General features: G+C 42.5%; 1 protein-coding gene and 1 pseudogene across 5 annotated transcripts; one reads left to right on the top strand and one right to left on the bottom strand.

Annotated features, from left to right (window-relative positions):
* Positions 1-19,545: 19,545 nt before the first annotated feature.
* LOC129043272 (U6 spliceosomal RNA) lies at positions 19,546-19,645 on the bottom strand (annotated as a pseudogene).
* A 17,305-nt stretch (positions 19,646-36,950) lies between these two features.
* SNX31 (sorting nexin 31) lies at positions 36,951-128,592 on the top strand. 5 transcript variants are annotated; one of them, XM_063668992.1, is made up of 14 exons: positions 36,956-37,027; positions 51,957-52,031; positions 65,288-65,402; positions 70,901-70,965; positions 83,548-83,658; positions 88,248-88,338; positions 89,246-89,333; positions 92,768-92,837; positions 100,901-100,993; positions 104,493-104,696; positions 112,602-112,715; positions 117,348-117,425; positions 124,384-124,440; positions 127,507-128,592. In XM_063668992.1, exons 3-14 carry the CDS (start codon positions 65,345-65,347, stop codon positions 127,600-127,602), a joined length of 1,125 nt encoding a protein of 374 aa, XP_063525062.1. In that variant the 5' UTR covers positions 36,956-37,027; positions 51,957-52,031; positions 65,288-65,344; the 3' UTR covers positions 127,603-128,592. The 5 variants fall into 5 exon arrangements, with proteins under 5 accessions (XP_063525063.1, XP_063525062.1, XP_063525065.1 ...); XM_054499477.2 differs by lacking the exon at positions 36,956-37,027 and adding an exon at positions 51,791-51,856 and having other exon boundaries at positions 127,507-128,527; XM_063668993.1 differs by lacking the exon at positions 51,957-52,031 and having other exon boundaries at positions 36,951-37,027; positions 127,507-128,527.
* The last annotated feature ends 10,314 nt before the right edge of the window (positions 128,593-138,906 follow it).

The raw sequence follows: 138,906 nt of genomic DNA, 5'->3' as shown, positions 1-138,906 counted from the left end.
TCTTAATATTTCATGTACAAGACTGACACCCATCAACTTTTGAAGATAAGCCAGTTTATGGGGATTTTTTGCAGGTAGAGGTGGGGTCTCCCTGTTTTGTCCAGGCTGGTCTCGAATTCCTGGGCTCAAGGGGTCCTGCATAAGCCACCATGCCTGGCCTGCCAGGTTATGATCATATTGAGGTTTCTAGGCTACGAGATTATTAGCTTAAACTCTTAAATGATATAAAACAATGATAGCTACTCTTGAAGAGGATGTAGATAAGATAGGCTTTGGTATGATTTTAATATTAAATGTTAAAAGTTATGATTAGTCGTAAACCTTATTCTTGTAATGTCTTTAATTTGGTAGTTCATGGTTGTGGCTTAATTTTAGTGTAATATCCAAATTTCTTGTTAAAGGTGAAGATGTGGGGTTCTTTTAGGAGGATGGATTTAGAAGATCTGGCCTGGGGTATAGGGTATCTGCATAAAACTGATAACCCAGGCAATTTACACTTTTGAGTTTTAATTTCTAACTGATCATTCTCTGTGGACTACTGCTAGAGTTAGCTTTCTAAGTTAAACGTGTGGTTATCTCATTCCATGCTAAATAAACAATTCTATTAACCTTTAGGATTAAATAAATTTAAACAAAACCCTAGCTTGTGACAGTAGCAGCCCTCCCTGCTGATGAAGCCTAGTGATGCTTCTGTACCTAGAATGCTTTTCACTTTGGCTTCTTGTTTTGCAACTCAAAATAATACAAACTCCACACTCCTACCCTTTAGCATAGAACAGTGCATCCAGTGGGGATCCTGATCATTTTGTATTTGCCTCACAACAGACATACCCTCTCAGGGGCTGATGGTTCATTACAATTTTTTTTTTGAAAGATTTTCTTCATTGTGTTAAGGCAGAGAAACACCATATTTTTTCAAAATTGTAATACAAAATGGTTCAAATTTTGAGGTTTTAAAAGAGCTGGCTATTTTGAGATGCTTGAAGTCAAATCTATAAAGTTCACACACTAGGTCACACACCAAAATCTAGTGCCAGGTTGGGTTCATAGCTTTATATGTTAGGTAGCTGATTGGAAGTCAGTATTTGTTGTGAGATTCGAAGATAAGTCATATTCATCTGTTCTTGAAATGTCTGCTTTTTCGGATAGAGCAAACTTTAAGTGGCCAGAGCCAACAGATCTGGGGAGTAGACATTTGGACTCTTGCAGGAATTAAGGAAACACAGTTGATTCTCATTCGCAGATTCCGTATTTACAAATTTGCCTACTCACTAAAATTTATTTGTAACCCCCAAATCAGTGTGCATGCTGCTTTCATGGATGTGTGCAGAGCAACAAAAAGTTTGCGTCACCTGATATCACACTTCCCAGACGAGTATCCCTTTCATGGTCTCTTGAGTGCTATGTTCTTGACATTTTTGTGCCTTTTGTGGGTGGATTTTGCTGTTTAAAATGGCCCCCAAGCATAGCGCAGAAGTGTTACCTCTGGTGTTCCTTAGCACAAGAAGGAAGAGATGAGCCTTTTGGAGAAAATGGATGTTAGGGAGGCTTTTTTTCAGGCATGGGTGACATGAGTTACATGAATTCAGTATTAATGTATGTTAAATAAGGTATCTTAACAAACACATAAAACAAGGTCATGTATTAATTGCTGGAAATGTCACAGGCTTACAGGAACCGAACCCTGTCAGTACAGGTTGATTATCCCTTTTCAGAAATGCTTGGGATTTTGGAATATTTACATATACAGAATGAGATCTTGGGGATAGGACTGAAGTCTAAACAATTTATTTCATACATGTTACAGCCTGAATGTAATTTTATATAGTATTTTCAGTAAATTTGTGCATGAAACAAAGTTTTGACTGACCCATCACATGAGGTCAGGTGTGGAATTTTCCACTTGTGTCATGTCAGCACTCAAAAGTTTAGGGTTTTGGAGCTTTTTGTATTAGGGATACTCAACCTGTATTTAATAATTTGGTGTTCATGGTGATTTCTTTTTTTTTTTTTTTTTTTTTTTTTTTGAGACAGAGTCTTGCTCTTGTTGCCCAGGCTGGAGTGCAGTGGCACGATCTCGGCTCACTGCAGCCTGTGCCTCCCGGGTTCAAACAATTCTTGTGCCTCAGTCTCCCAAGTAGCTGGGATTACAGGTGCGCACCACCACGCCTGGCTAATTTTTGTATTTTTGGTAGAGACAGTTTCACCATGTTGGCCTGGCTGGTCTCAAACTCCTGACCTCAGGTGATCACCCTCCTCAGCCTCCCAAAGTGTTGGGATTACAGACGTGAGCTCGGCGCCCGGCCCATGGTGATTTCATAGAACATAACTGCTATGAGTAAAAAGAACTGACTGTAGTTGTATATGGTAAATAATGTAGTTCATAATCCACAGTGGTTTATTTGAAACTCCTAGTTTCATAGCAGAATTTGAGATGCAAAACAGAATAAGACAACTGACATTTTTTGGGCTACCATGTATCTTTTAAAGCATGTGTATGACTGCATCATTTGACAGTTTTGACACAAACTAATAGGTGACTTTTTCTATGGATACTAGAATGTATAATGGTTAATTGGAAACTTCTGGAATCTTTTCTCTGTTTCAACACGTATGCTAAGACTTGCATAGATGAAATAAGCTCAAGTAATGTGCCTTGTTTATAGTATGCTATCTTTGGTTATGTGAGAGACGTTAATGGAGAGTACTTTGAAAATTGCTTATTATTTTGGTTTAAAATTGTGATCCCAGATTATTCATTTAAAGCAAGTATATGACTTTGTTTTTTTTGTCTGTTTTTTGTTTTTGAGACAGAATCTCGCTCTGTTACCAAGGCTGGAGTGCAGTGGCGTTATCTCAGTTCATTGCAACCTCCGCCTCCCGAGTTCAAGCAATTATTGTGTCCCAGTCTCCCGAGTAGCTGGGATTACAGGCACACAACACTACATCCGGCTAAAATTTTTGTATTTTTAGTAGAGACAGAGTTTCGCCATGTTGGCCAGGCTGGTCTTGAACTCCTGACCCCAAGTGATCTGCCTGCCACAGTCTCAAAGTATTAGGACTACAGGCGTGAGCCACCGTGCCTGGCCGAAAGCAAGTATATAACTTTGAAGAGGATCTGGATACTTAACGTTTAATGAGTGCACTAGACAAGTTGTCATGGAAGCAAAGTAAAATCCTAAGTCTGAGTTGGAAGCACCATGGGTGGAGCTGGTCAATATACTGCCTAACACTGTCCAGCTATGATAGTCTGCTGCATGGCTCTCTGCTAGGAGACCTAACCAGTCATGGGGACATCTCTGAATAAACCAGTCAGGGCAGACCTACCTTTGAACAATGCCAGTGCTACACCAACGAATTTTTTTTAACTTTTTGTATTATAGAGACAGGGTCTCTTGCCCAGGCTGGAGTGCAGTGACACAATTGTAGCTCACTGCAGCCTCCAATTCCTGAGTTCAAGAGACCCTCCCACCTCAGTCTCCCAAGTAGCTGAGACTACAGGCACTCGCCACCTCATCCAGCTAATTTTTTTGTTTGTAGAGATGGAGGTCTTGCTGTGTTGCCCAGGCTGGTCTCAAACTCCTGGCCTCCTGAAGTACTGGGATTACAGATGTGAGCCACTGTACCTGGCCCTACACCGATGAATTTTTTTTTTTTTTTTTTTTTTTTTTTAATAGGGACAGAGTCTTGCTCTGTCACCCAGGGTGGAGTGCAGTGGTGTGATCACAGCTTACTGCAGCCTCAACCTCCTGGGCTCAAGCCATCCTCCCGCCTAGCCTCCTGAGTAGCTGAGACTACAGGTATACTCCCACATCTGGTTAATTTATTACTTTTTTAGAAATGAGGTCTTGATTGTTGCCCAGGCTGGTCTTGAACTCCCGATTCTCCTGCCTTGGGCTCCCAAAGTGCTGGGCTTATAGGTGTCAGCCATCATGCCTGGCAATGAATTATTTGTCTCCTATTTTCTAGGCCTCATATTGACTCTCCCTCTTCAGTAAATATAGCCTGTCTTCTACTAAGTTAGATTTAAGGGTTTTTAGTTACCACTTTCTGTAACACTCAGATCACTTTGATACCTCTCCTGTTGCTGTATCTTCTCTACCACATAGTTTCACATGCTAGGGAGATACATGGCAGAATTGCAGGAGAACCTAATTTTTATTTATTATTTATTTATTTTTTTTTTGAGATGGAGTCTTGCTCTGTCACCCAGGCTGGAGTGCAGTAGTGCAATCTCAGCTCACTGCAGCCTCCACCTCCTAGGTTTAAGCGATTCTCTTGCCTCAGCATCCCGAGTAGCTGGGACTGCAGGCACGTGCCACCACGCCCAGCTAATTTTTGTATTTTTAGTAGATACGGGATTTCGCCGTGTTGGCCAGGCTGGTCTGGAACTCCTGACTTCAGGTGATCCACCCATCCCGGCCTCCCAAAGTGCTGTGATCACAGGCATGAGCCACCTCGCCTACCCAGGATAACCTAATTTTTAAATTTTAGATAGTCTTTTATTTGACCCTCACAATCATGGCAAGTTTGCAAAATATTGTATTATCTAAAAAGGTAGAAAAACATGCAATTTATTTACTTTGTTACTGACTATCCCCAGAAAAGGAAACAACATGGGCTTTTGATTAGCTCTGATGTTCTTTCTGTAGAGAAAAAGCTCTACATGTTGGAACATTTGTCCTTTTCAGGAAGTTCCCACAAGATACATGATCATTGATAAGACATACATGAGCAGCTGGATTTATGATTGGTGATGGGTTTTTGTTTCTATACCCCACCCCAAGTAAAAAAAAAATGTGAGGTACATGGAATATTTTTTATTATGCTTATTTCGTATCGCCAGGTAGATGGCCAGCCTGACATTCAAAAGTATTTTATCAGCCCCTAAATGTTAATATTTCCCAAACTATTTAAATCAGTAGAAGACATTTTTACTATTAAAAATAAAAAGTTATGATATAAAATGGATTAAATGCCAGATTATATGCTAAACAAGTCCTTTAAATTTTTAACTTAATATTTTTAACAGATTTTTTTTTTTTTTGAGATGGAGTTTTACTCTTGTTGCCCAGGCTGGAGTGCAGTGGCACAATCTTGGCTCACCGCAACCACCACCTCCCGGGTTCATGCAATTCTCCTGCCTCAGCCTCCTGAGTAGCTGGGATTACAGGCATGTGCCACCACACCCAGCTAATTTTTTATTTTTAGTAGAGACGGGGTTTCTCTATGTTGGTCAGGCTGGTTTCGAGCTCCCGACCTCAGGTGTTCTGCCTGCCTCAGCCTCCCAAAGTGCTGGGATTACAGGCGTGAGCACTGCGTCCGGCTTTAACAGATATTTTTATAAGCAAATCATTTATAAATCTGGGTGACTATTCTTTACAAATCCAATTGTGATGCACTGGTAATTTGGTGGCACTGCACTTATGGCCAACAATGAAAATTGTAAAATAATTGCCTGAGGAACCAAGCTCATGTGCACTAAAAAGAAGCAGGGATCTTACAAGATTCTTAGAAGTATAGAGTAGTGATTTTTTTGGAGATAAGAGTCTTGCTCTGTTGCCCAGGTTAGAGTGCAGTGGTGCGATATCCGCTCACTACAGCCTTCGTCTCCTGGGTTCAAATGATTTTCCTGCCTCAGCCTCCCAAGTGGCTGGGCCTACAGGCGCCTGCCACCGTGCCCGGCTAATTTTTGTATTTTTAGTAGAGATGGTTTCACCATGTTGCCCAGGGTAGTCTCAAACTCCTGAGCTCAGGCAGTCATCCTGCCTCGGCCTCCCAAAGCGCAAGGATTACAGGTGTGGAGTCACTGTGTCTGGCCGATATACCTGTTTTTTTTAACCAACCAATTTTTTAAAAATTTACCAGAGCCAACTCGGAATTAACATTTGTAACTGCTAATATTGAGTATATGTATGTGTTTACTTAACAAGTAAACTCTTTACTTGCACTATATCATTTAATTCTTAAACCCACCCTATGAAATTGGTTCAGTAATACATTCCCATTTTACACATGAGGAAACTGAAGCATCAAACTGAACTGCTACTTGTCCAAAGTCACATAGTAAGTGGGGGTGGAGCTGGGCTTTAAATCCACGCTTACATACAGACTAGAGTTCACACTTTTAGGCTTGGCATAAACTGCCTATAAACTATAAAAAAGTAAAACTCCATAAAATCTCAGGTACTTGGACTACCTTCAGTCTGAGAGATGGGGGATGGGGAGACACAGGTAGCAAATTTTTATATTTATTAAAGCATGAAATACCTTTTTTTTAATTTAATTTAAATTTTTATTTTTTTTACGGAATCTCACTGTCACCCAGGCTGGAGTGCAGTGGTGCGATCTCAGCTCACTGCAGCCTCCACCTCCCGGGTTGAAGCATGTCTCCTGCCCCAGCCTCCCAAGTAGCTGGGACTACAGGCACATGTCACCATGCCTAGCTAATTTTTGTATTTTTAATAGAGATGGGATTTCACCATGTTGCTCAGGCGAATCTCGAACTCCTGACCTCAAGTGATCCGCCTGCCTCGGCTTCCTAATGTGCAAAGATGCTTTTTTGTTGTCATATTTTAAGGCAGCCAAAAAGAATGAGAAAGTCATTGTTTAGAAGAAAAGGAATCCTAGTGACAAGTTGTCTTCAAAGAGAAGAAAAAAGAAAGTTAAAAAACAGAAGAAAAAGGAGACCTTTAACCGTGCTGGGTATAAAATTCTAAATCAGGATACTTTTCTTCCTTTGAGCATCTTCGACTGCTGGGGAATATCAGACATTCTTTTAGTGGCCTTGTGATCATTGTGCTGAGCTTGTTCATATTCCTGTTCTAGGTTCTCTTAGAATTGATAAATAGACTTAACGAAAACCTTTTAATTACCATGAATTTTTAATAAAACGTGAAATTAATGTTCTGGCCTTGTATTGCACTTCTGTGCCAATTAGGAAGATGTCTCAACCTTTTCTCAACAGTTATTAAGAAATATGTTGGGTAAAACAGCGATTACTACTGCTAAAGAAGAACTTTCCAACAAATTGGGAATGTTTTCTTTCAGATAAGCAACACACACTGCCACTTAAGCAGCAAAGCCCCATCTAGAACTCCTGGCTCTCTGACTTCAGGGTTTGTGCTATTAACTTGTTTAATTTTGCTTTTGTCTTGCTATTTATGCAGACAAGAATGTTTGATATTTTCTTTACCAATTATATTAATGAATAATAACTACTGTCATTTAAACTTAGCTTTCATCTGATCTCAGATGGAGATGACATAGATGTTTTGTGTCACGTGAGTGTAAACACTGATCCTGTTCCAGCTCTTTCCTTGAAGAAACAAACCAGTGGACTTGGAGAGGTGGTGTTATTTATCGTGTGTGAATGGAGCCAGAAGACATCTAGCGTGCCATAAATAAGCTCCCCTTGAAGAATTTCCTTCTAATCATATCTTTGATACATGGCAGTTTGGGAACATTACCCCTTGCCTTGCTTTGGGTTTTAAAAAAATTATTCTTTGTTTTTACTACACCCAGATTTTATGCATGATATTTTAATTGAATTATTTATATACAGTTGATACAGCTTTATGATTTTTGACCAATGTTTATTTTTTATTTATTTTTTAATTAATTTTTTGTGTGTGTGACGGAGTTTCGCTTTTGTCACCAGGCTGGCATACAGTGACAGGATCTCGGCTCACTACAACCTCCACCTCCCAGGTTCAAGTGATTCTCCTGCCTCAGCCTCCTGAGTAGCTGGGATTACAGGCACCCACCACCACGCCTGGCTAATTTTTTGTATTTTTAGTAGAGAAGGGGTTTTGCCATGTTGGGCAGGCTGGTCTCGAACTCCTAACCTCAGGTGATCCTCCCGCCTCAGCCTCCCAAAGTTCTGGGATTACAGGCATGAGCCACCACGCCCCACCTATTGTATTTTATTTTTTGAGGTGGAGTCTTGCTCTGTCACCCAGTCTGGAGTGCAATGGTGCAATCTCAGCTCACTGCAACCTCTGCGTCCTGGGTTCAAGCAATTCTCCTGCCTCAGCCTCCAAGGAGCTGGGATTACAGGCGCCCACCACCACACCCAGCTAATTTTTTGTATTTTTAGTAGAGACCGGGTTTCGCCATGTTGGTCAGGCTTCAAAACTCCTGACCTCAGGTGATCCGCCCGCCTCAGCCTCCCAAAGTGCTAGGATTACAGGCATGAGCCTGGCCCTGACCAATGTTTATACCCTGTAATCACTCATATAAAAATATAGAACATTTCCAGTACCTCAGAGGGCTCCCTTGGGCCCCTACTCAGTTAATATTTGCCCCCTTCCCCAAAGGTAGACATTCTTCCTATGTCCTATATTTGTGGTAGCTGTTTTGAATTTCATATAAATAAATGCACACATATTGACTTGTGCTTGTCTGCTTTTGTTCAACATCATGTCTGAGATTCCTCCGTATTATATGTAGCAGTAGTTAGCTCCTATGTGGCCGCATAGTACTCCATGTATGAATATACCACAATTTATTCCTTCTATTGATGGAAACTTGGGTTTTTAGTTCTTGGCTGTTAGACAAAAAGCAAGCTTGTGACTAGGTCTCTGAATCACAATAAGGCAGCAAGCTGGATATTATGTGCTGCAGTGATAATTGCTCTGCTAAGGCCACCAGCAATCTACAACTTGATTTATTGCATTGAAACAAGTCCAAAAACTCCAGAGACAATGTAACATTGATAATTGCAAGACAATCAATGTTTTCATATTGATTCCCAAACAAGGGGAAAATGTCTTCAAAAGCTCTGCAAAATCAGAGCAAGTCTTAAAATGTGAACAATGACTGCCCTCATAAAATGAAATGTCTTGAAATGGATGCTATTACTACTTCGTGACTTTGAAACAAAGCTACATATAACTTCGTTTCTCTTAATTCACGTTTTCTCAAGTGTTAGGAAGGGGTTTTGCTATTTAAAGAAGAAAAAGACTACAACGATAATGACAACTACAATGATAAAAACAATGACGACGATTCAGGGATTTGCATTGATACCCACCCCTGACATTTGGATTCTAGATGAGGTGACACCAGCAAAATGGAAAAAAACACATAGAGCCAGGCCTATCTCTGTAAGAGCACTTAAGAGTAGGGGCATGACTGGGGTATTCTGTCTCACTTTACTGCTTGGCACATTCAGTAAATACTTGTTGAATGAATTCAGTAAATACTTGAATGAATGGTTCAAACATGAGATACCATTTTTCTTCAGGTTGTGAATTTCTGAAATTAGAAACTGATTACTTAAGACATGGCATACTTTTGTTTTTTACTTTTCATTGAAATAATTCAAACTTCAAATTGCAAGAATAATATTCAGAATTTTTATATATCCTTTACCCAAATTTACCAATGTTTAACATTTTGCCAAATATACTTTTTTCATTCCCTTCATATATATATATTTTCTGAACCATTTTAGAATAGGTTGCATATATCATTTCCCTTTACCTCTTATTATCTTTAAAAATTATATAGATAGATAGATAGATATTTAGAGATGGAGGTCTTGCTACATTGTCCAGGCTGGTCTTGAACTCCTGGGCTCAAGCAATTTTCCCACCTCGGCCTCCCAAAGTGTTGAGATTACAGGCGTGAGCCACTGCTCCTGGCCCCGTCGTCTTATTTGTGTATTTCCTGAGAACAAAGATAGTCTCTTATATAGCTATAAATCAGTTATTATATTCAGGAATTTAACATTGAGAAAATCATAAGTCTTGTACCTCAACTTTTTCAATTGCTGTGATAATGTTCATGAAATTTTTTTCCCTCCAGTCCAGGATCATGTTTTGCATTTTGTTGTTGTTGTTGTTGTTGTTTTCTTTAGTCTGCAACTGTTCCTCAGCCTTTTATTAGCTTTCATTATATCGATCCTTATTTTACAAATGTTCTTCAATTTGAGTTTGTTATACGTTTCCTTAAGATTAGATTTCAGCTAACTTATTCCCAACCCAAATAATGTATTTTTTCCAGTGTATCACATCCAGAGGCACACTTTGTTCTTCTGTTCCTCATTGGTGATCATTTTGATCAAGATGTTGTCTGTTTTCTCTACTGTAGAGTTACTATTTTACCTTTTGTAACTAATTAGCAGTCTGTGGAGAGACACTTTGAAACTACATAAATATTGTGTTCCTCACCAAATTTTCCCCCTAGATTTAGCATTCATTAATTATTCTTGCTTGGACCAACCTTTACGAGGATGGTTGAGAATGGTGATTTTCCAATTTCACAACTCCCTTTACATGTATCAGTTGGTATAAGGAAGGGTACCTCCCACACTTATTGATTGATTGATAATCAGTATGACCTAAAGAATTCCTGTTTTATAACCAGGGTTATAATCCATTATATTCTTAGTTTGGTGCTCACATTTTCTCACACTTGGCCAGTGGGAACCCGTTCAAATTGGGTCCTGTGTGCATTTAACAATCTCCCATCATGTTTTGAACACTTTCTCACTTCTTGGCTTAACAAGATGTTCAAGGTTTATTTTGAACTTTCCTTACCCCAGCCCTGGAACCAGACATTCCTCTAAGAAGTAAAAACCAAGATAGGGCTTTAGGTGTGCTCATTGCAACTGATTTGACATTGCTTCTAAGCCCTTTCAGAGTTAGGAAATATAAGAGTTATAAAAGTTCATGCTGGTAAGTCTCAATTCAACCTCCAATTTTTTTTTTTTTTTTTTTTTGAGATGAAGTCTCACTCTGTCACTCAGGCTGGAGTGCAATGGTGCAATCTAGGCTCACTGCAGCCTCCGTCTCCTGGGCTCAAGCAATTCTCCCACCTCAGCCTCCCAAGTAGCTGACACCACAGGTGTGTGCCACCATGCCTGGCTGATTTTTAGGGGTTTTTTTTGTAGAGACAGGGTTTCCCCGTGTTGCTCAGGCTGGTCTCAAACTACTGGGCTCAAGGGATCCTCCTGCCTCAGCCTCCCAAAGCGCTGAGATTCCAGGTATGAGCCACTGTGCCCAGGCTAATTTTATTATTTATTTATTTATTTATTTTTACTTATTTATTTACATGAGACAGTGTCTCACTCAGTCACTCAGGCTGGAGTGCAGTAGTGTGATTACAGCTCACTGCAGCCTCGACCTCCTGGGCTCAAGCCATCCTCCCCTCTCAGCCTCTGGAGTAGCTGGGACCACAGGTGTATGCCACCACGCCTGGCTAATTTTTTTTATTTTTTGTTGAGATGGGAGTCTCGCCATGTTGTCCACACTGGTCTCAAACTCCTGGGCTTAAACAATCCACCTACCTCAGCCTCCCAAGTGCTAGGATTACAAGCGTGAGCCACTGTGCCTGGCCCAGTGTAATTTTAATCTGCGTTTCTCTTACTATGAGTGAAGTTAAACATTTATGTGTGTGTGTGTGTATATATATGTGTGTGTGTGTATATATATATCTATATATATCTTTATATATATCTTTATATATATATCTTTATATATATCTTTATATATATCTTTATATATATCTTCATATATATCTTTATATATGTATCTTTATATATATATCTTTATATATGTATCTTTATATATATATCTTTATATATATCTTTATATATATCTTTATATATATATCTTTATAAATATATATCTTTATATCTATATATATATATATGCTTTTTTTTTCTTTTTCTGTTTTTGAGACACGGTCCCTCTTTGTCATGCAGGCTGGAGTGCAGGGGCGCGAACACGGCTCACTGCAGCCTTAATATTAACATCCTGGGTTCAAGCCATCCTCCCATCTCAGCCTCCCAAGTAGCTGAGACCACAGCTGTGACCCACACATATATATATGTAGACCACTTTTATATCTTTTTGAATTGTCTGTTCATGCCTTTTGGCCATTTTTCTATTGGGTTTTTGGACTTTTTGTCCTCCTAAATTTTAAAGACAGTTTTATGTGCTGTATTAGGGATAGTAACCATTTGTCTGTGATGTATGCCGGGAAAACTTTCTCCCAATTTGTATTTTGTCTTTTAACTTTATTTACAGTGATTTTTTTGTCATGCAAAAGTTTTTTTATGTAGTCAAATTTATCAATCTTTTATTTCATTTAGATTTTGAGTCATAATGAGAAAGACTTTTCCTACACCCATTTTATGGAGAAATTTGCCCACGTTTTCTTCCAGTATTTTTAGTTTCGTTTTTTACATTTAGATCTTTGATCTATCTGGAGTTTATGTTTGTGTGAAAAGATCGTGTGAAGAATGGATCTAATTTTATCTTTTCCCAAATGGCTGTCCAGTTTTTTGTTTGTTTTTCTGTCTCTTTTTCTCCCTAAGCCAGACAGATTTGGCATGTTCGGTTGTTTTAATATCATTTATTTAAAAACCCACCTTTTCCCTGGTAACTTGTGGTACCACCTTTATCATACACTAAATTTCTATTTGTAATTGTGTCTATTTCTGGGCTTCCTACTCTGTTCCATTAGTCTGTCTATTCATGCTCCACAACTGTATTCTTTATCATACCAGCTTTGTAATGTGGTTTAATGTCTTACAGGACTGGTATCTCCTCAGAGCCCTTCCTTCTTAGTTTTCCTAGCTATGCTCGCGTATTTATTTTTCTATATGATCATTTCAATTGTCTATCTCCAGAAAAAAAAAACTTTTTGAGAATTATATTCGGATCACATTAAATTTATATATTGACTTAGAATTGAAATCTTTTTTTTTCTTTTTGAGACAGAGCCTCGCTCTGTCGCCCAGGCTGGAGTGCAGTGGTGTGATCTCAGCTCACTGCAGCCCTCCGCCTCCCAGGTTCAAGCGATTCTCGTGCCTCAGCCTCCCAAGTAGCTGGGACTACAGGGGTGTGGGCCACCATGCCCAACTAAGTTTTGTATTTTTAGTAGAGACAGTTTCACCATGTTAGCCAGGCTGGTCTTGAACTCCTGATGTCAAGTGATCTGCCCACCTTGTCCTCCCTCTCAAAGTGCTGGGATTACAGGCATGAGCCACTGCACCCAGCCTAGAATTGAAATCTTAATGAAGCTGAGATATCCTAGGCAAGAACAGAAGTCTTTCTTTTTGCTCAAGTTCACTTTCAGGTAGTTCAAGAGTGTTTCATAGTTTCATTCATATAAGTTTTGAACATTTCTTGTTAAGTTTTATTCCTATGTTAGCTTTTTGTTGCTTTTGTAAATGGGGTTTTTTCTTTCACCATTATATATCCCAACTGGTTATTACTTGTGTATATGAAAAAAAAATTACTTGTGTTGATTTTTGTATGTTAATTTTTATATACTGCTACATTGATTTTTTTTAAATTGAGTTTATCATTTTTTTCCCAGGGTCTGAGGTGTGCTATCATGTCACGTACAAATAGAGATAGTTTCACTTTTTCTTTTCTTCTAATTTTTATGCCTTTGCTTTGTCTAATTGTATTGGTCAAATACCTGTTGTGTAAATACTAGTGGGCCGGGTGTGGTGGCTCACACCTGTAGTCGCAGCACTTTGGGAGGCCTAGACCAGCGGATCACCTGAGGTCAGGAGTTTGAGACCAGCCTGACCAACATGGTGAAACCCCATCTCTACTAAAAATACAAAAATTAGCTGGGAGTGGTGGCAGGCACCTGTAATCTCAGCTACTTGGGAGGCTGAGGTGGGAGGATTGCTTGAACCCAGGAGGTGGAGGTTGCAGTGAGCCGAGATCCCGCCACTGCACTCAGCCTGGGCAACAGAGCCAGACTCCATCTCAAAAAAAAAAAAAAAAAAAGTAGTGGAGACACTAGGAATCTTTGTCTTGTTTCTGACCTTAGTTGAAAAGTCTCTAGTATTTCACTGTTATGTAAGATGCCAGCTTTAGGATGGAGATATATACCTCCATATACCTACACACACATGTGTAATTTACATAGGAGATACATACATATAAATATATGTACTGATGTATATATTTTGAATAAAGTAAAATATATGTGTATGTATGTTCATGTATGCATATCCATTATGAATTGTGTCTGTTAGTATTAAACGTGTCCTTTGACACATTTAATACCTTATTGCTAGATATGTAATGTTATGTTTTTCTTTATGTAGTACATCTTTTGGTATTTAGGAAAGATTGCATTTTTGTTCTAATTATGTTACTTTTTTTTTTTTTTTTTTTTTTTTTGAGGTGGGGTCTCATTCTGTTGCCTGGGCTGGAGTGTGGTGGTGTGATTACTGCTCACTTCAGTCTCAAATTCCCAGGCTCAAGTGATCCTCCCACTTCAGCCTCCCAAGTAGCTGAGACAACCACTCATCACCATGCTTGACTAATTTATTTTTTATTTTTTGAAGAGATGAGGTCTCACTATGTTGCCCTGACTGGTCTTTAACTCTGGGGCTCAGGCAACTCTCCTGCCTCAATCTCCCAAAGTGCCAGGATTACAAGCATGAACTACCAAGCCCACCTGTTTTTTTGTTGTTGTTGTTGTTTTTCCAAGACGGAGTCTTGCTCTGTCACCCAGACTAGAGTGCAATGGCACGATCTCTGCTCACTGCAACCTCCGCCTCCCAGGTTCAAGCAATTCTCCTGCCTCAGCCTCTTGAGTAGCTGGGATTACAGGCATGTGCCACCACGCCCAGCTAATTTTTGTATTTTTAGTAGAGATGGGGTTTCACCATGTTGGCCAGGCTGGTCTTGAACTCCTGACCTCGTGATACCCTGCCTCGGCCTCCGAAAGTCCTGGGATTATAGGCGTGAGCCACCATGCCTGGCCTTTTTTTTTTTTTTTTTTTTTTTAACTAAACCTTTTATTATCTGGTCTGTCAATTTTTTAATGGTATCAACTATCTAACAATCTAACATTCAATGATCTTATTCTACTTTCCCTTCTCTTTCCTCTCTCCCTTCTCCTCTCAATTTTTTTTTTTTTTGCCCTTTTCTCTTTTTATTTTGGAAACTTGCAAATGTGTACAAAAGTATAGAAAGTAATGTAATAAAGCCAATGTTCCTATCACTCGCTTTCAACAACTCTCAACATTTGGTTCATTTTCTTTCATTTACATTCCCCCAATTCACATGTCCCTAGATTATTCTGAAGCAAATTTCAAACCTCATGCCATTTTATCTGTAACTATTTCAAAGTATGTATAAAAGATAAAGACTTTTAAAATTATTGCCACAATACCATTATCCCAGTTAAAATAAATGAGTAAGAATTCCTTTCTCTCTCTCTCTCTTTTTTTCTTTCTTGAGACAGAGTCTCACTCTGTTGCCCAGGCTGGAGTGCAGTGGCAGGATCTCAGCTCACTGCAACCTCCACCTCCTGAGTTCGAGCGATTCTCCTGCCTCCGCCTCCCAATTAGCTGAGACTACAGGCGTGTGCCGCCACGGCCAGCTAATTTTTGTATTTTTGGTAGAGACAGGGTTTCACCATGTTGGCCATGATGGTCTCAAACTCCTGACCTCAGGTGATCCACCCGCCTCAGCCTTCCAAAGTGCTGGGATTACAGGCGTGAGCCACTGCGTCTGGCCAAGAATACCTTAATATAAAATATCCAGTGGGTGTTCATACATCTCCAGTTGTTTTATAATTTTTTTACATGTTGTTTGTCTGAATTAGGATTTAAATAAGTTCTAGTTACTTGTGTTGGTCAACATATCTTTTAAGCCTCTTTTAATATAAAGGTTCCTGTTACTGATGACTAGGGATTCTGGGCACTTTTTTTCTTGCATATTGGCCATTCATATCTCTTATGAAGTGTCTGTGCAAGACTTTCGCCCAGTTATTTTTAAATGGGTTTTTGTCTCCTCATTGCTGAGATGTAGAATTTCTTTATGTGTTCTGGATACAAGTCCTTTGTCATATACATCTGTCTTGAATATAGTCTCCCATTCTATATGTCTACTAAACAACTTGTCTATTCATTCTCTTCATGGCATCTTTTGATGAGCATAAGGTTTTAATTTGGGTAAAGTCCAGTGTATTTTTTTTTTTTTTTTTTTTGAGATGAAGTCTCACTCTGTTGCCTAGACTGGAGTGCAGTGGCATGATCTTGGCTCACTGCAACCTCCACCTCCCAGGTTCAAGCGATTCTCCTGCTTCAGCCTCCTCTGTAGCTGGGATTACAGGCGTGGGCTACCGCGCCTAGCTAAGTTTTGTATTTTTAGTAGAGAGGGGGTTTCACTATATTGGTCAGGCTGGTCTCGAACTCCTGGCCTCCAGTGATGCACCCACCCTGGCCTCCCAAAATGCTGGGATTATAGGCATGAGCCACTGCCCCTGGTCGTGTTATACTTAATATTTCAAGTATATTTTATTATACTTAATTATACTATATTTATAGATTATACTTAATTATATATTATACTTAATTATACTATAATATATTATATTATTAAGTATATTAATATTTTCAATTTTAACTATTTAAAATAATATTTTTAATTGTTTGGAGGTGAGGTATGAAGAGGCACCAAGCAGCACCACCTTAGAGGCTAACCCAGTTACAGCATATTTTTTAAAGGTGTCTTCATTGTTTTGTTCTTGCTCTTATTTTAAAAATAATAGCTCCTCTTAAAAACTAACTCAGAATTCAGCAGAAAGTAAAAGTCCTTCATAATTGAGGGGGGTGGGGGGTGAGATGGGGAGTTAGGTCTGAAGTGAAACTTAAGTCCATTGCAGCTAAAGAATGATTTTACATTTTTAAACAAATCAAAACAATCATATCCACGTCCAAGCCTCCAAATCTCCTACAGCAGAGTAGCAGAATCAAAATGTCTTGCTTTTGTGCTAAGCTTTTTTTTTTTATAAATGGAATTTAATTTTTTAATTTGAAACAATGACAAAGGCTACAGAAAAGGTGGAAACACAGTACAAAAAATTATTTTCTAAACCATTTGAGAGTTGCTAACCTAATGCATCGTACCCAAACACATATTTATTTCCTAGAAACAAGGACGTTCTCCTCCATAACCATGACACCGCCATGCAAACGATCAGCACCGTCGAGTCCTCACGCCCCACTCAAGTTCCTCGATTGCTTCAATAATGTCCTCCATAGCAAAAGGATCTAGTTCAAAATCAGGAGTTATATTTCATTGTCATGCCTAAAACATAAGAATTGCTCATTCACTTTGGAGCAGTTCTTCAGTCTATCCTTGATTTTCATGACCTTGACACTTTTGAACATTATAGACCAGTTATTCAATAGAATATCTTTCAATCTGGGTTTGTCCGATACCTCTTTATTATTAGAATGAAATGATACATTTTGGTGGAAATATCACAGAATTGACATTACATTCTTCTCATTACATCCTGTCTGGTGGCCTGTGATTCTATTTTATCTCATTACCAGTGGCGTTCGTTTTGAGCATTTGATTAAGTTGTTATCTGCCACTGTAAAGTTGCTATTTTTCTCTTTATAATTACTATGTTGTAGGGAGGTATTTTGAAACTATGTAAATGTTTGCTTGCCCATCAAACATTCCATTTGTTCATTGATTGATTTATATCTGTATGAGTTTATGGTTTCCCATTTTAGTCAATGAGTTATAATCTGTTACTATCATTATTTAAATTTTTTTTCTGTTTTCTTTGGCTCCCCAGCAGGAAACGATGACTATCATTATTAATTTTAGTGCTCAGATTGTCCCTGATGTGACTCGTGGCAGCTCCTTCAAGTTGGCTTCTTTGACCTTTTGACATGTCCTTATTGTTTTTTATTTTAATTAATTAATTACTTAATTTATTTATTTTTTGAGACAGAATCTCACTCTGTCACCCAGGCTGGAATGCAGTGGCGTGATCTCGGCTCACTGCAACTTCTATCTCCCAGGTTCAAGTGATTCTCCTGCCTTGGCCTCCCAAGTAGCTGGGACTACAGGTGTGCGCCACCACACCCAGCTAATTTTTAATATTTTTAGTAGAGACGGCGTTTCACCATAATGGCCAGGCTGGTCTCAAACTCCTGACCTCATGATCTGCCTGCCTCGCCCTCCCAAAGTGCTGGGATTACAGGCCAGAGCCACCGCGCCTGGCCCATCCCCATTATTTTTTTAGTACTTCCTGGCTTTTTTTTTTTTTTTGAGAAGGAGTCTCCCTCTGTTGCCCAGGCCAATGCACAATCTTGGCTCACTGCAACCTCTGCCACTCAGGTTCAAGCAATTCTTCTGCCTCAGCCTCCTGAACAGCTGGGATTACAGGTGCCTGCCACCACGCCCGGCTAATTTTTGTAGCTTTAGTAGAGACGGGGTTTCACCTTGTTGGCCATGCTGGTCTCGAACTCCTGACCTCGCGATCCGCCCACCTCAGCCTCCCAAAGTGTTGGGATTACAAGCATGAGCCACCGTGCCCGGCCTACTTCCTGGCTTTATGGCACAAGATGTGCCAGTCTTTTCTTATACCTTCCCTGCTCCTGCCTTGCGATTAGCCATTTTTCCAAGAAGCCCTGGTTTCTTTTAGTGCAATGTGGCATTTAGAAGCCAACATCTGGGTGTCAGGTGTGCTCCTATACATTAGGGCGGTCACTGCACCTAGGCTGCCTTTATGAACAGAACTAGGGAATATAGGAAACATATCCAACACCTACTGAATCAGTCTGCAGTGTTAACAAGATCCCTAGGGGATTCACATGCACTTTAAAGCTTTGGAAGCACTGCTCACCTACAGAGTAGACTCTACTGTCCAATCTAGCTATTTGAGTGTCAGCCATCATGTTGCGTGTTAGCCATCACGTTTCATTTCCGCCATCAGGAAGGAGGAGGGGAACTAAAGAATTCACCTCCCGTTGAGTTAGGTCCCATTAATCCCAGAAGTCTCTCAGAACACTTCTGCTAATGTCTCATTGTTTAGAGCTTAGTCATATGCCTGCATGCAAAGGAGACAGGGAAATCCAGTGTTTTAGTTGGGGGCCATTGCCCAGCTAAATAAAATTACTGCTCTTTTTTTTTTTTTTTTTTGAGATAGAGTTTTGCTCTTGTCTCCCCAGGCTGGAGCGCAGTGGCGTGATCTCGGCTCACTGCAAGTTCCACCTCCTGGGTTCAAGCAATTCTCCTGCCTAAGCCTCCCAAGTAGCTGGGATTACCAGGCATTCACCACCACACCCTGATAATTTTGTATTTTTAGTAAAGATGGGATTTCACCATGTTGGTCAGGCTGATCTCGAACTCCTGATCTCAGGTGATCCACTCATCTTGGCTTCCCAAAGTTCTGGGATTATAGGTGTGAGCCACCGCTCCTGGCCTTAATGTTCTGTTTCTAAGGAAAAAAAAGAGATGCTACCTATTGGGTGGGTTATAAGAGTCTCTGCCCCTCTGGTCTTACTTGGTAGCAGCCTGTGTGTCCTTTCAGCATACTGGGAAATTGTTGGCAGAAGCAGCCAACACTGGGCACAATAACAAATCACCCTTATGTGGACAGCAGGGAAGTCACTATGGTTAGCCCATAGTTGAAGGACAAATGTAAAACCCCTACCTCAACCCCCTCTTTTTCTTTCTCTCTCTCTCTCATTCTCTTTTTATTTTTTTCTTTTTCTTTTATTTTCTTTCTTTCTCTTTCTTTCTTTCTTTGTTTTTTTATATGGAATGCTTTGGAATTTGTGTCATCCTTGCACAGGAGCCATGCTAATCTCTGTATCATTCCAATTTTGTACATATGCTGCCAACGTGAGCACTCTTTCTTTCTTTTTCCTTTTTTTTTTCTTGAGACAGAGTCTTGTTGTGTCACCCAGGCTGGAGTGCAGTGCACTCTCTGAGCATCACGATCTCTGCTCACTGCAACCTCCACCTCCCGGGTTCAAGCAATTCTTGTGCCTCAAGAAGCTGGGACTCATGCATCCCAAGAAGCTGGGACTACAGGCATGTGCCACCAAGCTCAGCTAATTATTTGTATTTTTAGTAAAGATGGGGTTTCACCATATTGGCCAGGCTGGTCTCAATCTCCTGACCTCATGTGATCTGCCCGCCTCAGCCTCCCAAACTGCTAGGATTACAGGCGTGAGCCACCACACCTGTCCTCTTTCTCTCTTTCTCTCTTTCCTTCTTTCCATGAGTGCAGTGGTGCAATCGTGGCTTACTGCACACTTGAACTCCCAGGCTCCAGAGATCCTCCCACCTCAGCCTCCCAAGTAGCTGAGACTACAGGTACACGCCACCATGCCTGGCTACTTTTTTTATTTTTTAAAGATGGCATCTTGCTGTGTTGCCCAGTCTGGTCTTGAACTTCTGGCCTCAAGTGATCCTTTCACCTCAGCCTCCCAAAAATGCTGAGATTACAGATGTCAGCCCTTGCGCCCAGCCCCAAACACTCACTTTCATATAGACCCTGTTACCATCATGCCCGCCAATCCTATTTTCTGCTTGGCCCCAAACTGGAGCCAGGGCCAGAATTCAAGGAGCAATAAGGTAGAAAAGAATGTTTGGAAGGCACTGTTTCGCACAGTAGCTCAGCCGGCAGACTCTGGAAACAGACTGCTCAGGTTCAAATCCCAGTGCCACCACTTATCAGCTGTGGGGTTTTCAGTAAGTTATAGCTCTTTGCTAGGGCTCAGTGTACTTGTGTTAAAATGGGGATGAGGCTGGGTGCAGTGGCTCATGCCTGTAATTCCGGTGCTTTGGGAGACCGAGAGGGGGTTGATGGCTTGAGCTCAGGAGTTTGAGGCCAGCCTGGGCAACATAAGGAGATCCTGTCTCTACTTAAACAAACAAACAAAAAAGCCAGGCACAGTGGCTCATGCCGGTAATCCCAGCACTTTGGGAGGCTGAAGCGGGTGGATCACGAGGTCAAGAGATCGAGACCATCCTGGCCAAAATGGTGAAATCCCGTCTCTACTAAAAATACAAAAATTAGCTGGGCGTGGTGGTGCGCGCCTGTAGTCCCAGCTACTCGGGAGGCAGGAGAATCGCTTGAACCCGGGAGATGGAGGTTGTAGTGAACCGAGATTGCGCCCCTGCATTCCAGCCTGGTGACAGAGTGAGACTCCGTCTTAAAAAAAATGAGAGAGATATAGGGCTACCTCACAGGTTGTTGTGAAGATTTGATGAAAATAACTATTATGCAAAGCTCGTGGAGCACCTGGCCCACAGTGAGCTCCCGTACACCTCAGTTCTTATTACTAAGCAGAGATACCATAGCAAAGTAGCACCGCCCCGGAGGTGGCTGCCAACACTGATGGTGGGCTCAGGCCCAGAGACCTGTTCCACAGGAAGTACAGAAACCACCAACTTGGAGGTGCCATCGAGTTACTTAGTACTAAAGTATTAAGTAAAATCCCCAGTATTTCCACCATTTTGGAGGAGATTGAAGCCAGCTCCATTTGCCATTCTTCACCTCTGTGACAGATACCCAGGACTTTCCTGTTTTGGTATTGTGTAGACAGTATATTGTCTTTCCCTGAGTTTGCTTTTGTTTTTCTTGACTGCTCAAACTATTTCCAACAGATTTTTTTTTTAAACAGTATTTTGGAAAAAAAGCAAATAAGCAAGGAAACAAATTGACCTGCTAGATAGAGCATTTGACTTTGCATACATCCTCTCCATGACGAAACCTGCAGCCACCCCTGCCCCTTTACAAGAACTTAGCAAACCCTCACAAGTCTGCATCCGTCACTCGATACGTGAAAAGTGGCCTATCATTTTCTTAGACAAACACCCTGGGCAGTTTGGCTTCTTTTACTTTGTCATTAATACAACCGGTTTGGCTGAATACCTTAGGGGACCTTGAAAGACCAGTTCTTATTCTTTTAACTTCCTCCCTGGCTTATCATTTTGGTTTATAATTTGAACATATTTGCCAATGGCCTCTAGGTACCACTGAAAGAAATACCTAGGATGAACAAAGACCATTTTTTCTGCTTAAGATCCATGTCTCCACATCACAATAGGGAAAGATTTAAAGAATGCCAAAGAGTGCATGAGTGCATTGTGGGGCTTTATGCAAAACTAGGACTAAATGTTCCTGTGCTGTATGACTGTAGCTCATTTTGCCACTTCCAAGGCTGGCTGAGACTGTTGGAACTAATCCCTCTGTCCTTTTAACCTCCGACTCAAGCTGGGGCCAAGATGCCACCTGTTTGGCCACCTCAGGGGCCAGGGAAGTGGCTGAGAAGAGTAACAGTGCCCCTACTGGCGAATGCTTATGACAGTGAATTTGACAGCAGGAAACCTCCCCCAGGGGGCTCCTGAAGCAGCTGGAACGTGACCCTTGGTGTCTTGCCCTGTGGCATATGCAAATTGATGTTTAATGGCAAATATAAATGTAGCACTTACTGCTAAGTATCTCAGGGTGGCCAGAGACCAGAGACTGGCCACTCTATGTTTTCTCTGCAGTGGCTGTGGTTTTCCCATCCGTCTTTTCCTGGTAACAGTACCACTTCTCCTCAGAAAATCTCTCCCAAACTCTACATGAATCCAGTAATTTTAATGAGCCACAGTACTTGATCCTGTCCATAGGGGTAAGAATGGGACCCAGCCAGGCCAAACTTAGTCCTGCATCCCTTTGGACATTGTTGAGTAAGCTAGAAAGCTGGCGGTCATCCTTGACAATATCCTGTCCCTTACCTGCCATATCCAAGCTCCCAGATCTGCCAATTTTGCCTCCTGGATCTCTTTCCTGTCCATCTCCTCAATCACCCAAGTCCCAGCTGTTGTTATCTAACTTCTTAGTTAGTGTCCTCCTAACTGATACTCTCACATTCGCTCCGGGCCACCTCCACGTGGCCTACTGCAGCTGGAGTCTTTTTTTTTTTTTTCAGATGGGGTTTTGCTCTTGTTGCTCAGGCTGGAATACAATGGTGCAATCTTGGCTCACTGCAACCTCCGCCTCCCAGGTTCAAGTGATTCCCCTGTCTCAGCCTTCTGAGTAGCTGGGATTACAGGTGCCCGCCACCACGTCCGGCTAATTTTTGTATTTTTAGTAGAGACGGGGTTTCATCATATTGGTCAGGCTGGTCTTGAACCCCTGACCTCAGGTGATCCACCTGCCTTGCACTCCCAAAGTGTTCGGATTACAGGTGTTAGCCACCGTGCCGTGCCATAGAGTCATTCTTTCAAAGGACAAATATGATTGTGACACCTTACCCACCCCCAATTTTGGTCTTGGCTTTCTACGGCCTTATGATAAAGACAAAATTCCTTAATGTGGCCCACAAGCCCCATGGACTACTCCCCCCACCTCTCCTGTCCCACCTTATCCTGCTGTCTGCTGTTTTAGCTACTAGACATTCTTGCAGCCCCAGTTTCTGGTATTAACTAACATGGTGCTTTGCGCATAGCGGTTCTTCCATCCAAAATGCCCTTTCCCTAACCCTCCACCTAGGTAACTCATCCTTTTTGTCTTAGTGCAAGCATCATTTCCTTAGGGAAGTTTTCCCAACCTCCAAGGTCAAATCCTCCATGTATACTCTCCAAGTACCACCTATCTCCTTTGCAAAGCACTCATCACAGTGCAGTTTCACACTTGCTGGCTAATTGATTTATGTTTGTCTCCCCAGTGATTATGAACTCCATGGGGCTAGGCCCAGTATCATTTTTTGCTCATATTTGTTGAATGATTGACAGTAAATGAACTGGTCCAAGAGGTGGGCATCCAACATAAATCAAGCCAACTGGAGCCTTTTCCCCAAATTTCCCAAATCAAAGTGGGAGAAGAGTTGTTCTCCTTTCCTCTGGGATCATAAGATACAAGGAGGCAGGTTCTGGGTTGCAGATGACTATCTTTCCTGCCTTATGTGGTCACCTGTCTACAAAAAAAACCTGGAAAGTAGAGAGGAGAGAAGGTCCTGCCAGGTAGCGTCCCTCATTCCATCCCCAGGTCCCTGGGCTCAGGAACTCTTCCTTCAGTTCTCCAAGCCTCCCAAGTCATTCCCAGTTGTGAAAGCCAATAGCTCTCCAGTTTATGCAAGCTTGTTTGAGTTCTGGTTTTGTCACTGACAAAATAAAGATCTCTGGCTAAGGCAAGTTAACCCAGTGGCCTGGGCCTAGAGATCCAGGACTGGAGAGACATTAGGTTAGGACATTAGGGAAAAAATTGGCCTAAAGATAAGTTTAAAATTGTATCTGATATGGCAAACTTTGCCTACTGCAATTAGACTGCACAGATGCCCATTGCTATCTGCCACAGGAAAGGTGTTCCTAACCTGCTGGCAAGCATTTGTGGCATGGCGGAAATATTTCATTTGAATGCTGAGTACATGTCTGCAACAAACAAGCAGCCACATGTCTAAGCAGCCATCCGGTGATGCATCACACATGCATTGTGCACCTATGAGCAACACAAATCCTATAGGAAACAGTGAATAAGCTTCAGTCCCCTGCAGAGGTTTATAGCATAGCTTGTTAGGGAGTGTGGCATAGACATAAATGGAAAGAAAGAAAGTGCCCAGACCTCTGACGGAGCTCACTCCTGAAAGGCTGCTTGAGGGGCCAGGCAGCATGCCCAGGAGCACAAGCTTCGGAGCCAGGAAGACCTGGGTGTGAATGTCGGCTCTGCTGCTCACCGCCACTCGGGCTTACATCGTTTCCTCTGCTGTAAAATGGGGATAATAATGCCCTTGTGGGTAATCAGGAGGATTAACAGAGATAAAATACATAAACTCCCCAGCAGAGAAGCATTCAGCAAATTGAAGTGTTACCATATGCCCAGGTGATACTTTGCAGCCCACCTGGAAAGTCCCAGGCCCAGATCATACTGTTTCACCCCCATGAAACATGGCTCTTGAAATCCCAGCATTAGGGATTCAGTTTGGGGTTTATGGTTTGATTGCTGGAAGACCCCTGCTAAAATGTATACATGCTATTTAAAAGTGCTAATACTTTCTTTTTTTGCTACAGAGTTTTGCTCTTGTTTCCCAGGCTGGAGTGCAATGGCATGATCTTGGCTGACTGCAACCTCCGCCACCTGGGTTCAAACGATTCTCCTGCCTCAGCCTCCCAAGTAGCTGTGATTACAAGCATGCGCCACCAGGCCGGCTAATTTTGCATTTTTAGTAGAGACACGGTTTCACCGTGTTGGTCAGACTGGTCTTGAGCTCCTGATCTCAGGTGATCCACCCACCTCGGCTTCTCAAAGTGCTGGGATTACAGGCGTGAGCTACCACTGCGCCTGGCCTAAAAGTGCTAATACTTTTATTTATACTTTTTAATTGGTCATTGGAAGACATGGACACTTATCAAGGGTCAGGTAAATGGATCAACCAAGAGCAGAACAGGACTTGGAGAATGAGGGAAATGATAATGCAACCCTGCTGCATACCATGCACCGTGGATTGTGCTTCTTGCACTGAATTGACCTAGCTCTTCATGGCCCAATTTTCACATCTGAAGACCCTAAGGACATTTAGTCAGGTGTGGTGGCATGCACCTGTGGTCCCAGCTACTCAGGAGGCTGAGGCAGGAGGATTGCTTGAGCCTGGAGGTCAAGGCTGCAGTGAGCCAAGATAGTGCCACTGCACTCCTGCCTGGGTGGCAGAGTGAGACCCTGTCTTAAAAAAAAAAAAAGAACAACACCTCTCTCATAGGATTGTTCTGATAATTAATTAGGATAATGTCTCAAAAGCACTGCCACATTGCTTTAGCAAACCAGCATTGGAGCCCAGGTCGGTCTGAGTGGCTAGGAAGCACTTGAAGCCAAGGTCCATTTGGTGAGGGAACAGACAACAAAAGAGGAGAAGAAGGCCGGGCGCGGTGGCTCATGCCTGTAATCTCAGCACTTTGGGAGGCTGAGGCGGGTGGATCATGAGGTCAGGAGTTCGAGACCGGCCTGGCCAACATGGTGAATCCCCATCTCTACTTACAATACAAAAAGTAGCCAGGCGTGGTGGCATAAGCTTGTAATCCCAGCTACCCCGGAGGCTGAGGCAGGAGAATCGCTTCAACCTGGGAGGCAGAGGTTGCAGTGAGCCGAGATCGCACCAGCCTGGGTGACAGAGCAAAACTCCATCTCAGAAAAAAGAAAGAGGAGAAGAGAGGGCACTAAGATTGCCTCTGCCAGGAGCAGGTAAGGATGCTGTGCTAACACAACCATGTTGTTCTGCTTCGCCGACTGAAAAGGCCACGGATGCAGCTGGAGCCTTTTCCAGTGGTGACCTGAAAGAAAACCATGTGACCAGACCTCACTTACCTTCAAGAAATCTGTTCCTGAACTTTCACCAGTTCTGGGAATGTCACCTTTCAAAGTGCTTTCTTTCCTCTTGTACTTTCCAAGACCTAACATGTGCTCTCTATCTGGATTCTAAGACAAATGAACTGAAGATAAAATGATGCAGGCAGGAAAGATACTTGGTTAAAAGATCTAAAAGCAATGTAAACACTGGGACTTCTTATTGCAACAGTCCACAGGGGGGCATTGCTTGCCAATTCATAATTTGTGGAATTTTCCATTCCATTGCTAGACACCAGAAGATAAAAAACGACTCCTGGACATAGACAAATGACAACTCCATTATTGTCTCAATGGGGAAACTTGCTGGTCTTCATTAATTCATACTCCTCTTTCCTCTTCTGACTAGCAGGCAAGGGTTGATGAAAAAAAAATTATGGTCACTCAGTCTGAGTCACCCCCCAGAGTTAGAGGAGGCTCCCCAGCCGCATCAGGGTCATCCAGGAGCTTTGACATGTACTCGATTCCCAGGGCCTGTCACTTGGAGAACCTGATTTAATAGGCCTGAGGCAGGAGGTTGAGGGCATGGAGAGACTTTTTTTTTTTTTCTTTTTGGTAAACGGCTTTATTGAGATACAATTCACATACCGTACAATTCACCCTTCTAAAGTGTACAATTAAATGTTTTTTGGTATATCCACAGAGTTATGCAAAACAGCACCACGATCAATTTTGAAACATTTTAACCAACCCCAAAAAGAAACCCTGTGACCATTAGCTGTCACTCCCAATCACCCTGTCTCCCCAGTCTCCCCAGTCCTAGGCACCCACTCACCTACCTTCTTTCTTTTTTTTTTTTTTTTTGAAACAGAGTTTCACTCTTGTCGCCCAGGCTGGAGTGCAATGGTGCGATCTCGGTTCACTGCAACCTCCGCCTCCCGGGTTCAAGTGATTCTCCTGCCTCAGCCTCCCAAGTAGCTGGGATTATAGGCACCTGCCACCATGCCTGGGTAATTTTTGTATTTTTAGTAGAGATGCTGTTTCACCATGTTGACGAGCTGGTCTCAAACTCCTGACCTCAGGTGATCCGCCTGCCTCAGTCTCCTAAAGTGCTGGAATTACAGGTGTAAACCACTGCGCCTGGCTCATCTACTTTCTGTCTCTATAGATTTACCTATCCTGCATATTTCATATAAATAGAGTCATATATTAATACTTTGTGATCTTTTGTGACTGGCTTCTTTCACTTTCCATAATGTTTCCAAGTTCATTCATGTTGTAGTATGTATCAATATTCCATTGTTTTTATGGATGAATAATATTCCATTGTATGGATATCCACATTTTATTTATCAGTTCATCATTTGATGGACATTTGGGCTCTTTCCACTTTTTGGCTATTGTTAATAATGCTGATATGATTATTCATGTACAAGCTTTTGTGTGAACAAGGCTTATTTTTAAAGTGCTCCCTGGTTGGGCACGGTGGCTCACACCTGTAATCCCAGCAGTTTGGGAGGCTGAGGAGGGCAGATTGCCTGAGGTCAGGAGTTCAAGACCAGCCTGGTCAACATGAAGAAACCTGTCTCTACTAAAAATACAAAACTTAGCTGGGCATGGTGGCACATGCCTGTAGTCCCAGCTACTTGGGAGGCTGAGACAAGAGAATTGCTTGAACCTGGGAGGCAGAGGTCGCAGTGAGCTGAGATCGCGCCACTGCACTCAAGCATGGGCGACTAAGCGAGACTCCGTCTCAGAATAAATAAAATAAATAAAATAAAATAAAATAAAAAAGTGCTACCCTAGGAGGCTGAGGCAGGAAGATCTCTTGAGCCCAGGAGGTTGAGGCTGCAGTGGGCCATGTTCATACCACTACACTCCAATCTGGGCAACAGAGTGAGACCCTGTCTCAAAAAATAAAAATAAAAATAAATTACTCCCCTAGGCCAGTGGCTCTCAATCAGGGTTGATTTTGTACCCCCAGGGGACATTAGGCAATGTGTGGAGACATTTTTGATTGTCACACCTGGAGGAGGGGTGGTCCTGGCAGCAAGCAGGTAGCAGCCATGGATGCTGCTAAACATCCTACAGTGCACAGGGCAGCCTCCACAATTGTCATCCTGTGAAATGTCTGTAGTGCCGGAGTTGAGAATCTCTGCCCCAGGGGACTCAGGTGCAGAGCTAGGAGTTTGGGGAGCCCTGAGGGTCCTTATTCTTCCTTCTTCCAACTGAACCATATCTAGACAACTTCCAACCTTTCAAACCTCCGGCCTCGGCCTGGTGCAGTGGTTCACGCCTGTAATCCCAGCATTTTGGGAGGCCAAGGGGGAGAATTGCTTAAGCCCAGGAGTTAGAGACCAGCCTAGGCAACATAGCGAGACCCCGTCTCTAAAAAAAAAAAAAAAAATCAAGAAAATTAGCCAGGTGTGGTGGTGAATGCTTGTAATCCCAGCTACTCAGGAGGCTGAGGCAGGAGGATTGCTTGAGCCCAGGAGGTTGAGGCTGCAGTGAGCTGTGATCGCACCACTGCACTCCAGCCTGGGTGACAGAGCATGACCCTGTCTCTCAAGGAAGGCAGGCAGGCAGGAAGGAAGGAAGGAAGGAAGGCCAGCTTTATTTTTAAAAACCCCTCCAGAGAAACAGAACCCATGTTCCCCCCACCTTTTTTTTTTTTTTTTTGAGACAGAGGCTCACTTTGCCACCCAGGCTGGAGTGCAGTGGCATGATCTTGGCTCACTGCAATCTCTGCCCCCTGAGTTCAAGTGATTCTCCTGCCTCAGCCTCCTGAGTAGTTGGGATTACAGGCGCCTGCCACTTAGCCCAGCTAATTTTTGTATTTTTAGTAGAGACGGGGTTTCACCATCTTGGCCAGTCTGGTCTTGAACTGCCGACCTCGTGATCCACCCCGCCTCAGCCTCCCAAAGTGCTGAGATTATAGGCGTGAGCCACTGTGCCCGGCCAAGAACTCATATTCCTTAGAACTCTTTCCAGGGTCTGAAATTTATTGTTTATAATAAGGGTTCTTAACCCAGGACTTAGGGCAGTAGGGAATTTATAAACCACCTGAAATAGTTTACAAAATTGTAGGCACATGTAAGTTTTCCTGGAGAGCGGGTCTTTATTCTAAGTGGGGCGTGTGAGCCAGATCTTTCATGTCTTCTAAATCAATTTTCTCTTAACCTGAGTTTTCTGCAGCAATTCAGATAATTGTTATCTGATGTCAATTAATCAAGACTCAGAGTTGAAAGGGAGTCATTGTGCAGATAAGAAGGAGGTAAAGCAGTTAGTTTGTCCAAGGTCACCCTGTTGACTGGTGGCAGAGACTAGTCTAGACTTGTTCTCTGTCTCTCACAGGGAAGGGGGCTTCAATAGAATATTCTAGCAAAGTGGTTAAGAACATGGGCCTTGGAGCCAGATGGCCTGGCCTGGCATCCCTGTTGTGACACCTGTGGTTGTGTGAGCTTGGGCAACACACTTCTTTTTGTGCTTCAACTTCCTTATCTGAAAAATAGAACTAGTAGTAATAACCAGCTAACATGGTTGTGAGAATTAAGTGATTAAAGTACTTAGAATGATACCTACCAACTGGAAGAGCTTTGTTAGTTTTTATTTACATGGTGCTGCTCTCTATTTTTAAAAACATATGAATAATAAATGTTAAAGTAGAAAACAGCTGGGCATGGTGGCTCATGTCTATAATCCTAGCACTTTGGGAGGCCTAGGTAGGAAGATTGCTTGAGCTCAGAAGTTTGAAAACCAGCCTGGGCAACATAGTGAGACCTAGTTTCTATTTAAAAAAAAATATGTATTACATATATTTTATATATATATAACAATTAATGCTGACATCATTCTAAATGTAATATAATTTCCCATTGTCATGTCAGTGTGACTTTTTTGGATGCCTCTGATGTTCAGTATATAATCTGTTAGATGGCAATAAGTGCTATATAGAACAACAGCAGGGTAAGCGGGGCAGGAGCGAAGGGGTGGGAGGAGGGCATGGAGGGGTTTGCAAAGGATGTTCAGAAAAGGCATCACAGAGGAGATGACATTTTAACAGAGACCTGAAGAAAGTGAGGGATGAGCCAGATGGCCATCAGGCGAAAGAACATCAGGCAGAGAGGACAGCCAGTGCAGAGGCCCTAGAGTGGGGATGTGCTTGCTTCAGCCATGAGTCCGGAGTGACTTCCCCCAAGGAAGAAGGAGCGGGAAGAGATGAGGTCAGAAAAGGATGGGAGCAGGGTGAGTTACTACCCCATGTGAACTGCTGGAAGCTGGGTAGTAGTGACATGGCCTGGCTTATAGGAGGGGAAAAGGATAGAAGCAGAAGGACCAGTTGGAGTCTATGTTATTAATCCAGGTGAGAGAGAATGGTGGTTACACCAGGGTGAGTGTAGGAGAAGGTGAAAGGAGGTGAAATGCTGGATATATTTTAAAGGAAAAGCCAACAGGCTTTGTCAATGGATGAGTTATGGAGTACATGAGGGAGAGAGAGAGTCCAGGGTGTCTCCAAAGCAAACACTAGCCCCCTTCTACAACACAGTTCAAGTCCTGTAAATATTAATATCTTAAGCTATGTTTACACATTAAACATATTTAACTTTAAGCTCCTCGAATGCTAGACTAAGAAGCAAAACCTTCCCCAAATACTTAAGCCACCATAGGAAAGCTAATGAAGTAAATGAGTAACAACAGTGATTTGCCAGTTATCTCAAACATTACAATATTGTTAATAAACTTGAAAAAATACTATTTTATTTTTCAACTTAAAATCTAAAGTCTACAATTGAATACTCAATTACACATTTTACATTGGACTCACAAGGCTAATATGTTGCATACCCTACCATGCCAAGTCCTCTTAAACATCACAAACATTGTATCATTGTAGGTGCCTATTGATAAATATTACACAGACCACTTCTAAATGTAACACAAAAACATTGATACAATGGATTTAATTTTATTATCTCTAAGATTAAGTCTAAGAGTTTCCAGAGGTCAAGTCACATACCCAGGAAGGAAACATCCCAGGCAAACTCGGGGGTACCTTCTATTGACTGGGCTAAGATAACTGACCAATCAGATAGTTTTGGCCAGGACACAAGTTCTGAAGATACAGAGATCTAAGCAGAGTTTTGTGTGTTTTTGTTTTGGTTTGATTTTTCTAATGACAAGGAGGAGCAAGTTGAGCCTACAGGAAAGGATTTCTTGCTCTCCCAGAAGGTTATGGTGGGTTGGGGTTTAACAGTCCCCAAATTTAAATTACTCAAATACTCATTGCTTAATTCTTGTGTAATTGTTGTTGACTTTATCCCCAGATTTGAGGAGACAGTATTTTATAACTCCACTCAGGTTGCTTTACCACTTGATGGGATTCAACTATGAACGTGGTTCTTAAACTTGGCTGCACAGTGGAATCAACAATGGAGCTCTGTGAACATTGAGACTGGTGTCCAACCCAGAGACGCTGATTTGATTGATCTAGGGTGAGGCCAAGGCATTAGCATTTTAACAGCTTCCAGGTGATGCCAGTGTGCAGCCAGCCTTGAGATCTGTTGGTAGAAAGTGCTACTCTTGTTAAGTTTGAGGCCACAGCTTCCCAAGTCTTGATCATGTGGCAATTTAGAGAACTCTTTAGGGTCTTGGTACTCCTCAGGGGCCAGGGCAGGAATATTTACCAATATCAAAATGATGCAGGATATTTTTTAATGCTGCTTTGCCAGCTGGAGACCTCCACAGCCGGCAGCGTCCCTGTTCACTTAGCCTGCTGGACTGCACCTGGCTTGCGCTTTGGGGTGGATCCTGCAGCCTCCACAACTGTACACTCAGCCTGCAGCAGGAGCGAACATGTGAGTGAGTAAGTGTGTGGTCCAGCCAGCTGCTCCAAGCACCGGCACAGGAGTGGGCTCTGTGCAGGGCTTGCGACTGGACCAGGCGTGTTGTGGTAGACTCCAACGTCTAGACAAGGGGAATGCAGTGGCACCCAAACAGGGATGCCCATGACCCTGAAGACCTAGAGTGGGTGTTACAAACATGCTAATAGCGCTTTTGTCCTGCCATCCATGGCCTGATGAACGGGGGCGTGTTAACAGCTCTGTCAGTCCTGTTGCTCCACTCCGGTCCTAGGCTCTGGGACTGGCCCAGCCCCACCACTGCTTCCTGCCATGTGGGGCAGCTACCCTCTGCCAGCAGAGGCCAGGAGGGTTATAGTGTTACAGACTTCTTCATATCTGTGTTTGGTGGGTCTGAAGCTCTTGTCCTGCATCCAAGAAGAATGAGATTACACTGACAACTGGATGGTGAGGAGGGCAGAGAAGAGTTTTATTGAGTGACAAAACAGCTCTCGGTGGAGAGGGGACATGAGGGTGGTCCACCACCTGAAGTCAGGTGGTCTCTCTCTCAGTGTGGCTGGGTCCGAGGCTTTTATGGGCTAAGAATTGGGGACTGCATGCTGATTGGCTTGTGAGTATGCAAAAAAGGCTAAAACAAAAGTGCCACTCAAAGGTGGGCACAACAGTGTAATAAACCAATTAGGGAAGGGCAGGTATATGTAAAATAGGTGAAGAGTGGGGATCAATCAGAGGAAAATGTGCCAAACAAGAAGAAAGGTTCTCAATCCAATCCGTGGATTTATCTGGGACTTATGGCTAGGCTTTAAACTGTCCTAGACTTGAAGGTGGGGTTACACTGGGAACCTGTCCCTGTCTGCCTAGGATTTGTCTGCCTCCTGCCACTATCCATTCATTCCTCTAGGGTTTGTTGAGTGCTGGCTCTATGCCAGCCACTCCCCAAGGCACTGGGGGTATAGCAGTGGAGTAGACAAATCTCTGTTCTGTTGGAGATTGTATTCTAGAGGGGAGGTGGTTGGCAGTCAAACGAAGTCAATAGATAAGTGACAATGTGGAGAGCAGCTGTAGAGCCTAGTGGTTCAGAGCCTGGACTCAACCTGGCTGGAGTTCAAACCCTGGCTGTGTGTGACCTTGGGCAAGTTACTTAACCCCTTTTGCCTCAGTTTCCTCATTTGTTCGTTTGGTTTTTTTTGTTTTTGTTTGTTTGTTTTTTTGAGATGGAGTCTCTCATTGTCCCCTGAGCTGGAGTGCAGTGGTGCAATCTTGGCTCACTGCAACCTCTGCCTCCCAGGTTCAAGCGATTCTCCTGCCTCAGCCTCCCGAGTAGCTGGGATTACAGGCACCTGCCACTGTGCCCAGCTAATTTTTTGTATTTTTAGTAGAGATGGAGTTTCACCATGTTGTCCAGGCTGGTCTCGAACTCCTGACTTTGTGATTCACCTGCCTCAGCCTCCCAAAGTGCTGGGATTATAGGCACGACTTACCACACCTGGCCTCCTTATTTGTAAAAAGAAGATGACCAATATACAGCATTAAGAGTGAGCACTCCAGCCTGGGCAACAAAAGTGAAACTCTGTCTCAAAAAAAAAAAAAAAAAAAAAAAAAGAGTGAGCTCTAATATAAACGATGGACTTTGGATGATAATAATGTGTCAGTGTAGACTCATCAATTATAACAAAAGTACCACTCTGGTGGGGGAGACTGTGGGGTGGGCAGTAAGGAGTATTTGGATGGAAATTCTCTGCACTTTATATTCAATTTTGTTGTGAACCTGAAACTGATCTAAAAAGTAATGTTTATTAATTTTTAAAATGTATTTATTTATTTTCCCGCTATATTCCCACCTGTTTTATCTCACTATATTGACTAGGCTGGTCTCAAACTCCTGGCCTCAAGCAATCCTCCCAACGTGGCCTCCCAAAGTGCTGGGATTACAGGCATGAGCCACCACACCCGGCCTACTATTTTTTTCAAAAAAGATAATAAGAACAAGCTCAGAACCAATTCATAAAGTTATTGGGAGAGAAGTAAGTGTTAATGCCCTTAATTAGCTGAGTGTGGTGGCATGCACCTGTAGTCCCAGCTACTTGGGAAGCTGAGGCCAGAGTACTGCTTGAGCTCAGGAGTTCGAGGCTTCTGTGAGTTATGATAGTGCCTCTCCACTCCAGTCTGGGTGACAGAGTGAGACCCTGTCTCAAAAAAGAAAAAAAAAGTTATTAATGTACTTAAAACACAGCAATTTCAGATAAATATGTGCGCACACACACACACACACACACATATATATATATTTTGAGACAGAGTTTTGCTCTTGTTGACTAAGTGGGAGTGCTATGGTGCGATCTTGGCTCACAGCAACCTCCGCCTCCCGGGTTCAAGTGATTTTCATGCTCACCCTCCCGAGTAGCTAGGATTACAGCTAGGATTATCAGGCACCACCTGCCTGATTTTATATTTTTAGTAGAGACGGGGTTTCACCATGTTGGCCAAGCTGGTCTCGAACTCCTGACCTCAGGTGATCCACCTGCCTGGCCTCCCAAAATGCTGGGATTACAGGTATGAGTCACTGCACCCGGACCAAATAGAAAATATTTAGTAAGAAGTAACCATTATTTTTAACATAAGATATTGATAATATTTTCTTCTCCAGCTTTATTAATGAGACTCTTTTGATGAAAAATCAAACTAGGTTAGGGGATAAAACAGGCACGAATAAGAGAATAAGGGCTGGGAGGGGAAGTGAGAGGGTTTCTTTTAGCTGGGGTGTTTAGGGAAGGGAAAGCCTCTTTGTGGAGGTGGCAGTTACGAAAAGACCTGAAAGAAGAGAGGAATGGACTCATAAACTATCTAGGGATGAGAAAACAGCCAAAAACAAGGGCCTGAGGCAGGAGTCAGCTTGATAGGTCCAAGAAGAGGGCAGCAATGCATGGGGTGGAGTGAATGGGGAATGAGCCCATGGTGTCATCCAGCACTTCTGCTTATGGATCATGATCTCACACTAGCTATGAGTCTCAAGTCTTTGTATCACTCGGTCCTGTACCAGGCCATGGAATATGCTGTATAAATGTTTATTGAATAAAGAAAAAATAATGATTAACCCGTACAGCACCTCCATCAGCAAATTAGAATATCAATATTCTAGGCTCAATTGTTCACTCCCTAGCTCCAGGCACAACCCAACTGAAAGAAGTGATATTTATGGAGCTCTCCTAAGGCTTTGTTTTTATAAAAATATAGAGTTCAGCCCACAAGGAGGATGTGCAGATGGGCAACCAGTTGATGAGAACAATGCAAATCCTTTGCTTGGTTCTTCCAAGTGAGTGGATACAATTCCCTGGAGTGCCATTATTATGTACAACTGCTTATATGCAGTCAGGGGTTACCAAAATTAGTGCTCCACTAGCAGAGTCCTGGGGACTGATTCAACATTCAGCCAAGGAGCTTGGCTGCCAAGCCCAGCTCTCTGGCGTGGCCATCTCCCACTGTGCACAGCATAGCTGGAATTCCTGCCAACCTTAGGCAGGAAGCTTTGTTATTGTTGCATCATCGATGTTGTTTAGAGGGGATCCTGGCTTTTTCTCTTGCAGTTTTCTGCATTTCAATGGTCATTTTCTGTTTCTCTTCATCCTTAGCAATTTGGTTTGTAGTGGACTTGTTCTGTAAGCCCTGCAGGCTGCAGTAGTGAATGTTTCGTCAACACTTTTCCATTTCTTAGGTTTCTAAGTCATGAATATGTTTTTTTAAAATTTTTTTGTGCATAATTGTCACTTTAGCCTGTCCAGCTTCCCTTCTGCCTTCATGTAGTAACAGCACCCCATTTTCCCTTTGGGGAGCCCCTCCCCACTCCATGCCGCCTTGAGAAGCTATGTATCTTGGGGTCCTGCCTGTTCTGCCTCCCTTCTTACCCCTTTCCCAAGGGTGCCCCACTAACCAAGCTAGCCAGGAGCACTTCCTTTCTTGGTCACCCCTTGGGTTCAGGGGTGGACTATGACCCACACTAGACCATCTGGGTCATCCTTACAAGTTGGCAAGGTGATGCTCATTAGGAGGGAGTACACAGCCCTCTTCCTCTAAGACAGTCGTTCTAAAATCTAACACTTGCTTTTTATAAACAAATACTTTATTATCCTTTTAATATACTGAAAGGTAATAGATCATGTACATGTTATTTAAAACCTCAGGCAGGGTGCAGTGGCTCACACCTGTAATGCCAGCACTTTGGGGTTGGGAGGATGTCTTGAAGCCAGGAGTTCAAGACCAGCCTGGGCAACAAAAAAAAGACCCTGTCTATACCAAAAAAAAAAAAAAAAATGATGCCCTAACTGTAGTAGAAAAGAGAAATTAAAATAGCTTATAATAAACTCATTTCTAAAATAGCACATAATAAAATAATAATGCATCAGTAAGTAAATGCATGGTTATGCCCACACTAGAAGACACAATGAGGGAATCAGATGCTTGTTCAAACATGTAGAATCACCGTGAGTGTGACAGCCGCAGATGAAGCCATATGCAGGTGTGCTGTGTGATACCTCCAACACTGTAAGTGGCATTGCCATCGGCGATGTGGTTTCTGAAACAGTGAAATCATGAACAGCCCTTGGCAAAATTTCAAACAAAAGCAAATAAAACTTTCCTTTGTTTTACACAAGGTAGTATGTATGGACAACTCAGTGTATATTAAAACTGTGCAAGAAATACTTTATATATAAAATGGGGTTAAGTCTAGGCTCAATTAATTACAAATAGGCTTTCCACCCACATAGATGTCCAGTTGGACATTATAAATTTGTGTGAGACACAGGATAATTCTTTGTGTAGGACTATTCCATGCTTCACAGCAAGTCTAGCATAAAATTTAAGCAGTAGCTTTCCACCATCATTGTGACAACAAAAATCATCCCCACAAATTCCCAAAATGCTCTTCAGGGGGCGCTACTGACCTCCCCTTCCACACACGAAGAAGCACTGTTCCCGGAAGGAGTGGCTGTAACTGCTGGCAAACCGGAACTACTTGTAGTCATCTTTCCCAGCTTCATGGAAGCAGCCATCTATAGAAGAAGCAAATGAAACCAACGTGGAGAGGAAGGCAGAAATGAGAAGTGGTAAGAGAGAGGCAAAGCCCCAAAGATATTATTTGAGATCCCAGATTCATGTATGCATGATGTCAGATCACATCTGTATTTCCCAGTTTGCATGAATGTCAATTTTCTTTTTGCTTGAGTTACATTGAGTTTAGTTTCTGACATATGCAACCAAAAATTAGACTAATACGTATTTCAAAAGGCCACTGTACATATAATTTAAACTTTTTGTTTTGCTTCTTTAATTATATTTTGTTATTATCACAAATTTATTTTTTAGTCCTGTAAAGTAGGAATAGAAAGGGGAAGTGAACTCCAGGGTGCCATGTCCTAGCAGGTCAGACTTAGTAAAGCCTGTGAGCACATGGCCCTACCTTTTGTTTTTCTCATGGAACTGCTACACACACACACCACACACACACATATACACCACACACACACACACACATGCATATTTATGTAGGATGGCCACATTCTCTGCTGATTAGACCAGGCATGGACAAATCAAATTCTCTTTCCCAGGAACTTCCAACCAGGTTACTAGCAGACTGAATCACTCACTAAGGCTGGAACTGTTACAGGTAACATGAAAACGAGGATGGAGAAGGGCAAGAGTTACACAGTGACTATATTCTGCCAGGTTATTTTGGGAAGAAGGGAAAACGGATTAGCAGATGTGCAGAGAAAAGAGATACAGAGAGTTTCAGAAACTTTCCAGTTTCAAGATCCATCCCTTCTCAAGACCCAACTATATATATCCTGTCCTACAGTTCTTAAAAGAACCCCTGTGCACTAAGTACATTTCCCCTTTTTATTCAGGATGTCTCAGCCAGGCATGGTGGCTCACGCCTGTAATCCCAGCACTTTGGGAGGCTGAGGTGGGTGGATCACTTGAGTCCAAGAGTTCGAGACCAGCCTGGGCAACATGGCAAAACCCCGTCTTTACAAAAAAAATTAGGATATTTTTAGTGAGTTTCTATGACTAGTGTCTAAAGAGTTCTAAGCTCACATCTCACTCCTATAGGTATTCTAAGTTTTCTCCTCACATCAAATTAGATAGAATTAGATCAGATTACATCATAAAGCCACACCGCATAGCAGGATCAGCTCCTGCAAAATTGCCTTCAAGGGGTTCGGCTCAGGGATGGGGAGGTAATGTGTTGCCCTTGGGTTTAATCAAATGTCAACACAAGAAACAACTGGAGTTGTGGTTCAAATTCAGGCTCGGACATCAGCTGTGTTTCTTTAGGTAAATTACTTCAGACTCTCCTGATCTTTAAACTTGGGACAATAATAACCATGACAGCTAACTGAGATGATCGAAGACAAATGTGCTTAGCTCAGCACCTGGGCCTAAGTCAGGGCCCAAACATCGTTTCTCCTATGACTTCCCCTTTCTTCCTTATCACATTTCAAGAAAAGGAAAGTGGGCAGGGCGTGCGTGGTGGCTCATGCCTGTAATCCCAGCACTTTGGTGAGGCTGAAGAGGGTGGATCACTTGAGATCAGGAGTTCAAGACCAGCCTGGCCAACATAGTGAAACCCCGTCTCTACTAAAAATACAAAAATTAGCTGGGCGTCGTGGCACGCATCTCTAATCCCAGCAACACAGGAGGCTGAGGCAGGAGAATCACTTGAACCCGGGAGGCAGAGGTTGCAGTGAGCCGAGATCGTGCCACTACACTCCAGCCTGGGTGACAAAGTGAGACTGTGTCTCAAAAAAAAAAAAAAAGATGGGGGGGTGAACTCCAGTATTTTCAGGGTGTTTAGCTGTTAACCAGTTCTTCCCAAAGCATTAGCACAACAGGCAGTATCTTAGAATTTCAGATCTAAGATTATCTTAGAAATTCTGATAAAACACAGAGGTTATCTAGTCCCACCCACTCACTTGATTTCATTTTTCATTTTAAAATTTTTTATCAAGACTGTAGTTGTATACAGCTTAAAGAATCAACTAGTTCTATAAGAGTTATGTAGAAACAGCAGACTCAGGCCTCATTCCATTGTCTCCCTCTCAAGAGGCAACCTTTTTCTCTGTGCTTGCCCTTCCTAGAGCGGATCACGCTTGGAATCGAATCCACTTGTGTTCTTTCTTTCTGAATGTCTTGCTTCCCTGTAAGACTGTATGAGCACAGAGACATCTACTGTGGGACCCACAGCCCATCCACAGTGCCAGATCCGCCGTAGGTATCCACTATATATTCATTATCTCCTTTCTTGGCTGAATACCAGGCCACCTCGCTTGGCCAGCTCACTGCCAGAGCCACCAGCTCAAACTTGCACCTACAACTCCCTGACTAGAGATGCAGAAAAGCTGGTTGTCCCCAAGTTCATGTTTACTTAACCAAAATCAAAGTCCGATAGTTGAATAGTAAGACAAGCTCAGCAGGCAGGACGTACCCAGCCACATTCTTATTTACAGTGCACCCTGGCATGGCTGAGAATGCCTTTCCTTTATTCTCCAGCCATGGAGCTGTGGTTCTCATTTCTGTTGAAGAAACAAAATCTTCTTTATAGGACCTTTTACTCGATAGGGTTTCCAGAGGGCTCCACTCTGACTGCTTCCGAGCTGGGGGACATCGCCGTCTTAATTCACATGGTATCCTCGCAACTGAGGAAGAGAAGCCAAAAAGAATCAAAAGCAGAAACAAAACAACTCTGAAAAAGCATTCCTCAAAAGCCCTGTGCATTCAGAAAGGCTTGGTTGGGTTATTTCCAGTTGTACTGTCGAGAAAAGAGCTATTTCTGTCTTTTAACTCTCAAATACAAAGATACTGCTCAGCAGGAATCAAATATTCCTGATTTTCATTTATTTCTTTTTTCATTTTAATTTTGGATTTGGGGGGTACCTCTGCAGCTCTGTTCGACAGAGTATATTGCATGATGCTGAGATCTGGGCTTCTAATGATCCTGTCGCTCAAGTAGCAAACATACTACCCAAAAGGTAGTTTTTCAACCCCTGCTCCTTTTGGAGCCCCCAGTGTTTGTTGTTCCCACCTTTGTGTCTGTGTGGACCCAATGTCTACCTCCCATCTACAAGTGAGAACAGGCGGTATTTTGTTTTCCGTTCCAGCATTAATTCGCTTAGGATAATGGCTTCCAGCTACATCCATGTTGTTGCAAGGAGCATGATTTTATTCTTGTTTTTTTAATAGTAGAGCACTGATTTATTTTCAAAAGTCAAAAATATGTATTTTTAAATTAGGCCAAGTGTGTTATGATACTCTATTTTTGGGAACAAAAATTTCTGACACTGAGCAAATTCCTACCTCAAAATGTTCTCCATTCAAGCAACAGCTGAAATTGATATTGTAGAGGGGACTTAAACATCTGGTGGGACAGTTTAGATGAGAAAGCATGGCAGTTATTTATTTTTATTTTATTTTTTTGAGACGGAGTCTTGCTCTGTGGCCTAGGCTGGAGTGCAGTGGCGCAATCTCAGCTCACTGCAACCTCTGCCCCCTGGGTTCAGGTGATTCTCCTGCCTCAGCCTCCCAAGTAGCTGGGATTATAGGTGCCTGCCACAATGCCTGGCTAATTTTTGTATTTTAGTAGAGACGGGGTTTCACCATGTTGGCCAGGCTGGTCTCAAACTCCTGACCTCAGGTGAACCACCCACCTCGGCCTCCCAAAGTGCTGGGATTACAGGCGTGAGCCACCATGCCCCACCCAGCATGGCAGTTATTAAGAGCTTGGGGGCTGCAAATACATGTTACAAGTGCCATCTCTCCCTACTCCTGCCCCGACAGGCATTGCTAAGTGATCATAGCAGTTGAGAATACCGGCTTTAGAATCATACTGTCTGAGTTCGTATCCTGGCTCTGTCATTTAACAGCTGCATAACCTTGGGCAGTTTTCTCAATCATGCAGTTCTTCAGTGAGCTCATCAATAAAGGGAGGAGCAGAAGAGTACCTACTACATGTCATGAGGTTAAATGATTTAATATGGCTGAGCACGGTGTCTCATGCCTGTAATCCTAGCACTCTGGGAGGCCAAGGCAGGTGGATCACTTGAGGCCAGGAGTTCAAGACCAGCCTCGCCAACGTGGCGAAACCCTGTCTCTACTACAAATACAAAAATTAACTGGACGTGGTGGTGCATGTCTGTAATCCCAGCTACTTCGGAGGCTGAGGCACGAGAATTGTTTGAGCCTGGAAGGCAGAGGTTGCAGTGAGCCAAGATCATGCCACCGCACTCCAGCCTGGGCAAGAGAGCAAGATTCTGTCTCAAAAAAAACAAAAACAAAAACAAAAACAAAAAAAACAGTGGCTGGATGCAGTGGCTCACACCTGTAATCCCAGCAATTTGGGAGGCTGAGGCAGGAGGATTGCTAGAGCCCAGGAGTTTGAGACCAGCCTGAGCAAAATAGTTAGACCTTGTTTCTACAAAATTAAAAAAAAATTGGCCATGTGTGGTGGTGCATGTTATAGTCCCAGCTCCTTGGGAGGCCGAGGTGAGAGGATGACTTGAGCCCAGGGGGTCGAGGCTGCAGTGAACCATAATCCTGCTTGGGTGACAGAGTGAGACCCTATCTAGATTAAAAAATATATATATATATTAGCTATCATTATTTCCCACTAACCTCATTCTTTTTAAAACAGGGCCTCAGGTGTTTGCTACCTGAATCAGAGTCAACACTCGGTTCTAGTCTTATTGTTATCCCTGGTTTTGATGGACTTTTTTGATCCTCTTGCATTTATGAGAATTTATGATTCTATAACCTTCTAATCCTCTGAACCTCTCTGGGCCTTAGTGTTTTTCGTCAGTAATATGGAACTTATAATATCTACCTACTTTTGCTGGGCGCGGTGGCTCACGCCTGTAATCCCAGCACTTTGGGAGGCCGAGGCGGGTGGATCACCTGAGGTCAGGAGTTTGAGACCAGCCTGGCCAACATGGTGAAACCTCGTCTCTACTAAAAATACAAAAATTAGCTGGGCATGGTGGCATATGCCTGTAATTCCAACTACTCGGGAGGCTGAGGCAAGAGAATCGCTTGAACCTGGGAGGCAGAGGTTACAGTTAGCCGAGATCACGCCACTGCACTCCAGCCTGGGCGACAGAGCAAGACCCTGTCTCAAAACAAAAAAAAAAAAAAAAAAAAAATCGACCTGCTTTTCTGGAAGGTAGGATTGTTGTGAAGATTGAATATTCATCAAAAGGCTCCTAAAAACTGTATGACATGAGGAAAATATAAAGGGGTGATCCATGCTGCATTAGCTCGAATGTGTGTTTGCCAGGGCTTGGTCTGCCAGCAGAACCCAATACTGAGTAGAACCTCTCAAAGCAGCCCTTTTACAAATATTATTCAGATTTATGATTTTAGTGTAAATGCCTTTGTGAGCTCATTTTATGGCTAATCACTGGGGTCTGTGGAGAGGAGGGATTCAGAGCAAGTACACTGGAGTTTGACAGGCCCAGGCCAGGCTGCTAGGAGAGGCCAGGCCAGTGTTAGTGGGGAAGGCTGAATATAGGAACTTTCTGGGCATCAAGTCTGACCCCTACAGAACCTTCTGTCAGGTCAGGGACGCCTGCCACTTGAGTTAGAGCCCGGTGCTGAGTGACACTGCAGGACCTGGTTTGATCTCTTGTGTAAAACACAATCATTTAGTATCACTCTGAAGAGCCCGTAGGCATGGGTAAAACATTGTATTTACAGGAAACAGCATACATTAGTGGCTAATAACTCATATGAAGTAAATTTAAAATAAATAATAAAAATTGCCGCAAAGAGTTTAGGCTTAGAGAGCCTGGATTCAATTTCTGGCCCTGCCACTTTTAAGCAATGTGACTGGGACAAGCTCACCTCTTTCTGCTTTAGTTTTTTAATCTGAAAATCAGCATTCTACTATTATTACTACTGCTAATACCATTAGCTAATCTGTGGGTAGGTGTGAAGATTGAACAAAGCAGTTTACGTAAAATGGTTCTCTGGAAGATGGTAAGTGCTCAGAGAAAGGTAACTAATAATCACAATAACTGATATATAATTTGAGCAAAATCATTTCCACTGGCATAATTTACTTTCAGCCAAAGAGTGATCTTAATTATATTTTCATTCTTTTTTTCTCCCGTAGTTCCTAAATCATTTTTCTGTCTTTTGTTAATCCTTCTATTGTTATCTTTTTCATTATATAGAGAAATGATACAGTAGAGTTGTCAGTAGATCAAAGAGTTTGTCTCATTTTACCTATGAAAGCAGAATAAGGAGAAAAAGGAAAAGGATTAAGTGAAAAAAAAAAAAAAGCTCTAAAACTGTATGTCTTAAAAGACCTCATTTTGTGGGTAGGGGTAACTTATAAAGCCAGGGTTGAAAAGACTGGAAAGATATAAACTAAAATTGTACCAAATGTTTGCCAAAAGATCCAAACCAAAACACAAACAGTAATTACTCTTTGTCTTGGGGTTGAGGAAACTTTTTACTTTCTTCTTTTGGTTTATCTGTGTTTTCTAAATTTTATACAATGAATGGATATTGCTTTTACAAAAAAACACTTAAAAATAGTTCTGATGTCTATGGAGTTGCTACCTTTGTTCAGAAAAGCAGGAAACATTCTCGTTACTTGTAACCAATAAAAATAGCCATCTGTAAGCAAGCAAAAATAATTAAAATGCCTCAAACCAAATACCTTAGATATCTGTCTCTGAGACCTGTACATGGGACAGCCTCAGGAATGTCTTGCTGTGCTCCTTGACCCTGAATGAAAAGAATAGTGATGTCCCCCCACACCTTTTTTTTTTTTTGAGATGGAGTTTTGCTCTGTCGCCCAGGCTGGAGAGGCTGGAGGGCAGTGGCGTGATCTCAGCTCCTGCAACCTCCGCCTCCTGGGTTCAAGCAAGTCTCCTGCCTCAGCCTCCCGAGTAGCTAGGATTACAGGAGCCCGCCACCAGGCCTGGCTAATTTTTATATTTTTAGTAGAGATGGGGTTTCACCATGTTGGCCAGTCTGTCTTGAACTCCTGACCTCAGGTGATTCACCCACCTAGGCCTCCCAAAGTGCTGGTATTATAGGCATGAGCCACTGTGCCCGGCCAGCCCCCACACCTTCTTATGTCCCTTACTTAATTCTTGATCCTGCTTTGTAATCCATGTGTGAATCCCACATGAATCTAAGTTCTTCTTAAATCAACATATTTTCCACCTGTACAATGCAGTTGGAAACAACTGTATTAAAATTTGAATTCTGCCAAGCCTAGCAGCCAGTGGGCACAGAGTAGGTCCCACCAGGAGTGATCAAACAGCAGTCATTGGTTCACCCCTAACCAAGACCTTGACTCATTGCAAAGAACCTCTTGAAAGTATGGTGATCCCAGAAGCATCTCGTGTGTGCTTACACAAAGTCCACACTGGCCATGCCCCACTGTGGTCCTAGTGTCCCACAGATCACTGCAGAGCCTGGGCACTCGAGTTTCAAATCCTGGCTGTGGGACTTACCAGCTGTGCAACTTTGGGCAAGATACTTAACCTCTCTGATCTCAGTTTCCTTATCAGTAAAGTGCATACAGTAGTACCTATTTCATAGGGTTGTTGTGCGGATCAAGTGAAGTAATATTGTAAAGTGCCCTGAATAGTGTCTGACACATGGGAAGTACCCACTACATGTTAACTGTGCTCTTAAATACTGGCTAATGCCTCTGCAGCAGCATTTGAGCTTCCACTCACTGTCGCTTAATAGGTTCCTAGCAGCACAAGAAACGAACTTGCATTCTACAAATGAATGAAAAAGACTTTGAATAAAATCTCAGGCAATGTTTCACAGACTACAGTTTTGTCCCTGCAAGCTGCCTGGATGAGATTCTAACGTAGCTTCCCGGGGAAGCATTTTTCCAACAGTAGCCTCCATCTCCTAGACAGCAAGCTGAGCCAAAATTGCAGCCTTTAGAATCTTCGGAGCCGTGAGGGACTCTGACTACAGTGGGTTTTACTCACTCTCCAGTAGTTTTCACACTTTGGGAGCATTAGCATCCCGATGCCCAGGCTATCCTCCAAAAAACAATTAAATCAGGATCCCTGAAGGTGGGACCCAGACATCAGCATTTTTTTAAAGCTTCCCAGATGATTCCCATGGTCAGTCCAGGCTGGGCTGAACTGACCTGCCAAGATCTAAACAAAATGCCAAGGATTTGTGATTTTTCACAGTGGTAACAAATCACAGCTGGTGACCAATTTTTTTAGTTTTTGTTGTTGTTGTTGTTGATGTTATTATTATTATTATTTTTTTTGAAGTCTACCTTTGGCGCCCAGGCTGGAATGCAGTTGGGCGATCTTGGCTTACTGCAACCTCTGCCTCCCAGGTTCAAGGGATTCTCCTGCCTCAGCCTCCCAAGTAGTCCACTTCATTCCTCACCTCTGGGCCTTCACCAGGTGACTGCACCGTCTCCTGTGACCCTGATCTTCACCCCTATTCCCAATCCCCGTCTTGTCCCTCCACTTCAGATTGGTTCCCAAGCCCTCCAGCTGGACCTCCTTCCCACACATCCAAGCACAGTCTGGACTCCACAGGTATACCTGCTGCCTCCCCAAATGAGGTCTCCTTGGCCAGCAAGCCTGTTCCACCCAAACCCAGAGGAAGTCTCGGGGCTCCCTTCCCTCCTTTTCTTTCTTTCTTTCTCTTTTTTTTTTTTTTTTTTTTTTTGAGTTGGAGTTTTGCTCTTGTTGCTCAGGCTGGAGTGCAATGGCGTGATCTTGGCTCACCGCAACCTCTGCCTTCCAGGTTCAAGCAATTCTCCTGCCTCAGCCTCCTGAGTAGCTGGGATTACAGGCATACGCCACCACACCTGGCTAATTTTGTATTTTTAGTAGAGACGGGGGTTTCTCCATGTTGGTCAGGCTGGTCTTGAACTCCCGACCTCAGGTGATCTGCCTGCCTCGGCCTCCCAAAGTGCTGGGATTACAGGCATGAGCCACCATGCCCAGCCTCCCCACTTTTCTTTACTTCCCATGCCTGATTAATCCAAGTCTTGTGTCACTTTCCCTCCTCATTTTTTAAAATTACATTTTAACAAAATATTAATTTACTGTAAGGTACGATATCCAATGGCATGCCATCTTTCTGTGTAAGCTTCATTAGCATGGTGGATGACTGTCGAATGCTTGCTCTTGCACCTGTATTTCTTCAGAATTGAATGCCTAGTTCAGTTTTTCCATACTTCTCGCTGCCAGACTGGGACAGAGCAGGGTCACATCTGGGAATCATTGTTGGCAGCAACCATTACACATGAAGAAAGGATCTAAGAGAAAGGAAATGAAAACCTCCAGAATGTGGATCAAGTACAAGTACCCAAACTTTGCAATACATTGTGAAAGGATCCCAAAGTGGTTTAGGGTCAACAAATTGTTAAAGCCTAAATGGTTATCTTTTGGTTTTTTGAGGACAGGAGCCATTTCTAGGTAATTATACAGTTTGTGCTTTGCTCTTAAAGTTTTTTTTTTTTTTTTTGAGACAGAATCTCACTCTGTTGCCCAGGCTGGAGTGCAGTGGCGTTATCTCGGCTCACTGCAACCTCTGCCTCCCAGGTTCAAGAGATTTTCCCGCCTCGGCCTCCCGAGTAGCTGGGATTACAGGCACCCACCACCACGCCTGGCTAATTTTTGTATTTTTAGTAGAGACAGGGTTTCACCATGTTGGACTAGACTGGTCTTGAACTCCTGACCTCAGGTGATCTGCCTGCCTTGGCCTCCCAAAGTGCTGGGATTACAGGTGTAAGCCACCATGTCTGGCTGTTTTTATTTATTTATTTTTCAGAGCAGGAGTGGAAGTTTCTTTAAAATCTTTAGAACAGTAAGGAAAGAAAAAAAGGAAGGAAAGTACACTTGGAAGAGGGACAAGCAGGTGACTTGAGAGACCAAGCATGCTTCTTAAATATTTTTAAATCCATCCTTTTTGACACTGCCCTAGCCTAGGCCTCTGTCTTCTGTTGACAGCCATTCCTGGGACATTAGCCTCTGCAGTGTGAACAGGTACAATGTAAAACAGAGTCCCAGGTTTCCTTGCTGCAGACATCTCAGAGCCCTCCATACACTAAAGCACTTTGTGAACCTCCAAGAGGGGTTATTACAGATGATGCCACCCAGGCCTCCCACCCAGTTTTTGAGGAGCGCTTTACAAGACTCATGTTCTACAGTCTTTTCTCTCAAAAAACTTCCTTGCTGGTCTGACTGCCTCTAGTTATGTGACAGCCCCCCTCATTCCCTGCACACTGGCCTCAGTGATCTCCATCTAGAACACATGCTGTCCACACCTTCTCCCATAGGTAGCTCTTCTTCATCTACAGGGTGAACTCCAAGCTTCTTGGCCCAGCAGCTGCATCCTTCAAAAGATCAGGCTTCCTCCCTCCCCAGCCTCACTGTCCTCTTCTTAGGCCTCACCTATACTTCTCCGTAACAACAAACTCCTGCTGATAAAGACATACTCGAGACTAGGTAATTTATAAAGAAAAAAATGTTTAATGGGTCTACGGCTCCACGTGGCTGGGGAGGCCTCACAATCATGGCAGAAGGAGGAAGCTGAAAGGCACTTCTTACATGGTGGCAGACAACAGAGAATGAGCCAAGCAAAAGGGGTTTCCCCTTATAAAACCGTCTGATCTCATGAGACGTATTCACCACCACGAGAACAGTATGGGGGAAACTGCCCCAATGATTCAGGTATCTCCCACAGGGTCCCTCCCACAACATGTGAGAATTATGGGAGCTACAATTCAAGATGAGATTTGGGTGGGGACACAGCCAAACCATATCACCTGGCTTTTTGTTTCTTTTAATTTTATCCCAGGCCTTTGCTGTGTTGCCTTCCTAAAATGCTCTTACCAGTTAACTCTTCCTGAAGAATCTCTCTGAAACATCACCTTCTCCAGAAAGCCTTTCCCGCTCTGCTCCTCCCTTCATGCCTGCTGGGTCAATGTCCCTCCTGTGTGCTGTTGTGGCAGACTAGACATCACCGTGCCCCCTCCCCAAGGTGCTGGTATTTAGTAGTTTTTGAATATTGTCTGCCTCCTCTTACTAGACAGTAAGGTTGTTGTAGCTGGCCCCACCTTCTGTCTTCAGTTTTGTTTTGTTTTGTTTTTTGAGACGAATTCTCACTCTGTCACCCAGGCTGAAGTGCAATGGCACAATCTCAGTTTACTGCAACCTCCGCCTCCTGGGTTCAGGCAATTCTCCTGCCTCAGCCTCCCTAGCAGCTGGGATTACAGGTGTGTACTACCACATCTGGCTAATTTTTGTAGTTTTAGTAGAGACAGTGTTTCACCATGTTGGCCAGGCTGGTCTCGAACTCCTGACCTCAAGTGATCCGCATGCCTCAGCCTCCCAAAGTGCTGGAATTACAGGCGAGAGCCACCGCACCTGGCCCCATCTTCTTCACTTTTTCCATCTTCATCTTTCAATTCCCACATTGGATGTGATGCCCGCACAGAGGCCCTGGAAGGGACATGTGCTTCTCAGCAGCCCATTCCCAGGTCCCCTGGGGTGGGGGTCACTTCTGCCACGGCTCGATTCCCAGCAGTTTCATTTCCATAGAGTGGTATTTTCCTGATGTCATCCCTCAAATTTGGGGACTCTTGATTTTTCAGAGTTCCTCAAATGAGTAAGTACAGACTGAAATGTTATTTTTGTTTGGAGAAGTGATTAGGAGCAAGGGCTTTGGAGACTTTCCAGGCAGCCTGGATTTGAATCCTGACTCTTCTCTTACAAACTGTGTGACTTCGGGTGAGTTATTGATTTCCCTCCACCTCAGTTTCATCTCCTGTAAAATAGGGATAACAATCACACCAAAGACCAGGGCAGTGGCTCACGCCTGTAATCCCAGCACTTTGGGAGGCTGAGGTGGGAGGAGCACTTGAGACCAAGGGATTAGAGACTGGCCTGGGCAACATGGGCAAAACCCCATCTCTACCAAAAAAATAAAAAAAAATTAGCCGGGTGTTATGGCGCACCCCTGTAGTCCCAGCTACTTGGGAGGCTGAGGTGGGAGGATCACCTGAGCCTGGGGAGGTCAAGGCTGCAGTGAGCCATGATCATGCCACTCCACTCCAACCTGGGCAACAGAGCAAGACCCTGTCTCCAAAACAAAGACAAAAACAAAACCCACCAAGTCCAGATGGTTGTTGCAAGCATTAAATGAGTTTGTGCATGTTACACAGAGTTACGTCTGGCCGAGAGTGAGTGCTGCGTAGGGTTAGCCAGTCTTGTTACTACATTCAGGACACTGTCCCTCAGATTGCAGGTCTCCTTTCCTCTGAGCTGCTCTTTCTCTGTTCCAATCTCCTCCTAGTTGCGCACACGGCCAGGGGCTCAGCCCTCTGCTCTCTGGCATGAGGCTGACTGTGGCCACAGCATCAGTGTAGGTTTTTCTCACGGCTTCCATAACAAAGTGCCTCAAACTGGGTGGCTTACAACCACAGAAATGAATTCTCTCATACTTCTAGAGGCTGGAAGTCTGAAATCAAAGTGTCGGCAGAGCCGTGCTCCCTCTGAAAGCTCTAAGGCTGACTCCTTCCTTGTTCTCCTGAGCTTCTGGTGGCCTGAAGCGCTCCTTGGCTTCTGGAAGCACAACTCCAGCTCTGCCTCTGTCTTCATGTGGCCTTCTCCTCTGTGTCTCTGTATTTCTTTTTCTGTGCCTTATAAGGACATGCTAATTGGATATAGAGCTGCCCTAATCCAGTAGGATCTCATCTTGAGCCTTACCTTATGATGTCTGCCAAGACCCTATTTCCAAATCAGGACACTATTCAACCAACTACAGTCAGTCTCTGAGTAGGTGTTCTGGACCAGAAAATCCTCCAGGAACCATGGACATTTTAGAACCACTGGTATGATTTTGTAGTTCTCCTATGTATCGTATAATTTTGTATATTTCCTCAAATTCCAAAAGACCCTAGACACTCAACATAGACCAATACAGCTAAAGACAGAGAAAGATATACATCCCAAGCCATCCAGCCTTACCTTTCTGACTCACTGGTCTGAACCTCAAGAGAGTGAGGAGGACACAGGCAGATGAAGAAAGATACACAGGATGCGAAGACTTAACTCTGCATGCCCAACCTTCCAGCTCCTATCCCTTTCTGTGTTTGCTCAAAATAGGTATCCACCAACCAGGAATCGCTTCCATGTTTGCTCAAGACCCTTTTTTCATAAGAAGGAACAGCAGCTTAAAGAGTGCACTAATTTCACACTTGTAATCTCAGCACTTTTGGAGGCCGAGGTGGGCGGATCATCTGAGGTCAGGAGTTCGAGACCAGCCTGACCAACATGGAGAAACCCCATCTCTACTAAAAATACAAAATTATCCGGGTGTGGTGGCGTATGCCTGTAATCCCAGCTACTCAGGAGGCTGAGGCAGGAAAATCACTTGAACCCGGGAGGCGGAGGTTGTGGTGAGCTGAGATCATGCCATTGCACTCCAGTCTGGGCAACAAGAGCAAAACTCTGTCTCAAAACAAAACAAAACAAAACAAAAAAAAACACTAATTTGCCCAAGGCCTCTCAACTAGAAGCCACTAAGCTGGGACACGAATTCCTGTTGCCATTCTCTTAACTACTATATTATACTGCTTCCCTCACTTAATGGCCCTAAGTCTCAATTTCCTTTTCTATAAGACCAGAACTGTCAATGGCTCCTAGCCCACAGGTGTTTGTGAAAATTAAATGGCATAGCATATGTCAGGTCCTGGCAACCAGCAAGCACGCAGGAGATACCGGTGTTTGGCAGGCGTCGCTTCTCCTTCCTTAGTCTCAGATTCCCATTTCAGGCATGCAGCTCTTACCCCAGGGATGACTGGCATTTGAAAGGACTTTCAATGATCCTGATGAAATCCTGCAGTAAACGACTGAGACCCATGAAAAAAATGCCCTGTGAGCTTGGACAAGTTCCTCCACCCCCTGGGCCTGTTTTGTCCATGTTAGGATGTCCTCTGTTTACCTGGAAGAGTTATGGGTGGATTAAAGGAGAGAGGGAAGAATGGAGCCAGCCCAGGGCTTGCTACAGAACAGGCTGGCGAGAGCTGCAGCGTCTCTGTGCTCTGTGATCACGGCAAGGCAGGAGGAATTCTAGTTTCATTTAACTAAAATAAGAGAATTAGGAAGATTATTTTCCATAGCAACTAAAAATGAGAGACTGTTGAAAGAACTTGCACTGGGTAGTCCAGAGAACCAAGTGTTTATGTGAATGCACCTGTCTAAAAATGAGGGCTTCTCAGGGATCAAGAGAGACCCAAGCCATTTCCATTTTGGGGGGCTTCTGGTATTTTAAGGGGAAAAAACAAGACTGAAAGAATAATACTAAAGCAGGGTTGCATATATTGCTGCATGTCTTGTGTTACATTTAACAAATGTCAATACAAAAAGCTGACTAAACATAACTCTGCTAATCATAGGGCAGTTACTAGATCTATGTAATTACAGAAATCTTAATTAGTGCACTGCAGGCAGCGTTGGCAGGTAATGGGACACAAACTGTTTTCAAGCCTCTCACGGGCCGTCTTGGAGAAAATGCCAACAGTGGCCGATGTCCGGGGTGGGGGTGGCCGTGGATGGGCTCCAGTCCCGGGCACCACCTATCCCGGGACCAGAGCGGCGGGGCTGGATGGGGCGGGGACTGGGAGGTGGCGCGGCCCGGCCCCGGCCCCACCTGTGGACGCCCCGGGCCAGGGAGAGCGGGCGCCGGGGTTCGCCTTGAGTCGCGTGGCAGGCCCGGCTGCGTCCACCGCTGCCGAGTTCAGAGCCGCGCACCGCCCGCCGCCGCAGGTCGGGTTCCCAGCGCTACTCCCAAGCCACCGCTCAGCCATGAAGATGCATTTCTGTATCCCGGTGTCCCAGCAGCGGTCCGACGCGCTGGGGGGCCGCTACGTGGTGCGCCCAGGGCTGGGGTCAGGGTGGGCAGGGAGGGGGCCGGTGGCAATGCTCACTTATCCCTCTGCTCACCCGGGACGGGGTGTCTGTGTGTTTGCAGCTGTACTCCGTGTACCTGGACGGGTTCCTCTTCTGCAGGGTGCGCTACAGCCAGCTGCACGGTTGGAACGAACAGGTGAGCAGGTTGGAGGCGGATACAAGCCCATCCACTGAGACAGGCGGAGAAAGCTGTCCCCAAAGCGCTCTGTTCCTCTGACTTTGGCAAGACACTGGGCGTTTCAGGGCCTCGGGCTTCCTATTGTGAAACAGGGTCCTGGTAACGATGAACTGAATTGCTTGGCATACAGTTGGATGAATGCCTGCTGCGGCTGCTGGTCGCCTAGAGCTGTGAGATGAGGGAAGCGGGCGCAGGTGATTCTTCCAAGCCCCTCGCAGCCGCAGCCGGGTGATCCCCGCTATCCCGGCCTGGCAGGGCGCTGGGGCTATGCTGGGCCCCATTTCAGTGCCCGCTGTTCCCCAGGACAATGCTTCCCTCCAAAATTAGGAAACTGGGTCTAGATCAAGGCCTAGAGTCTTTGGAGTCTTGTACATGGGTATTTAATCTCCTTTGTCTCCAGAGTTTCTTAAGTTTGACCTCTTTAAAAAGGTGTGTCTCTAGTTTTGCTTTCGAATGGCCATGAGGCTTCAAGTACTGGCAGGCTGGGAACCAGGGAACATGACTTACCAAGCTAGGATAGTTTCTCACCCTGCTGTCTTGACAGTATTTTCTCTGGGAGGCAGACTGATTTATTAGTCTGCTCTAATGGGTTTCATTGTTCTTATAAGGAGGTGTTATAAATCTTCAAAATGGATTAGAGAAGTAAATGAAAGTTTAGAAATAAACTTTACCCTCCTCCTCCACTCCCCCAGGAATAGTGCTTTTTGTTTTTTTTGTTTTAGATTTTAGGTTATAAAGAGCACATACCTAACAAAAACAAAAGTACAGGCCAGGCACTGTGGCTCATGCTTGTAATCCCAATACTTTGGGAGACTGAGGCGGGAGGATTACTTGAGTCCCAGAGTTTGAGACCAGCCTGGGCAACATAGCCGAGACCTCGTCTCTATTAAAAAAAAAAAAAAAAAAAAAAGTGTAGAGAAAACAGAAAAAACTTGCCCAGAGGCAACAGCTGTTTTTGTTTGTTTGTTTGTTTGTTTGTTTTGAGAGAGTTTTTTCAGACAGTCTCTGGGTTTCTAGTGAGTTAGATACACCATGTTTCATTTAACCATCTTCTGTTGACCGACAGCTTAGTTTGTTTTTTCTGCTGTTGAAATTGTCACTGTAGCAAGCCTTCTTGCTCATACATCATAGGGCATTGGAAAAGTCCATTTTCAAGGTGTGATTAAGTATCTTTGGAGTCAACTAAGAACAGTTGTAATGTGGTTACTAGTTAATTTGAGTGGTCATCTTTGTATTACTAGTGCTGTGACCCAGTAGGTCCTTAGGAACGATTGTCAAATGATTGAATGAAGAATGGCATAGATTCAGACTTCTGGAAGATAAGAAGCTACTTGTGACTGAAACACATGGGGAATTGTGAGGACTGCAGAGGCAGGGATCTCAAAGGAAGAGAAAGGATGAGTGTCTTAGACATTGGCAGGGGGAAGCAGGGTATCCTCTCCTACCCTCCTCTGTCTTCCTGCAGCTTGAGGTGGGGAAGGGGCGGGAGCAGAGCAGTAGGCAGCAAGAGAGTCTGTGACTGATCAACTGCGTCCTGGCTGATCACCTCACCTCTCCTCTGATCTTCAATTTTCTCATCAGAAATAATAAGCAAATGGGTCCTTATGGATGTCAGCCTCACAGTGTGCTTGTGAAGATTAGGGGCCAGCTTCTTGCAGAGCCTGGTACATAATATATGCTCAGCAAACATTTGTGGACTCAGAGGCTTCAAGCATTCCTGAATCTGGCCCTCCTTACCCAACATACTCGGGAAAATGCTTATTTTCAGGAAAACTCAGATGAACCAAATCCTAGCAGGTCCAGAAGCAGAGGCATAGAGTGAATAAATTTTATTCTTGATCTTCTATTTGGTAAGACATGAAGTAGAAATTGTCTGTTATTTACTATTGGGGCCTTTAAATATTGAATTACCATGGCTCGGTGCCCTCAGTAGGGTATACAATAGATTTTAATAAGTATTTCATATTTATCCCAGATTTCTCAAAATACTAAAATGGAAATTTCTTTGTCTAGTTTCCAACTTCCATATATCTTATATGAATATTTATCATTTTCCCCCTTTCTATACAAACTACTACATTTTTAAAGAAACTATTTAGATCTTAGATGGCTATTGGTATTTATAATCAATCTGAAATAATAACAAGTAGTTACTGTGTACTGAGTTTGGTACCAAACACTTCACCTGTAATAGCTTAATTTTTACAATAGCTTTATGAGCTAGCATTAGAATTAGTCCAATTTAACAAATGAAGCAGCTGAGGAACAATTTTCCCAAAGTCATACTGTTAATGTTGGAGGCAGTATTTGATTTCTAGAACCTGCTCTGACCTATTACACTAATGTGGTTTCTTTCTAAAGCTGATAAAATCAATCGTATCAGTAAACAATGAGTCAAATGACTGAGTCCTAAACTAACATACTTTTACTATATTTTGGAATCATGTAATGTAATAAAATTCCCCAACTTTATGGGTTTGGTGTAATGAATTTTGTTAAATGTATACAATTACCACCACCACGATCAAGGTTGAAATTTTTTTTTTGCCTTTAAAAGTCCCCTTGTCCTTGAAGGAAACCAAAATATTTCATCTCAAAATGTACTACTATGACATATTTCAAGATGGCTGTGTAAAGAGCTGGAAATATCAGAATAGCTGAAAAGCTGCCTTTTGTGGAGGAGATTTGCACCTGTAGAGAGAATCTGTATTGATGCAGCCAGGCTTTCTCTGAAGTCCTCTCTTGTTCAGATTTAGGAAAGAATCACAGAGAGTCTGACACCTTTAAAGATCTGAAACAAATGTTTACCAACTATTCTTTCTGAGAGCTGCTACCTGTGGGTTTCCTCTGTATACTAAGACCACCTTTGCTGGCCAGGTCTCTCCTCTTCTTCCCATGACCTGTCTTGCCACCATAACCTGATTCGCCACCATAACCTGTTTTTGGTACCATGCCGCTTTTTTCTGTAATCTCAAGATGGTATAAAACCATCAACCGTCTGGCCATTTCTTTGAGATCTTATATTTTGTAAGACTCCCGCACATGTTAGTAAATTTGTACGCCTTTTTTCCTATGAATCGGCCTTTTGCCAGTTCGTTTTTTAGTGAACCTTCAGAGGATGAAGGGGAAGTTTGCCCTTAGCCCCGATAATCTTTTTGCTCTCAATCCCCTTCATTCAGCCCTGACCCCAGGCCTCCGACATCCACTCTCTGTCATGAGAGTTCCAGACACAGGATTTTGTTCCAGCAAGTCCCCAGTAAGGTCAGCAGTTCAATCATCATCATCATTCTCATTTTATAGGTAAAGAGTCTGAGGCCGGGCATGGTGGTTCACACCTGCAATCCCAGCACTCTGGGAGGCCAAGGTGGGTGGACTGCCTGAGCTCGGGAGTTCAAGACCAGCCTGGGCAACATGGCAAAACCCTGTCTGTTCCAAAAATACAAAAAATTAGCCAGGCATGGTGGTGCTCCTGTAATCTCAGCTATTCAGGAGCCTGAGGTGGGAGGATCGCTTGAGCCTGGGAGTGTAGGTTGCAGTGAGCTCAGATTGCGCCACTGCACTCCAACCTGGGTGACAGAGTGAGACCCTGTCTCAAAAAAAAAAAAAAAAAAAAAATGAAGAGTCTGAGTAGGGTTGCTAGATTTAGCAAATACAAATACAAAGTCTCCCAATTAAATTTAAATTACAAATCAACAACAATTTTTTTTTAGTATAAGTATGTCCCATGCACCACTTGATACACATTTAACTGAGCATCCTGTATTTTATCTGGCCACACTAAGTCTGAGACTGAAAGGTTGGGTGATCTCTCCCAGATACTTCTCAGCTAGTTTTTATTTCTCCTATTCAGTGGAGGAAGTGAAACGGCTCAGAATTCTTAATCTGATTTAACACAGAGCACTGTAAAAAAGGAAATAGTAGAAAGGTCCCCATCTGTGTGTGTGTTTGGGGAATATGAGTTTATTTCCAGTTTATTTCCAGTTTAGTTCTGCATCCTGATAGAATAGTTTTCATCTATATAATTAACTGATTATTTGCTTAAGAAATATTTACTAAGTTTCTATTATATGCCATGCATTCTGTTAAATTAGGACTATTACTTTAGCATGTGTGATCTTTGGCTTTAAGAATTGGACTTAAATTTTGCATGTTGGATAACTGAGATTGAGGGGCAGTACCTGGCACAGGTGAGGTGGCCTCTACTCCATCTCAGCCAGGGTATGTGGGGAGCTAATGCATAAAAACTGGACCTGGGTTGGCCAGGTGCAGTGGCTCACACCTGGAATCCCAGCATTTTGGGAGGCCAAGGTGGGTGGATCACTTCAGCTCAAGAGTTTGAGACCTGCCTGGGCAACATGGTAAAACCCCGTCTCTACTAAAATACAAAAAATTAGCCAGGTGTGGTGACATGTTCCTATAATCCCAGCTACTTGGGAGAATGAGGCGTGAGAATTGCTTGAACCCAGGAGGCACAGATTGCAGTGAGCTGAGATCCCACCACTGCACTCCAGGCTGGGCAACAGAGGGAGACTCTGTCTCAAAACAAAAACCAAAACAAAGAAAAGCTGGACCTTGGGAAGAGGTGGATGTGTTTCCATGGGCTCTGCTGTGACCTGCGCCCTCTGTCATCCTCACCTGCAGTCCTGTTCCCAGTGAGGCTCCCTCGGGCTCTGGCAGCTTTTTGACCCTCTGCTGCTCAGTGCTGCCCATCTTCCTGCCATGTGAACTGTCTGGCCCCACCTTTTTCTGTGCCTTTAGATAAAAAAAAACCAGTTTGATTTATGCACCTGCTCTTGCTGGCACCACCCTGCCCAAATAGATTTAAAGAAATCTGTGAGGGAAACATTTAATCAGCTCATTTCAACCAAGTTACAGATGAGGCCATCCTGTGTAAGTGATATGGGGCTCTGTGAACAGTGATATGGGGCTCTGTTTCTTTGCACTCTGCCAGCATCAGACATGGCAATGGGGACAAGTTGGGAAAGCTTGCAAAGGACCTGTCAGCAGGAGGGGAGGGCTGTGCAGCCTGTATGCGCTGGTTCAGTTGTCCTCCCTGCCAAGTGCTGACCCAACTTGGCTGCTTCCCCTCTGACCTAACCTGATCTCCTCTTTCCCTACCCATACCTCCTTTTCCTATCAGGCTGGCCCACTCTTTGTCTCTGGCTGGCTCACTTCCTCTGCCTGGGATGACTCCCGGTTTTAGTCTACCTGTCAAGGGAGCAATCGTTTCTCAAAGCCCACCTCAGTCCCATCTCCTCCAGGAAGTTCCACCTTGATTGCATGAGATGCCTTTCTCTGATTGCTGTGCCACTTCATGTTTCAACCTTGTCATGCTCCTTCCTCTTTTTGTGTTTATATTTTGTCTCCCCTGATTATTTACAAGCAAAACCCAAATATTTGAATGAAGGGACAGGATGAAGTCTTGTAGGTATGGAACACCCAGCATGAAATTCTGCCTTGGTAGTTGCTTAGCAGAGATTTGGTGGAAAAGGTGATGGTGATGATGATGACAGCAGTGAGAAGACTGAGTCCATCTTCTGCCAGTCATTAGCTTGGATGTCCTAGTTTGAAGTCACTTCATCTCCCTGAGTCTGGGGTTGCTCCTGCTCAAGGTGGAAGATGACAATGTTCACGGTGCTGAGGATCTGTCTACCTCGTAGTGTTGTTTTGAGGAACAAATGGGATAATATGCAAGCTCTAGGCCATGCTCTTAGGTGCTAGATGCCACCACCCAGACTCTGAGCTGTGGCCCTTTATCTGGTGAATTTGGGTTTTTAACTACAAGGGGACTTGGAGAGGTGGGATGAATGAGTCGACATTAGAAACAGACACTGTTTGTGTCTAATTCCACTTGTCCCAGGCCATCACCGTTTTGGCAAAGGTATAGGGGGGTGTGAATGCAGTAAGGTGGGGGAAGTAGGTGACATTTTCAACTGGCCTGTAAAGGCCTCTTCATGTTAAAAGGCAGAGCTGTACAAAGGGGAAGTTGGTACAGAAGATTGTTCTGGGATTTTTTGCTTGTTTGTTTTGTTTTGTTTTGTTTTGTTTGAGACGGAGTCACGCTCTTTCACCTAGGCTACAGTGAGGTGGTACGATCTCAGCTCACTGCAACCTCCACCCCCCCAAGTTCAAGTGATTCTCCTGCCTCAGCCTCCCGGGTACCTGGGATTACAGGTGCCTGCCACCACACCTGGCTAATTTTTGTATTTTTAGTAGAGAGGGGGTTTTGCCATGTTGGCCAGGCTGGTCTTGAACTCCTGACCTCAGGTGATCTGCCTGCCTCGGCCTCCCAAAGTGCTAGGATTACAGGCACGAGCCATCGCACCCGCCCTGTTCTGGGGTTTATGAAAATATTTGTCAGATCACAGTCTTAAAAAAACCCCACAATACCCCAAACAAACGAAAACACCACATAATAAAAGAACAGAACAGGTATGTTTTCCTTTTGATCTCTTTAGTTTTTTGAAAGACAGGTAGGGCTGAACTGTAGTACCAGATACTTCTCAGTACGCTGGTGGTTTTGATAGCTCAACTGTGTACTGAGACCCATGGAAAAGGTCTTCTTTTGGTGGAGTCGAATTTGGATTTGATTGGTGACTTTTGGCACGTTTAACTACTCAGTTTCCTTTATGTTCATTGTCCCCTTTAGATCAGTATCCGAGAAGGGAGGGGAAAGATTCCTTGACAAGTCAGCTCAGGTTGTAAACCTGCTGGGAAGGTTTCTGCTCTGTGATAGGTATTAGAACCTTAATCCTTGTTGATTTTTCCCCAGATCTTGGCCTCAGGGCTTCCCCAAGATACTGTCTTGCAGATGGATAACTCAGGCAGCCCTGTTAATTCAAGGCTGCTGTGATTAGAACTGATTCGGGAACATCTGCGACATTTACGAACACATGCCAATGAAGACAATTGCCTTTTAAAGATCACTTAATCAGTTAGCCAAGAAATAATTGCATGCAAAGAAGTCAAATTCTTGCTTCTATTTAATGGAATTAGCAGAGATGGGTGCATCAATCCCAGGTTGTTTCAGCAGCCCTGCCTGGGATAATGCTCCAACTGGGATGCTTTTTGACAGTCTCTGGAAGGGCAGAAAAATTTCCTTGAGTTTAAAAGAAACAGAATTGTTGCTATAATGTCTTGTTTGTTTGTTTGTTTGTTTGAGATAGAGTCTTGCTCTGTCGCCCAGGCTGGAGTGCAGTGGCGCGATCTCGGCTCACTGCAAGCTCCGCCTCCCGGGTTCACACCATTCTCCTGCCTCAGCCTCCCGAGTAGCTGGGACTACAGGCACCCACCACGCCTGGCTAATTTTTTTGTATTTTTAGTAGAGACGGGGTTTCACCGCGTTGGCCAGGATGGTCTCGATCTCCTGACCTCGTGATCCGCCCGCCTCGGCCTCCCAAAGTGCTGGGATTACAGGCGTGACCCACCACGCCCGGCCTATAATAATTTATACTAGGTTTAATCGTACTCTAGCCTGGACCACAGGAGTGAGACCTTGTCTCAAAAAAAAAAAAAAAAAAAAATTATACTAGGTTTAGATGAGAGATTGCAAACTTAAATGGCTACAGGAGAGTACTATATATATATATATACACATATATATATGCGTGTGTGTGTGTGTGTGTATACATATATATATATATTTTTTTTTTTTTTTTTTTTTTGAGACAAGGTCTCACTCCTGTGGCCCAGGCTGGAGTGCAGTGGTGTGATCTCGGCTCACTGCCGCCTTAGCCTTGAAGTCTCCAGCTCAGGTTAGTCTCCCACCTCAACCTCCTGAGTAGCTGGGACTACAGGCACATGCTACCACACTTGGCTTAATTTTTTGTATATTTAGTAGAGACAACATCTTGCCATGTTACCTAGGCTGGTCTTAAACTCATAGGCTCAAGCAATCTTCCCACCTAGGCCTCCCAAAGTGTTGGGATGACAGGCGTGAGCCACCGCAGCCAATTGGCAGGTACTTTAAATGAGAGATGAGGATCAGGTGACCAACAAACAGTGGAGAGTGATGGGAACGGTTTAGGTCCCCTCACCAGACAGTTGCCTGAGTGTGAACCCGTTGATTCCAGATCTCAGTTTTCAAGAGAAGCCAGAACATCAGTTTTTTTTAAATAAACTTTATTTTTTGAAACAGTTTTAGTTTACAGAAAAGATAGGACAGAGGGTTTCCATATAATCCACAGTTTCCTCTGTTATTAAGGTTTTATATTAATATGGTACATTCATTACAATTAACAAATCAGTATTTATACATTCTTATTAACTACAATCTATAACTTTTCAGACCTCCTTAGTGTTTATCTAACGTCCTATTTCTCTTCCAGGACTCTGGCCAGTGTACCACATTACATTGAGTTGTTAGGTCTCCTTAAGTTCCTCTTGACTGTAACAGTTTCTTAGATTTTCCTTATGTTTAATGACCTTGATAATTCTAAGGAGTACTTGTCAGATATTTTGTAGAATATCCTTCTTGGAATTTGTCTTATATTTTCCACATAATTAGATGGGGGTTATGGGTTGGGGGGATGAAGACCCCAGAGATAAAGTGCCACTCTAATCACATTGTATCAAGAGTACCTACTATCCTCTGACTTAAACTCTTGATGTTGGTCTTCATCACCTGGGTGAGGTAGTATTTGTCAGTTTTCTCCACTGTAAAGTTACTCTTTTGTCCTCTCTTTCCATAGTATCCTCTTTGGAAGGAAGTCACCACATGCAGCCCACACTGAGAGTGGGGATTTATGCTCCCCATTCTTGAGGAGTATCTATAGAAATTATCTGATGTGGCTGGGCGCAGCGGCTCACACCTGTAATCCCAACATTTTGGGAGGCCGAGGTTGGTGGATCACCTGAGGTCAGGAGTTTGAGACCAGCCTGACCAACATGGAGAAACCCCGTCTCTACTAAAAATACAAAATTAGCCAGGCATAGTGGCACATACTTGTAATCCCAGCTACTCGGGAGGCGAGGCAGGAGAATTACTCAAACCCAGGAGGCAGAGGTTGCAGTGAGCCAAGATCACGCCATTGCACTCCAGCCTGGGCAACAAGAGCAAGACTCTGTCTCCAAAAAAAAAAAAAAAAAAGAAAAAGAAAGAAAAGAAAAGATGTTCTTCTGCATAAGAGATTTGTCTAGTCGCTCCTATTTATTTAAAACAAGTCTATAAGGACTCATGGATATTCACTTTATACTTTGGGTTATATTTCACTACTACTTGGTTGGTCAAATTGTTCCATCTTGGCCCATGGAAGCTCTTTCATTTTGCTCCTTTGTCTCTGACATACTCCCATTCCTGATTTGTTTTTTTTCATTTGTTTTGAATGTTTCCTTTCTTTCTGGAGCTACAAGGTACTCCAGGCCCATCATGTATATTTCCTGCCTCAGCCCTAGAAATCAGCCATTTCTCCATAGATCCTTGGTTGCACTGATTGTAGAATGGTATTGGAAACTAAGATCTGGGCACTAGATATGTTCATTGCTACTGGAGTGTTGTTGCATCTAGGTCCTCTCAGCTGACAGCAAGGAAATATATGTGTGTATACTAACCCATGTATACAGACACATGAATATATCTTTCTATATGTAATCATCTGTATCTATATTAAACTAAACATGTGGTCATACTAATATATTCAACTCTAGTGCATTACCACATGGATCATTCTAGCCTCTTCCCCTTATGTGTAAACTGCCACTACAACAGTTGGAAACCTGACTCCCACTATCTGCCATTCATTTACTTGTTTGATTCTGTATACACATGTAGCAGTATAGTGCTGCTAACCTATACTCCTGTGAGAAACAACTTTATCAGCCAGAGTCCAATGCCTGTGTACAGTTAGTTTCTTTGCCTTTAGTATACAGACTCCACTTATTTTCAAAGTGACTTAGGTCAGCACTTTTTTTCTCACCACGTTCAGTGAGTTGGTTTCATACATTTGTAATATAGCTTTATCACATTCCACATTCCATCCTCAGATTCCACCAACCTCCTAAATTATTTCTAAAAATATTTGCACACATGAAGCTTCTGTTGTAAAGTTCAGAAAACATGAAGTTCTGTTGTAATTTTGACTAATGCATAGTGTCATGAATCCATAATTCTAGTTTCATATAGACTAGTTTTATTGCCCTAAAAAACTCCATGTGTTTCAGCTATTCTGTACCTCCCTGCCCCAAAACTTTGCAGCTGTTGATCTTTTTATAAAGTGTCTATACTTTTGGCTTTTCCAGAATGTCATATAATTGAAATCATATAGTATATAGCTTTTCCAGACTGACTCCTGTCACTTAGCAGTATTTATTTACGTTTCATTCATGTCTTTTGTGTTTTGATAGCTTATTTCATTTTATTTCTGAATAACACATTTCATTGTATGGATATATCACAATTTGCTTATCCATTCACAGACTGAAGGACATATTTGTTGTTTAAATTTTGGGGGTTATGAATAAAGTTGCCATAAACATTTTGTATGGACAGTTTTCAAATCAGTTGGGTATTTATTGCTGGATTGTAGAGTAAGACTGTGTTTAGCTTTGTAAGAAATTGCCAAACTGTCTTTCAAAGTGGTTGTAATATTCTGTATTCTCTTCAAGATACAAGTTTTTAAAATTTTAAATCACACAAATAACTGCTGGTACCAAATTCCGGTTATCTAAAAATCAAACAACCAACCACCAAAAAAATGCATCAGGGAAGTGTGTTTTGCCCACGGGCAGGCAGTTAATAACCATTCCAGATGTTAGACCAATGTTTTCCAATAGAACTTTTGTGCCGATGGAAATGCTCTATATCTGCTTTGCCCAACTCAATAGCAAATTACAATATTTCAAGTGGCTAGTAAGCATTTGAAATGTGGCTAGCAAGACTGAAGATTGAATTTTAAAATTTTATATGATTTTAATTAGGTTTAAATTTACTCACAGGTGGCTAATGCCCACCATATTAGATGGCACAATTCTAGGTCATTGTAAGAATTTTGGGTTTACTTGAGTGAGATGAGAAGTTGAGGATGATTTTGAGCAAGGCAGTGGAATGATCTGACTTACTTTTCTTATTTTAATAGATGATAGAGTCTTGCTCTGTTGCCCAGGCTGGAGGGCAGTGGCTAGCCTTCAACTCCTGGGCTCAAGCAACCCTCCTGCCTCAGCCTCCCAAGTAGCTGGGACTACAGGTGTGCATGACTGCACCTGGCTGACTTACACTTTTAATGTATCACTTTAGGCTGGATGCAGTGGCTCATACCTGTAATCCCAGCACTTTGGGAGGCCAAGGCAGCCAGATCACCTGAGGTCAGGAGTTCGAGACCAGCTTGGCCAACATGGTGAAACCCCATCTCTACTAAAAATACAAGAATTAGCTGGGCATGGTGGTGCACACCTGTAGTCCCAACTACTCAGGAGACGAGGCAGGAGAATCGCTTGAACCTAGGAGGCGGAGGTTGCAGTGAGCCAAGATCATACCACTGTACTCGAGCCTGGGTGACAGAGCGAGACTCTGTCTCAAAAAAATAAAATAAAATAAAAATAAAGTATCACTTTAGATTCTGTGTTAGGAATAGACTGAAGGAGTCACAGGTAGAAGCGGAGAGACTTGTTGGAAGGCTACTGCAATAATCTAGAAAAGAGATGATAGTGGCTTGGACCGGGGTGACGGTAGTGGGCATGGAGAGAAGTTATCGGATTGTTGACTTTTTTGAAGTTAGGGCGTATCTATGCAAGGTAAATATTTGTCAGATACTCACTGTATTTGTGACAAAGGCCATGGAATTAAAAAATCTTACTGTTTGCAGCCTTATTTTTCTTATTCCATCTTTCATTTTCTTTAAGCCACTGAGTATGGTAATAGTAAGATTTCAGCCCTCCTGCTCTAGAGGTACCATGTCAAAACCTGATTGGGTTTCTGAGTGGTTTCCTTTCTCTTATTTTCAGGAGAATGATTCTGTGCCTTACCTTCAAGCTGCCACTACAAGTGTAGGGCTGGAATAAAGATGCACACTTTTAGCTCTTAATTTTAAAATTATTTTTTATGCATCCACTTTTTAGGTTCCATAAAAATAATTACTACCGTGGTCGTGGGTCATATATGAGTAAGTGGGAGAGAAGGGCCTGGCTGGTTTCTACTTGGGATCATATGTCAGCCTTATTGGAATTCTGTAACCAGCACTGGTCCAATAGAAATATAATGTGAGTCACCCGGCTGGGTGTGGTGGCTCACACCTGTAATCCCAGCACTTTGGGAGGCAGAGGCAGGTGGATCACCTAATGTCGGGAGTTTGAGACCAGCCTGGCCAACATGGAGAAACACTGTCTCTACTAAAATTCAAAATTAGCCTGCCGTAGTGGCACATGTCTGTAATCCCAGCTACTCGGGAGGCTGAGGCAGGAGAATTGCTCGAACCTGGGAGGCAGAGGTTGCAGTGAGCCGAGATTGAGCCATTGCACTCCAACCTGGGCAACAGGAGTAAAACTCCGTCTCAAAAAAAAAAAAAGAAAGAAAGAAAGAAATATGAGTCACCTATGTAATTTAAAATTTTCTGATAGGCACGTTAAAAAGAGTAAAAGGAAACAGATGGAATTAATTTTAATAATATATTTTATTTAATTCAATATATCCAAAATATTATCATTTCAACATGTAATCAATATAAAAAATTATCAGTGAGATATTTTACATTCTCTTTTCTTTGAAATGTGGAATGTATTTTACACCTACAACACATCTCAATCCAAACTAGCCACGCTCAAGTGTTCATTCGCCACAGGTGGCTGGTGGCTAATGCATTAGGTAACACAGCTGTAAGCATTTGTCAAGTTCAGATTTGGTGGAGGTAGGGTTGAGAAATTTAATTCCCGTTGTCATTGATATCACAGACACTATTGTGGAATGAATCAAGATAATATTGTATGATGTGAGCAGTGGCTAGTCTTGTAAAACAAATGAAAAATAAAAATACATCTCAGCTCTACCAAACTTAAACTGGAGCTGTCGGTCTGTGATATGTCTAGGAATGTCTCCAGAATATATACTGAAATAAATTCATCCTTAAGAAAATCAAATTGTCCTCTTTTCCCCCTTTGGGCCACCAGGTAGGCTTAATTTGAAATAAAGTGCTAGGATGGGACTTGCCCTAAAGGAGGCTTTAGTAATCTCATCAACCCTGAACTGGAGGCTCACCTGCCTTAACAGTGTTTCCTGGATCTTTCAGCTAAGGCGGGTCTTTGGAAATTGCCTGCCACCCTTCCCACCGAAGTACTATCTGGCAATGACCACAGCTATGGCTGATGAGAGGAGGGACCAACTGGAACAATATTTGCAAAATGGTATGTATTTGCAGGGTTTTTTAAAAAACAGATTTATTGCAATGTAAATTGTATGCCACAAAATTCACCTGCTAAAGTGTACAATTCTTTTACAATATATTTATGTAATTAATTGTGCGACCATTACCATAATCTAATTTTAGAATATTGTCACTACCCCCAAAAGAAACCTCATACCCACTGGCAATCACTTCCTCTTTCCCTCCCCCACCACGCCCTGGCAACTACCACTATAATTTTTATCTCTAAAACTTTGCCTATTCTGGACGTTTCATATATAAGGGATCATATAATATGTGTTCTTTGTATTTGGTTTTAAAAATACCTTTTTTTTTTTTTTTAAGAGATGAGGTCTGGCTGGGTATGGTGGCTCACACCTGTAATCTCAGCACTTTGGGAAGCTGAGGCAGGAGGATCACTTGAGGCCAGGAGTTCAAGACCAGCCTGAGAAACATAGAGAGAGCCGGTCTCTAAACAAAATTTTAAAAATTAGTCAGGTATGGTGGTGCGTGCCTATAATCCCAGCTACTCAGGAAGCTGAGGTGGGAGGATAGCTTGAGCACAGGAAGCTGAGGCTGCAGTGAGCTGTGATTGCACCACTGCACTCCAGCCTGGGTGACACAGCAAGACAGTGACTCTAAAAAAGATTAAAAAAATAAATAAATAAATAAAAGAGATGAGGTCTCACTATGTTGCCCAGGCTGCTCTCAAATTTCTGGGCTCAAGTGATCCTCCTGCCTCAGCTTCCTAAAGTGTTAGGATTACAGGTGTGAGCCACCACACCCAGCCTAAATGTCTCAGCAGCTATATGTTTGCAGATTTTATTTTTTGAGACAGGATCTTTCCCTGTTGCCCAGGCTGGAGTACAGTGGCACAATCATGGCTAACTATAGCCTTGATCTCCTGGGGTCAAGCAATCCTCCCACCACAGCTTTCTGAGAAGCTGGGACTATATGTGCAACGCTCCATGCCTGGCCAATCAAAAAAAAAAAATTTTTTTTATAGAGGTGGGGTCTCACTATATTGCCCAGGTTGGTCTCAAACTCCTGGCCTCAAGCAATCCTCCCATGTCAGCCTCCCAAAGTGCTGGGATTACAGATATGAGCCACTGCACCCAATATTTAATTTATTTTTATTTTATTTTTTTTTTAAAGACAGAGTCTCACTCTGTCGCCCAGGCTGGAGTGCAGTGGTGTGACCTTGGCTCACTACAACCTCTGCCTACCAGGTTCAAGCGATTCTCCTGCCTCAGCCTCTCTAGTAGCTGGGATTACAGGTGCTTGCCACCATGCTTAGCTAATTTTTGTATTTTTTTTTAGTACAGTTGGGGTTTCATCATGTTGGCCAGGCTGGTCTCGAGCTCCTGATCTCAAATGATCTGCCCACTTCAGCTTCCCAAAGTACTGAGATTACAGGGGTGAGCCACCATGCCTGGCCTACTTTATATTTAGAGTCACGCTTGGGTGCTGTATTTTGGCTTTGATTGGGAGGTTAAAAAAAAATGTTTCTGGATTAGGAATGAACAAAAGGATGAGATGAACCGCTTACAGGAAAGCTCTTAAGAGATATCAGAGGTCTTTATTAGCAGTGCCAGAGCTAGTGCCTACATGTTAGTCCTTACCAGGAAGCCATGCTAAGGCACCAAGGACATTCAGCTCTGGCCCCTGTGAGGCTTACAGTACAACGGCTTGCCCTTCGCCTGGGTCCTGGAAATGCTGTGTACAGCAAAACTGCGGTTGGCAAGATTAGGCTCTCACGGAAAAGAGGATGTTGAGGGGAAATGGCAAAACTGGCACTTAAAGACTTAAAGTTTTTAAAATTGGAAAAGTGTATACACATAATATTTTTTAAAATATAAACTATCTAAAAGAATATACAATGAAAGGTAAGTTCCCTTTCCACCCCAGGCTGTTTGTATATTCCCTAGCAGCAATTTGCATGTATATAGATCCCTTTTTGCTCAACACCAATTGAAGTTTACTATACATACTTTTCTGTAGCTGATTTTCAGACCTTTTTATTCTGAAAGTTTGATTTACAGAAAAGTTGCAAACATAATACTAAGCATTTCTGTATACTCCACCCAGATTTCCCAGATGTTTACATTTTACATTTGTCTTATCATTCTTTTTTCCTTGTGTGTGTATGTGTGTATATGAATCTCTCTATATCTTTTTTTTAGACTCACTTGAATGTTACACACCTCAGCCATCTTATTTTAAGATATTTTGTGACTTTGGGAGGCTGAGGTGGGCAGATCACCTGAGGCCAGGAGTTCAAGACCAGCCTGGCCTACATGGCAAAACCCTGTCTCTACTAAACATACAAAAAATTAGCTGGCCATGGTGGCGGGTGCCTGCAATCCCAGCAACTTGGGAGGCTAAGGCAGGAGAATCGCTTGAACCCTGGAGGAGGAGGAGCAGGCTGCAGTGAGCCGAGATCATGCCATTGCACTCCAGCCTGGGCAATGAGAGTGAAACTCCATCTCAAAAAAATAAAAAATAAATAAAATACTTTGTATATTTCCTGAGATCACAGAGACTGTCTTATAGAATCACAGTATAGTTAGCAAAATCAGGAAACAACATTGATACAATAATGTTCAATATATCAAAACCAGGAAACAACATTGATACAATAATTTATCTAGAGACCTTATTCAAACTTCGCCAACAATTAGGCTCGGCATGGTAGCTTATGCCTGCAGTTCCAGCACTTTGGGAGGTTAAGGCAGGAGGATCCCTTGAGCCCAGGAGTTCAAGGCCAGCCTGGGCAATATAACAAGACCCCATCTGTACCAAAAAATAAAAAATAAATAAAAATTAGCTGGGTGTAGTGGCACGTGCCTGCACCTACTTGGAAGGCTGAGGTGGGAGGATTGCTTGAGCCCAGGAGTTTCAGGCTGCAGTAAGCTCTGATCTTGCCACTGCACTCCATCCTGGGCAACAAAGACCCTGTCTCAAAAAATAAAATAAAGTCAGCAAACATAAAACTGCTGAGACATTTAGGCTGGGCGTGGTGGCTCACACCTGTAATCCCAACACTTCGGGAAGCTGAGGCAAGAGGATCACTTGAGCCCAAGAATTTGAGACCAACCTGAGCAATATAGATCTCATCTCTTTTTATTTTTTTTTTAGAGTCAGTGTCTTGCTGTGTCACCCAGGCTGGAGTGCAGTGGTGCAATCACAGCTCACTGCAGTCTCGACCTCCTGAGCTATGATTTGAGCAACTGCACTCCAGCTTGGGTGACAGATGGAGACCCTGTATCTAAAAATAAATAAATAAAACATCACCAACTATTATACTGATATCCTTTGTAGCTCAAGAAAAAAAGTTTTTCTCCTGTACATTGACTTTTTTCTCTTAAAATATATATACCTTAGAAGTCATTCTACATCAGCAGTCATAGATTTATCTCATTATTTTTCATGGCTGCATATTTTTCTTAAACATAGTAAGTAAAAATTCTAGAAGCCATCTATTTCCCATTAATTTTTTTTTGTCATGGGACCATACTTCTTTTTAGACCTGCTGAATGAGCTCTTTCAAAGTTCAAGTTCAAAATGTAGTATCTTTTGAATTTTCATTCTCCCTTAGTTTGTTTTCTTGTGTCTTAGCAAAATGCTCCTTTAATACCTGGCCTTTTTACAGATGATCACAGTGCTTAAGGGTTCACTTTTCCAGGCCTGGTCTTTATTCATATCATCAGGATGACCTGTGTACTGTCTTTGACAAGGTCAAATAGGAAGACAGTACAGCTTAGCCTCATGACTCGGAGCACAGGTTCTAGAATCAGACACAGTGTCAAATCCCACTTTAGCTCCTCACCAGCTGTGTGACCTTGGGCAAGATACCTACCTGCTCTGAGCCTCAGTTTCTTTATCCGTGAAATAGAAATAATATTTACCTCAGAGTTTGTCATGAAGATTAGATAAGCTAAAATATACAAAGTTTTTAGCCTAGTGCTTGTACTTAATAGTCATGCAGTAAATATCAGTTGGGTGAATACCTTTTTCAGCAGCTTTCCTCATTCCCAAGAACTTATGCTAATGAATATAGTTATTAATAGTTTGACTATATGCACCGTTGCAGAAAATAATGCAAGGGCTTTCCCCTCATCCACCCTGGGAATTACCCCTCAGAAAAGACAGAATGCTTTTTATAAATAGTTTCTCATGTTGCAGGGACTTTCTCTCTTCGTTTATTTTGGAAAACGTGATGTCTTTTGGAAAAGGCACAGCCTGCAATGAAGTCAGTGATGGTTTTGAATGCTGGTAGAGGATGTTTGATAAAATTAGTAAAACAGGCCAGGTGTGGTGGCGCACGCCTGTAATCCCAGCAACTTGAGAGACTGAGGCAGGAGAATTGCTTGAACCCGGGAGGCGGAGGTTGAAGTGACCTGAGATCACGCCATTGCACTCCAGCCTGGGTGACAGAGCAAGACTCCGTCTCAAAAAAAAACCAGCAATGAAAACAGAAGGAAGAAAGAATTTGGCAGCATTTAGTAAGTATTAAGTGTAGCTGAAGCGCAGGATATAGGGGAGGATCTGTGGCAAGGGGGTGAACCAGGAGGAACCAGGCTGGGCCATACCTTGTGGGTTTGCAGTTCTCATGGGGGTGTGTCTGCCCCATCTGCTCTGCCCATATCTCCTGGCTATTTGTGTCAGGAGCTTTAAAACTAAGGGTGAAAATATTTTTGGTAAGTATAGAAGAATGAAATATTTTAAATCTCTCTGACTGCCTTATCGTTGCTTTTTTTTGGTAACATCTTGAGAACTCCTATCATTCAAAGGGGTGCTCTCGGCCGGGTGCTGTGGCTCACACCTGTAATCCCAGCATTTTGGGAGGCCAAGGCAGGCAGATCACCTGAGGTTGGGCGTTTGAGACCAGCCTGGCCAACATGATGAAACCCCATCTCTACTAAAAATACAAAAATTAGCCGGGCATGGTGGTGGGTGCCTGTAATCCCAGCTACTTCGGAGGCTGAGGCAAGAGAATCGCCTTAACCCAGGAGACGGACATTGCAGTGAGCCGAACTCACGCCACTACACTCCAGCCTGGGCGACTGGGCGAGACTCCAAAGAGGTGCTCTCAGTTGATGTTTCTTGGTTGAATTAAATTTTCAAATTACCCTGTGTCTTGCTAGGCTGGGAGTCTAGATGCAGGTTTTAAGATCTTTCTGATTCTTCATATAAACTTCATTATCATCCTGGTAGGGCAGCAAAATGGATGTTGGGTAGTATGGGTATGTATAAATGAAGTGAGATGCCTGGGAACACTGTCACCCTGGATGGGTGTCATGGGTTCCTGTTGTTAAGGCTGCCTATAGGAGGCAAGCTTTGGGGGTTTTCCTGTATTTGAGAGGTTTCAACATTCATCACTTCAGGGAGGAGACAGAGCACTGGCAAGGCGTGGAGCAATCTCTGGAGGACATAGCAATTAATAGGCAAGGCCCAGCCCTGCCCATGCTAACCTGGCTCACTGCCCATGTTTTTCAGTAACCATGGACCCAAACGTGTTGAGAAGTGATGTCTTCACTGAGTTTTTAAAACTGGCGCAGCTGGTAAGCTTGCTCTTCTTTAATGGGGGCATCATTCCTCTGCAGGACACTCTTCATGAACCAAGTGTGCAGGTACACACACATGTGTGCACTGGCCACAGCCCCACAGAGCCTGGACTTAGACAAAATATATTCATTTCAAGTCAATTGGGGGATGGTTCCTATTTTGTTCTTTTGGAGGTTTAGATTTTAGATGGAAAATGAAGTGTGTCACTTGACCTTTGGCTCATTTTATTAAGTAGATCCCTTTTTCTGTAGCCTAAGAATCATACATCTCAAAACAGGACATGAAGATGAAGACCTTCGAGTATAGTACGAGAACTACAGCCGTTATCTTTAAGGGTTCCCATAACATGTCTGTGACCCTGCTTCTGTAGCTGAGATTTCCAAATGGGCCACAGTGAAGATATCAGGAAAGCAGGCCATGCTGGCTATTCCTTGTATATTCTCTACTCCTGCCTTTATTGTAAATGAATCATGGAGAAAATTCAACATGAACAGAATGACATACAGCAACTCCCTTTCCTTTGTTGGTCTAAAGAATCATGGGTCACTTCTCCCTAGGCTGAAACTGCTAAGTACATTTGTTTAGCACAACACTCATTCTAATGACACATAAGGAAACATTGTTATGCCTGTATGCATGAGCTTGGCTGGAAAAGCTCTGAAAGAATTTAAGTTCTGCAGTAATATGATACTAGTTAACTGGATCCTTAGCCAGGGGAGGAATGATCGGATTTGCAAAAATGAGAACACATTTCATTCATTCATTTACTCATTTATAAAATAAAATCCCATTGGGTTCTCAGAACAAATCTCATGTAAACAGGGGTTCAAATGTGTTGGGATATTTACTGGCCCAGTCAACCTGAGAAATGGCCCTAGAGCCTTCTGTTCTGTAGTGGTTCGTATTTTCACATTTGCTTGATGGTTTATATATACACACACTTTCCTATTCTTTGAAAAGTTTGCTGTGGAAGCGGTGATGATAGTAAAATTCAAATAGCACAAGTGTATACAATGAAAAGTAACTTTTCTTCCCTTATGATGCCCCTCCTCAGTGACAACTGTTGTTTATAGTCTAATAGTTCATAGTGCTCTTTTGCTACACATTTCTGCACATATATAAGCATGCATATATATATACATATATACATACATGCACACATATATATACACATACATGCACACACACAACCATGTGTCACTTAACAATGTGGATTCGTTCTGATAAATGCATCATTAGGCGATTTTGTCATTGTGTGAACACCATAGAGTGTACTTACACAAACCTAGATGGTAGAGCCTACGGCCCCAGGCTACAAACCTGTATACTATGTTACTGTACTGCATACTGTAGACAATTGAAACACCGTGGTATTTGTGTATCTAAACATAGAAAAGGCACAGTAAAAATATGGTACTATCATCTTGTGGGACCACTGTCATATGTGCAGTTTGCTGTTGACCAAAATGTCATTAAATGGTACATGACTATACACACACACACACACACACACACATTTTATTTTACAAACAAGCGCACACTCAACACACTTTTTCAACTTGCTTTTTTTTAAAATTTTATTATTATTATACTTTAAGTTTTAGGGTACATGTGAACAATGCGCAGGTTTGTTACATATGTATACATATGCCATGTTGGTGTGCTGCACCCATTAACTCGTCATTTAGCATTAGGCATATCTCCTAATGCTATCCCTCCCCCTTCACCCCACCCCACAACAGTCCCTGGTGTGTGATGTTCCCCTTCCTGTGTCCATGTGTTCTCATTGTTCAATTCCCACCTATGAGTGAGAACATGCGGTATTTGTTTTTTTGTCCTTGCAATAGTTTGCTGAGAATGATGGTTTCCAGCTTCATCCATGTCCCTACAAAGGACATGAACTCATTATTTTTTATGGCTGCATAGTATTCCATGGTGTATATGTGCCACATTTTCTTAATCCAGTCTATTACTGTTGGACATTTGGGTTGGTTCCGAGTCTTTGCTATTATGAATAGTACTGCAATAAACACATGTGTGCGTGTGTCTTTATAGCAGTATGATTTATAATCCTTTGGGTATATACCCAGTAATGGGATGGCTGGGTCAAATGGTATTTCTAGTTCTAGATCCCTGAGGAATCGCCACACTGACTTCCACAATGGTTGAACTAGTTTACAGTCCCACCAACAGTGTAAAAGTGTTCCTATTTCTCCACATCCTCTCCAGCACCTGTTGTTTCCTGACTTTTTAATGATCACCATTCTAACTGGTGTGAGATGGCATCTCATTATGGTTTTGATTTGCATTTGTTTGATGGCCAGTGATGATGAGCATTTTTTCATGTGTTTTTTGGCTGCATAAATGTCTTCTTTTGAGAAGTGTCTGTTCATATCCTTTGCCCACTTTTTGATGGGGTTGTTTGTTTTTTTCTTGTAAATTTGTTTGAGTTCATTGTAGATTCTGGATATTAGCCCTTGCTTTTTAATGCCCGGGTGCTGTGACTCACGTCTGTAATCCCAGCACTTTGGGAGGCTGAGGTGGGCGGATCACCTGAGGTAAGGAGTTTGAGACCAGCCTGGCCAATGTGGTGAAACCCCATCTCTACAAAAATAAAAATTTAGCCAGTCGTGGTGGTGCATGCCTGCAATCCCAGCTACTTAGGAGGCTGAGGCAGAATTGCCTGAACCCAGGAGGTGGAGGTTACAGTGAGCTGAGATCATGCCACTGCAATCCAGACTAGGTGACAGCAAGACTCTGTCTCGAAAAAAAAATTTTTTTAAATTGACCTTGCTTTTTTAAACCTATGTCTTGCAGATCATTCTATATCTGCACATATAATGGTAAGTTGACTTTAGTTCAGTCGTCTTTTTGGGGTGCATTATGGGTTTTGCTTTCCATCATTCATGGGATCATTCAATGTTGTTAGGCTTTGTTTTGTATATCTCTTTTTTTGTTTGTCTTTGAGACGGAGTTTTGCTCTTGTTGCCCAGGCTACAGTGCAATGGCATGATCTCGGCTCACCACAACTTCCATCTCCCGGGTTCAGGTGATTCTGTTGCCTCAGCCTCCCAAGTAGCTGGGATTAAAGGCATGTGCCACCATGCCCAGCTAATTTTTGTATTTTTAGTAGAGACAGGATTTTACCATGTTCGTCAGGCTGGTTTTGAACTCCTGACCTTGTGATCTTCCTGCCTCGGCCTCCCAAAGTGCTGAGATTACAGACGTGAGCCACTGTACCCAGCCAGTTTTGTATATCTTATTTTCCTGATAATTCGGAAGGTTTTATACCTGATTTTAGTTCCTTAATATTTTGCCTTTGTGACTTCATACAAAAGCCTTATACCTGTAGCTGTGTTTTTCAGTGCCTGTTTTTACTTTTTCTAACACAATTTTCACTTTTGTAATGGCTTTATTTTCCTATTCCATTTCTTCTGTGAACTTTGCCAGCTCACTTTTGTGTCTTTCTTTTTATCTTATTTCTTGAGGCTTTTATCTATTATTTGAGGTTTTCATTCAGAAACACCTTCTTTTTATTAACACATCCATCATTTTCATCTGCTTAATGATGTAATTCTTTTGGTATATGTTTATTGCCTTTCATTGGTCATGTTTCTTTCCTCCTTTCTTGCAGGATTTTTGCATAGGTCCCTTGCCAGTTATCTTTAGGTCATCAATTAACTTTGAAAGGGGATGCTGTTGTGAGCTAGCTGTTTGCTGACACATAGTATTAGGGAGGGGGCCTGAGCTGAATTCATTGAATCTGTTGTATTTCCAGTTCTTGTTTCTTGTTTCTGAGCACTTTCTTATGAACACTTTACCCTAAGGCCTGAGCAGACTGTCTAGCAGCAAAGCTTTAAACCCCAGCTCCTCATATCATGATCTAGCATTCTAAATCTTTTGATTGACTAAGATCAACAGCCCCCGACCTGGTTTAGGGGTTAAGAGTTCAGGCTAAGTAGTGAGATGGCCTCAGTTCTAATTTTGGCTACCCTACTTTTGATTTATATGACTTGGGTCAATTTACTTAGGCTTTTTGTACCTCAGTTTCCCCATCTGTAAAATGGGGAGAAGAGCTCCTGTCTCTTGGGGTTGCTTTGAGGATTAAATTAACTGATACCCTTAAAGCATATCATCTGGCACAATGTTAACAGATATGAGGTAGTCACTACCTCCACCTCCTGGGTTCGAGCGATTCTCCTGTCTCAGCCTCCTGAGTTGCTGGGACTACAGGCGCATGCCACCACGCCCAGCTAATTTTTGTATTTTAGTAGAGATGGGGTTTCTCTATGTTGGTCAGGCTGGTCTTGAACTCCTGACCTCAGGTGATCTACCCATCTCGGCCTCCCAAAATGCTGGGATTATAGGTGTGAGCTACCATGCCTGGCCAAGACATAGGTTTTAAAAAGCAAAATCTTAATGCCAGTCCCTTTTCTTTCCCCAGCCATGCTGAGAGATTGCTTTTTGCAAAGATGGAGTGTGTGTACATCTCTTCAGCATGCCCTGCCACTAGGTGGTGTCCAATGGGGCCTGGAGTAGCGCTCTCAGACAGGCTGAGCACCACGTGATTAACTGCTTTGAGGCAGCTTATGCATTGCTTGAGTTCTGCAGCACTTTGAGACCTCTAATTCCCTCCTTCCTGACCAGGTTCAATTTTCACTGCACTTGGCAGCCCTTCTGAAAACCTCAGGCTCAGGGCTATTTGTAAGTTTCTTCAAGGATGCTTTCCTTTTCATTGTTTTCTGTTTGCTTCTAGAGAGGGCAGGACAGAGGTAACAGTCACTTCCCAGAACCTTAACACGTTTCAAAATATGTGCTCTTTTTGAGTTTAATTGAGTTGAATTTAACAACTGGAGAAACCTTTTAATTTTTCAAGGAGATCAGTGTGCTTTGTTGCTATTCTGCTCTGAGGCAGAGGAATGTCTAATAGCCATGTGCGCATCCAAGAAAATCCATATGCGGACTCACCAGGCTCTAAACCTCCATCACATGCAATGATGATGTCCCACTGTCATTTCTCTACAAGTGAAATGGGAAACATTCTTAAGAATGTTCCTCTGCCTCAGAGCAGAATAGCAACAAAGCACATATTTTAAAATGTGTTAAGGCAGCCCATGGTATTGGAAGATTTTGAGGTTTCTTTAAAATGAATGTGTTTTTGTTAGTTTTCTAGTATGAATTGCATTTTTTCATTCCTGCTGCATCATAGATCAGTATGGCAGCTGGGCCAAGCGTGGTGGCTCACACCTGTAATCCCAGAACTTTGGGGGGCTGAAGTGGGAGAATTACTTGAGGCCAGGAGTTGAAGACCAGCCTGGGCAACATAGTGAGACTCTGTCTCTACAAAAAAATAATAATAAGAGATATTTAGATGGGGGTGGTGGCACGTGTCTATACCCCCCGCTACTCTGGATGCTGAGGCAGGAGGATTGCTTGAGCCCAGAGCTTTGAGGCTACGGTGAGCTATGATCAGCCCACTGTACTCCAGCCTGGGCAACAGAGCAAGACCCTGACTTAAAAAAAAAAAAAAAAAAAAAAGGATAGCAGCTCATTTAACGTTTTGTTTTTTATACAAGCCAATTCTACCAGGTTGACTTTTCCCCCGAATTGGTTTTTGTATTGCTTTTACATTTCATTAATTTTGTGAATAATACATTAAAACATTCTAGTAAAATTCAAATATCACAAATAGAGCCAAATTGTTGTTTGATTTCCACTCTAAACTTGTTTGATCTGTTTTGTGCTTGCTTTGATCTCATCACACAAAGATCTTTTGATGCCATCAATTCTCCTCTTTATTATATTGCTCTAAAATGTTTGTTTACTTACCAAAGCAAAATGTGCTTATAGTTAGAAAAATGAAATAGATATCATGGATGGAATAAAAGTTAAAAACCTAAAAATAACAGTGAAATAGTGCTAAAAAGGATTATAACACTCCAGTGTCCTCCAGAGGCAATGCCTTTCAAATCTTATAGCTTTCTCTTCAGATATTTAAAAATATGGAGGTTAATTATATACATATATGACTATCTCTTATTCTTCGTTTTATTTTTTTCCAGATACAGGATCTCACTATGTTGCCCAGGACTCCATCTCCTGGGCTCAAGTGATCCTTCCTCCTCAGCTTCCCCAGGAGCTGGGATTACAGGTATATGCCATAGCACCCAGCTATTATTCTTCAATTTTTAAACCCTATCCACTGACTGTGATGGATGTGAGGATTTCAGCTTTCTTGTGTCACTTCTTCTATTCTTCCCTTCTCCCCATCTTTAATTTTAAAAAATTAAGTCCTTAGTCAACACCTTCCCCTTGCCTCCACCCATCCCCCCACCTCCCCCGCAACTGGAGTTAAAACTGAATCACTTAAAAGAAAAAAAATATGCTAAGTTGTCTCAAAACATATGACTAAACTCCTTCCGTACCTATAGCAGTGTTGAAGACAGAATTTTCCCCATAGTCAAGCACATCAGGTTCTTTCCCTTCAAGATGATCTACCCAAAGTCTCTGACTTTCTGTTGTTTTGGATGACAGAGACTTGAATAAGTTTGCCTGCTGGTGAGTAGGAGCCGGTAAAGAAGGAGAAGTGGAAGATGAGAGTGTGAAGGAGGGGCCTTGGTTATCAGTGGTTCCAAGTCCTTCTGGAAGGAGAATTGCACAAGGTCTGGGATCAGGTGGAGGAAGGGCACCTTTTAAATTGAGTGTAGGACAAAGAAAGATAGAGCAAGGCTACAGGCAGGGTCCAAGGCTGGACGGTGAGTGGAAGCAGAGTAAGTTCCATCTTGCTGTTTTCTCTGTGACTAATATGAAGTGAGGTTAGCTGGTGGGAATGAGGGAGGAGGAGAGTGTGGCTGGAGTCTTGGGGAAAGGGGATGAGGTTGAAGATGAATGTGAGTCAGAATTCCACTGGGTGGGGGAACTGTCTGGATTTCTGTTCTCCCCCAAATCCCATGTTGAATTGTAGTTCCCAATGTTGGAGGTGGAGCCTGGCAGGAAGTGATTGGATCACAGGTGGTTTCTCATGAATGGTTTAGCACCATCCCCTTGTTGCTGTTCTCATGATGGTGAGTGAGTTCTCTTGAGATCTGGTTGTTTAAAAGTGTGTGGCACTCCCCGTCACCCTTGCTCCTGCTCTAGCCAGGTAAGACATGCCTGCTTGCCCTTCACATTCCAGATTGTAAACTTCCTGAGGCCTTCTCAGAAGCTGAGTAGATGCCAGCATCATGCTTCCTGTACAGCCTGCAGAACAGTGAGCCAATTAAACCTCTTTCTTTATAAAAATTACCGAGTCTCAGGTATTTCTTTATAGCAATGTGAGAACAGAGTAATACAAACCAGTAGGGTGTGATAGAAGGAGGAAGGAAGGTGAGTGCGGTTGCCAACCAATTTGTCCATCCTGGCCAATGGCTGTGGGTTGGGTGGCTCTTTAACCTCTTGCCTCCCTTGAAGGGCAGGTTCTCTGCTGAGAGGAGGTTACCTCAGCCAAAACCAGTGCTGCAACATCAAAACAGAACACTGGAGGCTTTAACCTTAATATTCTCTTCTTACATATCTGTAGGATAAGTATGCAGTCAAGGGCTGGAGAGAGAAGTTCATATATCAACACTCCATTTTTAAGTTTCCCCATTTAATTTATTTTCATATTTATTTATTTACTTATTTATTTTTTGAGAGGGAGTCTTGCTCTGTCACCCAGGCTGGAGTGCAGTGGTGCAATCTCAGCTCACTGCAACCTCCACCTCCTGGGTTCAAGCAATTCTCCTGCCTCAGCCTCCCAAATAGCTGAGATTACAGGCATGTGCCGCCACACCCAGCTAATTTCTGTGTTTTAGTAGAGACAGGGTTTCACCACGTTGGCCAGGCTGGTCTCGAACTCCTGACCTCAAATGACCTGCCTACCTCACCCTCCCAAAGTGCTGGGATTCCAGGCACGAGCCACCGTGCCTGGCAAATGCCCCATTTCGGACGCTACTATGCTAGTTCTTTTTCTCTTCTCACTTGGATTATTTTGAGAAATATAGAACCAAGATTATTAAATGTCTATTTGTACAGGGCACTCTTCAAGATAAACTCACCACATAATCCTTCTCTGAAGGAGCTTATCTTCTAGGCAGCCATCTAACCTGGCTTTAAACTAATTAAGCGTAAAAAAAGCCAAGAACATTCTACAAATAAGCATTTAGAGCGGAGAAGGTAGAACTCAACTACTTCCAATTAGTCAGGTTATTTTCATTGTCAAGGCCAAAATCACAAAAGAGAAATTTGTTTTTTTAACTAAAAGGTCATGGAAGGTCGGCTGCCTCCCACTTCTCACCCCTACCCCAAACCCTGCTCTTCTCTACATTGACTTTATTCTCACAGAGCTTCCCTCCATTTACTCCAACATTAGCAGCCCTAGCTGATGGCAAGGACCCTGCCCTTCCTTCCTCCTTCCGAGGGAGCGAGAATTGCACTGAGCATCGAAACCTGGAACACGTGCCAGACAGGAGGAGGAAAGGAAGAAAGGGGCAGTGGACCACCAATTCCTCTCATCCTGACCAATGGCAAAGAGTCAGGTGACCTATGAATAATGTTAGAATGTTGGAGGGTTTTAAGTAAGAAATGGACATTTTTAGGTTTGCATTTAAAAAATACATATTGGGCTGCTGTGTGAGGAGTACTGGTAGGGGAGGAGAATGGAAGCAAGGAGACTTGTAAGGAGCCCATTGAAGTGGGGAGTCCAGGGCAGAGAGGATGTTAGCTGGGTCTAAGGTGCTGGTGGTGAGATGGAGATGGACTCAAGAGATCATTTAAGGTGGGAAATATGGAGGTCTCGGAACGTGACTGGATATGAGTGTTGAAAAGACCTTTCTGAATCTTTCTTTGACTCCGTTATTTCTTACCTGTTGCCAGTAAGTCAAATATTAACTCTCTTCTACATGGAGAGAGGAAGCTTAACACATGGTAGCTTAGAGCTAGGGCAGCCATATTGCTTAGCCAAACTGGGATGCTTTTGAGAGTGAAAACAGTGCTGCAGTTATCACACTGGGGTGCCAGGCTTCTGGGCCAGCTGGGAGAGATGTTTACCATATTTAGAACCTACAGTCACGTGGAGCTGGCCTTGAGTTTTGCCTCTGCCACCAACTAGCAGTGTGTCCTTGGAGAAGTTATTTTTTTTGGTTTTTGTTTTTTTGAGATGGAGTCTTGCTCTGTCACCCAGGCTGGGGTACAGTGGTGCAATCTCAGCTTACTGCAACCTCCACCTCCTGGGTTCAAGCAATTCTCCTGACTCAGCCTTACAAGTAGCTGGGATTACAGGTATCCACCACCATGCCTGGCTAATTTTTTTTTTAAATGTATTTTCCTTTTTTATTTTTCTTCTAGTAGAGATAGGGTTTCACCGGTCTCGAACTCCTGACCTCAGGTGATCCGCCGACCTCAGGTGATCCGCCCACCTCAGCCTCCCAAAGTGCTGGGATTACAGGCATGAGCCACCGTGCTCGGCCACAAAAGTTATTTAACCTTTGTGAACCTTTACTTCATCTGAAAAAATAATGGGATTATTAAGTGTATATGCCTCATAGAGTTGTTATGAGAATTAAGTGAGCTGCTATATGTGAAACAATGAGCCCAATGACCAGGATCACGATCTAATAAAATATTTGTATATAATAAATATATAGATATTTTATCCATAAATGATGTGCTGTATACACATGTTCTTATATATGTAGATATAACACACAAATATATTGCTTTTTTGCACTAATCCTTTGAATGTAGAAGAGAGCAGATTATCTCTTCTAAAGAACTTGGATTCAGAATCATAGAACTTTAGTAATTGTAAGCATGTGGTGGGGAGGAATTAAAATGTAAAGTCAAAACTTGCCCCTTGACAATGAAATGATGAAAAATAAGCCTGTTGCTAATGTGATCAGCCTTTTGGGGTCACTGAGCAATGTGATTGAGTTGCTGGGGCTACCCAGGTCCCTGTGAAGCCTGCAGCATCTGTTGTGTCTGAAAGGTCAGGGGGCCTGAGGAAAGGGGAGCTGTTGCCCATGGTGGGGACAGGGTCTCACCCGGTCAGCTGACCTGAGCCCCAGCTTTGTGGTCCCCCAGTGATCTCCTGATTGGTCATTTGGATCTTCCCTTTTACATCCTGACACCTGGAAGGTGATGAGATCAATTGCACCCCAAACCTCAGCATCACGCAATAAACCCATGTAATAAAACTGCAAGTGTACCCCTTGAATCTAAAATAAAAGTTGAAATTATTTTAAACATGATACAGAATGTGTGCAATGGGTATCAGATTTTTGCACCACAAATTCAGGTGTATACCATAAATGTATCAGTCTAAAAAAAAAAAGGAGGTTACTTCCCTGCCACTCCCACCTGCACTGTGTGACTAGTATTCTGGCTTATATAGCAGTCTCCAAACACAAAAGGTGATGTGACTCCTTTCTCCATTTTCCTGAGGATGTTACATGACCAGTACCATTCTCAATGCCTAGGAGAGAAGTTAATTTATTGTATACTGTGGATGCCTTGGGGCATTAGAGTTTAATCCTCTCAGGGAATCTGGGATGAGAAAGGCTGTGACCTCAATCAGCCAGAGACAAAGCAGGTCTGCAGACTGACAGCATCGCCTTTAGGAGATGCCAAGGAACGATCCACCCCCAGATCGCTGCCCTGCGAGGCCCCATGTGGGCAGCTGCTGGCCTCCTTGGACCCTGCCTCCTCCTGGGGTCCTCCCTCTCCCTATAGCAGCTGGAGTAACAAACTCAGCCTGTGCTTCCCTGGACTCTGATGGCCTAACAATGTCTCCAGCTCCATCCCGATAATGTCACAGGTCCCCAGATTTGTTCCTGCTTCTAGCACACATCCTTCCCCTCGCAGGATGCTTAAGACTGCAGAGTTGTGTCCAGCTGGAGCTGCTCCTTCAGCTGGAAACTCACTCACTAGATGGCAACTCACTTCTCTTCACTGGCCTCACAGTTTGTGCAGCTCCGATTTTTGCTATAGCAAAATCATAAATTACTGCATATTTAGCGTGGCGTAATACAAAACCAATTTGATCTTTGTCCCCAGTTCCTGGCACAGAGTTCCTAGGAATTTCCTTAGTGTTAGGACTGCCTTTTGTTATCCATAACAAGCACCTTTCAGCATTGCCTGAGTTTATGCTGATGAGATGATTCTTGGCTGGGGGACTCCGAGATAGTATCAGGATGCGGACTGGTCACCTGAAAGACCACGGCATGATTAGAGGATTGGGACTTTCAGCTCCTACCCTACAACCCTCGGCCTCTTGGGAAGGGGGAGTGGCTGGAGATTGAGTTTCATCACCAGTGGCCAATAATTTAATCAGTTATGCCTGTGTCATAGACCTCCATAAGAAACCCCTAAGCAATGGGGTTTGAGGAGCTTCCATAACGTCACCTCCATAAACAACCCCCCTAAGCAATGGGGTTTGAAGAGCTTCCAGGTTGGTGAGCACGTGGCGGTGCTGGGAGGGTGGGGCACCCAAACAGAGCATGGAAACCCCACCCACACCTTGCTCTGTGCATCTCCTCCGTTTGGCTGTTTCTGAGTTGTAGCCTTTATAATAAGCCAGTAATAGTAAGTACACCATTTTCCTTCACTTTGTGAGTTGTTCTCACAAAGTGAGAAACTATCAAACCTGAGAGGGGGTCATGGAAAACAGAATTTGTAGTCAGCTGGGCAGAAATGTGGGTAACTTGGGCCCCATATTTGCTGCCGGCATGTGAAGGGGGTAGTCTTGTGAAGCTGAGCCCTTAAACTTGTGGGACCTGATGCTAACTCCAGGTAAAGCATGTCATAATTGAATTGAATTGTTGGACAGCCATTGTGATGTTCAAGAACTGGAGAATTGGTTGCTACATGGAAACACCTTCCCCCTGCCCCCACCCACAATTAGTGTCAGAAAAAATCAGGGATATGGGCTTTAGGGATGCTTGGAAATACTGAAAACTGGGCAACTTAATTATGAGACTGTCAAGGATGCAGACTTTATCAAAAGCTGTTTTCTCCAATATAGATACTCAGTTGTTTACTTGGAAATTCTTTAAGCTTCGTGTTACTGCTTTGCCTTGCCTCCACTGTACCCCACAAAACAACCCTTCCAATCTCTGCACTTGTCTCTTGGGAACTTTGGGTACCATATGCTAGAAGAGTACCAAAAAAGGAAGCTGTGGATTGTTCGCTTGCTGCAATGGCACAGCTTTAAAAAATGGTGTGGAGGCCGGACGCGGTGGCTCAGGCCTGTAATCCCAACACTTTGGGAGGCCAAAGAGGGTGGATCACCTGAGGTCAGGAGTTTGAGACCAGCCTGGCCAACACAGTAAAACCCCGTCTCTACTAAAAATACAAAAAATTAGTTGGACTTGGTGGTGAGTGCCTGTAATCCCAGCTACTTGGGAGGCTGAGGAAGGAGAATCACTTGAACCCAGGAGGCAGAGGTTGCAGTGAGCCAAGATCACGCCACTGCACTCCAGCCTGGGTGATGGAGTGAGACTCTGCCTCCAAAAAAAAAAAAAAAAAAGGTATGGAAATTTATTTTGCTTTTCTTTTGCTTATAGAATACATTTAACATCGCCACCAAGAAAGCTTGTCTGGACATATTTCTGCCCAATGAACAGAGTATTAAAATCGAAATTATAACATCAGACACTGCTGAAAGAGTCCTAGAGGTAAGCTTTGCTTAAACTCCAGCTCCAGAACTGAATCTAGGGATGGTTCTGTTTGGAAAGCAGAGAGTGGGATACGGTTACCTTCCAGGAGCTTCTGGCCTGTTGTTTTACTCTGTGGATGATTATCTGCAGAGGTACTGGCATTTCCTGGGAGAACAACCGAGGAACCTGAGATACAGCCAATCTTCCAGGGCCTCTTTGATTTCACCCTCCCTGGGGGCACCAATTTTCCAGAGATCTCTTGGAAGGCTGCTGTGACTTTCTTGGAAGGCTGCTGTGACTTCCTTGGAACTTAGCCAGGGATGTGGCCTGGGAATATGTAAAATGCTTCATTATTGGATGCCCCATTGTTGGGAGCAGGAAGGAAAGTGGGGATTGGCAGAGTCTGAAACAGGTCATACCTAGGTATGTGGGTGACAGGGGACTTCTTGAAGGTTCCTGTTCTCCCACAGGGAAAATTCTTGAAACCAGTGCTCCATCAGGGCTAATTCTGGGTGCAGAGGGCCCAGACATGAGTTGTAGTCCACTGTCTGAGGACTAATAGGACAAGACCCAGAAGGCTTTGTCCTTCTTCAGCAGCTCTGCCTCCCAGACCCCTTTTCCATCTGCTGAGCGGGGCTGCAGAGGGGACGCTGTCTTCTCACATCCACATCCTGCTCCCCGGGGGCAAGCTCCCAGGCCCTTTTCCTCTGGAAGGTTTTAGCTTTAATCCTCCAGAGAAACATACAAGAGAAAATACAAAGTTATAAACATGAAGAAGAGCCAGAAAGTTTCTAGGAACTTTCAAAGGACAGAAAGTTCTTGTGCTTGGGTTATGGTGTCTGACCCTTTCTGAGCTGAGAAATGGAAGCACTCCCATTTTGGCTGCTAGCTCTTCAGGCCTGCCTTGACTTAACCTATTCCTGTATCTCCAGCCTCTCTTATATTCATCGTCTCTCCGTTTCCTCCTCTCGATCCTACATCTTGACCTTAGCTCCAGCCCTCATTGTTTCCCAGCTAGATCTCTACAGCTGCCCCTAAACTAGTCTCCCTGCTTCCAGTCTTGCTAATCTTCTGTATTGATTTCCAGCATAGTCTTTCTAAAAAGTATCAAAGGCCCTTGATGCTTGAGGAAGTTTGTACCCCAAACACAGAAACCTCAATTGCTCAGGATCTAGAAGTGGGAGACAGACTCATAGATGAAGGAGGAGTAGGAAGGCAGTGATAGAGTGGGAGCCACAGACTGTATGTGTCTGGGGCCAGGCAGGTAGCTCTGGGGTACAGCTGCAGGATCTGAGATAATTTGGAAATGGATGGAATTGTTCAGAACAGGAGAGAGCACCTGCCTTGCCCAAAGACATCATCATTGACTTCTTTTTTTACACACTGGGCTTGCTGACCAAACTAGACATGCCTGCAGCTGAAGGCAGTGGTGGTGGTGGTAGTTTGGGGTCTCCTATCTTCTGGGTTTAGGATGAGTCCTGGATTCAAATTACCATCATGTGCCACATAATAATGATGTTTTGGTCAACATTGGACTGCATATACAATGGTGGTCCCATAAGTTTATGATACAATATTTTACTGTACTTTCTCTATGTCTAGATACGTTTTGGCCGGGTGCGGTGGCTCACGCCTGTAATCCCAGCACTTTGGGAGGCCAAGCTGGGTGGATCATGAGGTCAGGAGATCGAGACCATTCTGGCTAACACAGTGAAACCCCATCTCTACTCTAAAATACAAAAAAAATTAGCCGGGCGTGGTGGCGGGTGCCTGTAGTCCCAGCTACTCAGGAGGCTGAGGCAGGAGAATGGCATGAACCCGGGAGGCAGAGCTTGCAGTGAGCCGAGATCGCGCCACTGCACTCCAGCCTGGGTGACAGAGCAAGACTCCATCTCCAAAATAATAATAATAATAATAATAACAATAGATATGTTTAGATACACCAATACTTACCAGCATGTTACAGTTGCCTAGAGTATTTAGTACAGTAACATGCCTACTATACTAATATAAACCTGGGCTAATAGGCTTGTAGCCTGGGAACAGCGGGCCATACCATCTAGCCTAGGTGTATAGTAGGCAAAACCATTTAGCTTTGTGTAAGTTCACTTTGCAGTGTTCATACAACAACAAAATCGCCTAACGATGCATTTCTCAGAATGTATTCCTGTCATTAAGCAACCCACAGCTGTACAGTGCTGCTGTGTAAGGGCTGTGTGAATTTGGGTAAGCTACTTTACAGACAATGTCTAAGTAAATAATTATGGAAATAGTTCATGTTGCCGAGACAATGGCAGTTATGTTTATTGATCATTATTGGTATTGGTATTGATCTTGATATTGGAGGGAGTGCTGAATACATACTGAGTAGGGCAGTATCTCTAGGGTTCTGTGGTACCATCTGTTTTGTCCATTTCCCTTGAAACTAATAGCATACATTTGATGAAGTACATTTGCAGTCAGAAAAATGTGCTTCCTCTCTTCCAATCATGTTGGCTTGTGAGAAATTCAGACCCAAGACATTGACATCATCAGATCAGGTAAGTTTAACTGGAGGTTCTACCCTAGAAGTGGTAGTTTCCATAACAGGTGAAGTGGTCACTTGGCCAGCCGCAGGTGTGAATTTCCTTCCAGGAGCTGGGAAATTGTCTAGTTTGCATAAAACCATAATTTAAGTTTTATAATTAGAAATCACCTTCTGCATCTTCTCCAGCACACTTGCTGCCATTCTCACTTTGCTTCCCCAGGTTTGCCTTACCCACAGCCTGCCTTTTACTTTTCAATGGTCTCTTTTTTTTGTTTGTTTTGAAATGGAGTTTCACTCTTGTTGCCTAGGCTGGAATGCCATGGCACGATCTTGGCTCACTGCAACCTCCCAGGTTCAAGCGATTCTCCTTCCTCAGCTCCCGAGTAGCTGGGATTACAAGCACGTGCCACCATGCCCAGCTAAGTTTTGTATTTTTTTTTTTTTTTTTTTTTTAGTAGGGATGGGTTTTCACTATGTTGGCCAGGCTGGTTTTGAACTCCTGATCTTAGGTGATCCACCCGCCTCGGCCTTCCAAAGTGCTGGGATTACAGGCATAAGCCACTGTGCCGGGCCTCAATGGCCTCTTTAAGGACCAGCAGCAAGCTAAAATCTAGGACTACTGTGGTGCTAGTGATGGCGTTCGTGTTTTGAATCATCATTAACATTTGCTAAGAGGAAAAATATTATTATGTATTTTTTTGCTGATGCTCACTCCTCTCAAAAGAAGGTGTTTATATTTATGTCTTTATGAATGCGAAAGGCTTCTTCATTCTCCTTTTGTCCCCATGCCTTTCCTCTGTCTGCCTTGGCATGTAAGCTTGTTGTTTTCCCTAAATTAGGCAGAAAAGAAGGAAATCTAACTTCAGTGGACCTGGGTCAGGTTTACTCTGGGAAAGATGTCTTTACTATGCTGTTACCTACCACACACTCACCCACTGTGTTTGGCTTTTGGGCGTTTTGCAACCCAAAACATGGGGGAAAGAGAGAGACAGAAAGAAGGGGAAAGGGAATTGTTTTGAAATGGTGAAACTATTCCTGAGCTGCTCTTTATTTTCAAAGCTATGCTGAGAACACCCACTCATACCAGCCACCTAATCAGACTGCTTCCTGGGGGTAATTTATGTATCTCTGACAAGAGAAGGCCCCCTGTGAGCCTGGTATTTGTACAACTGCCACCTGGAGAACTGGGAGCCGTGGGTAAAGCAGCTCTCGAGGGCAGTGCTTGGAGGCCACTCCTTGCGTGGTACAGAGGTGATTTAGTGAGTTAAGACCAGGAGTATAAAGAAATTACTCTAGAGCCCAGCGTTAAATAGGGGCTGGGCTGGGCAGATGGCAGGGAGGTAGCCTGTGGTCATGTAGAAGTTTCTGCTAAGGGAGCGTGAGTAGATGTCCAATGCTGTGAGGTGACACCCTGATAGGCTGATGGTACAAATGAAGCCACTGGTGTTGAAATGAAAGCTGTTTGATATAAAAGTCAAAGAGGAATGTGAAGGAAGGCAACCTGTGCCTGGGATCTGAAGTTTTCATTTTGCAAACATCCTAGTAAATTACAGTTGACCATCGCAGGAAACATCAAGGTGAAGCAGGCCTGGCGTGTCAAAGGTGGGCAGTAGCACATGCACGTTTGTATGCCAGCCAAGCAGCAGGGAGTGATCCTTTTCCAAATAGCTGGTAATGCAGCCCACAGGAAGGTAAACTAGTGTGCAGGCTCCAGGGACAGACATCACAGAAGGACAGATGTTCATGGAGCATGGCTGCTGCCCTCCAGGGGAAAATGAAGACCAAGACGATCCGGGAGTGTGTCCACATCTGAGATGGGATGACCAACCTCAACTGGGGCCAGCCTCTGTCCATTGTGGTGGGACTGATTTTTATTTTCTTTATTCTAATTTTTTGTGTTTTAAAATTTTCTAAAATGGATACCATTTTTGGATTCCAAAAAGCTTTCTTTGAGTGTTCACTAACCCATGACAGCACTTTTTATTGATGTCTACCGGCCATTTCCATGTCTGCATGTCACAGTTAGGATGCATGGTGGGCACACCTAACTTTTTCCCCTTCTGCTTGTTTCTGGTTAAAGGTGGTGTCATACAAAATTGGACTGTGTCGGGAGCTCTTGGGCTACTTCGGCCTCTTTCTCATTCGGTTTGGCAAGGAGGGCAAGCTCTCTGGTAAGAAGGAAGGAACAAGTGAATCAGCTAGGAGATGGAGTAGACAGGTGTGAGCAGGGGCTCGATGCAGGAGTCACAGCTGAGGGGCTGGCCACCCACCGGGCTGTGATCCCTACCACTGTTCTCAGTCACTGGGTTAAGGGTTTGGGGAATGGGAGGTTTCGTCCTTGTTAGGGGAGAGTGGGGGCAAACCGCTCATACCTTGGGTGGTCCAGTAACTGCACTTGTGTACCCCCAGCCCTAATCCTGACCCCCTCCCCTTTACCGCAGGCCCGGGCCTGACCACTGACCATTCGCCTGCACCGTTTCCTGTGAATGGAGTGCTAGACTCCAGGGATCAGGATGCCCCACCACAGCATCATTTCTCCTTGTTAAGGAATATTTGTGGATGATATCAATGAGTTATTAGATTCTTTTTTTCAAGTGTAATGAGATAGTGTAAGAAGACAGTCTGATTCTCCTATCTTTTGTTTTCTCTACAGTATGTTTCTAGATATTACAAGGTTTTTTTTGTGAAATGGTATCAGTTATATTAAAGTAGTTTATAAATGTCCTCAAGAAGCCAGGGGAAGTGGTTTTGAGTTGGAAGTTAAGGGGCTTGTGTAGAGGGTTGGCTGCTAGGCCCTGCGGTGAGCTGCGAAGGCTCTGGGTGTCTCCGGATCTATTTTTTCATCTATATCACAGTGTAAAACACCCCCCACCCAAGGGGCTGATATTTTTGAGGATCAAATGATGTTTATTTTTTGAATGAACTTCAGAAAGTTAAAATTACATGTAAATACAGAGGATATTCTTACCGTGGTTTTATTATTTCCAATAATAAGGTTTTATTTCCCATTTGAAAGCTGCTATATATAAGCTGTCTGTGCTGTTTCAACCAGTAAGACTGGCTTTCCCCTTTCTCTAGTTGTGAAAAAATTGGCCGACTTTGAACTCCCTTATGTTAGTCTTGGAAGTTCTGAGGTGGAAAACTGTAAGGTTGGACTCCGAAAGTGGTAAGTAGTTTCTGAAAGTGACAGAGGCGTTTGAGGACATTTCACCATTGCCCATCAGGACTTATCAGAGTCCCGTCACATCCTGCTCATAGCCTGACAGCTGGAGACCAAGAACTTAGAGAAGGCTGTAAGAAAAGCAATGAAGGCCAGGTGCTGTGGCTTATGCCTATAATCCCAGTACTTTGGGAGACCAAGGCAAGAGGATTGCTGGAGCCCAGGAGTTCAAGACCAGCCTGGGCAACATAGCAAGACCTCATCTCCACTAAAAATCAAAAAAATTAGCCAGATGTGGTGCCGTGCATCTGTGGTCCCAGCTATTCAGGAGGCTGAGGCAGGAGAATCACTTGAGCCCAGAAGATTGAGGCTGCAGTGAGCCAAGATTACACCACTGCACTCCAACCTGGGCAACAGTGCAAGACCCTGTCTCAAAAAGAAAAGAAAAGCAATGAAAATGAGAGAGGGTGAAATAAACTAGTTTCTGAATATTTGTCTTAAAGAATAGGATGTTGAGGATGACTTTCAGTAGTCTCAGGTAAATACTCAGGGTGGGGTGGAGTATGAAAATGAGGAGGGTAGCCATCTTTCTGCATCTCTACTGATAGGCGAACAAGAAAGTAAGACTTGAAAACTAGGGGTGGGGCCAGGGGACATGGATTAAAGCAGATAATGGTGGGAAATGGCTGGCCTTGGGTTTGCTTTGCAATGCATCACTGACCGTATTAATGGAGGGACTTTGTTGATGATTATAACCCGATCTGATTCATCCGTAGAAGTGTGGTATTCCCTGAAGGTAAAGGGTGGATTCAGCCAGTTTGCAGTGAATTTGAACTCTAAGTACTGTGCTTACACGTGCCTAAAAGATGTGTACCAGGGCCATCCATATTCCTAGACAGATAGGACACAAGTGTCCCTCTGCAGAAAATACTGTCATTTCCTCCAGTAACACAGGGGCCTGTGGAGAACAAAATATTATAGAAAATAGTGCCAAGCAGCAGGACTTTATGCACCCCCAGTCCTATAACCTGCAGCTCCCAGCGTTTATTACCGTGGCTGCAAGGGATTGCTCCTTAGGCTCGCTCTCTCCCAGCCCATTTATTCTGTTATCTGAGTACAAAGGTTTTAAAGAAAGGTATTTTGAAATCTAAGAATTCCCTTGACCTTGTGATACCTTGCTCTAGAGCTCCAGTTTGTGGCTTCGAATTGTGGAAGGATATTCCCAGCAAGGCAGTTCATATACTGCTGTTTAGAAGTATCCTGAGGAATGGTCCAGATCTTGAGGTGCGGAACCCTGAGAAGGGGAGAAGGACTTGGTTCCATCCAATAGTTTAGAGTAAAGCTGTTCTGGAAGCTGCTTACTGTAGTGAGTGGCTGAGCACAGTTGTTCCTGGAATTACAGTATGTGAATCTAAGTCGCGGCTTGCTCAGGTCTTAGCTGCATAAACCTAGCCAAGTTTGTTCAAGCTCTCTAAGCCTCAGTTTCTTTATCTATAAAATGGGAATAATAAAAATAGTGTCTACATCATAGGATTATTATAAGGGTTATGTAAAATAGTCCCATATGCTCAGTAAGTTTTGGTCATGTTTGTGACTGTTATATTGATGATGATGGTGATTATAGGAAGCAAAAAAAAAAAAATCCTTGGGGCTTAGATTTTCACTCATGTGCTCTCCTGAAAACCTGAGATCAAAGGAGAGATGACGATTCTGTTGCTTACCTTGAAGGTCGAATTAGAAATTAGGCATTGCCTGTGTCTTTTTGAAATAGGTAAACTCTAGATGATATGTGCAAGAAAAAACATCTACCCCAAATTATAAGCCAGCATCTCAGATTCAGGCAGATTGCATCTGTTGATGGGAACTGGGAAGAAAGGAGGTTCCATTTCTGTTGTTAGAGCTGAGGATCAGGTCTCTGGAGGGGAGATTCTGGCATAGCCTCCTGCAGGTGCCTTGCTCTCTTTCCAGAGGGAAGTCTTGCCGGGTGGGAGCTGGAAGGCTAGCTCTAAAAGCTGAGTGATTCCCAGCAGGTGAAGCCTCAGTGAGGCCTAAGTGGCATCTTAAGGACTTCTCTGTCCTTAAGGAGAGATGCCTGGGTGCATCTCCCCCATGATGATGATACGGCTTCCTCCAGGCCAGAGGGTGCCTGTGCTGGCCTGTGGGAGGCCCAGTCTGGGATGGGTCTGTTCTCTGCACACAGGGGCCTCTGGAATGTGTGGGTGCATAGTTACCTGGAATGTAAGTAGGGATGCTTCAGTTACTTCTCCCCATCCCAGAATGAAGTTGACCTTCAAGCACCATATTTATCCCTTTCCCGGTGTAAGCCAACCCCATTGGTCTATTCACCCTATTCTTCTGAGCATAGCAACTCTGCTTACCTCTGCCTTCTGGTTGGTAGAGATTAGCCATAGGTACCCTTTCCTGACAGTTTCAGTCCCTTCTTAACATGCTACTGTGCTTCTACAGTCATTAATTTCAGTTCCTCGTGATTCTGGATCTGACAGGCAGACACGGAGCCCCTGCTATTTGCAAATCACTCTGTCAAGATGCAGAGGGGCAACTCTGGATAGGCCCCTGGCCTTGGGGTTCTTCACAGATGGTGTCAAGAAAACTTAATCAGAGTGGCAATTGGAATAAACTCAGGGTGCAGAGGAAGCACAGTAGATGGGTGGTTAATGCAGCCTTGGGGAGTAGGGACCAGAGGAGGGGGCACTGCATAAGGCTTGCAAAGAAAGGCCAATCAGTCAGGGGAGGAGACTGGTGAGGGCCTTGGTCTTCCAGGCAGAGGGAGAGGAGAGAAAACATGGTTGGAATACAGCGTTGGTGGTGGGGTTGGTAAGAGATGGAATTGGAAATGAAAGTGGGGGTGGTCCCCGGAAGGGCCTTGAAAGTGAGTAGAATAAATATCTAACTCCAGGAACCATGAGAGTCTGAAAAGTTTCACAGGAAAGACCACTCTGGTTAGAATATGGAGCATGAGATTAAGGGCACGTGGCTGAGACAGAAAGCCTGGGAAGGAGGCTCCCAGAGCAGCTCAGGCAAGAGATGAGGGTGGCCCTGCTGCAGGGTGGTGAATATGGGGGTGGGTCTGTATGGGGCAGTTGACTATGCCAGGTATTGTGCGGTGGAGAAAGGGAATCCACAGCTTGGTGGCCAAGAGTGAGGCTGAGTGTGAACAGGGATGCAGACCATTCCCCTAAAGCTTTATGTTTGTGCCTCTTTACTCTCAGAGCCCTCCAGGCAAGAGCTTACAGTGTAAAGAAATTAGGAAACAAAAGAGGTGGAGGGACAGAGTGAAAGCTGGGCAAGTGGAGGTGTGGCTTCGTTAGAAAAGGGGGCCCTGGTTCATAGGGTAGAGGGCCACCACTTTCCAAAGCACTTGCCAGGTGCACCCATGGGCCATGTCACAGGAATGAATTTCACGCTCCTGAATTTTGCAGGTATATGGATCCATCCCTCGACTCCATGCTGATGGACTGCAGCGTGGCCGTAGATTTGCTCTACATGCAGGTGAGGGTCACCAAGAGCTCTGACAGCACCATAGATCATAGGCCATGTTGGCTTGGAGTCACTAAAAAAATTTTGTGGCAGTTAATAATTCTACCTCCGTACCTAAAATAGGCAAATTCACAGAGACAGAAAGTAGAACAGAGGTTACCAGGGGCCGCAGGGAGTGGAGAAGGAGAAGTTGTTATTGTTTGATGGGTACAAGTTTTCGTTGGGGGATGATAAAAAAGTTTTAGCTCTAAATAGTGGTGATGATTATCCAACATTGTGAATGTATATAATGACTCTGAATTTTGTGAACAGTTAAAATGACAAGTTATGTTGTATATATTTTACCACGATAACAATAAAATGTAAAAAGTAGAGGAGTTTAGAGAGAGAAAAGGAATTCTATCTCCATTTTAACAATCCCTCTCTGAATTTGCAGCTGACACACTGTCATCATGAGCCTAGAAAGGATATCCCTGATAACTTAAAGTCACACATGATCCTTAAATCTCACTCTAGCATAGCCTTCTTGCCCCTAAGCCAACAAGCAACCTGCCTGCCGTTGGCTCCAGCCGGGTGGGAGTGTGGCCTGCACAGTTGCGTTGGGCTCCGGGCTCAGAGAACCCATGCTTCTGTAGTGATCGCTGTTACCATCTTGAAATTCTTCATTTTATTTTTAGTTTTTATTTAAAAAAATTAAATTTTCATTGGTACATAGTAGGTATATATATAATATTTATGAGTTACATGAGATATTTTCATGCAGGCCTGCAGTGTGTAATAATCCCATCAGGGTAAATAAGGTATCTATTTCCTCAAGCATTTATCCTTTACGTTACAAACACTCCAATTATACTCTTTTAGTTATTTTTAAATGTACAATTAATTTTTTAAACTATAGTCATCCTGTTGTGCTAGCAAATACTAGGTCTTCTTCATTCTATTTTTTTGTGCCCATTACCCAAAATTTTAAATTTTTGAACAGCATTTTCATTTTGCACTAGGTAGACCCTGAAAATTACATAGTTGGCCCTACCTACTCCTACCCCCAGCCTCTAATAAAGTAAATTTCGAGCTAGGCCTCAGTTCCTTTCTCCTGCCTCGTGTGATGAAGCTTCTGCCAAGTCGTGGAATGGTCAGCCAGTTGTGCCCCCAACATACACACCCCGGTCACCAGCTGCCCCAGGTGTTCACACTCACCACACTGCCATCTTTGGAGACCTCATCTTTTCCAGGCTTGGCTCCACAATTCTGGGAAGAAAGCTCAGAAACTTCTTTCAGTGAGTTCCCTGAGAACATCTCACAGTCTATTCTCAGGCAGCAGGCAGGGTGGTGGGTCACAGCCCTGCCCTGCTCCAACCCCTCCCAGACTTTCCATCTCACTCAGGCTAAACCCCAGATCCCAATGTCCTTGTTCTTTTTCCTCTGTAGTATTTCTACCATCTGCCAATGTAAGTATGTGTGTGTGTTGTGTATATTTGTTTACTCTTTCCCTACTGGAATGATTTCTCCATGAAAGTGGGTATTTATTCGTTCACTGCTGCATCCCCAGAAACTGGAACTGTTCCTGGCACGATGTCAGCATTAAGCCCTGTGGTGGGCCTGGCATCATATTAATTAAGTGCATTATGTCATTGGAGCTTCATAACAACTCTGTAAGGTAGTTGGCACCATCCACACTTTCAGGAAGAAAAACATTAGGTTTGCTGACAAAAGATTGAGTAGTGGGTTTGGATTAATAGAAATTGTAGATAAAGAAATTTAACAACACTTATTTACAGGTGGCTTTTATTTAGCGTGATTCTAAGCTTCTATACTCGGTAGATTTATAAACTCACGAGAGAGAGAGATGGTGGATAAATTATTACTTTTAATGAGCTTTTCAAGTGGAATGTTAATAAAACCTACTGTAGTACTTTGGGCATAGAAAAAGGTCAATGGGTGGATTTTGATACCCTGGCTTACCAGAGGGTGTAGAAGAGGAAAAGAAACTTAGCCCATGCCTCCTTAAGTGACTTTTATAGATCAAGATCCCAAAGCTCTTCTAAATTCTAAGAGGGCAAATCAAAATACCACTTATTAAATGTTTAATGTTCACTATTGTATTTTTATGGCTAGAATATAGCTTTGAGTTCATTCCACATTATACATTAATACATGTATAATTATGTTCAGCCTGGGAACGGGGGCACACACCTGTAATCCCAGCACTTTGAGAGGCTGAGGCAGGTGGATTACTTGAGCTCAGGAGTTCAAGACCAGCCTGGGCACTATGGCAAAATCCCATCTCTACCAAAAATATAAAAGTCAGCCAGGCGTGTTGGTGTGTGCCTGTGGTCCCAGCTACTCCAGAGGCTGAGGTAGGAGGATGGCTTGAACCCAGAAGGCAGAGGTCAGTTAAGATGTGATTATGCCATTACACTCCAGTCTGGGCAACATACCAAGAACCTGTCTCAAAAAAAAAAAATCACGTTCAGTGTACTTGATACGAGTTAGAGCAGAATTTCCCACTTTAAATGTTTATTGAGGCCCATCCTTGCTATTATGATTCATTATTAGCTGTGTCTGGTTTGATACCATGTCCTTGGTTGAGATTGCATCACATAATTCTAATATCGTTCCTGTGGGAAATATCATCTTTATGGCATGTCTTTTGCTTCTCATTGTGTGATGAGAGGTCAGAGCTTTGAGCATCATAATGTGACTTTTTAAATCTGTCTTCATTAAAGATTTATAACCAGAGGGAAACAGATGATGGTACTTCCTCTGCTCAAAGCTAAAAAAAATGTGGCTTCATGGGAGGCACACTGAATTGCAGTTTCAGAAATGAATTCCTTCCCTTGTTCTGACACTAGTCCTCTCTCTGGGTGACCCTGGGCCAGCCACCATATCCTTCTGAACCACGACATCTCCCTGTTGAGACGAGGTGGAACTAACATCATCTCTAAGTTTTCTCCAAGCTTTAATAGACTGTCATTCAAACCTTAGCTCATTGCCTGGCAAAGTCTCCAAAAAATTGTAGTTGATATCATAATAATATTTGTCATCATTATTATCATCATCATCATCATCATTGTTCCCTGAATCTGGGTAGAGGAGCTAAGAAGTCAAAGGTGGGTCCAAGGTCAGCAGGAGAGTCAGGACCATAATCAGTGCCTCTTTTGGGAGGCCTGCCTTGGCTCTCCCCAGAAGAAAATGCCTACCTTCCTCCCATTTCTCCCAACCAGACTCTGAATGGCCAAGGGCAGAGACTGTCTCATTCCTCCTGTGTCCTGGGTGCCTGGGATATGTGAAAGACTAAGAAGTGGCCAGGCACGGTGGCTCACACTTGTAATCCCAGCACTTTGAGAGGCCAAGGCAGGTGGATCACCTGAGGTCAGGAGTTCAAGACCAGCCTGGTTAACACGGTGAAACTCCATCTCTACTAAAAATACAAAAATTAGCTGGGCACAGTGGCAAATGCCTGTAGTCCCAGCTACTTGGGAAGCTGAGGTGGGAGAATCACTTGAACCCAGGAGGCAGAGGTTGCAGGGAGCCAAGAATACGTCACTGTACTCCTGCTTGGGCGACAGCACAAGATTCTGTCAAAAAAAAAGACTAAGAAGCAGTCATCCTTTAAAAAAGTTAACATGAAAAGCTCTTGAGTTCTGATAAATAATGGAGCCATCATAATTAACTATTAACGGGCACAGCTTTGATTTTCTAAAGCAGATGTGCCCAGTGATATCCAACGAGTCAACTGAATTCCCACAGCCTGTTTCCTTTCTTCTCCTCCTCTTTTAACCTGAGTTTAAAAATGAGAGATTGCATTTAAAACTATAAGTAAGTATAAATTTTGAAGGCTCAGTCAATTCTGGGCCTGCATTTCAGCAGGGCCATTGCTGGCCTGGACAGTGATGCAAATTAGAAAAAGGCACCTCATCCTCCAGGTGGGACTAGTCCTGCGCTGGGGCCCATGACTTGGTGAGTGAAGGGGGGCTGACCTTTGGCTTCCTGAATCCCCTATGGCCTGGTGACCTTGTCCAGGCACACACGTCCCTTGTCCTTCTCCACCATGCTTTAGCCAGAGCCGAGTGGCCAGTGCCTGCCTTTGAGAGGCATATGACCTCCATTTCTCACTACTGTGCCCTCTGCAGAGGACACTAGAGCATGTGTGACTGAAGCTCAGGAAGACCATGGCTTATGTGATTTTGCTTGATTTTTAAATTTTTTAATTTTATTATTTTTTCTTTTTTTCTATCTGCAGCACCTTTAGGATGCTTGATTTTTTAAGTTCAGTTCTGCATAAGCCCCTCTCAGCCAGTGTTCAGGGAACCATGTAACTGAGTAGACTTGTCTAGACTCGACTCTCATTGTCCGGACCTACTCAGAGTGAGGCACTGTATAATATCACATTTGAGTGATGACTTGTGAACCCATAATCAGGGTCAACTCTTTTCAAAGGTAATGATCTAAGGCTAGGCACAGTGGCTCATGCCTGTAATCCCAGCACTTTGGGAGGCAGAGGTGGGCAAATCACCTGAGATTAGGAGTTTGAGACCAGCCTGGCCAATGTGGTGAAACCCCGTCTCTACTAAAAATACAAAAATTAGCCAGGTGTGGTGGCACATGCCTGTAGTCCCAGATACTCAGGAGGCTGGGGCAAGAGTATGGCTTGAGCTCAGGAGGCGGAGATTGCAGTGAGCTGAGATCACACCACTGCACTCCAGCCTGGGCAACAGAGTAAGACTGTCTCAAAAAAAAAAAAAAAAAAAAAAAAAAAAAGGCCGGGTGTGGTGGTTCACGCCTGTAATCCCAGAACTTTGGGAGGCCAAGGCAGGCCAATCATCCAAGGTATCTGAGGTCAGGAGTTCAAGACCAGCCTGACCAACATGGTGAAACCCCGTCTCTACTAAAAAGACAAAAAATTAGCTGGGCATGGTGGCGCACGCCTGTAATCCCAGCTACTTGGGAGGCTGAAAGAGGAGAATCACTTGAACCCGGGAGGCGGAGGTTGCAGTCAGCCGAGATTGTGCCATTGCACTCCAGCCTGGGCAACAGGAGCAAAACTCCATCACAAAAAAAAAAGTAATGAAACAAAACAGTTACATTACCTTTGCTGTAAGACATCTGCATCTCTGTGTCTGAGGATCCAGTTACTCTGATGGTGAATGACATGTCTTGGGTTAGTATTTACTGCCGTGACTCCCGTTTATCTTTACACAGCCATCCCTTCTTTTCGATATTGTTCCCCTGTGCTAACAGCCCTTACTGGGCTCTACCATCAAGTACAATTCAGGAAAGAAGGCAGCGTTTCATTCTTCACATCCATGCTTTCTCGTATGGTCTGTAGGTTTGGTTTGAAGAAGAATTGGCGACACGGAGAAAGCCTTGGGGTGGGTAGCTGCCTACCTGGTAAGAATTCAGTGGCTTGAGCAAGGGAAGGAGGGCTTGGTGTAGTGTCCAGACCTGGGTTTGCTCTAACTCCTGCCACTTACTCGCTGGGTCATCTTGAATATCATAACCTCTCTGAACCTCAATTTACTCATCTGTAGAATGGTGGTATTGTTCCTCCCCATAGAATAGAGTAGGCCTCCCTTATCCTTGGTCATGCTTTCTGTGGTTTCACTTACCTGCGGTCGAGCATGGTCTGAAAATATTAAGTGAAAAAATTTCAGAAATAAACAATTCATAAGTTTTAAATTGCACGCCATTCTAAGTAGTGTGATGAAACGTCTTGCTGGCCCGGAACATGAATAATCTCTTTGTCCAGTTTCTTCGTGCTGTCTGCATCATCCACCCATCAGTCACTTAGTAGTGATCTCAGTTATCACCATCCTGGTATCCCAACACTTGTGTTCAAGGCCCCAGTTTTACTTAATAATGGCCCTAAAGTGCAAGAGTAGTGATGCTGGCATATTGTTATACTTGTTCTATTTTCTTATTAGTTATTGTTGTTCATCTCTTACTGTGCCTAATTTATAAATTAAATTTTATCATAGTTTATGTATACATACATAGGTATGTATATGCAGGAAAAAACATAGTATATATAGAGTTTGGTATTATCCGTGACAGTACCAGGCATCCTTCCTGGGAGTCTTGGATAGTATCCCCTGAGGATAAGAGGGACCACTGTAGTTGGGAAAAAGTCAATGACAAAATTGACCTAAAACAAGTTTTCTACAAATATTAGTTATTTTTCTTCTCCTCTCTAAATCCCATGTCCTTTTCCCCCAGCCTAAACTGCAATATTTAAGGCATATTCAGCTTTTCATTCTTCTCTGGGAGATAAAGCATAGCCTGCCAATATCACTGAGGGATGTAACAGATAGGCTTATGTTCAGACTAAGGTGAAAATAAGCGCCTGATAATTGGCAAAGAATGCTGGGCATTGCCGTATGTAGGACACCGGGCAAGGCACACTGAGACGACGGGTGCGGGGTCTTCCCTTAGTGGTTGACAGCCTGAGGGACAATGGCCATTTCTGCCCGTCATGACAAGTCAGAGCAGCACAGGCCGAGTGTGTGCAGCTGAGGAGGTGGACAGCGGATTCCACGGCCTCCCTGGGGCCAGACTGGCTAAAGAGGAAGGGAGCTGGGTGCCGAAAGGAGAGAGAAAGAGCACAGGAAAAGGTGCCTAACCCAGGGAGGGTAGGCTGAGACAACAGGCTTTGTTACTTCCACGTTTCATGTTGCTTCACCACAGTCCTGACGCGCTTCCACAGGGGGCCATTGCCTTCCAGGCAATTTCTGCCTTTGAGCCCAGTGTCGTTCTGCTGAAGCATGCAGTGGATTAGGAGGCAACCAAGAACCCCATTAAGGATTTGGAGTTTGGGAACACTTGCTGATGGTGGTTACCCTAGGCTGACCAGACAGGACCCAACAATATATTCAACTTTAATTTTTTAAATGTGAAATTAGTTTTTATCTTATAAAAAGTTTGCGAATGTGGAAGAATTCAAAAATGAAAGTAGATGTCACCCCAAATCTTAAATCAACCAGATATATAAACTATTAATTAACTCTTCGGGTATATTTATTTCATACATTTCAAGTATTTGCACATCCATTTCCTTGACTCGTAAGTATCCATATGAGGGTTTTTTGTTGTTTTATATTTATTTTTTGTTGTTTTATAAAAATTAGGGTCTACTACTAGACTCTTACTTGGCAGTTTGATATTTTTCATGTACATTACATACATTTCCCATGTTGTTAAATATTCTGTGTAATTTTTAATGATAGCATAGCCTATTATTTAGTTATACCCAAACTCAGTTACCTATTTTGGGGCATTTCATAACAGTACCTACATCACAGGGTGGCTGTAAGGATTGACTTTTGTTCCGAAGCAATTAGAACATTGCCTGACACATAGTAAGCACTATACATGTGTTTGCCGCTATCAAGTTGAAAATGTTTCATTGTTATAGACAATAGCATTAATGGCCTTATCAATATATTTTTTCCAATATCTATGTTTATGATTCAAATATACTTATTGTTTGGAACTCCATTTTGTCAATTGCCAATACATAGCTGTTGTCCATTTTCCTTTTGGTGATGCTTACATTTTTCCTATTGCTTTATATAAATATTAACTGTTTGATATATATGATGCAATCATTTTCCTTGTTTTTCCATTTGATTCTTAGTTTTGTTCTTGTTAGTTTTCATGTACAGAAGTTTTATGTTTCACATAATTATATATGACGATTTCTTCATTATGACATTTTGTTTTTGTATCTTAAAAAAGATATTCGCTACCTCAAGATCAGATAAAAATATTTACCTTTATTTTTTTCCTGATTCTTTTATGGTCTTATACATTTAAATCTTTATCTGGAATTTATTCGATTGGGTGGTGTGGGGAAAGAGCTAATTTTATTTTCTTTTTTGCCAAGTGTTGCCAATTGTCCCCAAGCTGTTGAACAATCTCTTCTTACTAATTTAAAAAATAAGGCTTATAACACGCTAAATCCCTAAATATATATCCACTTGGGTTTGTTTTTATATCCCTTCATACAAGAGTATGTTTTTGTCAGATTGATTAATTTCTGCTAAGACTGCTAATTTTGCAACTTATGTTATTTTAAGGCAATACAGGACATTGAAAAAGGATGGGCCAAACCCACAGAGGCGCAGAGGCAGAAATTAGAAGCTTTCCAGAAAGAAGACAATCAAACAAAGGTGAATCAAATATTGCTCCAAGAGAAATCCCTTGAAAGGGAGTTAAAGAAACATATTAGAATTGAACTGTTTCTGTAATTTATAAACCTACCAAGCACTAAAAATGGGGTTCTTTTTAAAAAAATGAGAATATCTTCATTGATTGTTCTGGGTACAGAATTAATAAAAGCTTATTGTTTAAAGATTCTAAAAAAAATACAGACGGTATATTGTGAGTCCTCTGCTGAGTTAATTAATATAGATCCTCCGCATTATTTTTAGTGACTACAGAGTATTCCATTTTATGGTTATATTATCGTTTGGCTAACCACTTTTCTATTATTGGAAGTCAGGTTGTTTCCAGCTCTAGCTGCTATAAATCACTTTGGCAGCAAGAGCCATGAGGCCCAGGGCTGTGTCTAATTTATACATACTCTGTGTATTCACAGCACCTGGTATAGTTCCTGGCTGAAGTCCCTGAACATTGCAGCCAACATCCTCTTTGACTATGTGTTCTATTATTCTTTAGGATATATTTCTAAACATTCATTTTTAAAGTTTCCATAAAGGTGTTACCAAATCACATACCTCCTGCCCCCAAGCAGCGAATGTGTCTGACAGACAAGATGTATTTTAACAGAAGAAATGGCCTCTGTTTTGTTGTGTTGTCTTTTTAAAAATTCTTTTGACTTTGCCAGTGTTCACAACTGCAACATTGATTTTTGAACGAAATACAACCAAAATTTAGAGGACTCATTTATGTGTAACAGAAAATAATTCTTCAAAGGCTCAGACCTTTGAGATTTTTATTGATGAACTGCAAAAAAAGAAAAAGGAAAGGCACATACTGCCACAATTTAGTATCCCCCCACCTGCCAGCCCAGTGTTCTACCTCAGCTGTGTCACAAAAAAAAAGAGCTCAGTTTCTCTGTGTGTTTGTAAATTTTGACAAGTGAAGCTTCTATTTTGATGGATAGAATGTTGCTGTTACTTTAGATACGACTACAAACTGTGTATGCCACAACCAAGTCTTCATACATATCTGCCCTATAAACTTCTTAATTTAGTAAGAATATTGTTCTTACCATGCCCTGCCAAAATGTGTATTTGTAGTTTTTCCACAAAATAAATTTTATCTTCTATGATAAACATTTTATCTGAATTTACCATACTATTTGTAATAATGCTATTTTAAAAAAGCTTTGCTTTGAGTACATAAATTGAATAAAAAATTTAATTTTTATTGAAATTTACTTTCTCTCAAAGCATCTGCATGTACTGGTATGTAACCAACATTATTTGTTTGTCAAGTTCTTCTGCTAATGGAGCAAACACATTAACAACTATACTTTATGTACAAGAAAACTTGGAAGTGAAATGAGTGAAATTAACTTAAAAAAGAGGCATTTGATCTAAATCAGAGAAAGGCTGTGGTCCATGGGCCACTTTTTTTGTAAATAAAGTTTTATTGGCACACAGTTACAATCATTCATTCATGTATTGTCTAAGGCCGCTTTTGTGTTGCAGTGGCAGAGGTAAGTAGTTGCAATAGGGACCATATGTCTGTATAGCTGAAAATATTTACTAGATGGTTCTTTACACAAAAGTTTAGCAATCCCTGATCAAAATGTAAATATATTAATATAAACATACTTTCTGCAGCTGTGTATGTTAAATTGTCTTTTTTAGGTACAATCTTAACTAATTTTCAAGTAGAGAATCCTTGTAGAATTCTGTCTTCTGGTGTTCATATAGTCAGTAATATCACAACACCCTTTTATCGAATGTCAAATGCCAACAAGCGTTTTACATAAGTTACTTACTCATCACTGACTTTCTTGCAAAATAGAGCTTCACTTTTAATTAAACAAACACTTTCCTTTCTTTTAGCTCATTGCAGCCAAGAGATTATTACAATTTTAAAGAAGTGTTATCAAACAATAAGATAAACAATTATAAATTTATACCATATCAGTTAGAAAGTGTTGTAGCAAAAGCATGACACTACTCTCTGTCTGCTCTGTGACAAGATGACTCAGCTCCTGCCCCCAATCACTGCACAAGTACCATGTACTTGCAACCTGTCCTTTCTGATGTTTCTCACTGACCCAACTGAAGGCCAGCACCTTAATGCATCTCCCAAGCTGAAGCCTGGACCATAGCACAATGAGCTGACACATGGGCTGGATGGGACAGTGGCTTTCAATACTCCTGCCAGCATGAGATCAGGAGTCAGCTGTCCCTTACTGCTTCTGTCTCGGCCTGTATCACTGTATCAGAGAATGCCTCCGGAGTCCTTGTAAAGGAGGTGTGAGTTACCTTGCTTCAGGAAAGGATCACAAGTTGCCACTAGGTAGTCTTCTTTCTGATTCAACCATGTGCTAAAGTGGGAACTCTGTTCTCCACATGCACATCTCACATACCATTAGGCCAGGCCCATGGTGAAAGCTGGAAGAACAGAGTGGAGGTCACCAAACCTATACCAGCTTATTTAAATGCAATCATTAATAAAATGAAAAGCCCTGGACAGACGTTAATGTGACAGGATGCCTTGATCAGTGGTGTGACTGCAACTGTCCTCAGTTCTTAGGTCACTTCAGAAGCAGAGGGAAAAGCTAAATTTTAAAAGTCTTCCCTGGGCAACTGGGGGCTCTCTGGAATTCTATTTAGAAAGCAGACCAGCTCGTACCCTCATTGCCATTTCTAAAATCTCTTTCTCTGGCAATTAATATCACCATCATATAAAGCAGCCTGTAGAAATGAACTACTTTTCTTCCTACATAGATCTCAGCTTAGTTTTTTAAAAGCCAACATTTTAGGCCAGGCACAGTGGCTCACGTCTGTAATCCCAGCACTTTGGGAGGCTGAGGCAGGTGGGTCATGACGAGGTCAGGAGATCGAGACCATCCCGGCCAACATTGTGAAACCCTGTCTCCACTAAAAATACAAAAATTAGCTGGGTGTGGTGGCACGTGCCTGTAATCCCAGCTACTTGAGAGGCTGAGGCAGGATAATCACTTGAACCAGGGAGTCGGAGGTTGCAGTGAGCCGAGATCATGCCGCAGCACTCTAGCCTGGGTGATAGAGTGAGACTCCGTCTAAAAAAAAAAAAAAAGCCAACATACACTTTTTTGTTTACTTGCTATTATAATCTGCTGAAACAGAATCATATCTGTTCATCCATTTTATGGACTCTTTTCTTCATTCTTCTTTTACTCATGGAATGTTTTCATTTTCACTGTGTACCAAGCACCATAACAGGGGCAGAGACACAATGGTGAAAGAGGCAGGAATGGTCCCTTCCCTAGAAGGACACTCCATGAATTTCCCCTGGGCTTCTGGTGAGCACCAGGGGCGTTATCTCCAATTGCATGATCAAGAAAAGGAGCTTTCACTGTGACTCAGTTCCATGTATTATCCTAGAATGACAGTAGCTTCTGACATGAGGTTTTCATCTGTTTCAAGTAGTCTTTTGCTTCCTCTTGCCTCCCCTCCCCCCACATCACCCTCTTTGGAGCAGTTTTTGGAGCTGGCCCGGGAGGTACAGCACTATGGATACCTGCAGCTGGATCCTTGTACCTGTGACTACCCAGAACCAGGCTCTGGAGCTGTTCTTTCTGTTGGCAATAATGAGATCAGCTGCTGCATCACCCTGCCTGACAGCCAGACCCAGGACATTGTTTTCCAGATGAGCAGGGTGAAGTGCTGGCAGGTCACTTTCCTTGTGAGTATCTTGGCACCTTGCTTTGCCCATGACTTAAAAATCCTAGTACCCTTGGATGACAAAGTTGACACTAGGGAGACAGGTTTGCCATTTGAATCTGTACCTTGAGTGGAGTGACATCTAAGCCACGTTAAATATCACCTAGTAGTAAAACCTATCTGTAGTCTGATGCACGTTCCCCACCCAGAGAAGCAGAGACATTGATCTTTCCACCTTCCCAACAGCAGGACTCCCTACTGCTTGAAGGGTGGCTGTAGTAATAACAGCAGATGGCAATAACAGCTACTATTTATTGAGCACTTACTGTGTGCTCAGTGTTGACAAGGTCTCTACCCTTCAAGATTGGCACTGACAGGCAGAGCTCTTCTTACAACACCTTGGCATCATGCTTGCATTGCCAGCTCCTCCCGAGAGAAACCTTTATTAGATTTATTGAGTGCCCACTTTGTACCAGGGGCTGTGCTGCACTGTCTCATCTATTATTTAATTCAGCCTGTAAGACCCCAGTGAGCTAAGTGGTGTTATCCTCTTTACACAGGAAACTGAGGTTAACTAATAGAGGACAAAAGCTATCAGAGCATGACACCCACTTGTTAAATCCATGGAATCCCTGGGGATTTTTTAGCTGGGCTCATACTTGACCTCTCTGTGGCATTGGATACTGTCAACCATTTCTTACTTCTCAAAGATCTCTCTCCTTTCTCCCCTACTTTCGTGGGCCACTTCTCCCTCTGAGCATTCCTGAAATTCTGGTGTTTCTGGCATTGCATTCTAGCATCATTCCTCTACATATTCTCGAAATCAATGCCCAGACCCTTCTCAAAGGCCCAGTTTTTTCTACCTCTGATGCCTTCAACCAGGTGTCTCACAGACATCTCAAATGCAGCCTTTCCCCAAAGCAGACGTGTCCTTTCCTCCTTATGCCTTTCTTTTTTTTTTTTTTTTTTTTTTTGAGACGGAGTCTTGCTCTGTCTCCCAGGCTGGAGTGCAGTGGCGCGATCTCAGCTCACTGCAAGCTCCACCTCCCGGGTTCACGCTATTCTCCTGCCTCAGCCTCCCGAGTATCTGGGACTACAGGCGCCTGCCACCACGCCCGGCTAATTTTTTGTATTTTTAGTAGAGACGGAGTTTCACCATGTTAGCCAGGATGGTCTCAATCTCCTGACCTCATGATCCACCTGCCTCGGCCTCCCAAAGTGCTGGGATTACAGACGTGAGCCACCGCGCCCGGCCATCTCCTTATGCCTTTCATGGGGTTCTTCTGCCTGTGTTCCCTACTTGGTCAAGGGAACTTCCACTACCACACCCTAATTGCCAAACCAGAAATCTTGAAATTATCTCTGACTTTTCTCTCTCTCTGACCCTACACATTTAAGTGCTAATGGAGGCCTATCCATTCTATACTCTGTTGTCCCTCAAAAGTCTCCTTTACCAGCCCAGGCAACATGGCAAAATCCCATCTCTACAAACTAATACAAAAATAAGCCAGGCATGGTGGTGTGCACCTGTGGTCCCAGCTACTGGGGAGGCTGAGGTGGGAGGATCCCTTGAGCCTGGGAGGCAGAGGCTGCAGTGAGCTGAGATTACGCCACTGCACTCCAACCTAGGCAACAGTGAGACCCTGCCTCAAAAAAAAAAAAAAAAGAAAAGAAAAGAAAAAAAAATTCCCTCTATCTCTGCACTCACAGCTTGGTCTCAACATGCCCTGTGTGGATGGTTTGAACAGTTTCCTAACCCTTCTCCCTACACCACTCTTTCCTCCTGGAGGTCAGAGAAAATATATTGTATGATCTTAGCCCTTTGAAAGGTATGGAAACGTGTTTTGTGGCCCCAAATTTGATCTATCTTGGTAAATGTTTCACATGTATCTTAAAAGAATGTGCCTTCCATTTTGGGTAGAACATTCTATAAATATCAATTGCCTTAGGGATTGGCTCGTTTTTGCTCTGCATAATTTGTTGGAAGTTTATCCAGGTAGTTTGTCTCTTTTTATTGTTGAGCAGCAGTCCATGGTCTGGATGTGCCAAAGTTTGCTTAACCATTTATTCATTGAAGAACCACTGGTTGTTTCTAGTTTTTAGCTGTTATGAATAGAGCTGCTATAAATCTTCACATACGGGTGTTTGTCTGACCATGAATCTTCATTCTTCTGGAATAAATGCCCATGAGTGCAATTGCTGGGTCATGCGGTAATTGCATGTTTACTTTTTAAAGAAACTGCCAAATTGTTTTTGAGAATGGCTATGTCATTTTACGTTCCCATCAGCAATGTATGAGTGAACCAGTTTTCTGCATTCTCACCAGCATTTGGTGTTGTCTCTATTTTTTTTATTGTAGTCATTCTAATATATGTGTAAAGATATTTCATTGTGACTTAAGTTTGCATTTCACTATGGCTTATGATGCCGAATATCTTCATGTGTTTATTTGCCATCTGTATACCTTCTTTGGTAAAATGTCTTCTCATATCTTTTACCCATTTTTGAATTGGATTGTTTGGCTTTTTACTGTTGAGTGTTGAGAGTTCTTTATATATTCTAGATACTTGTTCTTTGTTGGCCTTCTGGTTTCCAAATATTTTCTCTTATTCTATAGTTTTGGTTTTGTTGTTGCTGTTGTTTGTTTGTTTCTTTGTTTTCATTTTTGTTTTGAAACAGAGTCTTGCTCTGTCGCCCAGGCTGGAGTGCAGTGGTGCAATCTCAGCTCGCTGCAGCCTCCGCCTCCCAGGTTCAAGGGATTCTCCTGCCTCAGCCTCCCAAGTAGCTGGGATTACAGGCATGTGCCACCAGGCCCGGCTAATTTTTTGTATTTTTAGTAGAGATGAGGTTTCACCATGTTGTGCTGGCTGGTCTCAAACTCCTGACCTCAAACAATCTGCCCGCCTTGGCCTCCCAAAGTGCTGGGATTACAGGTGTGAGCCACCACACCTGGCCCACTCTATAGTTTTTCATCCTCTTAAACAAGGTCTTTTGCAGATCAAAAATTTTTCATTTTGATTAAATCTAATTAATCAGTTTTCCTTTTTTGGATTGTGCTTTTGCTGTCAAGTCCAAGAACTCTTTGATAAATCCTGTTATAGATGCTGAAGTTTTTCTATTTTTTTTCCTAAAAGTTTTACAGTTAGGGGTTTTACATGTAAGTTCATGATCCATTTTCAGTTAATTTTTGTATGGAGCATGAGACTTAGGATAAGGTTATCAGGCCAGGCACAGTGGCTCATACCTATAATCCCAGCACTTTGGGAGGCCGAGGTGGGCAGATCGCTTGAAATCAGGATTCTGAGACCAGTCTTGCCAACATGGAGAAACTCTGTCTTTACTAAAACTATAAAAATTAGCTGGGTGTGGTGGTGCACACCTGTAATCCCAGCTACTTGGGAGGCTGAGGCAGGAGAATCCCTTGAGTCCGGGAGGGAGAGGTTGCAGTGAGCTGAGATCATGCCACTGCACTCCAGCCTGGGAGACAGAGCAAGACCCTGTCTCAAATAAAATAAAATAAAATAAAAATAAGATGTTTATCCCCCCATCCCCAACCTTTTGTTTGTTTGTTTGCCTCTGGAGGTCCAGTTGCTCCAGTACCATTTGTTGAAATGACTGTCTGTCCTCAATTGAGTTATTTTATACCTTTGTCAAAAATCAGTTGGGCATGTTTGTATGGGTCTGTTTCTAGGTTCTCTGTTCTGTTTGGCTGATCTATGTGTATATTCCCCCGCCAATATCACATGTGTCTTTCTTTGTCACAACTTTATTGAGATATAATTCACATACCATACAATTCACCCATATAAAGTATACAATTCAATGGTATGGTATTTAGTATATTCACAGAGTTGTGCAGCCATCACCACAATCAATTTTAGAACACTTTATCACCTGAAAAAGAAGCCCCATACCCTTTAGTTGTCACCTTCCTATCCCCCCAGCCCTAAAAAACCACTAATCTACTTTCTGTCTCTATAGAATAGATTTGCCTATTCTGGATATTTTATATTAATGGAATCATTTAATATGTGATCCTTGTGACTAGCTTTTTACTTAGCATGTTTCCCATGTTCATTCTTGTAGCATGTATCATCAGTACTTTATTATTTTTTATGGACAAATAATATTCCACTTTATGGTTATAGCACATTTTACCCATTCATCCACTGATAGACATTTGGGTTGCTTCTATATTTTGGCTGTTATGAATTATGCTGCTATGAACATTTGTGTGCAATCTTTTGTGTAGACATATGTTTTTATGTCTCTTGAGTATATACCTAGGAATAGAATTATCATTGGATCAAATGATAATTCTGTGTTTAAGTTTTTGAGGAACTGCCAGCCTAGTTTCCAAAGTGGCTGCACCATTTTATATCCCCAGCAGCAGTGGAGGGTTTTGATTTCTCCTCATCCTGGCCAGTACTTGTTATTAATTTTTTATTATAGCCAACCTAGTAGATAGATGTGACATGGTATCCCATTGTGATTTTATCTATCTCAGTATTTTTTCTCTCTCTGCTTTATTTGGGGTTGTTTCTATTGCTATAGCTTTAAGATTATTGATATTTTCTTCTGTAATGTCTAACATTGCTATTTATCCCATCCAGTGCATTTTTACTGCTAGTATTGTATTTTTCATCTCTAGAAGTTCTGTTTAGATCTTTTTTATATCTTCCATTTCTCTCCTTATCATGCTTCTATTTTTCTCCAAATTCCTGAGTGTATGGAACATACTTTAAATAGCAGTTTCAATATTTTTGCTACTAATTCCATCATCTCTGTCATTTCTGGATCTAATTCTACTGATTGATACTTTTTTCTTTTTACTTTTTGTTTGTTTGTTTGTTTTTATCACCTGGCATTGAGTAAGCACTATTGATTGATTTTTCTACTGTATGCAGATCATATTTTCCTCCTCCTATGCAAGCCAGATAATTTTTTGTGGTATGCTAAACTTTGCAAATTTTACATTGTTGAATGTTGCATTTTACTGAATTCCTTTAAAGAGTATTAGATTTTATTCTGGCATGCAGTTAAATTACTTGGGATTGGTTTTACTTTTTTTTTTTTTTTTTTTTTAAGAGACAGGGTCTCACTCTGTTACCCAGGTTGGAATGCAGTGGCACAATTATGGCTCACTGCAGCCTCAACCCTGTGGGCCCAAGAGATCCTCCTTCCTCAGCCTCCCAAGTAGCTGGGATTACAAGCATGTGCCTATGCTCAGCTAATTTTCAGTTTTTATAGAAACAGGGTCTTGCTATGTTTCCCAGGCTGGTCTTGAACTGCTGGCCTCAAGCAATCATCTGCCTCACCTTCCCAAAGTGCTGAGATTACAGGCATGAACCCCCATGCCTGGCCAGTTTTACTTTTTTGATGCTTGCTTTTAAGCTTTCTTTTTCTTTTTCTTTTTTTTTTTTTTTTTGAGACGGAGTCTTGCTCTGTCACCCAGGCTGGAGTGCAGTGGCGCGATCTCGGCTCACTGCAAGCTCTGCCTCCAGGGTTCAAGCCATTCTCCTGCCTCAGCCTCCTGAGTAGCTGGGACTACAGGCACCTGCCTGCCTTAATGAAGTTGCAGAGTAATCTTTAGTCCAGGGCTAATTTAGCCCTTTACGCCTTAGCTACCATTCTTAGTGCTCTACCTGACATCTTGTCTATTGTCTCTCTGCTCTGGCCGATGGGAACATGAACTCTTTTCATCCTTGTTTGTGAGCTCCTGCAATTTCCAACCTACTGCTTTCCAGATGTTCTTTCCCCAGCCTTATGTAGGTTTACTCTATACACGCAGAGATCATTATTCAGCCAAAGATTTGTCAAAAACTCCCTAGAGCTCTCGCTGTGTTTAAAGCCCTAGTCTTTGGTATTCTGCACCATAAATTCCAATCTCAACTTCTTGAAACTTTTACCCTTTCTCCTCCACTCATTAAGACCCCTGGGCTCTGGGTTCCCTGTCTTTGTGTTATATCCTGGAAACCTCTTCAGGTGGTAAGCTGGGATAATTATGGGGCTCACTTCATTTGGTTTTCCTTCTCTCTGGGTTAACAGTACTGCGTTATCTGTTGTTCAGTGTCTGAAAACAGCTGTTTTCCATTCATGTTTTGTTGTTGTTGTTGTTGTTATAGTTTTCGAGATGGAGTCTTATTCTGTTGTCCAGGCTGGAGTGCAGTGGCATAATCTCATCTCACTGCAACCTTCACCTCCCAGGATCAAGTGATTATCCTGCCTCAGCCTCCCTAGTAGCTGGGATTACAGGAACCAGCCACCACACCCAGCTAATTTTTTGTGTGTTTTTAGTAGAGATGGGGTTTCACCATGTTGGCCAGGCTGGTCTCAAACTCCTGACCTCAAGTGATCTGCCTGCCTCAGCCTCCCAAATTGTTGGGATTACAGGCATGAACCACTGCACCCAGCCTCCAATTCATGTTTTAACTGATGCTGCCAGACCAATATTTCTAAAATATAAATCTAATTCCTGTTTTTTGGAGACAAGGTCTTGCTATGGTGCCCAGGCTGGTTTTGAACTCCTGAGATCAAGAGACTCTCTTGCCTCAGCCTCCCAAAGTGCTGGGATTACAGGCATGAGCTACCACACCTAGCTGAAACCTCTTAAAGAAAATCTGTTGCCCTTAGGATAATGTCTGTTGCCCCCTAGGGGGAAAATATCTTTTTTCTTTGTCTATTTCTTTTTTGTGTACTGCATATTATCTGCAGAAAGGGATCCTTAGCTTATAAAACCTGTAAGAGTTAGGGCTCTGTGTTGGCAAGCAATAGGAACCAACACATTGGACTCTAGTGGAAAATGGGATTTATTGAAAGGATATGGAGTAACCTACAGATTCAAAGGAAAAACGGATGCAGAGGCTTTAGAAAAAGTTAAGAACCAAAGGAGCTCAAGCTTTCTAAGAAATAGGAACTCTATCAGGACCTACCATTTGGGTCTCTCTGACTGGAATAACATGAGGAGCATAGAGAATTACTTGTCCACTTGGCCTGAAATTTGGTCATATGCCATCCTTTGACTTTTCATTCCCTGACAGTCCTACATAGATAGCCAACAGTGGAAGAGGGATGGTTTTTCCAAGGGTATTTCCATTACTAGGAAAAAGAATGATGGATGCTGCAAAGCAAAAATCACAGATGTTGCCTACCAGGCCTTCAGGATCTGGTCCTAAGCCTCTTCTCATATCACCCTCCATGCCTTGGAGCCTGTACTGCAGCCACACGCACAGTCCCTTGTAGTGTCTCCAACATGCCTCAGGACGTTTGCACTTGCTATAATATTTCCTCTTTCAAAAATCACCCCTCACCTCCCCTACACACTACAAAATAAAACCACCACAACAAACTTGGGTAGTTTCTACCTCTGCTCAGATGACCCTTCCAGGAAGTCTTCCTTTGCCCTCCTACCCTGGGTTAGGTGCCCCTCCTATTTACTTCCATAGACCTGTGTTTCCTTCCTAACACTTAACTATTAATATATCAAACTGTGGTGATTTACTTTCATGGCTCCTCCGTAGACTGATACCTTCTTGGAAATAAGGACAGTCTCCCTCATTTTGATATTTTGCCCAACACATTAATGAGCTTTTTTTTTTTTTTTTTGAAACGAAGTCTCACTCTTGTCGCCCAGGCTGGAGTGCAATGGCATGATCTCGGCTCACTGCAACCTCTGCCTCCCTAGTGCAAGTGGTTCTCCTGCCTCAGCCTCCCAAGTAGCTGGGATTACAGGCACCTGCCACCACGCCTGGCTAATTTTTGTATTTTTAGTAGAGACAGGGTTTCACCATGTTGGCCAGGATGGTCTCGAACTCCTGACCTCAGGCGATCTGCCTGCCTCGGCTGGGATTTCAGGTGTGAGCCACCGCGCCAGGCAAATTAATAGGCATTTAAATTTACATTGAATATAAAATATTTTCCTTTGTAGGGAACTCTGCTGGATATGGATGGGCACCAGAGAACTCTCAACCAGAACTTAGAGCTCAGATTTCAATACAGTGAGGATAGTTGCTGGCAGTGGTTTGTTATTTACACCAAACAGGTGAGTTCTCAGGGCAGACCTTGAACACCCTCTGTGCGGAAATACTGTCTTGCTTGCTGAGGTGGATGAAGCACGTGACCCTAACCCAGCTAGAGCAGGACACTAAAGTGTTCTATGCACTCTCGTTTGGGACTGTAATACCTTTTATTTTGTTTTATGTTTTGTTTTATTTTACTAGTCACCGTGGCCTTGTATCAGTTAGAAATGAATTTAGTTACCAAGTAATAGAAGATTCTACCAACAGTGGCTTAGATCAGGAGTCCATAGACTTTTTCTTAAAGGACCAGACAGTAAATATTTTAGGATTTGAGATCCATACAGTCTCTGTTGCAACTGCTCAACTCTGTTAAAAGCAGCCATAGGCAGTATATAAACAAGTGGGTCTGGCTATGTTTATAGAAACAGATGGTGGTCTGGCCTTATTTGCCAACCCCTGACTTAGGCAATACAGATTTTTATGATCTTAGTTAATAAAAATACTGAAGGTAGATGATTGGCATCTCTATTATTCTCTTGACCATTTCCAAGCAGATAAAAAGCCACTGGTTGAGTATCCCTTATCCCAAATGCTTAGCACCAGAATTGTTTCCAATTGCAGATTTTTTTTTAATCTTGAAATATTTGCATATACATTCATGTGGTACATAACATTTTGGTCAGTGACAGTCTGTATATATGGCAGTGGTCCCATAAGTTTATAATACAGTATTTTTACTGTACCTTTTTTATGTTTTTTTTTTAATGTTTCACCTTTTTCCTGTAGTACCTTTTCTATATTTAGGTGATACACATACTTATCATTGTGTTACAATTGCCTCAGAATTTATTCAGTACAGTAGCATACTGTACAGGTTTATAGCCTAAGAATGGGAGGCTGTATCATCTAGCTTAGGTATATAGCAAGCTATGCCATCTAGGTTTGTGTAACTACACTCTATGTTGTTTGCACAATGACAAACTTGCCTAATGATGCATTTCTCAGAACATACCCCCATCATCATTAAGTGATGTATAACTGTATATAATGAGATATCTTGAGGATGGGACCCAAGTCTAAACATGAAATTCAATTATGTTTCATATACACCTTAAACACATAGCCTGAAGGTAATTTTATATGATATTTTAAATAAATTTGTGCATGGAACAAAGTTTGTGGACATTGAGCCATCAGAAAGCAAAGATGTCACTACCTCAGCCACCCATGTGGACCATCTGTGGTTGTTGGGCATCACCATCATTCCTGACTCTGAATTTATATGCTGCTGATAAGCAATCCATTTCTTATACTTATTCACATATACATAATCAACAGTAGAAAATATGACATACCATTAATGCAGTGAAAAATTATGTGTTCAGGGTAGCTAATCAGCACAATAGCATCACTGGAATACCTGTATCAGCTGTGAAACAACAGCAACAGAATCTGTGCTGTACACCTAAATTTTGACTGTTACTAGTCACAGGAGATCAGGTGTGGAATTTCCCACTTGGGGCATCATTTAAGTGGCTCAAAAAGTTTCACATTTTGGACTTTTGGATTAGGGATGCTCAACCCATATCTCTCTTATCTGGAAAGCAAAAGTTTTACCCCAGAAACCCCCCAGTAGACTTCCTATTATGTTTCAATGGCCAGAACTGGATCATATGACCACTCCTAGCTGCAAGGGAGTCTGGGAACCAAGCATCTAGCAAAGAGAAACAGGATTTATGATTGGCTTAGAGTAAGCATGAACCATTGCCTGGGGCTGAGCATGTTATCATCCCGAACAAAATCAGGGTCTCTTAGGAAAGAAGAAGGGGCAATGGCTGTTGGGTAGCCAACTATCCATGTCTACCATAGGCTTTTAACTAAAATTGGAGTGGAAATGCTAAAAAAGAGAAAATCTAAACACCAAATCCAATTGAAAAGTCCGTTTTACTAAATTAAGCCATTTCAGAACCAAAATTGTAGGTGTTCTGAAATGGAATCAAAATAGTAAAGTACTCTTTGTGTCGATGTCATATTCAACTTGAGTCTTTGGTGATCAGGCTAAGTTCCATGGAACATTCTGGTTCAGAAACCAAGGCCTCTTTGACTCTTTACTTCTAGTATAGTTGAGTCATTATATCAAAGTCCTCTGAAAACATGAAGTACTAAACCAAAATTCTAGGTTAAAGGAGTGGGTCCTTAGGTCCACCTTAAATATGAAACATCTTTAGGGAAATGGTAGACTGTTTTGCTAAGGCAAGATTATCAGTCACTTGGAGAGACATAGAGAGATTTGGGTAGTAAAACTACCTCCCAACCTCAGAATGCTAAGTGCGGTTAAATTTTACTATGATTTTTAAATCTAGTCAGTAGCAAATGAGTTTAAACCACCATAAAGAGGTACAATAAACATTCTTTCAAAAGATTCCTAGTAAGGTCTTATTTCCCCTGGAGTGTGAGTTTTATTGATGTACACCCAAAGGCTACTTTCTAAAAACATTATAATTTTTATGGATATATAATAGTTGTACATACTCAAGGGCTACTTTTGCAAAAGGTGGAAATGTGACTTGTGTGCTTTGCAAACACAAATGAGGGCTTGGGCCCAAATCTTTTTGAGACCTTTTAAATGAAATCTGAATCCTTGCCCAGGTGCAGTGGCTTATGCCTGTAATCCCAGCACTTTGGGAGGCCAAGGCCGGCAGATCACTTGAGGTCAGGAGCTTAAGACCAGCCTGGCCAACATAGTGAAACACCATCTCTACTAAAAGAACAAAAATTATCTGGGCACGGTGGCAGGCACCTGTAATCCCAGCTACTTGGGGGGCTAAGGCAGGAGAATCCCATTAATTTGGGAGGCGAAGGTTGTAGTGAGCCAAGATTACACCACTGTGCTCCAGCCTGGGCGACAGAGCAAGACTCCATCTCAAAAAAAAAAAAAACAACTCAATCCTTTTACTTTGTCTTTTTAAAATTTTTTATTCATTTTCAATCTTTTCATATTTAATAAACCTGACAGTTTATAGCAGAGTCCTGGCCTATGTACTCGTGTACATTGTATAAGAATATGGAATTGGTCTGCATCTTATTGGACACTATTAAACGTCCTTCCTAGCTGCATTTGCTCAGGGTTTTGTTGTTTATTTTATTATCTGGTTTTGCATAGGTTACATATATGCACCTATAAACAGGGCTAGTTCTTAGCAAAGCTAGGAAGCCAAAATGTTTGCACAAATGCCACATCTGTTAATTATTTTAAAAATTGATGTCAGCCCTTTTTTTTCTCTTCCCTCTTTTCCCCTTTTATATAAAATTAATTCCTATAAGGCTCTACACCCCTGCAAGACATTGAGTGCTGTATGTAGCCCATTTTACCTCTAATTCTGCTTTCTGTGTTCTCCCCTCCAAGAACTTCCTACTTGGCTACCACCTCAGCCTGTGCTTTCTCTCACTCTCTCCTCCCTTCTCCTCTCCATCCTCCCCCCCAACACAGTGACCACCCCTGAACACAGCCCTGCGCTAAGTTCTTATAGCCTCAACTTTGACTGGCAGTTGTCCCACACCTTAGTAGGGCCAAAGGAGAAAACAGCAAGCCAAGAATTAAGAGCAGGACAAGAGAGAAAAAGGATTAGTGGGAAAGGAGCAAATGGGGAAATCACAGGGAACCTTCAATTTTGCTCATAGTATTGAAGAGCCTGGAATAAGGAAGCCCAGCTTTTGTGTAGCAAGTTGTACAACTATGAGTGTCTTGGCACTAATGATGATTAAGCCATGAAGGATAGTGGAGGTGACTATCAGTCTAGAACATGAGTGATTAAAGATACTAGAAAAATAATAAAGTGGGCCAGGCGCGGTGGCTCACACCTATAATCCCAGTACTTTGGGAGGAAAGGCAGGTGGATCACTTGAGGTCAGGAATTTGAGACCACCCTGGCCAACATGGTGAAACCCCATCTCTACTAAAAATACAAAAAAATTAGCTGGGCATGGTGGCGGGCTGAGGTGGGAGAATCGCTTGAACCAAGGAGGCGGGGGTTGCAGTGAGCCAAAATCGCAGCCACAGCACTCCAGCCTGGGTGACAGAGTGAGACTATGTCTCAGAAAAAAAAAAGAAAAATAAGAAAGTGAAGTGAAGAATAACAGCTAATCTTTTTTTTCAGTTTAGTAAAAGCAATAAGGTGCTAATATATTCCTTCAAACAAACAAGTTACTTTTATGCCCAATAGAGGTCTCTCAATAATTATGTATACAATGTCTAGAATTAAATATAGGATTGGCCATCATCAGTTCATCTCATTATGATAATAATAATTAGTTTTTATTGTTTGTTGCTCATAAAACATGCTCTTCTTACAAAATAATAGAAAACATGGGATGCAAGGGGTGAGTTTTAAGAGGAAAAATGTTAATAGTGAGAGCCTGGACATTTTTCATTTCTTTAAAAAATTTGCTGTAAATATATCCACATAATTGAGAAAATTTATAGTTACTTGCTAATTGGATCTTATGAAAACTTCTAGAGGTTAATGAAGAAATCTAAATTCTTGAATGTGTGTTATTGGAGGGCAGAGTCAAAATCCACTTTGTGGTGTGAGGAGGGAAGAAAGAAAGTGAAGATTTCTTCAGTTACAAGAGTTCTTTATTCCTGCATTTCTTAGGCTTTTTTGCTGGGTAGCTGCTTGAAAAAGATGATCTCAGAAAAGATGGTAAAGCTAGCTGCTGAGAATACAGAAATGGTGAGTGCTCTTATCTGTGTATATTTTTCACTTTACGTTCCCACCATCAGCCAACAGTTGGAGACCAAACTACACTCATGAGCTCCCTGGGCCAGCAGGTCTAGTCCTAAAGGGAGGACTCCAAACCACAGAAGCGAGCTCCTCTTCCCTCTAGTAGCTCAGTGGTCAGGATGGCAGGGCAGAAGGAAGCCTGTCTTTAGAATTGAAGTCATTTTTCCAATGAGAAGTCATCTTTGGGTTACTGAGAATTCTAATCCTCGACTTTGTATTGTTTTATTTCAGCCTTCTCTGACAGGGAGGCTTTCGGATTTATTATAGAAGCTGCACCTTCAAGTCAGGGTCTTGAGGGGGTCTTTAACACAGTGGGGATGATCTTATTATAAGTTTATCTGTAGAAAGAATCCATAGCTTCTTGATACCTCCATTGTGCCAAATGAAAATGCCTTTAACAGTTGGGGGAAGTAGTAAAATAAACTCTCAAGGCTATTTTTTTCCTCAATATAAAATTAAACTTTATTGTTCTAATGTTTATTTATTATTATATTTATTAAAGGCCTAGTAACTCATCAAAAAGGTTGGTGAGAAGGCTGTGAAAAAATTACATTTTATACTGTTTTCATTGCCTAGTCATTATCATGATACAAATATGTCCCAAACAAGACAGTACAAATTTTTTTAAATGATTAGAAATACCAATGCCTGGGGCCGGGCATGGTGGCTCATGCCTGTAATCCCAGCACTTCAGGAGGCCAAGTGGGGGGATCACTTGAGATCAGGAGTTTGAGACCAGCCTGGCCAACATGGTGAACCCCCATCTCCACTAAGTATACAAAATTAGCTGGGCGTGGTGGTGTGCACCTGTAGTCCCAGCTACTGGGGAGCCTGAGGCAGGAGAATTGCTTGATCCCAGAAGACAGAGGTTGCAGTGAGCCAAGATGACACCATTACATTCCAGCCTGGGTGACAGTGAGACTCCATCTTAAAAAAAAAAAAGAAAGAAAGAAATACCAGTACCTTGTTGACATTCATAAACTTAATTCTTTTGTAGAATATTATATTGATATTTTAAAATATAATAGAAAATATTGGGAAACTTTTCTTTCTTTTTTTTTTTTTTTTTTTTTTTGAGATGGAGTCTCGCTCTGTCGCCCAGGCTGGAGTGCAGTGGTGCATCTCAGCTCACTGCAAGCTCTGCCTCCCGGGTTCACACCATTCTCCTGCCTCAGCCTCCTGAGTAGCTGGGGCTACAGGTCCCCACCACCACGCCCGGCTGATTTTTTGTATTTTTTTTTTTAGTAGAGACGGGGTTGCACCGTGTTAGCCAGGATGGTCTCGATCTCCTGACCTCATGATCTGCCCACCTCGGCTTCCCAAAGTGCTGGGATTATAGGCATGAGCCACCACACCCGGCCAGGAAACTTTTCTAATGTTTTCATTTAAATTTAGACTAAGAGGATGGATGACATCTTTAGTTAACATTGATCTTTACTTGACTTTCCAGCTTTTTTCTAAGAAAATAGCTGTGTTTTGTAATTATTTCTGTTTCTTCTAGAACTGAACATATCTTTTCCAGGGAAAATAAATTCACTGCCTCTTGGTGATTGAACAATTCAAAATGTACTAGAGAGTAGTAAATCAAAGCAATAAAAGAATCAAGGAAACTCTTTTTAAAAGAGTAGTATAATAAAATCCAACCTCTCAGGCAGAATGGACCCTCTCAGGCTGAGATTATTGTATGTATTAAAAAGAAGAAAGAGAAAAGTAATTAACTGAAGTAGCCTCATTAAAAGGGAGAAGTGCTCTCAAATGTGGATAAAAAAAATGTAAGCTACTTGATTCAGGAAATACTTGTACAATGAGTAGCTAAAGAGTTAACTCAGTAAAATGGAGAAAGTAGTAATCTATTTAAAGTTTTCAAGAAAAACAACCACACTATGTATCTTAAGTTTGCACATGAATCGAAATCCATAATTTATCTCTGAGGTTAGCAAAATCAGCACATTAGTCAGTACCCTTGTATTGCTTTATCCAAATATTTAACACGTTTTAGTTCCAGAAACTCTTTATTTTTTTTACTTATTTTGGCTCTTGGAATGAAAAGTTCAGACCTTTCATTTTGAAAATTGGGTTTCCAAGAGGATTTTGTAAGGATAATCTGCATTTTAATCTCGAATTATATCTACAAAGCTCTGGGTAGAGCAGAACCTGGGAGGTAGAGAGAGCAGACAGTTCCGTGTTTGAACTCATCCTGAGTGCTGGGCCCCCTCACAAGTACAGTCAATTAAAGTCATTTTGTGGCTCAAGGAAACCATATAAATGTACCATGGCGACATTCCCTTGTTTTCTAGGGAAACACACAAAGTCAAAACTGACACATAGCACTTATAGAAGGCTTGTATGGACTAGGACACAGAGGTCTCTATTTTGCAGGGCAGGTTCCGAGTCCAAGATTTTGATCATCTTAAAGAATCTGAAGCAGGGGAGAGAACTGTAACCAAATGAGCCCCATGAATAAGGCAGATGGTCCCTAGAAGCAGATTAAATAGTGCTAGTTTTATCCTAGTAAGAAGAAATGAGGGAAAAAAGAAATGTATTGTTAACTTAATTAGCTTAGTTAGCTTTAGGTAATGTTTTCAAAGATAAAACTTGTGCTCTGTTTATGAAGACATCATTAAAATTTGGGTCAAGCAAATGCACTGAAGAATAATGTAAACATACAGCCACAACAAAAATATATTAAGTTCTTAAATGCTATATATATATACAGTTTTTTTAAAGACAGGGTCTCGCTCTGTCACCCAGGCTGGAGTGTAGTGGTGCAATCATGTCTCACTGCAGCCTCAACTTCCCAGACTGAGGTGACCCTCCTACTTCAGTCTCCCAAGTAGCTGGGACCACTGGCATGTGCCACCACACCCAGCTAATTTTTTTTTTTTTGTAGAGATAAGGTCTCCCTGTGTTTTCCAGGCTGGTCTTGAGCTCCTGAACTCAAGCAATCCACCCACCTTAGCTTCCCAAAGTGCTGAGATTATAGACATGAGCCACTGTACCTGGCCCTTAAAGGCAATATTAACCATAAACCGGAAGAAAAAAAAAGTGTAACATTCTTCTTAAAGCTATGCTCCTGTACAAAAGCCTGAATCAATTTCCTTAATATTTGCTGTTCTTAATTAGAGCAGAATTATAAAGGATTGCTTTATTTAAAAATAAAGTATATTAGTTAGAGTTAGGTTTTGCTGCATATAATAGAAAGCAAAAGACAAAACAAGTGTCTTAGACACAATGAAGTTTGTTTCTCTCTCATCTGAAAGAAGTCCAGAGGTAGGCAGTCTAGGGCTGGATGGGGTGGCTCCATAGTATCAACACAGACCTTTCTGTTGTGCCATCTTCTGTATGTGGCCTTCACCTCATCCCCAAAATGGCTGCCAGAACACCCATCATTACATCCACATTCTAGGCAGCAAGTATGAGGAAAATATGAAGCAGGGCTCGCTTCTTTTCTTTAAGGAGAAGTTTCAGAAGTCTCACTCAGAATTTCCCCTATGACAATTGGCCAAGAGATAGTCACATCACAGGCCCACACGTAGCTGCAAGGGAGTCTGTTAAATGTGGTCTTTTAGCAGGGTGTGTTGTCTATTCAAATAAAACTGGGTGTAATTACTAAGGAAGAAGGGCAGAATGGATAATGGAGTAAACTACCAACAATCTCTGCCATTTAGAGAATTCCAAAAGACACCAAGAAAAGAGAGTAGATGTATTTTATGCAATAGATGTGTTCCTAAGGAATTTCTGAATGTGAACTGTAATCTGAATTGAACTGTAATCTGGATACATGAGATGTACATCAGGAGTATGCTGGTGAATAATTTTCTGACTTAAAAAGACTTTTTTTTTTTTTTTTTTAGACAGGCTCTGTCTCCCAGGCTGGAGTGCAGTGGTGCAATCTCAGCTCACTGCAACCTCCACCTCCCAAGTTAAAGCCATCCTCCCCACTGCAGTCTCCTAAGTATCTGGTACTATAGGCACACACCACCATGCCTGGCTAATTTTTGTATTTTTTGTAAAGACAGGGGTCTCACTATGTTGCCCAGGCTGGTCTCAAACTCCTGAGCTTAAGCAATCAGCCTGCCTTGGCCTCCCGAAGTGCTGAGATTACAGGTGTGAGCCACCGTGCCTGGCAAGAAACAATTTATATTTCTAATAATCTATACCTAGTTTGTATATTTTTCCCTTTGTTTTTCTTAAAAGTAGATCTGATCTCAAAATTAGTTTCCCTCAAAAATGGCAAAGAACAAGATGGCTTTCTGATTCCTGATTACCTTACACCTCTCACTCCATCCTCAACTACCATCACCAGATGTATTTTTCCCTCCATTCTTCTTTCCTTTTAGGCAAGGTGAAACTATTTAAAAGGCAACTGGCAATTTTAAACATGTTTCTATTATATGGTGAGGAGAGGAAACACCAAGGACAGTGGCCTCTGATATCTGAGGAATGTTAGCCTTTTGAAGAGCTGGTCCAATATAGAAAATGGAAAAACTGTCTATGGCAGTCAGGAGAATGGTATGAGCATAGCAGGAGGACACAGTTTTAGACAGCCATGGGGAAATTACTGTGCAGGAATAAGTGATTATGTTATTAACAGAAACTACTCTATTGATGAAAAAGAAAGTATAGGAATACTGCATTATGAAAAAAGATTTGCTTGTTTCCCCAGCTTTATTCCCCCTAGTATATAAAGTATTAAAGGCCTTATTGCAAGAAGTTAAGAAAACTGATTATGTCAGAAATTGCTTAACATTTGTACTGGTTCTATTTTATTTACTTTGACATAGGGAGCAGGAGGGGAAGGAGACTAGGAGAGAGAAAAATTCTGAGAATTTTCCTCCAAGTTCTGTATTTCATGGCTGCAAGACTATTTACGGACCCAAATGTAACACTGTAAAATAATAATAATAGTAGCAAAACACATAAGACATCAGAGTGTTAATTTCTCATTTACCAAGACTTAATAACTGGCTTTTTAAAAAATATTGAGGCTGGGCACGGTGGCTCGTGCCTGTAATCCCAGCACTTTGAGAGGCCGAGGCAGGTGGATCACTTGAGGTCAGGAGTTTGAGACCAGCCTGGCCGACATGGTGAAACCCGTTCTCTACCAAAAATACAAAAATTAGATGGGCATGGTGGTGCATACCTGTAGTCCTAGCTACCTGGGAGACTGAGGCAGGAGAATCACTTGAATCCAGGAGGTGGAGGTTGCAGTGAGCCAAGATTGTGCCACTGCACTCTAGCCTGGGCAACACAGCGAGACTGTCTCAAAATAATAAAATAAAATAAAAAATTATTGAAATAGGCTTAAATATGTGAACATTTCCATTAAGAATACTAACCTCAAGGAAGTCTTATGCATACCTCCTTAAAGCAATTGATTTTACAACAAAGTTAACCATAGTTAAAAGGTAATGCTTTTTTGCAGTGTCATGTTATTTAGCCCACTTATTTTGAAATGTCTCAGTCTATATTCTCATGAGAAGTAAGCAATAATAAACAATTAAGTCACTTTTTTATTCTGTCATTTATGAATGCCTGTGTGTACCATGTGATGGCTAAACCTGAGGATTCAGGGTCAAAGAGCTAATATGTTGGAGGAGAAAGGCGATTAGTACAGAGACGTTGACAATTGTAGAGTGAATAAATACTGCACCTTGTTTGAGTTATGTACCTAATGCACAGTTGTTTAATAGCAGTTCTTTTCTTTCCCATTAAGAAGAGTCTAAGAACTCTTTCCCCCAAAAGCCTGGCTAGGTGGTGTTTACTAGGTGTGCCAGGCACTCTGCCTTTCCAGATTCACTCCCACTCTGCTCTGTGCCCTGGGAGACTGTGTACTACAACCTTACCCTCAATGGGATAACTCAAGCTTGTCCAACCTACAGCCTGTGGGCTGCATGCAGCCCAGGACATGTCTGAATGTGGCCTAATGCAAATTCATAAACTTTCTTAAAACACTGAGGGTTTTTTTGTGATTTTTAAAAAGCTCATTAGCTATGTTACGTGGGGACCAAGACAATTCTCTTCTTCCAGTGTAGTCCAGGAAAGCCAAAAGATTGGACATCCCTGGATAACTCATTGGGAAACCAGCAGGAGACTGGAGGGTGGGAGAAAAGTGAGAGTGGGGTGTTTATTTCTCCATGTTGGAACCTGCTGGGTCTCTGTAGTTGGAATGTCCCTCTACTGAGGGATACAGCTCCCGTCAGGCAATCTCTCCTCCTTATAGCTACAGCTACTCTCTGGTTCCAGCCACAGCTGCTCCCTCACCCCTTCAGGCCTAGAGGTGGAAAGAATCCTCTGGAAATCCCCCTCATTGCTAGCCCCTGGGGGCCCCAACATCCCTTCATGCATTTGATGTAATCCTGCCCACACCTCCATTAAATAGTTAAACGGTTCCTTCCTAAAATTCTCCTCAATTACCCCAAGATTGCACCATCTGTTTCCTGCTGGTATATTGGGTTTACCTTATGTACATGAGGTATATTCAAGTGTCTTGAACTTCGCTTTGATTCTTCGTTTGATTAATGGTGGCTTTTGATTAACCAAAGCCCCACTGGGCTTTGAGTCAGCATATGGATTGCAACCCCAAGAATTATTTCAGAATTTAGAAGGACATTTCATTTTGTGTGATGTTCTTTTAAAAGCTTTCTTCAATCACAAAATCCATAGGCAACCACTAATGTGAAACATTAAGTTTTACTTAACTTTTTGGGGACTCTATTTCTGTAACATTTAGACCCTGACAAATGAAAGAGGAATGCACAGATGACAAGCAGGTGTACCTGCTGACCAGCAGCCTTTGGGACCATTAAGAGGATTATCGTGGAAGGGAAAGTGTGCTAGTTAAATAGATTGTTTGTGTGCTTGCTTCTCTGGGCTGAGCTGACTGACATTTCACTAATCTATTTAGCAGATTGAAGTTCTGGAACAAAGCAAAAGTAAAAAATACCACATTCAACAAAGCCAGGTCTGTGAGTAAAATTATGTAATTGATACATTATAATTTTGATAAATCTGATCTTTTTTCCTCTTTAACCAAAGTCATCCCACTTTCAATAATAAGTCAGAATTATGTTTCTCAGAAGCTCCTCTTTGTAGATTGGGCCAATTGGAAGGCCATCACAGTAGTATTTTTATTGTAGCACCCCATAGCACTACCAAGAATTTTTACATAGAAAATTTCCAAGAGAAACACAAAATTATTTGGTGATTTTTTTGTACACCCCATGCATTTTTTGGAGGCAACTCTCTTTCTAGTTTGTATATGTTATATATCTAGTGTATTTTGGTCTCATAGTTTTCTGCAGTATACTCTGTATAAGCAACTTTTAAGTTTACAAAATACTTTTTGAGCATTTAGATCTGCTGTGCAGATAATAATAGAAAAAATCACAATCAATGACATTTTCGAGCACTCATTATTGCCAGGCAGTATTCTAAGCACTTTTATGTGAATTAACACATTCTTTCTCAGCCCTATAAATAAGTTGAGGAAATTAGGGCACAGAGAGGTTATGTGACCTGCCCAAGGTTGCACAGCAGTCAGTGATGGAAAGAAGCAGGCAGTCTGACCCTGGAACTATGCCCTTAACTAACTGTACCCTTGCTAACTCTTCCTTTCTAAGTTCAAATCCTAGTGTAGGTGAATGAAAGAAAAGTGACTTCTAAGTAGCATTTGAATGGGATTTCTTCTTGATGCAGCACCTGTCACACAGACTGGTGTGTACGTAAACATCCTTAGTGTATATGTACAGTATTTATAAATATGTAAGTATATAAAGTCCTTTCTTGAATGAATACAGTCAGGGAAAATAAACTAGCATAAATGCATAACAGCATTCTCCTTCATAATCACAGCATTTCTGGCTGGTTGGACAGAGAGACGAGATAGGAACTCTACTGCTTACTGGCTATGTGTCATTAGGCAGATCCAAAACCTAACTGCATTAGGGACTCTGATACTGCACTTCCATTTCTTTATCTGTAAAATGTAGATGGTAATCACTTTATTTTAATGCACCCATTTTAGCGGCATGCTGACAGCATGGAGCTGTGGTTCTCAACTTTGGCTGCACATTGGAATCACCTGGGGAGCTCTAAAAACTAATGCTTGAGGCCCACCCTCAGAAATTTGGATTGAATTGGTCTGAGGGGCCTGGGCATTGGAATTTTTAAAAGCTCCCCAAGTGGTCCTATTATACAACCAGAACTGGAACCATGATCCTAGAACACCAGTTCTCAGTGTGTGGTCCCTGAACCAACAGCATCTGTATCACGTGGATCTTATTAGAAATTCAAATTCTCAGGCCCCAAACCTACTGGATCAGCAGCTCTGGGGGAAGGCCGCAGCAATCTCTTTAACACGCCCACCAGACAAATCTGATGCATGTTCAAGTTTGAGAGTCACTGTCCCAGGACAACAGATAACACTCAGCACAACTGGGATCAGTTCAGTTGTCCTCTCAGATGAGTGGTAACTCTAACACAGGCCAACCTATCTCATGCTGTGAGTAGGACCCACAGGTTGGAAAGAGACCTAGTGTCCAACTATATTGAGTTTTAATTTATTTTGCAAACTGTTGTATAGACCTTATCCTGAGCCATGAACTGCTATAATTACTTTTTATGTATAACTCATTTAATCCCAATAAACAACCAAAACACTGTTATTATCCTTGGCTTACCGCACAGAGAACTGAAACACAGAAAGGTTAAGTCACTTGCTCAAGGTCACACAGTCAGTTAATATCAGAGCCAGTATTTGAACCCAAGCAGTCTTTATTTGTTGTTTAACAAATAAAATTAGTTTGTTGCTTTAACCACTTGGCAGTGAGGCCCCTCTATCAAAACAAATCCCTCGTAGAAAAAAAATTGTAGCCCATCTGCCCATTGAGGGGCTCCACATTTTTTTTTCACTTTCCACTTTCCATAACCCTGTCTTTGAGATTTCATAAGTACTTGAAGGCAAATTACTCATTAAAGATTTGCGGTAACCCTAACCTCTAAAATGTTTTAAAATAAGCGTAACACTTTTTTTTTTTTTTTTTTTTTTTTTTTAATGAGACAGAGTCTCGCTTCCTTGCCCAGGCTGGAGTGCGGTGGTGCCATCTGGGCTCGCTGCAACCTCCACCTCCCAGATTCAAGCGATCCTCCTGCCTCAGCCTCCTGAGTAGCTGGGATTACAGGTGTACACCACCACGTCCGGCTAGTTTTTGTAGTTTTGGTAGAGACGGGGTTTCACCATGCTGGCCAGGCTGGTCTCGTACTCCTGGCCTCAAGTGATCCACCACCTCAGCCTCCCAAAGTGCTGGGATTATAGGCGTGAGCCACTGTACCTGGCCTCTTCTTTTTTTTTTTTTTTTTTAGACGGAGTCTCACTCTGTTGCCAGGCTGAAGTGCAGTGGCACAATCTCAGCTCACTGAAACCTCTGCCTCCAGGGTTCAAGTGATTGCCCTGCCTCAGCCTCCCGAATAGCTGGGACCACAGGCGCCAGCCACCATGCCCAGCTAATTTTTTTGTATTTTATTAGAGATGGGGTTTCACCATGTTGGCCAGGATGGTCTTGATCTCCTGAACTCGTGATCTGCCCGCCTTGGCCTCCCAAAGTGTTGGGATTACAGGCGTGAGCCACTGCGCCTGGCCGCCCAGGCTTTTTTTTTAAAGTTTGTATTTGTGTGGAATGTGCACTAAAGATTTTGGGCAAAGTTAAAAATTGAAAGTCGCATGACTTTAAGAGGGGAAAGAGGCAAGACAGGTAGAGTTAAATGTTACCCGGATGACATCCCAGGGCCCCGAAAGATGCAAAGGACACATAAAACCAGTAGGCGGCGCTCTTCTCAGCCCTAACGAATGTATTTACACTCACCCCAAAATAAAGCTTCTACAGAATAAAACTGTTTAAAATAACCATTGCTTATACAAATGTAAGCTTTCTGTTGCCCATTTCAATACTGTTTTAACCTCTGTGACTTTGTTATTGTTATGGAAATGATTTCCTTTCATTTACATTTCTGACCTCTCTTTACTTCACAGCAGAAAGACTATTCTAGTTTTCTATCAAGAAAAAGCAAGATTAAGATAGCTAAAGATGACTGCGTTTTTGGGAACATAAAGGAAGAAGATCTCTGAAGAAAACTCTCATATTTTAAAATATCCTTGGAGGCTATCTCAAGACAGTGAAAGAACTTGGGGATTCAGGTGGGCTACCTACCATCAGTGGGGGAAATTTGACCTCTTCCCATTTTTTTGGCATTAAGGCAGACTGTATTCATCAAGGTATTATACCACAGCACTCTATGGAAATTTCAAGATTAGAAAAAACAAAGGAACCAAGTTATAGAGTTAGTTTTTATTTTATTTTTGCACTTGGTCATGACAGTATAGAGTTTGTTTTTAATGTCTCATAAATGACAAGCGGCAAATTCAAATCAACTCATATGAAACTCATTCGATTTTTTCTCTAAAATAGATCCTTATATGGCTTCATGAAGTCTTTTATTGTTCTGAATTTACATAAATGAAAGTCTCATAAAATATCATAAAGGCATTTTGGATCAATTTCTAAAGACGTGACTCTTCAATGGAGGAAAATATGGCTCTAAGAAGTGGAATCACTGAAAAAGAAGCCTGGGTTCTCTGATCTAGCCACATAGAACTAGAGCAAGGAGGTGATGAAATACTGATTTGTTTCCTCACATAAGTCTGAGCCTACCAATATGGATGTACTCAAAGTAAAACGCTGCCCTGTTCTCTGCTTGACCACTGTTATAATTTTATTCTGTCCTTAGAGTACTGAAGGCAGTTCAATAATCAACCTACTACTTGGAATGTTTTAATTTGGAAAGCAATAAGGCCCTGCACCTGATATCAGATACCTTATAATTCTCTTAGCTTTAAAAATATGTATACTTTCTCACAAGGTTTTTCCTTATCTAGCTTCATTTCTCTCATGGTAATTAATGTAATTATGTATAGAATTAAGACCACAATAAGGAAGATGATCAGAGGAATCTGTATAGTGTAATTAGAAAAAGTACAATATTCTAATGTTCTAACTGGGTTGTATACCTAATTATATAATAAATACAAAATAATTCTAGTGAATATATAATTTGTTGATTAAAATTCTGTGAATAATCTTTTTGAAATATAGAATCTATTAAAAATTCTATAATATTTATAAACATATGCCTATAGCTGTAACTCCTATTACTGGAAGTTTTTATATTTAAATTTTAGGCTGTAGTAGAATATTTTTGCAGAGACTCACAAACATCTCAAATCATCCTAAGTGAATGTGTTAATGGACTAGGATAGTCTTCAGATTAAAATGGAAGTTTAGCTACTATTTTGCCAATTTAAGAGTAGTCAAGCTCTATCTCTTTTTAAAAGCAAACACCTACACAATGGAAGAGGCTATCAGAGAAAAAAAGAATGCAACAAATTGTATTTGGGGTAAGAACACACATAAATTGAACCATATATAACTGCTATCTTTGTAGGCCAAAAGTAGTTTTATGTTGACAATTTCATGTTTCAACTTGATATATAAGAGAGTGAGTAATCCCAGATATGTGGTTGGTGTCAAAAGTGTGCTATGTGGGCTGGGCATGGTGGCTTACTCCTGTAACCCCAGCACTTTGGGAGGCCAAGGCGGGAGGATCACTTGAGCCCAGTAGTTCAAGACCAGCCTGGGTAACATAGTGAGAGCCAACATCTATTAAAAAACAACAACAACAACAGCATAGTGTGGACTTGCATGTCAAAGGACGTCGGGGCCATCGGGAAAGCGCCAAGGGGAAGAGGGACTTTGAAGAAAGAGTACAGCCATGTGGGCAAGGGTGGGGCACCCTAGAGAAAGGGAAGGATAGTTACAGATGGGAGAATAAATGTGGCATTGCAGAAAAAATGAGTAAACTTGCTCTGTGCTAGCGAAGTTTTAGGTTAAGGGAGTAGTTAGGAGACAAAGCTAAGAGGTGGGATGGATCAGAAATATGTGCATATCCTAATGCAGCATCTCTACAATATATGTAGAGCAGTTTAACCTTTGAGGATGGACAAAACAGAAGCATTTTATTTAATAGTTTTTTTTTCCAAACATTGAGGTTATCATCAGTATCAGAATATGAGAAGAAAAACACAACTGATGACATGCATTCCACAGTATATAAATATAACATGAAGAATAAAGGAACTAGGGTAGCACCTGATAAACAAAACAAAAATTCAAACAAAATTCAAAACTTATTTTGTAAAATGATACATTTCTTAGTAGTTATGTGAGAGAAGAAGGAGCTATTAGCCTTTTTTGGGGATTACTGGGCCTAGTTTTATCTAGGAATTTAGGAGTTTAAATCACTTCTGGATCAAAACACTTGATGATTGCGTAAAAAGTCAGAACTTCAGCTGCCAGAGTGAGCTCCCCAGCTGCAGGTGCTGGGAGAAGATGGCGAGTGAGACCCCCTCATCACTCCAGGAGGTGAGGACCTCACTCTGCGGTAGTCCCTGCCACCAGCACAGCCGCCTCAGCACTGGAGAAGCCGTCAGCTGGTGTGTGGCTTTATCAGGTAGGTGACTGTTGATATCCTTCAGTAACTGCTAATCCTAAGGGGTGTGACATGGCTTTGCCAATTACCAGCCTATACCTTTGTCCACTCCTCATATCCCTGCAAAAATGGTCCCCAGGCAACCACAATTTCTCCTGCCATGTCTATATCCACCATCACTTCTTTCGACTTCTAGGCATTCATATGAGATTTTACTGCTGTTTATACTCCTAAAATAACTAGCATAAGCAATTTGCCCACAGGCAAACACAACTGAGTTTGAAAATTTCACACAAATCATAATGAGAATAACTATTGGACAGAGGTGATTAAATCGTGGTCAGGCCCCACCGAGCCCCTTTGGGCCCTATGGACAGAAACATGTGCAGGCTTTGATTGAAGAGCTGACAGCAGAGAAACATGCTTCAGGGAGTGGCAGGGCCCAGAAGAGTTCCCCAATAAAATGGAAATTGTTTCTAGGGGATCATGCCACCTGGGGAATGCAAGAAGGGGATACTCATGAGCAGAGAGCCTCTTTACCCCCAGGACTGACACAAACTGTGAGGTGCTGCTGGTTTCTATAGACACTTGGACAGTGCACTGTGAACAGCTCTTGATTGACCAACAATCTGCTGCTCTGTTTACAGAAAGCATTTCCAGAGTGAATGGACAACATCCTCCTGTTTGGAAGGCTGCTGCTTTGATCAAAGAAGGTAAACACAGATTAGCTGAGGGGGCTGAAGTGCATGCTGTTTTTCTTACAGTAATGGAAGAACTGAACAGTAGTAGAAGCCTCCATGTTTGGGTTTTTACTGATTCATGGGCAGTGACCAATGGCCTGGCCATACACTCAGGCAAGAGGACAATGGAAATCTGGTCTATTAAAGGAATGTCCATATGGGGCATAGCCCTATAGAAATTTGAGGGGTGCATTAAAGGAGAATAAGTCAATGGCCATCAGAAGAACTTCCTCCCTAGGCTGAGAAGGTGACTGGAATAGACAAGCAGTTGTCTCCATGTCCACCCTTGTGGTCACCACCTGGTCCATGAAGTGAGTGGATATAGGAATACTGCAGCAGTGCACAGATGGGATTAATCTAAACATGCTCCTTTTGCATCTTTGCAGGCACAGAATGCCAGTAAGAACTGTCCTGTTTGTCAGCAAGAGAGACAGAAACTGCCAGTGGTTATGGGGCAGATTGCCTGGTGGGAAGGCCCTGACCAGAGCTGGCAGGTGAGACTGATGCCGGTAGCCCTGGGGGGCTACACATTGGTCTTGACAGGAATTAGACACTGACTGTGGACTGGGCTTTGCTTCCTTAGTGGAAGATGAAAATGCTCAGAGCACCATAAAAAAAACAAGAACTGAAGACTTGCATGGATTTGTACAGACAACTGTCATTTCTTCAGACCAAGGAACAATGTATAAGCCATAATATCCAACGATGGGCAGAGAGATACCTCCTTAGAGTAATAGTTTAGTAATAGAGAAGTAGAAGGAGTATAAAACATTGATTGTCTAGAATAGGGAGATAAAGTATGAAGGGCTGGCTTACACGCCTTCACAGGTAGGTGCTCACACTCAACATGAATGGGACTAAAGGAGTGTCCCCACTAGATTTTTCTGGTTTTATTTCTTTTGGTTGAACTGGGGAAGAGGGATTGAGGAGGATGCTGATATGATTATGCAATTCTTGCCAAGGGAGGAGTACACTGGTATAATGATTATAATTTTCTCTTTCTTCCCCAAATAACCTCAGTTTTTTTTCTCTCCTCTACCTGATGCAATGATCCTAGGACCAGGGCTACAATTACAAGTGCTGGAAGCAAGGATGATTTCTAAGCAAGAAGCTGTAACTACATTTTTAAACTTTGTGTCTGAATTACTAAGGGGATAATGGGGGCGGGTAGTGCCTTCACCCCATCTAAGAAATTGGGATCAAGAGTGAATGCAGCTATGTTCTCTGGTGGCAAAACTAGCTCACTAGTTCTGCACCTGTGTAACCTTACCTTATCTGAATGGCAGTGGATTGAGGAGGAGCTACTTGCTAGACTAGTATTGCTGCCCACAATCTAGACCAGCACAGTGGCAATTCTAATGTCCCTTCCAAAGGTGAAAAAGTTTGAGTATCAATGGAGAGAAGGAGAAAAAGCTGAGAGTAAAGAAAAAAAAGGTTATTAATGGAAAGAAATTCAATATTACATTAATACCTCAAAAGAGTCTCAGAGCAAAAGATGACATGATATCTCGGCTCAGTTATTCTAGATGCCTCAAAGGGTGAGGCTAGTTGCCAAGACCACTCCTGTTTTTGGCACCTGACAAGATTGAGAGGAAACCTGCAAACCTGAGTGACTTTACTCTGGGAGACATTCATACACAATGATGGACTGGACTAATTATTAATGACTACGTAGGATTCTAGTAATAAGGCAGTATCTTTTGAATTGTATATCCTTTTGTAAAAATTATTTTTCTGTAGAGACATCGTCTTGCTATGTTGCCTAGGCTGGTCTCAAACTCCTGGGCTCAAGTGATCCTACTACCTCTGCCTCCCAAAGTGCTGGAATTACAGGCATAAGCCACCATGCCTGGCCTGTATATTCTTTTGATGTAAGGGATCTGTGTTTGAAAACCAGGGAGTGGCCTGATAGTTTAGAGTAAACGTTTAGTAATAGAGAAGTAGAACAAATTAGAACATTGGTTGTCTAGAATGGGGAGATAAAAGTATGAAGGGCTGGTTTACATGCCTTCACAAGTATGTTTTAACACTCAACATGAAGGGACTAAAGGACTGTCCCCATCAGTGGCTGGTGGTGTTATGATACATATATATTGGTTTTCATCCATGGTTCCTGGCTCATAACTCTAAAATCCCATATATATATATGAGCTAACATCCTCCCCGGAACTAGGTCTCAGTTTACATCAGCGTGTGGTCAGCATACAGCTTACACACATCCCCACATGGACATTTAAGCAAATTTTACATTAAACATTTCAGTTAGAAATTACCTTAAGATTACCCTCAAAGTAAAATTGAGAAGAGCTTGGTGATCCTAATTTGTGGAAAAAACAAGTAGGTGCCAACCTTTGGTGGTAAAACAGTGGCAAAATGATTCTAAAATACCAAACAAAGGAAAACTGCAAAAGAAAACTCAGCAATAGAGGCAAGTCTACTTTCTCAGCTGCTGTTTTAGCTGTCCCTTGTCCTGCAGTGTGTATTCAGTGGCCCATCAGGCGGGATGAGGGGAGTGGTTTCCGTGGACGCAGGACTGTGGAAGACAGGGGAGAGTTCTCTCCTTCACGGGGTGATCTCCTTCCTGTCACCCATAGTCCAAGAAAAATGTCAAAAAAGTAGGTATGCTTTTCTGTCACACAAAAAAAGACATGCTGATTTAACTTTAAAAAAGTATGGCTAACCAACGATTTCTTACAAGATGGCTTTTAAGCTTTGTAATTGTACTTTCTCCCCACTTTATTGAGGTATAATTATATTTTGCTCATAAGTTACTTTATAATAGCTAACAGTTGTATTCTTATGAAGTAAGTTGTTTGTATCACAATTTTAAGAAAAATTAGACAGCTACAGAAAAGTACATGATGTCTTTGGTGGGCTTGGGTCTTTGGTCTAGCCCTAGCCCATGTATTTTTCTGTAGGGCAAAGTCTTTAGCTAACCGGATAGCTTTAGTTGTGTGATAGCTTGAAAGAGGTTAGACATTCCGTTGATTTAAAGGTGCTGACCTTAGTGATTTTGCACTGCTCCTGCACCAAATGTGGTTTCTTTCCCAGAAATGTGGTAACACACAGTTGGCTGTACTTCCTAATGGGTTTTCCATCTGTCCACACGAGCTCATAAGTATTTGATGGGTTCTGAGTTGCAGCAGTTGTCTGGGCGGAGGCACTCAGAGCAGCAGGCTGAAACTCGTCCTCTGAGTTGGCTTTGCTGTGCTCATGCATGCTCTTATCCTCACTGGAAACTGGTCCTGGCAGAATTTCTGGGGAGATCCCCTTTGTCATGGTGTCTGGTGTGCAGAGGAAGAGAAGATGGAAATCTACTACTGTATTTGGGTCCTGATCAGGGGAAGTTCAGAATTTGATTTTCTACAACACAAAAATGCTGAGTAAAACAAGTGAAATGGCAGTTATTAAACTTCTTAAGTATTTGTAAAAGTCAACTACCTGAAGGCAAATTCCATTCCAAAATCAGCTATTGAATTGATACCTGGGTGTTGCCTCACAATAGCTGGTGGAGCGTCATGCTCTCCAGAGGCACACTGCCAACAAGTACCCCACTTATGCACAAAGAGAAAGCGATTCCACTACCATGACTTGCATAGCACCACATTAAGGAAGAAAATAGTAAGATTATAAATTAGGGTTTATTTTTAATTATTGACTGGATACAAGTCATAGTGGTTAAATCTAACATTTTTACAGGTAACTGGATTTTTATTAATCATGTGATATAGGTATTAGTTACTTTTGCAATTAACTATGGGTTGTTTGTGTCATAGATTCATACATTTTTTTAATCCCCCTCCTTTTTTTTAACTTCCTCTGTTTTCCCTTTTTCTTTGTCAAAATTAAAACAGGTGACAGACATGCAGTCTGGGGGTTCACAATGAAGATAGGATGAGGAAATCTTAGGCTGTGAATTCACTATAGAAAAATCGTAAAACCTTACTACCCTATTGCAAACTGTTACCTGTGACTTAAAAAATCCTGTTGGATGACTAACAAAACAAAAACACAAAAAGCAACTAACTCCATTTATTTTGTTAATGTCTCTTGTGACCTGCCAGATAAACAAATAAAATTTATTTTTCAGGTCTTTGAAAAATAAAAATCAGGCCAGGTATGGTGGCTCACGCCTGTAATTCCAGCACTTTGGGAGACCAATGCAGGAGGACTACTTGAGACCAGGAGTTCAAGACCAGCCTGGGCAACACAGGGAGACTCTGTCTCTATAAATTTTTTTCTTTTTTTAAATTAGCCAGGCATGATGGAACTCACCTGTAGTCCCAGCTATTTGGGAGGCTGAGGTAGGAAGTCAGCTTGGGCCTGCGAAGTCCAGACTGCAGTGAGTCATGGTTGTACCTTGTCTCAAAAAAAAAAAAAAAAAAAAATTTGGCCAGGCGCGGTGGCTCACGCCTGTCATCTTAGCACTTTGGGAGGCCAAGGCAGGTGGATTATGAGGTCAGGAGATCGAGATCATCCTGGCTAACACAGTGAAACCCGTCTCTACTAAAACTACAAAGAGTTAGCCAGGAGTGGTGGTGGGCACCTGTAGTCCCAGATACTTGGGAGGCTGAGGCAGGATAATGGTGTGAACGCAGGAGGTGGAGCTTGCAGTGAGCCAAGATTGCACCACTGCACTCCAGCCTGGGTGACAGAGCAAGACTCCACCTCAAAAAATAAAAATAAAAATAAAATAATTTGAAGACGTTGTTAAGAGTCTTTTCTCATTCTGTTTGCCTTAAAATAACTCATAGGCTAAGAGCAATTTGTATTACTTACCTACCTATTTGTTTTTCTTATAAAAATGTCAAAAGTTTCCTTTCTTGCTGGTCACGAGTTGCTATAGTTTCAATGTATGTGTCCCTCCAAAATTTGTATGTTGGAGCTTAAACTCCAAAGTGATGGTACTAAAAGGTAGGGCCTTTGGGAAAATGACTAAGTTAAGAGGGCCCTCCCTCATGAATGGATTAGTGCTCTTATAAAGGAGGTTGATGGGAACACCCTAGTGCATTTTGCCCTTTCAACTTCTGCCACATGAGGGCACAGGAAGAAGGCGCCACCTTGGAAGCAGAGAGAAGACTTCACCAGACACAGAATCTGCTGATGCCTTGATCTTGGACTTCTCAGCCTCCAGAGCTGTGAGAAATAGATTTCTATTCTTTTTAAGTTATCCAGTCTGTGGTATTTTATTATAGCAGCCTGAATGGAATAAGGCAGGAGTGTGTGTCCAAAAGATATGTTCGTTCAGTCATATTTGCAGAAAATAGTTGTCAGAGTATGACTATATCCTCAAAGGTCAGAGTAGGATAGCCTCAGGCTTTACCCTGACATTGGCATCACAATTTTGTAAAGGTGGAAATGAAACCGCAGGATCAGTGTTTTGAGAGGAGGAGAGCAGAATTGAGGCAAAGTCTAATATAGTTCCTGGCATATGTTTCAAGACTGAGAAGGAGATGTGCTTTGCTTCTGTTTGAATGATTGCCAGGAGTTTGTTTTGGGCTAATGTAAAAGTTAAGATCCCTCTAAGCCTAAGATTTCAGTTCAGTTTAAGCCCCTGGGGTAAGCTAAGTTCCATTCTAGGGTTGAAGTGAAACTTTTAACAACACAGATTGCTGGAATCCTCAACTCTCCTCATTATCTGAACTGAATGGATATCCCAAAGACTTTTGGGACCTGCATGAACCCTTAACTTAACTTTGCCCAGACTTAACAAGCCATGAACTATCCTGATCTCAAAGGAGTTGAAATATTACAAGATTAGAAAGGAAACTAGGGCCAGAAAGGAACTGGAGGAAAGATGAGGTAAGATGAGCCTGGACCATGAGCTTTTCTGGTGTTATCTTCTGTTACTTTTCCTTGCCTGCTTCTAAGCAAATTTATCAAACCAGTTGCTATGATTTGAATATGTTCCTCAAAAAGCATGTGTTGGAAACTTAATTCCTAAGGCAGCAGGGCTAGACGGTGTATAGGACATATGTTAGGTAACTTGCCTAAATGTACGTCCCATCATATTTTGCTGTGTGTGCGTGTGTGTGTGTGTGTGTGTGTGTGACAATCTGTGTGGTTCTGGCATGTGTAGGTAAGTGGAAAGAGAAATGACAAATGGATGTTACGGCAAGGAGCTGAGATCTTTTTTTTTCTTTCCAAGAGTCCAACTGTTATCTTAGTAACTTCAGAAACCCAAGGACATCTAAGGTGTTTACTCTGCAATTAAGAAAAGAGATCCCTTTCTGAAAGTTTTGCTTGAATATTTTTTAGTTGTGCCAGTTGCTCTAGGAAAATATTATTCTCCTGGGCTTCCAATTTTTTCTCTAACAGTTTCGCAAATATGTCCGGCACACAAAACACTTCATTTTTTTTTCTGGTTGTTTAAATGTTTAAAATTGTTGGGGAACGGAAATGACCCTAACTTTGGTGTAGATAAATATGTGCTACTTGTGCCATCTCCTGTACTTACTCATTCTATTGTTATGCCTGAGAATCCACAGTGTTGTGGAAAACACCTGACTCGTTCTAGCCGGGCTTGAGAGATGGGAGACCCATGGAAGCAACACCTGTCAGGAGCATGTCTCCCTCTCATGGTCATTCATCAGTACTACAGAAACCAAATGCACCCTGGAACAGGAAAGCAGAGCTCAAAACCCTTACTTCGTAGATGCGGTGTATTTTTTTCAAACACCTCCCCATTCTGACCATATCACCTTTCTACAGAGACAACTAGTTACATTGGGATAGTTGTTGGATCACTTTCAGTCTCTTCTGATGAGCATTCAAGTATAATATTTTTGAAAGTCTGTCTGCATTTTTTAAGACTGGATAGGAATTTACATAACGAATATAGCCAAAACTCTTCTTATCCCTAATAAGAAAACTTTCTAAATGAAAACCCTACCCAAAGCAAATATTTCCTTTCACTTATTCATTCATTCACTCATTTGTATCTAATACAGTGATTCTCAACTCAATCCTGGCTGCACATTAGAGTTCCCTGAACAGCTTTTAAAAATGCAGATGCCTGGGCCGTGCTTCCAAATGATTCTAACTTGATCTGGGCTAGGGCCCGGGCACTGTGTTTTTTTTTAGACAGAGTCTTGCTCTGTGGCCCAGGCTGGAGTGCCGTGGCGTGATCTCGGTTCGTGGCAACCTCTGGCTCCCAAGTTCAAGCAAGTCTCTGCCTCAGCCTCCCAAGTAGCTGGGATTACAGGCACCCACCACCACGCCCCGGCTAATGTTCGTATCTTTAGTAGAGATGGGGTTTCACCATCTTGGCCAGGCTGGTCTTGAACTCCTGATCTCGTGATCCAAACTGCTGGGATTACAGGCATGAGATGCCACGCCCGGCTGGCACTGTTATTTTTTAAGCTGCTGCATGATTGTAACATCCTGCCAGGTTGAAAACTACTAAGTTAATATTCCCAAACATGTCTGATGTGCCAGTCACTGTGGTAATGCTAAGGATTCAGTGGTAGAGATACTGCCACAGAAGGTGATAGCTTTCTGCCATCACCATTCACAGGCCAAACATACCGTCTTCTCTGTCTAGAATACTTCCCTTGTTCATTACATAATTAATTCCTCATGCTTTGCATCTTAGATTAAATATCACTTATTCAAAGACATTGTTGCCCTTCTATCTAAATTAGCTCCCATATTGTTTGCCCCCAAGGAATGCTTCTCTTTCCCTTCATGACACTTATCTCGGTTGTAATTACAGGTATTCCCCCACCATTGGAACTCTCACAATCAAAACTCAGGACCAAATAGATTTTAGTAATGAGGAAGAAGAGGCAGACTTACCTGAAGAGTGTAAAGTTTAATCTTCAGGGCTCTTGTGGTAGGTTGGATAACAGTTCCTCAAAGATGTCCACATCCTAATCCTAATCCCCAGAATCTATGAATATGTTGTTTTGCATGGTAAAAAGAACTTTGCAAATGTGATTAAGTGAAAGATCTTGAGATAGGGAGATTATTCTGGATTATCCAAGTGTGCCCAATATAATCACAAGGGTCCTTATAAAGAGACAGGAGAGTCACAGAGGAAATGCAAGGACAGAAGGAGAAGTCAGAGGGGAGTAAAAATGCTACACTGCTAGCTTTGAGGATGGAAAAAGGAGCCATGAGCCAGGGACGTAGGTGGCCTCTAGGAG

The sequence above is a fragment of the Pongo pygmaeus genome, chromosome 7 (genome assembly GCF_028885625.2).
Source record: "Pongo pygmaeus isolate AG05252 chromosome 7, NHGRI_mPonPyg2-v2.0_pri, whole genome shotgun sequence".
Lineage (NCBI taxonomy): Eukaryota > Metazoa > Chordata > Mammalia > Primates > Hominidae > Pongo > Pongo pygmaeus.
Note: the sequence above shows the minus strand (reverse complement) of the source record. Positions and strands in the feature narration are given on the sequence as shown.

Excerpts from the sequence above, each read along its gene's own strand:
- SNX31 (XM_054499477.2), top strand. The coding sequence starts at position 51,791 with ATGAAGATGCATTTCTGTATCCCGGTGTCCCAGCAGCGGTCCGACGCG. Across the intron at positions 83,659-88,247 it reads CTGCTGAAAGAGTCCTAGAG|GTGGTGTCATACAAAATTGG; the intron begins GTAAGCTTTGCT and ends TTCTGGTTAAAG. Across the intron at positions 88,339-89,245 it reads CAAGGAGGGCAAGCTCTCTG|TTGTGAAAAAATTGGCCGAC; the intron begins GTAAGAAGGAAG and ends CCCTTTCTCTAG.